General features: G+C 47.9%; 7 protein-coding genes and 1 non-coding gene across 24 annotated transcripts; 5 read left to right on the top strand and 3 right to left on the bottom strand.

The window, feature by feature from the left end:
- The first annotated feature begins 6,774 nt into the window (after positions 1-6,774).
- Positions 6,775-22,564, top strand: ANXA9 (annexin A9). Of its 5 annotated transcripts, none has more exons than XM_033195225.1 (14): positions 6,780-7,145; positions 7,254-7,359; positions 7,865-7,958; positions 8,116-8,212; positions 8,734-8,828; positions 9,040-9,153; positions 9,343-9,433; positions 11,443-11,570; positions 11,666-11,725; positions 13,562-13,646; positions 13,787-13,882; positions 13,979-14,037; positions 21,489-21,611; positions 22,184-22,564. In XM_033195225.1, exons 3-14 carry the CDS (start codon positions 7,884-7,886, stop codon positions 22,244-22,246), a joined length of 1,086 nt encoding a protein of 361 aa, XP_033051116.1. In that variant the 5' UTR covers positions 6,780-7,145; positions 7,254-7,359; positions 7,865-7,883; the 3' UTR covers positions 22,247-22,564. The 5 variants fall into 5 exon arrangements, with proteins under 5 accessions (XP_033051119.1, XP_033051117.1, XP_033051116.1 ...); XM_033195227.1 differs by having other exon boundaries at positions 6,785-7,145; positions 11,443-11,522; XM_033195228.1 differs by lacking the exon at positions 13,787-13,882 and having other exon boundaries at positions 6,775-7,145.
- A 1,133-nt stretch (positions 22,565-23,697) lies between these two features.
- MINDY1 (MINDY lysine 48 deubiquitinase 1) lies at positions 23,698-34,119 on the bottom strand. 4 transcript variants are annotated; one of them, XM_033195222.1, is made up of 10 exons: positions 33,176-34,114; positions 29,095-29,627; positions 28,671-28,728; positions 28,220-28,284; positions 27,441-27,599; positions 26,823-26,928; positions 26,335-26,477; positions 25,045-25,236; positions 24,587-24,742; positions 23,698-24,330 (listed from the first exon to the last, which is right to left on the bottom strand). In XM_033195222.1, the coding sequence occupies exons 2-10, from the start codon at positions 29,536-29,538 to the stop codon at positions 24,250-24,252; spliced, it is 1,404 nt and encodes a 467-aa protein (XP_033051113.1). In that variant the 5' UTR covers positions 29,539-29,627; positions 33,176-34,114; the 3' UTR covers positions 23,698-24,249. The 4 variants fall into 4 exon arrangements, 3 of the variants coding, with proteins under 3 accessions (XP_033051113.1, XP_033051114.1, XP_033051115.1); XM_033195223.1 differs by having other exon boundaries at positions 26,823-26,925; positions 33,176-33,766; XM_033195224.1 differs by lacking the exon at positions 33,176-34,114 and adding an exon at positions 32,944-33,125 and having other exon boundaries at positions 26,823-26,925.
- A 555-nt stretch (positions 34,120-34,674) lies between these two features.
- PRUNE1 (prune exopolyphosphatase 1) lies at positions 34,675-68,499 on the top strand. 5 transcript variants are annotated; one of them, XM_033195198.1, is made up of 8 exons: positions 34,675-35,543; positions 44,786-44,878; positions 45,432-45,634; positions 51,900-52,084; positions 52,802-52,960; positions 56,200-56,294; positions 60,181-60,339; positions 66,596-68,499. In XM_033195198.1, the coding sequence occupies exons 1-8, from the start codon at positions 35,505-35,507 to the stop codon at positions 67,022-67,024; spliced, it is 1,362 nt and encodes a 453-aa protein (XP_033051089.1). In that variant the 5' UTR covers positions 34,675-35,504; the 3' UTR covers positions 67,025-68,499. The 5 variants fall into 5 exon arrangements, with proteins under 5 accessions (XP_033051089.1, XP_033051090.1, XP_033051091.1 ...); XM_033195199.1 differs by having other exon boundaries at positions 35,272-35,543; positions 45,522-45,634; XM_033195200.1 differs by lacking the exon at positions 45,432-45,634 and having other exon boundaries at positions 35,274-35,543.
- On the bottom strand, positions 49,703-49,809 carry LOC117076949. The gene has a single exon (XR_004434559.1). It is a non-coding gene; the product is annotated as a U6 spliceosomal RNA (small nuclear RNA).
- Positions 68,500-69,041: 542 nt separating the features above from the next.
- On the top strand, positions 69,042-81,443 carry BNIPL (BCL2 interacting protein like). Its single transcript, XM_033195213.1, has 10 exons — positions 69,042-69,540; positions 70,337-70,432; positions 70,901-70,965; positions 71,198-71,422; positions 76,850-77,032; positions 77,225-77,327; positions 77,486-77,617; positions 79,679-79,765; positions 79,949-80,047; positions 80,521-81,443. Exons 1-10 carry the CDS (start codon positions 69,299-69,301, stop codon positions 80,555-80,557), a joined length of 1,269 nt encoding a protein of 422 aa, XP_033051104.1. The 5' UTR covers positions 69,042-69,298; the 3' UTR covers positions 80,558-81,443.
- A 137-nt stretch (positions 81,444-81,580) lies between these two features.
- Positions 81,581-85,578, top strand: CUNH1orf56 (chromosome unknown C1orf56 homolog). The gene is made up of 2 exons (XM_033195214.1): positions 81,581-82,712; positions 84,621-85,578. The coding sequence occupies exons 1-2, from the start codon at positions 81,705-81,707 to the stop codon at positions 84,639-84,641; spliced, it is 1,029 nt and encodes a 342-aa protein (XP_033051105.1). The 5' UTR covers positions 81,581-81,704; the 3' UTR covers positions 84,642-85,578.
- CDC42SE1 (CDC42 small effector 1) lies at positions 85,157-93,915 on the bottom strand. Of its 4 annotated transcripts, none has more exons than XM_033195218.1 (6): positions 93,745-93,915; positions 90,945-91,080; positions 89,977-90,291; positions 89,194-89,304; positions 88,413-88,503; positions 85,169-87,507 (listed from the first exon to the last, which is right to left on the bottom strand). In XM_033195218.1, exons 3-5 carry the CDS (start codon positions 90,028-90,030, stop codon positions 88,429-88,431), a joined length of 240 nt encoding a protein of 79 aa, XP_033051109.1. In that variant the 5' UTR covers positions 90,031-90,291; positions 90,945-91,080; positions 93,745-93,915; the 3' UTR covers positions 85,169-87,507; positions 88,413-88,428. The 4 variants fall into 4 exon arrangements, with proteins under 4 accessions (XP_033051112.1, XP_033051109.1, XP_033051111.1 ...); XM_033195220.1 differs by having other exon boundaries at positions 90,950-91,080; positions 93,745-93,881; XM_033195221.1 differs by lacking the exons at positions 90,945-91,080; positions 93,745-93,915 and adding an exon at positions 90,441-90,836 and having other exon boundaries at positions 85,157-87,507.
- MLLT11 (MLLT11 transcription factor 7 cofactor) lies at positions 92,037-102,692 on the top strand. Of its 3 annotated transcripts, XM_033195216.1 has the most exons (3): positions 92,041-92,215; positions 93,558-94,820; positions 101,417-102,692. In XM_033195216.1, exon 2 carries the CDS (start codon positions 93,589-93,591, stop codon positions 94,171-94,173), a length of 585 nt encoding a protein of 194 aa, XP_033051107.1. In that variant the 5' UTR covers positions 92,041-92,215; positions 93,558-93,588; the 3' UTR covers positions 94,174-94,820; positions 101,417-102,692. The 3 variants fall into 3 exon arrangements, with proteins under 3 accessions (XP_033051106.1, XP_033051107.1, XP_033051108.1); XM_033195215.1 differs by having other exon boundaries at positions 92,037-94,820; XM_033195217.1 differs by lacking the exon at positions 92,041-92,215 and having other exon boundaries at positions 93,525-94,820.
- The last annotated feature ends 801 nt before the right edge of the window (positions 102,693-103,493 follow it).

Here is a 103,493-nt window from a genome sequence, read left to right as displayed (position 1 = left end):
AGACCGAAGCAGCCGAGCCTCGAGACCCAGTCAGAGCCTGCAACCCCTCGGGCGACCCTCGCCTACCCCGCCGTAAAAGCCGCGGACTTTCCACCCAGCTGCTGCGGGACCTACCCCGGTGGCAAGGAAAAGCAAACCCGAACGTGCGCACACCCGAGGGCCCTGTCTCAAAGAGCCACCTCAACTTTTGTTTTGTAAAATGTATTTGAGTTTTCAAATGACACCACATTTATCCGTATTCGATTTCGTGTTAAAAAGTGTTTCCCGGACGGGCGTGGTGGCTCACGCCTGTGATCCCAGCATTTTGGGAGGCTGAGGCGGGCAGATCATCTGAAGTCAGGCGTTCGAGACCAGCCTGGCCAACATGGTGAAACCCCGTCTCTACTAAAAATACAAAAATTAGCCGGGCACGGTGGCACGCACTTGTAATCCCAGTTACTTGGGAGGCTGAAGCATGAGAATAGCTTGAACCCTGGAGGTGGAGTTTGCAGTGCGCCCAGATCTCGCTGCTGCACTCCAGCCTGGGCGAGAGAGCGAGACTCCCTCTCAGGAAAAATAAAAATAAAAAGTGCTCTCCCCTTGGCCTGGCGCAGTGGCTCATGCCTGTAATCCCAGCACCTGGGGAGGCCGAGGCAGGCAGATCACTTGAGGCCAGGAGTTCAAGACCGACCTGATTAATATAGCGAGATCCCCCATCTCCTTTATAAATTGAAAAAGAAAAAAAGCTTTCCCCTTGTGTGGTAAAATTACTGTTTCGGAAGTAATTACTGTTGGAAGATGCAACATGTTTTCCCTAGAAAGCTGGTCTTAACTCCTAACGTGAACGAATGATGACTAAGATGTATTTGAGGGCTCCTATACAGGGAGAGCTGCAGCTTACTCCATGGAGAGGTACTGTTGTCAAATTTCTAACCTAGATGAAGTGTTGCCTCTTTTACGCTGTCGCAATCAGAGCCTCTGACACTAGCTTGTTTCCCGTTTATCTGGTCAAGTCCTGGTAGGAAGGAGTGCAACCCCCACTAATCCTGTTGGAGGGCCCATCCCTCATCTCAGGCCCTTTCTGGAGAGTAAGGAGGCAGAGGCTGTTCGACCCGTTTGTTCTGCCTCTGTTTTCACGGGGATACACAGCCCAGGCACACCATGGGAAAGATGGGAGTGGTGGCCCCTAACCACTCAGAGGGCTTCTCCAGGCTTTTTTTTTTTTTTTTTTTTTTTTGGAGGCGGAGTCTCGCTCTGTCGCCAGGCTGGAGTGCAGTGGCTCGATCTCGGCTCACTGCAAGCTCCGCCTCCCGGGTTCCCGCCATTCTCCTGCCTCAGCCTCCTGAGTAGCTGGGACTACAGGCGCCCGCCACCTCACCTGGCTAATTTTTTGTATTTTTAGTAGAGACGGGGTTTCACCGTGGTCTCGTTCTCCTAACCTTGTGATCCGCCTGCCTCGGCCTCCCAAGTGCTGGGATTACTGGAGTGAGCCACCACGCCCGGCCTTCTCCAGGCTTTTCTAAGCCCCAGGCCTGCCTGATTTCCCAGTTTCCAGCAACCCCTCCAGCCACGTTTTCTCCTCCCTCCCTTATTAGCATGTCTTCCATTGTATCTTTCTTTCCTTTCTTTTTTTTTTTTTCCTTTGGAGATGAGGTCTCACTCTGTCACTGCAGCCTCAACCTTCCAGGCTCAAGCTGTCCTCCACCTCAGCCTCCCAAGTAGCAGGGACCACAGGCGGCACCACCACGCCCGGCTAGTTTTCGTATTTTTGGTAGAGACACGAGATTTCACCATGTCACTCACGCTAGTCGTGAACTCCTGAGCTCAAGCCATCCACCCTCCTTGGCCTTTCAAATTGCTGGGATTACAGGCGTGAGCCACCTTGCATCCCAATTGTCTCTTTCTACCCCATTGGAACTCTCCTCCTTCATTCTTCTAATTCCAAAGTTCCCTCTTCCTTTCTTCAGTGTTCTCCCCAGAATCCTTATCTGCTACCTACACACCTTTTTTCCAGCATAGTTCCAGGGCTCTTTGGGCCGCAGCTCACCTTCTGGTCTCTCTCTAACACTCTCCACACCTCCGTCCTACTCATCTTCCTTCTTTTAGTTCTGAATCCCTCTCTTGTGGTTTTCCTAAGTGCCAAGCTTTCCTGTAGTCCCCACCAGACTTTTTAAATGCTTCCTCAGGAGAACTGAAGACTGGTTAACTTTTTTTTTTTTTTTTTAAGATAGCAGTGGGGAGGGGAAGTTCTGAGGCTGAAGTTGGATAACCAGGGCCTGAGAAATAAAGATAAGAGGGTATATTCCTCCCCCAGGAGACAAAGGAGAAGGTGGATGGAGAAGGGGAAACTGGGCCTCATCCAGCATTGGGATGATGCGACCAGCTCTGTCAACATGCCTGAGGAGCACACACACCGCTTGCCTTGGCTGGACTGGAGACTGTGATCACCACCCTTCCAACCCATCCCCCAGCACGCAGGCTGGCATGGCCACGCCCACAGTGCCCCAAGTGCCGCCTGCCTTGCAGTGACTCACTTCCTCTGTATGGGCTGCTGAGGTGTCCCAAGGAGAGGACAGGCCATCTCCAGGCCTTCAGCCCATAGTTTAGATATCGGGCCTGGCTTTGTGGATAGGCAAGCATACATGGATCCCAAATGTGGAAGGTGGGTTTTTTCAGGTCAGGTGGAACTGTAAACACTGAAACCTATTTGAGTAAGAAACAGAGCCTAGCTAGTACCTAATGGAGATTCAGGGGCCAGGAGTTTCGGGGAGGAAACATTTCCTAACAAAACGTAAAATAGCCAAGAGGAGTTTCTATGTATTCTGAAATCAGGCAGTGGAAAGTATTTGCAGAAAAGTAATGTAGGGACCAGGCCCGGTGGCTCATGCCTGTAATCCCAGCACTTTGGGAGGCCGAGGTGGGTGGATCACCTGCAGTCAGGAGTTCAAGACCAGCCTGCCCAACATGGTGAAACCTCATCTCTACTAAAAATACAAAATTTAGCTAGGCATGGTGGCACATGCCTGTCTGTAGTCCCAGCTACTTGGGAGGCTGAGGCAGGAGAATTGCTTGAACCTAGGAGGGGGAGGTTTGTTGCAGTGAGCTGAGATCATGCCACTGCCCTCCAGCCTGAGTAGCAGAGCTAGACTCTGTCTCAAAAATAAATAAATAAAAGGCTGGGTGCGGTGGCTCATGCCTATAATCCCAGCGCTTTGGGAGGCCAAGGTGGGTGGATCACCTGAGGTCAGGAGTTTGGGACCAGCCTGGTCAACATAGTGAAACCCCATCTCTATTAAAAATACAAAAACTATCTGGGCATGGTGGTGCATGCCTGTAATCCCAGCTACTTGGGAGGCTGAGGCAGGAGAATTGCTTGAACGAGGGAGTCGGAGGTTGCGATGAGCCGAGATCATACCACTGCACTCCAGCCTGGGCCACAGAGTGAGACTTCGCCTCAAAAAAAAAAAAAGAAAAGAAAAGAAAAGGTGGTAGATTAGGTCCTCTCTAAGATTTTCTCCAACTCTGCAATTCTAAAATGTACAACATGGGGATGGAAGGTGATCAGTACATCTGTAAACAACTGCAGTCCGGCCCTGAAGTTGAACAAAACAAAACCTAGGGAGAGGAATGAGATTGCAGGAGGTTTCAGCGCAGCGATTGTGAAGGCATCACACACACACTCCTCACAGGCAAGAACTTCGCTTCTGCCATGTGACTGAGCCTCTGTTGGCCTTGAAATTCAGAGTTCAACCTGGCAGGCCGGCCAGGAGTCCCTTGGAGAGGTTTGGCTTGAGGAAACAGGAGGCCTCACGATTCCTTCAGTTCCCTCTAAGTCTGCTGGGCAGGTAGCCAGAAGAAACTCTGAAGTGCACAGATAGCCAATGGCCAGGGGGACCCCAGCTGCGGAACTGCAGTACCATGTTTACCCAGCCTAACTGCGGTCACCCAGTCTCCTGCATGTGTCCGAGGTCAGCCTCGGCAGCTCCCCTGAGTAGGTATCTACCTGAGGCTCTTCCCCTGATGCTACTTGCATACCAAATCCACCCAGGAACCTGGTGTCCTCAGGAGGCTGCACTTCCCAAGTGGGCTAAGACAGCCCCTTGATATGTTGGGCTGGAGCCGGAGACCTCAAGGGGCCACTAGGGGACTCGAGAAGCTCAGTGGCTGCTGGCGCCCTCTTGTGGCCATTTTGGGGATTGGCAAGAAAAGTTTCGGAAGCGAGCCAAGATCGGAATTCTTGGGGAGGTAAGTAATAGTAACAGTAACAGTTACCATATAAGAATACTTATTGTTATATATTAGATAACATTGTGACATGTCTACTTAACGGCGCTGTGCCCAGAACTCTTCTAAGTACTTTGTATGCACTATATTTATTTAATTCTCACAACAACCTATAACATAAACACTGTTATGTGTTTGTTGATGATTAGGAAACTGAGCACAGAATAGTTGTCCAAGGTCACACAGAAGACCAGAATCCCAACTCTAAGAAGTCTGGCTCCAGAAGCTTTGCTTTTAGCCACCATGCTGAGACTGAGTTCCATTTTGGGGTTGTCAGGTGAAATACAGGACACACTGTTAAACTATAATTTCAGATAAACAAAAAATAATAATTACAGGCCGTGGCTCACGCCTGTAATCCCAGCACTTGGGGAGGCCAAGGCGGGCAGATCACGAGGTCAGGAGTTTGAGACCAGCCTGGCCAACATGGTGAAACCCTCGCTCTACTAAAAATACAAAAAATTAGCCAGGCATGATGGCAGGCGCCTATAATCCCAGCTACTCGGGAGGTGGAGGCAGGAGAATTGCTTGAACCCAAGAGGCAGACGTTGTAGTGAGCCAAGATCATGCCACTGCACTCCAGCCTGGGCAACAGAGAGAGACTCTGCCTCAAAAAACCAAAATGTTAGTATATTTAATGAAATATTTGGGTCATATTTGTACCAACAAATGATTCCTCATTTATGTGAAATTCTAATTAAGCTGCATGTCCTGTATGTTTATTTATTTAATCTAACACCCCTACTTCACAAGGGCACTTTTCTCTGCCACATGCAATTACACAGATTACTTTTTTTTTTAATTTTTTTTTTTTTTGAGACAGAGTCTCACTCTGTCACCCAGGCTGGGGTGCAGTGGCCGGGTCTCAGCTCACTGCAAGCTCCACCTCCCGGGTTTACGCCATTCTCCTGCCTCAGCCTCCCAAGTAGCTGGGACTACAGGCGCCCGCCACCTCGCCCAGCTAGTTTTTTTTTTTTTTTTTTTTTTTTTTGTATTTTTTAGTAGAGACGGGGTTTCACCATGTTGCCAGGATGGTCTCGATCTCCTGACCTCATGATCTGCCCGTCTCGGCCTCCCAAAGTGCTGGGATTACAGGCTTGAGCCACCGCGCCCGGCCTTTTTTTTTTTTTTTTTTAGATGGAGTCTCGCTCTGTCGCCCAGGCTGGAGTGCAGTGGTGCCATCTCAGCTCACTGCAAACTCCGCCTCACAGGTTCAAGCAATTCTCCTGCCTCAGCCTCCCGAGTAGCTGGGATTACAGGTTCGTGCCACCATGCCTGGCTAATTTTTTGTATTTTTAGTAGAGAGGGGGTTTCACTGTGTTAGCCAGGCTGGTCTCAATCTCCTGACCTCGTGATCCACCTGCCTCGGCCTCCCAAAGTGCTGGGATTACAGGCTTGAGCCACCGTTGCCCAGCCACATTATTTATTTATTTATTTATTTACTTTTATGAGTTCAATAGTTTTTGGGGACGAGGTGGTGTTTGGTTACATGTTTAAGTTCTTTAGTGGACACATTACTTCATTTAATCATCCCAGGAAACCTGTCCTCGGAGGCCCCAGCATGTCCCACAGCCTCCGTCTCTCGCAATCCTCCCATTTAGCGAGCTGAAAGGACTAGCGAAGCTTACAGAACATAGGTCGCAGAGCCGGGTATTGAACCCTCATTCTCCAGTTCTGACACAAGTGCATGTTTTCCACTTTAACAGGAGAGAAAAGTGAGGAGCAGTGATTACCACCACAGAAATATCCCTTCATGCCATGTCTTCCGGCCTGATCTCGTCAGGGTGGTGGAGCCACTGCAGGTCCCTCCTCCGGGGATGTAGGAATCCCAGTGAAGGCCTTCCTGGGTTGAGAGAAAGGCAGAGGAGTGGAGGCAGGGCTCTAGCTTCTGTGCCCTGCCCCTACCCAGGCTCTCCGGGGAGGCAGGAAAGAGGCTGTATTTAGACCCGAGGGAGCCAGCTGTGAGGCTGGAGCAGCTGCTGCATGGTAGGGCGGGGCGGGGGCTCCGCAGGGCTGCTCACCTGCTGCTCTGTGCAGAGACAGCCTCAAGCCCAGCTGCTGGGTTGCATCACCTGCAGCTAAAACAGCCACGGGGCCCAGGCTGCCAAAAGGCAACAGAAGGAGTCTAAGAAACCAGGCGAGGGAGCCTCCCTGATCTCTCTGTTGCCTTTTGGGAGCGTAGAGCTTCCCTCCGAAGGTAACACCCTTTGCATTTTTCTCTCTTGACTCTTCATCAGCTTCCACCCCCAAATACTTGTGCCCTTCCTTCTCCACAGATATAAACAGTCCCTGGGCACTCTCCACCTAGGCCAGCTGGCTCTAATAAAGCAGCAGTCAAGGGACTTTCTGGGCTGGGACCCCTTCTGGGGTGCAGGCTGGGGTGCCCTGCTGGTATGTGCCCCAACAGGTTTTTCCCTATCAGCCTTGAAATCAACCTGCAGCCTGTCTGACCAGCCCCCCAGGGAGCTGGAGCCAGAGGCAGAGCCAGGTCAGAAGCTGGACTTTGAGACTAGGCCTCTGTGGTCCCACCTGGACCCACAGGGGAGGCAGTGCATAAAGCCTCCTGTGTTTGAGGCTGGGCCGCTGAGAGGCTGAGTGGAGTTCACTCACATGGGCTGAGGCCCAGTTCCTGGGAGAAGAGATGCTGGGCAGGAAGGTGTCTGCATGTGGGACTCTGTATAGCCCAGTCCTCTCCCACGTCTGGGAGGGGCCAGAGTCAGACAACTGCTGGGTTGGTCCCTAAGAGAGGTCATCTGACTGGCTGTTCAGCCTAGGCTGCATCCCCGCCCCCTTTCCTCTACCAGGCCACACCAGAGCTAGTGCTCACACAGGCGAGCTACCAGGCCACAAGGACGACACCCACCTCGCCTCTGCACCTCTGAGTAAGTACTGGGCCTGCGGCCCCATGCCAGGAGAACTTGTTGATTGCTTGGGGGAGGGAGAAATGAGTTTTCCTTTTCCAACATGAGAGTGCCTCCTTTCCTGTCCAGGCATCCATGTACTTGCGAGAACCCTTGCTCACATCAGCTAAGAGATTGCACCTGCTGACCTAGAGCTTCCCACCTGTGGCTCCTAGGGTGAGAGGCAGCCAAGCAGGTAGGCAGCTGTATAGGCGGGAATTGAGGGTTGCTTGTCAGTTGGGGCTGCAGGTGGGGGAGATGCTGTTTGGAGTTGTCTGCCACTCTGCGTGCTTAATCCTGCCACCTAACCTCAGCTCCCCTGCACTGCCCCAGGAGACCCCAGCCAGGCCCCGGAAGGAGGGCCATAGACCTCAGAAGGGGGGCATCTACCCCGGACCAAGGCCTGAGGAGCCTCGGTGCTGACCCTGGCATCAGGGAGGGTTGGCGCCTGGTCCAGGAGCATCCCGCATCAATCCCCACTTCCTAAAGGAGCGGGGAAAGGTGGGGAAGGTGGGGGCTCCCCTCTTACCTCACCATTTCAGCTCCAGTTCTGGCTCCAACCCTAAGCAGGTTGATCTTTTTTTCTGCAGCAAGGATAGGAACAGGCAACTGGAACCCAGGCTCCAGGGTCTTGGGGGGTCATAAGGAGTCCCTGGAAGGCCAGGAAATTCAGCTCTGTGGGTTCCTGTTTCCTTCCCCAGGGCAGCCAGCAGTAGCACCATGTCTGCGAGTGCTGGGAAGATGGGACCGTCCCTCACCCAGGAGATCCTCAGCCACCTGGGCCTGGCCAGCAAGGTAGGGGCTGTTGGGATTTCAGAGATCACTTTTAATATCTCAGCTCGGGCTGTGAGAGGATGGGAGGCAGGAAAGTGGAGGACAGGCCCTGAGATTATGCTGAGGTGGGGTAGGCAGCCTGGCCGTTGCCCTTGCCGACCACCCCGTGCTCCCACAGACTGCAGCGTGGGGGACCCTGGGCACCCTCAGGACCTTCCTGAACTTCAGCGTGGACAAGGATGCGCAGAGGCTACTGAGGGCCATTACTGGCCAAGGTGAGCCCCTTTCCCCCCACACTTGAGGCTGCCTTTTAGAGCCAATCTATAGACCAAGGAGAAGCCAGGAAGGAGGAACTAGTGATGTTGGAGAAATGTTTGTGGAACGCCTTCATTCTTGTATGTCAGGCACCACAGTAGGTGTGTCAAACCCGTTCTCACAACACCCCTGTGAGGCAAGGCTTATTATTTCCATTTTCCAGATGAGGAAACTGGGGCTCAGGGAGATTAAGAGGCTTGCCCAAAGTCACTCAGCTCATAATGACAGAGGTGGTATTCTCATCTAGGTCAGCCGATCCCTACAAATCATATTTTTTTTTACCACCACACCAGGCCACCTTTGCCTTGGTCTGGGTCAGATCTGCATGCTGTTTTGACAATTTATTTGCAACTTCTTTTGAGATAAAATGGAAGTGGGGGTGATATAGCCCCTGCTCCTTTCCTTCCTAGCCCTCTCCTGGAGTAGGGGCATCCCACTATATAAAGACCCTGCTCACAGCACAGCCCTCATCTCGGTTCAGGGGTGGACCGCAGTGCCATTGTGGATGTGCTGACCAACCGGAGCAGAGAGCAAAGGCAGCTCATCTCACGCGCCTTCCAGGAGCGCACCCAACAGGTAAGGCCATGCTGACCTCCCACAGCAGTGGACTGGGGTGAGAAACCCCCTGGAGGACTCGAGAGACAGCAACAGCCACTGAGGCCAGCCTCTGCTTCCTGGCTAAACAGAGCCTGAGATGAAAACCAGCCAAATCTTCCCAAACCTCCCCATGCTTCTGGAGCCCTTCCCCTCACCCCCATGCCTCTGCTGTGGGGACCATTTATTGTAGGACCTGCTGAAGTCGCTACAGGCAGCACTTTCCGGCAACCTGGAGAGGATCGTGATGGCTCTACTGCAGCCCACGGCCCAGTTTGACGCCCAGGAATTGAGGACAGCTCTGAAGGTAGCAGGAGGGGAGACTTGCTGGGGTATCTGGGGAAGGGAGAAGGCTGTCAGCCTTGCTTTTGCAAGATGAGAGTCCCCCTCTCGTCGTCCCATATTGTTTCTTAGAAGGAGAAGCAGCCAATGTCTGCCACTGTCTGCCATCCTAATGACATGGCCAGTCTGAGAGTAGACTCCCAATTTCTTGTAGGCCTCAGATTCTGCTGTGGATGTGGCCATTGAAATTCTTGCCACTCGAACCCCACCGCAGCTGCAGGAGTGCCTGGCAGTCTACAAACACGGTAAGAATATGGAGGGAGGCCGGGCGCAGTGCCTCAAGTCTGTAATCCCAGCACTTTGGGAGGCCGAGATGGGCGGATCACGAGGTCAGGAGATCGAGACCATCCTGGCTAACACGGTGAAACCCCGTCTCTACTAAAAAATACAAAAAACTAGCCAGGCGAGGTGGCTGGCGCCTGTAGTCCCAGCTACACGGGAGGCTGAGGCAGGAGAATGGCGTAAACCTGGGAGGCGGAGATCCGGCCACTGCACTCCAGCCCGGGCGACGGAGCAAGACTCCGTCTCAAAAAAAAAAAAAAAAAAGAATATGGAGGGAGGGGTCCCAGGTGCCAGAGATGGGGCTGTAGGACAGTCCGCTCCTCTCCTGTACTCCCCATAGCTGAGCTATCTGGCAACCTGGCTGCCTAAGTTCTATTTCCTTGGGGTCTTTCCTCTTTCCCCCACCAGTGCCTCAATCTCCCCAGGGGAGAGAGCCAGATGTGATCATTAAAAAAAGAGAAGCAGGCCAGGCGTGGTGATTCATGCCTATCATCCCAACACTTTAGGCGGCTGAGGAGGGTTTGTCGCTTGAGCCCAGCAGTTCAAGACCAGTCACAGGCAACACAGGAAAACCCCATCTGTGCTAAAAATTCAAAAAAACTAGCTGGTCACGGTGGTGCATGCCTGTCGTTCCAGCTACTCAGGAGGTTGAGGTGGGAGGATCACCCGAGCTTGGAAAGTTGAGGCTGCAGTGAGCTGAGATCATGCTACTGGCATTGCACGCCAGCCTGGGTGACAGGAGTGAGAGCATGTCTCTCTCTCTCTCTGTCTCTCTCTCTCTTTCTCTCTCTCTCTCTCTTTCTCCCTCTCTCTCTCTCTCTCTCACACACACACACATACACACACACACACACACACACAAATAGAGAGAAGCAATGATTAACCATCTTAATCTGGAGCTCCAAGGCAGATTCCAAAGTGACAGTCCCAAAGGTACTCATGTCACCTTCCCAGCCCCTTGCCGGTCCCTGCCATCATACCACATTCCAAGCTGAACCCAGCCATGCTGCAGCCTGAGGGAAAGGTGGGAACCTGCCCTCTGAGTCATGGGTGTCACCTTTCATGCCCCTGATGGCTGGCCTTGCTTGGCTACAAATGTCTCACCCACTAATTTGTGGCTTTTTCCCATCCTCATCTTACCACCCCTTCCCCCACCCCCACCGCTTTTTCTTGCTTTCCCCAATTTTCCTTTGATGTCTAATCTTGGCCTTTGTTCTTCTTTTGAGACAAAGTCTTGCCCTATAGCCTAGGCTGTACAGTGATGTGATCATGGCTCACTGCAGCCTTGACCTTCCTGGGCTCAATCAATCCTTCCACTTCAGCCTCCTAAGTCGCTGGGACTACAGGTGTGCCACCACCATGCCCAGCTAATTTTTGTATTTTTTGTAGAGATGGGGTTTCGCTGTGTTGTTGAGGCTGGTCTCAAACTTCTGGGCTCAAGCCATCTCCTGCCTCAGCCTCTGAAAGTGCTGGGATTACAGGCATGAGCCACTGCCCCAGCTGTGGCCTATGTTCTTAATCCCTCTCCTACTTTCCTTCCTTCTTGCATCCGTTTCTCTCGTCTCCTTCCATTTCTCCCTTTCCTGCCCTTTTCCTTCCTCATATCCCACCTCTCATGTCATTTATCCTTACCTCCAACAAGGGTGCCAGGTCCTAGCCATCTTGTGTTATAATGCAGTTTTCCCTAGCTCTTCTTCACTGCCTGGCCCCAACTCTGATAATGATTGCCTCCTACCCAGCAGGTTGGTGCTTGGTGATGAAGCCACTGCACACCTCACAACTTAGAGATGTTTTTAGAGTGGCTATGATGGTACTTGTGCCTTACATCCTGGGAGCTAGCAGCCATCAAGCTATTCCAAGCAGGGGCTAGCAGGGCTAGCAGGGCATAGCGGGTCAGGCATTTGGCAGGTCCTGGGGATATCTACACTAGGGAAACTCAGGAAGATTCAGAGGGCTCCTCACCCCACCCCAGATTTCCAGGTGGAGGCTGTGGATGACATCACGTCTGAGACCAATGGCATCTTGCAGGACCTGCTCCTGGCCCTGGTCAAGGTGAGGAGGACTGACCTGCAAGGAAGGGAGTCACATTCACCAGGCAAGGTGACACACTGGAGCAGGGAGACCAGGCTTTGCTTGTTGGTCTGGAGATAAAGGTGCCCTTCGAAGAGCCCTCTAAGAACAGTTTCTCCTCCTAGGGGGGCCGTGACAGCTACTCTGGAATCATTGACTATAATCTGGCAGAACAAGATGTCCGGGTGAGCAGGGGGTTTAGGAGTGTACACAGCCGCCTTGCACGTAAGATGCCTTCCTCCACCGTATCTTAGAGCCGATGACTTACGTGTCCATTTGTCCTGCAAACCCATCCTTGCCTTGGAGAGGGAGTTCTCAGTTACGTGGTAGGGGCAGGAGGTGTCAGGTAGCGTCATAGCTGAAGCCTTTTCACTCATCTAGCCTCTGACTCCTGAGCTCATCAACCGACAGATTCTCCTCTCATGAGCATTTCGGGGCAGAAAGCCTCCTCTGACCTTTTGGGGATTATTTAATCCTTGGGTACCAGGATTTTTCCAAATCAGTGAACAGAGCTGCGAGGCTATAAGGGCAGAGCCCTCTCTTAGCCCTATTTCTTTCTTAAAAAACATAAAATAGGCCGGGCGCGGTGGCTCAAGCCTGTAATCCCAGCACTTTGGGAGGCCGAGACGGGCGGATCACGAGGTCAGGAGATCGAGACCATCCTGGCTAACACGGTGAAACCCCGTCTCTACTAAAAAAATACAAAAAACTAGCCGGGTGAGGTGGCAGGCGCCTGTAGTCCCAGCTACTCGGGAGGGTGAGGCAGGAGAATGGCGTAAACCCGGGAGGTGGAGCTTGCAGTGAGCTGAGATCCGGCCACTGCACTCCAGCCTGGGTGACAGAGCAAGACTCCGTCTCAAAAAAAAAAAAAAAAAAAACATAAAAAAAAAAAAAACAACATAAATAAAAACAACTAGTAGGCCAGGCATGGTGGCTTATATCTGTAATCCCAGCACTTTGGGAGGCTGAACAGGAAGATCATTTGAGCCCAGGAGTCCAAGACCAGCCTAGGCAACATAGTGAGACTCTGTCTCCACAAGATATTTTTAAAAATTAGCTGCACCCATAGTTCCAGCTAGCTAGGAGGCTGAGGTGGGAGAATCGCTTGAGCCTGGGAAGTTGAGGCTGAGGTGAGCCCTGGTCATGCCACTGCACTCCAGCTTGGGTGACAGAGAGAGACCCCCATCTCTCTCTCTCTCTCTCTCCTCTCTCTCTCTCTCTCTCTCTCTCTCTCTCACACACACACACACACACACACACACCCGAGTTTATGGGTTAAAATAACCTTTTCTGGCTGGTTGTGGTGGCCCATGCCTATAATCCCAACAATTTGGGAGGCCGAGACAGGAGGATCACTTGAGGTCAGGAGTTCGAAACCAGCCTAGCCAACATGGCAATACCCCGTCTCTACTAAAAATACAAAAGTTAGCCAGGCATGATGATGGGCACCTATAATTCCAGCTACTCGGGAGGCTGAGGCTGGAGAATCGCTTGAACCTGGGAGGCAGAGGTTGCGGTGAGCTGGGATCATACTATTGCACTCTAGCCTGGGTGACAGAATGAGACTCCATCTCAAAAAAAATCCTTTTCCGGGCCGGGCGCGGTGGCTCAAGCCTGTAATCCCAGCACTTTGGGAGGCCGAGATGGGCGGATCACGAGGTCAGGAGATCAAGACCATCCTGGCTAACACAGTGAAACCCCGTCTCTACTAAAAAATACAAAAACCTAGCCGGGCGAGGTGGCGGCCGCCTGTAGTCCCAGCTACTCGGGAGGCTGAGGCAGGAGAATGGCGTGAACCCAGGAGGCAGAGCTTGCAGTGAGCTGAGATCCGGCCACTGCACTCCAGCCTGGGGGACAGAGCGAGACTCCTCTCTAAAAAAAAAAAAAAAAAAAATCCTTTTCCACCCTCCATCCCATTTCCATCATGATGATGATAGATTCTGGAACATAATACTCATGGCTCCCTAGGCCCCCACCAATGATCCCGATTCACTCCTCCCTGACTCATTCCTCCCTCTCAGGCACTACAGCGGGCAGAAGGACCTAGCACAGAGGAGACATGGGTCCCACTCTTCACCCAGCGAAATCCTGAACACCTCATCCGAGGTACACACAAGCCTTCTTGTCCCCCTAGCTTGCTCTAATGATGAGTTTGGGCTGAGGAAGGTGTGGGGAGGGCCCATCCTTTGCAGTGATAATTAATCCCCCATCCATCTTTCTAACTGCCTCCCACACACACACACAAGTGTTTGAACAGTACCAGCGGAGCACTGGGCAAGAGCTGGAGGAGGCTGTCCAGAACCGTTTCCATGGAGATGCCCAGGCGGCTCTGCTCGGCCTAGGTAGGGGCCTGCTCAGGATTTGTGAAGTAAGTCTCTCTTGGGATGGGAGATTGTGGCCCTAGTTGTGAACCTCCATCCTTCCATCTTTGTTTCCAGCTTCAGTGATCAAGAACACACCGCTGTACTTTGCTGACAAACTTCACCAAGCCCTCCAGGTGAGAGGGGCACTCCTTTCCCTCCCCAGAACAGAAACCGGGGAGGAGAGAGGAAGTCTCAGCTTGCGGCTAATGTAACCATCCTATATACACCATCTAAACCTCAAGCCGCGCTCCTTCCCAGGGCTTATGCACCAGGGCTTACACAGGGCTGGAGGAATGAGCTGTGGTGAGAACTAACTTAATTGGGGCCCTGAAACTAACATTTTGGCCTTGTTAATGTCTAGGTGGCCAAATAGAGATATGAATCTGCTCTGTAAGACAGTGCCTTGTCCAGGCATAGTTGTCGCCAGAGTGATGGTGATAACACTAGCAAGAAAAATGACAAGGGCTGGCATTTTGCGGGTGCTGATTGTGTGCCACGGCCTATCCTGAGCAGGGCACACACATTTCAATTAATCCTCACAACCATATCCATCCATATCTTATAGATGAAAAAACTGAAGCCCAGAGAAGTTAAGTACCTTGCTTAAGGTCACATAGCTAGTAAGTCATACGGTCTCCCTACACAACACTTCACGATGTAAGACATCTCTGGCCTCTGTGTCCTGAGTAGCTGGGATTACAGGCATGCGCCACCACATCTGGCTAATTCTGAATTGTTTTTAAAAAGGAAAAACTCAGCCTCCCAAGTATCTGGGATTACAGGTGCCCACCACCATGCCTGGCTAATTTTTGTATTTTCAGTAGAGACAGGGTTTCACCATGTTGGCCAGGCTGGTCTCGAACTCATGACCTCAGGTCATCAACCCGTCTCAGCCTCCCAAAGTGCTAGGATTATAGGCGTGAGCCACTGCGCCCAGCCCATGTTATCCATACTTAAACTGCTGACTGTGGCTTGAGTGGTTCCACCAATAGAATCCAGTCATTCTGTTGATTGAATTAGGTCTCTTATTAATAGAACTGTCCCCCAAAATCTATAAATAGAAAGTTCAGGAAGGGTGCAGTGGCTTACGCCTATAATCTCAGCACTTTGGGAGGCCAAGGTGGACGGATCACTTGAGGTCAGCAGTTTGAGACCAGCCTGGCCAACATGGTGAAACCCTGTCTCTACTAAAAATACAAAAATTACCTGGGCGTGGTAGCGTGTGCCTCTAATCCCAGCTACTCAGGAGGCTGAGGCAGGAGAATCACTTGAACCCAGGAAGCAGAGGTAACAGTGAGCTGAGATTGCGCCACTGCACTCCAGCCTGGGCAACAAGAGCAAAACTCCATCTTAAAATAAATACATTAATTAATTAATTTAAAAGTTCACTTAGAGAAAACATAAAATTTGAAGAGATAGGCTGGGCACGGTGGCTCATGCCTGTAATCCCAGCACTTTGGGAAGCCGAGGCGGGCGGATCACAACATCAGGAGATTGAGACCATCCTGGCTAACACGGTGAAACCCTGTCTCTACTAAAAATACAAAAAATTAGCCGGGCATGGTAGCGGGCGCCTGTAGTCCCAGCTACTTGAGAGGCTGAGGCAGGAGAATGGCGTGAATCTGGGAGGCGGAGCTTGCAGTGAGCTGAGATCGTGCCACTGTACTCCTGCTTGGGTGACAGAGCAAGACTCCGTCTCAAAAAAAAAAAAAAAAAAAAAATTTGAAGAGATAAAAGTAGTTATCATTGCCAGGTGTGGTGGCTCACGCCTATAATCCCAGCACTTTGGGAGGCCAAGGCGGGTGGATCACAAGGTCAGGAGTTCGAGACCAGCCTGGCCAACATGGTGAAACCCTGTCTCTACTAAAAATACAAAAATTAGCCAGGCGTGGTGGCAGGCACCTGTAAACCCAGCTACTTGGTAGACTGAGGCAAGAGAATTGCTTGAACCTGGGAGGCAGAGGTTGCAGTGAACTGAGATCATGCCACTGCACTCCAGCCTGAGTGACACAGTAAGACTAAAAAAGTAGTTATCATTTTGGCAGATGGAATAGCTTTCTGTAGACTGGTTGAGAAGCCATCATGCCATGTTGATGATTGCCCAAAAGTTAGTAAATATAAGCAATTGTTCTGTCATCCAGAGATTTCTATCTTGACAGTAGATTATTATACTTGCCCAATAGAGCCTGTAAGATTCATTTGAAGAGTTGTAGTTATCTGTCCAAATTCCTAACTATCCCATAAATACAAACTATCCCAGCAGTAGATGATTTTGTAGTGTATTTGGATTACAAGACCCACATTCTTGAGTGTAGGTGAAAGATTTATCTCAGAAGTAGTAGTCAGGGGCCAAGCATGGTGGCTCATGCTTGTAATCCTAGCACTTTGGGAGGCTAAGGTGGGAGGATTGCTTGAGGTTGGGAGTTCAAGACCAACTTAGGCGACATAGCAAGACCTAGTCTCTACAAAAATAAAAAGAAAATTAGCCAGGCATAGTGGCATCTGCCTCTAGTCCCAACTACTCAGGAGGATGTGGTGGGAGGATTGCTTGGGCCCAGGAATTAGAAGTTACAGTGAGCTGTGATTATTCCACTACACTTCAGCCTGGGTGACAGAGCAAGAGCCTGTCTCAAAAAAAGAAAAAAAAAAAAGTGGTATCAGAAAATAACATAGGCCCATTTTTCTGATTTTTTTTTTTCTTTTTTTTTTGGAGACAGAGTCCGGGTCTGTCGCCTAGGCTGGAGTGCAGTGGCGTGATCTCGGCTCAAGGCAACCTTCACCTTCTGGGTTCAAGTGATTCTCCGGCCTCTGTGTCCTAAGTAGCTGGGATTACAGGCGTGTGCCACCACATCTGGCTAATTCTGAATTGTTTTTAAAAAGGAAAACTCGGCCGGGCGCGGTGGCTCAAGCCTGTAATCCCAGCACTTTGGGAGACCGAGACGGGCGGATCACGAGGTCAGGAGATCGAGACCATCCTGGCAAACACGGTGAAACCCCGTCTCTACTAAAAAATATCAAAAACTAGCCGGGCAAGGTGGCGGGCGCCTGTAGTCCCAGCTACTCGGGAGGCTGAGGCAGGAGAATGGCGAGAACCCGGGAGGCGGAGCTTGCAGTGAGCTGGGATCCGGCCACTGCACTCCAGCCCGGGCGACAGAGCGAGACTCCGTCTCAGAAAAAAAAAAAAAAAAAAAAAAAGGAAAACTCGGCCGGGCGCTGTAGCGCATGCCTGTAATCCCAGGACTTTGGTAGGCTGAGGCGGGTGGATTATTTGAGGCTGGGAGTTCAAGACTAGCCTGGCCAACATGGTGAAACCCCATCTCTACTAAAAATACAAAAATTAGCCAGGTGGTAGTGGTGAGCGCCTGTAATCTCAGCTGCTTGGGAGGCTGAGGCAAGAGAATCGCTAGAGCCTGGGAGGCAGAGGTCGCAATGCGCCGAGATGACCCCACTGCTCTCCAGTCTGGGTGAAAAAGTGAGACCTGCCTCAAAAAAATAAACAGGCCCGGCGCGGTGGCTCACGCCTGTAATCCCAGCACTTTGGGAGGCTGAGGCAAGCGGATCATGAGGTCAGGAGATGGAGACCACCCTGGCTAACAAGGTGAAACCCCGTCTCTACTAAAAATACAAAAAAATTAGCCGAGCGTGGTGGCCGGCGCCTGTAGTCCCAGCTACTCCAGAGGCCGAGGCAGGAGAATGGCCTGAACCCGGGGGGCGGAGCTTGCAGTGAGCCCAGATAGCGCCACTGTACTCCAGCCTGGGCAACAGAGTGAGACTCCGTCTCTAATAAATAAATAAATAAATAAATAAATAAATAAGGAAAAAATCATGATACGTCTGTATATTCTTTTTTTTTTTTTTTTTTTTTTTTTTTTTTTTTTAGACCGAGTCTCGCTCTGTTACCCAGGCTGGAGTACGGTGGCGCAATCTCAGGTCACCACAACCTCTGCCTCCTGAGTTCAAGCGACTCTTCTGCCTCGGCCTCCCGAGTAGCTGGGACCACAGGCGCCCACCACCATGCCTGGCTAATTTTTGTGTTTTTAGTAGAGACAGGGTTTCACCATGTTGGTCAGGATGGTCCTTAACTCCTAACTTCATGATCCTCGTGCCTCAGCCTCCCAAAGTGCTGGGATTATAGGCGTGAAGCCACTTCACCCGGCCTTCTTCTTCTTTTTCTTTTTTTTTTCTTTGAGATGGAGTCTCACTCTGTCACCAGGCTGGAGTGCAGTGGGGCGATCTCGGCTCACTGCAATCTTCACCTCCTGGGTTCAAGCAATTCTCCTGCCTCAGCCTCCTAAGTAGCTGGGACTATAGTCGCCCGCCACCACATCCGTCTAATTTTTTTATTTTTAGTAGAAGTTAGCCAGGCTGGTGGCGAACTTTTTTTTTTTTCTTTTTTGAGAGGGAGCCTTGCTCAGTCACCCAGGCTGGAGTGCAAGGCATGATCTCGGCTCACTGCCACCTCTGCCTCCTGGGTTCCAGCAATTCTCCTGCCTCAGCCTCCCGAGTAGCTGAGATTACAGGCGCCCACCATCACACCCGGCTAATTTTTGTATTTTTAGTAGAGATGGGGTTTCACCATGTTGGCCAGGCTGGTCTCAAACTCCTGACCTCAGGTGATCACTAGCCTCAGTATTCCAAAGTGCTGGGATTACAGGCATGAGCCACCGCAGCCAGACTGTATTTTTCTTTTATGAGAGATATGTAGATATATGAAAACATAGACTGTGAAGAATAATCAGAAAAACGACCTTCAGAAAATCAGCAACTGATTCAGGACAAATTTCGACCAATCTGTAGTAAAAATTAATGTTCCCAATGAAGATCCTGGGGCCATATGCAATGCCAGGTATATGATTAAGTATTATAATTAGGCCGGGCAAGGTGGCTCATGCCTGTAATCCCAACACTTTGGGAGGCCGAGGCAGGTGAATCACCTGAGGTCAGGAGTTCGAGACCAGCCTGACCAACATGGTAAAATCCCATCTCTACTAAATATACAAAAATTAGCTAGGTGTGGTGGTGTGCACCTGTATTCTCAGCTACTTGGGAGGCTGAGACAGGAGAATTGCTTGAACCTGGGAGGCAGAGGTTTCAGTGACCTGAGATTGCACCACTGCACCCCAGCCTGGGTGACAGAGTGAGACTCCATCTAAAAAAAATATATATATATATACACACACACACACACACACACACACATATATATATATTTTTTTAAGTCCAAGTGTGGTGGCTCACACCTGTAATCCCAGCACTTTTGGAGGCTGAAGTGGGCAGATCACTTGAGGTCAGGAGTTTGAGACCAGCCTGGCCAACATGGTGAAACCCCATCTGTACTACAAATAAAAAAATTAGCTGGGTGTTTGGCACACGCTGTAGTCCCAGCTACTCGGGAGGCTGAGGCAGGAGACTCACTTGAACCCAGGAGGGGGAGGTTGTAGTGAGCTGAAATCATGCCACTGCATTCCACTATGGGCGACAGAGCGAGAAAAAAGAATACTTGTACAACAATGAGAGTATTCAGCTAATGAGTGACTCTTGCCCAATTCTGTAACTTTAGAGTAACAAGCGTTGGAAGAAGAGAAGAATGGATACTGGGGAGCAACTGGCAATCTTTACGACAATACAAAACTAATGATGCATGAAAGTTAAAATGAAGTAGACATTAGGTCCACTGACAATTAGGTAATGAGTCTAAATGAATTGGAGCATCCTGTTTTACTTCATTTTTTTTTTTTTTGTCAAAGGAGTTTATGATCTGTGGGGATGCCCAAAGTATGTGTTGTAGGCAGTTCTGGGAAGTCTTGTGAGTAAAGTGACTCAGGAAACTCTGAAAATGAGGATATTAGGAATTGATGACAACACTGGTGCACAGAAAAAAAACAGGAATGTTACAATTAAAAGTTTTATTTATTTTTTAATTTTTTTTGAGATGGAGTCTCGCTCTGTCACCCAGGCTGGAGTGCACTGGCCGGATCTCAGCTCACTGCAAGCTCTGCCTCCCGGGTTTATGCCATTCTCCTGCCTCAGCCTCCCGAGTAGCTGGGACTACAGGCGCCTGCCACCTCGCCCGGCTAGTTTTTTGTGTTTTTTAGTAGAGACGGAGTTTCACCATGTTAGCCAGGATGGTCTTGATCTCCTGACCTTGTGATCCGCCCGTCTCGGCCTCCCAAAGTGCTGGGATTACAGGCTTAAGCCACCGCGCCCGGCCAAAAAGTTTTTATTTAGAAATCTCTCATAACAACACATTACTTAGTATAATCAATTATAATTCAGGATTTTGATGACTTGTATCTGTGTTATTTCTTTTTTCTTTTTTTTTTTGGTTTTGAGACGGAGTCTCGCTCTGTCCCAGGCTGGAGTGCAGTGCTGGTTACTCTACTACAACCTCTGCCTCCCAGGTTCAAGCAATTCTCCTACCTCACCCTCCTGAGTAGCTGGGATTATAGGCGCCACCACACCCAGCTAATTTTTGTAGCTTTAGTAGAGACTATGTTGGCCAGGCTGGCCTCGAACTCCTGACCATAAATGATCTGCTTGCCTTGGCTTCCCAAAGTTCTGGGATCACAGGCATGAGCCACCAAACCTGGCCTGTTATTTCTTTTTTCTTTCTTTTTTTTTTTTGTTTTTTGTTTTTGTTTTTGTTTTTGTTTTTTTTGAGACAGAGTTTTGATCCTCTTGCCCAGGCTGGAGTGCAATGGCGCAATCTTGGCTCACTGCAACCTCCGCCTTGTGGGTTCAAGCAATTCTCCTGCCTCAGGCTCCCAAGTAGCTGGGATTACAGACACCCACCACCATACCCGGCTTATTTTTGTATTTTTAGTAGAGACGGGGTTTCACCATCTTGGTCAGGCTTATCTCGAACTCCTGACCTCAGATGATCCATGCGCCTCGGCCTCCTAAAGTGCTGTGATTACAGGCGTAAGCCACTGTGCCTGGCCTGTTATTTCCAAACTGAACATTTCCTTACTTTCTTTAGCCAAAAAACAGGCCTGCTGCATGTACAGGAGGAAGATAGCAACGTTGCACCCTAAGGGTCCAACCAGAGACACTAATATGCAGAGATGGGGCTGTGAGATGGCCCTATTGGGTTGGAATCAGAACCAGAAGTCACACAACCTTGTTCCCTATCACAGCCCCATCAGCTCAGTTTGGGGGTAGGGCAAGTACATCCTCCTTGGATATTCACTAACTTGAAAGTTAAAAGCACTTTTCCTGGTTTCCATGCCGGCAGTCTTTATATGCACCAAATATTTTCTAGCCTCCCTGATGTACCTATCTTTGGAGCTGCTCACCATCAAATTCTGGAGGTACACAGCTCTAAGCTAATGGTAGGGGCAGGAAAGACATGTAGAAGGAAATAAATACTCAAACTGCCCCCCATAGAGACTGATCTTTCCTGCTGTGTCATCTTCCACGAGGATGGACAAAGATAACTTCTGTCCCGAGATAATATATAATGTACACTCTTATCCCTTGACTCCCACCTTGGCTCCCCGTTCTGCAATAACTCTCCACGCCATTCAACCCCTACTCTCAGTGAGACCCTCACTAACCACCCCCCATCTGTTTCTTCCCCTACTAGGAAACTGAGCCCAATTACCAGGTCCTGATTCGCATCCTTATCTCTCGATGTGAGACCGACCTCCTGAGTATCAGAGCTGAGTTCAAGAAGAAATTTGGGAAGTCCCTCTACTCTTCTCTCCAGGTGAAACTTGGCTACTTCTTAGCCTGGAGCCCCAGGCCTTCACTCCTCACCTCCACCCTCACTCCCTGCACAGAGCTGAGTATATTCTTGCCCCATAGAAAACCCAGTAGTCAGCCAGGGGCGGTGGCTCACACCTGTAATCCCAGCACTTTGGGAGGCCAAGGCGGGTGGTCAGGAGTTCGAGACCAGCCTGACCAACATAGTGAAACCCAGTCTCTACTAAAAATACAAAAATTAGCCAGGCATAGTGGTGCGCACCTGTAATCCCAGCTACTCAGGAGGCTGAGGCAGGAGAGTCACTTGAACCCAAAAGGCGGAGGTTGCAGTGAGCCGAAATCATGCCACTGTACTCCAGCCTGGGGCAACAGGGCGAGACTCCGTCTTAAAAAAAAAAAAAAAAGAAAAGAAAAGAAAACCCAGGAGTCTCTGGTTAATGCAGTGCAGGACTTTGAGCTCCAGGAAGGACCCTTCCCTTCCAGATGAACTATGATGGACCAACCCAAAGGAGGGGAGAGAGTACTTGGGCCATAGTAGTGGTGGAGCTTTCTAACACTGAATTCCCTTGTCTGCAGGATGCAGTGAAAGGGGATTGCCAGTCAGCCCTCCTGGCCTTGTGCAGGGCTGAAGACGTGTGAGGCTTCCCTGCCCCACCCCACATGACATCCGAGGATCTGAGATTTCCGTGTTTGGCTGAACGTGGGAGACCAGCTGGGCCTCCAACTAGGATAACCCCTCACTGAGCACCACATGCTGTAGCTTCTTGTTGAGGTTGGAACTGTTTCTTTAAAATCCTTTAATTTTCCTCATCTCAAAATTATATCTGTACCTGGGTCATCCAGCTCCTTCTTGGGTGTGGGGAAATGAGTTTTCTTTGATAGTTTCTGCCTCACTCATCCCTCCTGTACCCTGGCCAGAACATCTCACTGATACTTGAATTCTTTTGGCAAACTTCACTGTTGTTTGTGTTCCCTGATTGAAGTTTGGGTGGAGCAGGACATGGACCTGGAAGAGGCACTGGAGTTGGAGGTGCCTTTGATGTGCACTTGGCTATTCAGCAGGAATCCTGTTTTGCCTTAGAGCTACAGTAATCAACACCCACCCCCTCTATGTCTCCCCTCACCCTCATTCTCCAGGAAACTTCAGGCAAAATAATTGAGAAACAGGCACCAGAACAAGGTGAGAAATGGTCAGGGGGAGCAAAGGACCATCTGTATGAACTGGGAAGCAAGCGGAGGGTCAAGCTATCCTTCCCAGCTGGGAATTCTTGGGTTAGTGGAGAGTACAACCCTCAAATGCATGTGTCCAACCAAAGATTTGGAAACCCATCTCCCATGACAGCACTATTTCCCATAGAAAACAAAAACAAAAACAGAAACAAAAACAGTCAGGCTTTGGTTCCCCCTGCCGGCTATATTAGAAATGACAGGTGGCTGGGCGCAGTGGCTCACGCACATAATTCCAGCACTTTGGGAGGCCAAGGCAGGCGGATCACCTCAGGTCAGGAATTCAAGACCAGCCTGACCAACACGGCAAAACCCTGTCTCTACTAAAAATACAAAAATTAGCTGGGTGCAGTGGGGCATACCTGTAGTCCCAGCTGCTCAGGAGGCTGAGGCAGGAGAATTGCTTGAATCCGGGCAGTGGAGGTTGCAGTGAGCTGAGATTGCACCCCTGCACTCCAGCCTGGCCAACAGAGACTCCATCTCAAAAGAAGGGGAGGGGAGGGGAGGGGAGGAGAGGGGAGGGGAGGGGAAAGACAAGACAGGTAACCACCTTCCTGCCTCTGACCCACCTCCCGCTTTTTGCATTCTCCAATTGGGTCAAATATTTAACCCCATTGCTTCAGGCTAAGGCAAGCAACAGATCTCAGGAAAGAAGGTTTTTTTTTTCTTTTTCTTTCTTTTTTTTTTTTAGATAGAGTTTTGCTCGTCACCCAGGCTGGAGTGCAGTGGTACAATCTTGGCTCACCGCAACTTTCGCCTCCCGGGTTCAAGTGATTCTCCTGCCTCAGCCTCCCAAGTAGCTGGGATTACAGGCACCCACCACCACGCCTAGCTAATTTTTTGTATTTTTAGTAGAGATGGGATTTCACCTTTTTGGGCAGGCTGGTCTCAAACTCCTAACCTCAGGTGATCTGCCTGCCTCAGTCTCTCAAACTGTTGAGATTACAGGCGTGAGCCACTGTGCCAGGCCAGAAGTTTTATTTCCAAACCCCAGGAAGGCATTACAAATAACAGAGATAGAAACCCAAATTAAGCTCTGAAACAACTGGAGACAGGCCTGCCTAGGTGATCAGGAGCGTCCAGGCAACAGGGATGGGAAGCAGGAGAGATGCATTCCAGATAGGGACCTCACCCCAGAGCCTTAGTCTGTATATACGTGTGACTATTCAGGGGCTGGAAGTTGAGAACCAGAAACCCACCAATCCTAATGTTGTCCTGGGTGGGAGGCAGAGAAGGCAGCAGCACGTGAAGTCAAGGACATTACCAAGTCTGACCCTGGCATTTGTAGCCTGCTCTGATCCCCAACAGTCTATAAATAAGTTATCCAGCACATCTCAGGGATGGAGGCGGGGGAGCAAGCCAACTAGCCATAGCCTCTGGAAGAAGGGGCAGGCCAGCCTGGCACTGGGGCAGAGCTACAGCAGAATGCAGTCTGACTCGTGCTTCGGCCTCTGCCGACGCTCCCCAGCTGGGCGTCCAGATGTGGCTCCTCTCCCCTGTATCGAATTTAACAATCGGTCACTGAACTTCCTTGGAAGCGCACAAGAAGAGATTCTAGAAGGAGGGGTGTCAGGATTGGGACAGGGAGTAGGGAGAGGAAGATAGGAAGGGACTCCAGGGGAGAGGTACAGGCTGGGGAAGGGCCCTGAGAGAAGAAACCTTGAAGAGACCAGTGCAGGAATAATAGGTGTTCTGGACCCAGCAAAGCATGAAGTGCAAACCGGGAGTGTGGGCGCCCGGGCAGCAGCCCACCTGCGGTGACAGGGCCCGTGTCCACATCCGCACTGGCTGCACTGCCTGCTGCTGTTGATACTCCTCTTGCTGAAGCTGCTGGGCCAGCTCCAAGTCAGTAAGCCCCAGCGCGCCTTGTGGCTGCTGCTGCTGCAGGGACAGAGCAATCAGGTAGTCCTGAGGAGAACAAGAATTGTACAGTGGGCTGAGGCCCAGAGCTGTGGCTATTCAGGCGAGGTTTCCAAATCAGTTTTTCCGCATCCCTCAAATTCTCTAGCTCTTTCTCCCTACAGAGCAGCACACACAGCCAAATGCATTATCTGTGGTGCCAGAGAATACACACCAAGTGAGGAGACGATCTGAGGTAACCCAGAGAAAGAGGCATGGGTTCACATGGCCTCTAGCGGTTAAAATGTATGTGGCAAAAAGCTCTCTGAGGCACATGTGCTCTCTGCACTTTTCCTAAGTGCCCTACACACCTGGTCTACCTGCAGCTGCTTTTCTGGGGAGCCACTCCCACCTTCTGCTCCAAGCCCCTTGCCCAGGGAATGACTCAGGTGAAAGTCGGAGTCACAAAAGCAGCTGTCTCCATCCACATTGTGCAGGCTCTCCCATACGACTTGCTCCTCATGTAGAAAGCCCTGGTCAGTGACCAGTAGGTATAAGTGACTCTACAAAGAAAAGAACAGAGCTCACTGGGGGGACAGGTGATACAGAGGCAGTTCACTGCCAGAAATCTCGGTATGAGCATGTGGACCTTTTTTTTTTTTTTTGAGACAGAGTCTCGCTCTATCGCCCAGGCTGGAGTGTAGTGGTGTGATCTCCGCTCGCTGCAAGCTCCGCCTCCCGGGTTCACGCCATTCTCCTGCCTCAGCCTCCCAAGTAGCTGGGACTACAGGCACCCACCACCATGCCTGGCTAATTTTTTGTATTTTTTTAGTAGAGATGGGGTTTCACCATGTTAGGCAGGATGGTCTCGACCTCCTGACCTCGTGATCCGCCCTCCTCGGCCTCCCAAAGTGCTGGGATTACAGGCATGAGCCACCGCACCCAGCCCCTCAGCATGTGGACCTTTTATAAATATGTGTGGCCTTGTGGGGAAGAAAGGGATGTCTGAGTGTATGTCCAGTTGGATGTGAGCACAGTGGTCATTCTGGCCAAGCGTGGCATGGAGTCGTCGGGGCTGAGATGCCACACAAGACCCTGCTCCCCCCATTTCCCGTTGTTCTCTGGGCTTGCCTGATGGCTCTTAGGATAAATCCTTTGAGAACCAGAGACCCCTCCCTCTGCTGCTCAAATCCTAGAGAACTTTGGCAGTTTCTAACTTTTGAAGACCAGCATCGTTCAAAAATTTCACTGCCCCCTCCTAGGGGAGGATCGGACTTTCCTGTCCCATCGACGGCATGCTTATCCCTTATGGCTTGCTCTGGCCAGAAGATGTGAGCAGAAATGACATGTGTCATTTCCAAACAGAAGCTCTAAGCATGAATGCACAGTGCCCCCCTCTCTCTGTGTTCCCGCATATATGCCAGATAAAGGATCTTTTGTCAGCTGGGTCCCAGAGTGAAAATGGTATGGGACAGAACCATAGCCAGTCCACAGTGGACAAGCACCAGGAGCGGGAAATGAACCTTTGTTGTGGTAAACCACAGGGATTTGACGGGTCACTTGCTACCATGGCTTAATCTAGCTGATCCCAGCTGGACCCATGAGAAAAAGGCACCAGGAAATGACAGCACCGCAGCCCGCCGCCCTCAAACCCGCATTACCTTGTGCTTAGTCATGGTGCTAAAGTGGTTGTTTCGGAAAAAGACGCTAAGTTCACCCTCCTTAGCAGCTGCTGTCAGCTCACACAGTCCGTGGTAGGTCAGCTGGGCTGCGGTGGTCTCCAGGAACTGCTCTGCAATCAGGCCTGCCAGAGGGGACAAGTTGAGGGAAACTTGGCTTGAATTTAAGGTCCACAACAGGAAGGACCATCCAGAGAGCTCCTGTCAAAAGCCCCAGGGGTCAGTCCCACCTTCTGACGTCCCTTTCTTGAAACCTGGCTGTATTCATTCACTTAACAAATACTTATAGAGCAGCTACCTCATGCCAGGCACTGGGGATACCCCAATGAACTAAACAGAAATTCCCCAAGCTCCTTCTTGTGAAGCTTATAGCTAGTGGGATGTGGTGGGAGATGACACACAATAAAAAATAAGCCTAAGTAGCCATCATTCCCTCCACATACTATTCATGAGAAGGGGAGGAATGTCACCTTCCGTCACGAGGTTGGTGTCACTGGAGTGTTTGCAGGTGATGATCTTCTCCACCAGCTGGTTGTAACTCAGTTTCCCAACTGCACGCACAGCCTCAGGACTCTGCTTGGGTAGTGGGATGGTAGGATACCAAAAAAATTGGGATTTTTTTTTTTTAAGGAAGGAAATGAACAAAGCTCACAAGGTCTACAACCCTATGATGAATGGTTCCTAAACACTTTTTTTTTTTCGTCTCTCAAAAAAAAAAATAAAAAAAATTTCAGGAACCATTCATCATAGGATTGCTATGTTGCTCAGACTGGCCCCAAACTCCTCCCAAGTAGCTGGGAATACAGGCATGTGCCACCAAACCCATCTGGTTCCTGAATTTTTGATGTCTAAAGAACTGACCTATTTGCATGTAGTTTGCTTGTATTGCATGTAGTTTGCTTGTATTTGCATGTTATCCCCAAAATTGGTTAAAATTCAAGGAATTCTATACTGGGTCCAGTCTCCAAACCCTATTTCCCTCCCAAGCCAATCTAACCCCTAACTCCCTAACCTCTACCCCACAAGAATTTGCCTCTCTCATGTCAGCTTAAGCTGGATAAGGTCCCAGTGGGCCCTCCCACCCTCACCTGTGGATCAACAAGCCAGCCATGGTACAGAGGTATGCCTAGTAGGTCAAAGACACTGCACTCAGGTGTATACTCAAAATCAGAGACGCCTGTGAATCGCACATTGACATCCAGACCTGTGGCCAGTTTAGGCAGCACTGTTATTGCATCATCCACATTCTGGGGGTAGAAAAAAGATGACAGACATTCTAGCCTTTTCTCCCACCACTCCACTCCCACCTCCAGAAATTAAAAATTAACCTTGTTGCTTTTCTTTCACGATTCTCTTACAAGCCACTCCATTTCTCCCTTGCCTCAACCCTTCTCTATGAACATTGTTTTTCTTTTAGAGTTTAAGTCTCATTCTTTCATCCAGGCTGGAGTGCAGTGGTGTGATCCTAGCTCACTACAGCCTCAAACTCTTGGTTTCAAGTGACCCTCCCACCTCAGCCTCCTGAGTAGCTGGGACTACAGGCACGCACCGCCATACCTGGCTAATTCTTGAAAAAAAATTTTTTTTTTTTAGAGACAGGGGTATTATTATGTTGCCCAGGATGGCCTCGAACTCCTGGCCTCAAGTGATCCTCACGCTTTGGCCTCTCAAAGTGCTGGGATTACAGGTGTGAGCACTCGGCCAATGAACATATTTTCTAGGACAAAGATAAACTCTCCTTTGACTCCTGCAGAATAAAATCATGGTTCAAGGAAACCTCTGAAGAACAACAAAAGCTTCTCTTAGTATTTCAAGATGTCCCCTTACAAACCTGCAAACCCCTATGCCTGCAGACCTTTTGCCTTACCTGCTGAAAATTAAGCTGAAGTCCCTCTGACTTCTCCTGGGGCTTGATGGACAGGAGGCAGTTTCCTACAAGACAGGACCTCTTATCAGCTTACCCCACCAATTGCCTCAAAAGCTAAGTTTCCTCGGGTAATGTCACAGAACACAGATTTTCAGAGCTGGAAAAGACTTAGAGTCTAATCCGGATTCTTCATTTCTCAGAGGAAGCGACAGGCTCATAAAGGTGAAGGGCCCACCCAGGGTCAGATACAAAAGCTAACGGCAGAATTGGTGTCACAACCCAGGACTCCCGACACCTTTGCTTTTCATTATCCAGCCTTGCAGAGAAGCCCCATAGACCCTTACCCTCCCTGCCATATCAGAACCCCCAAATGGAGATCCCTGAATAGTCTGGCTGAGTGGATAGCTCTGGAACCCTTTGGGTAATTCCTCTTCAAGGCCCAGTCACTCACCAAGATGGGCCATGAGCTCATCCGATGTGATCACTTCCTTCTGAAGGGGGAGTTTCACCTGGAGGCAGAAGGGGTGATCACGTGTGTGCTTTCCCCCAAAGAGCACTAAAGGAAGAACCCATGGAAAGGCAAGGGGGAGCTCCAGTAGTAGGGTGGGGTAGGAAAAAAGGCTTGCAACTGGCACAAGGGAATGAATGTGAAATCTTGCAAGGCATGTGCATTTGCTAGGGAGTAGGAGATACAGGGGTAGAACAGATCTTCCTCTTTTTTTTTTTCTTTGTTTTTAGGAACATCTTATCTCATTTGCTCAAGTTGGAGAAATATGGAGAATAATCTGAAAAGTTTTGACTGGTTTGAGAATATCAGGATGATCAAGGAAGTACTCCCTGATATTTTTTGCACCCCTAACTGCGTGTTCTCTTACCTTCCACTGAAGAAAGAGGATATTCATGATGGCAAGGAGAGGGCAAGGGCCGTTACTGCTCTGGGTGATGATAGGTGTCCGTTCTCCTTTCCAAGGGATCCACTTGACACAGTAGAAATCTGGCTCAGGCTGTCGGGTCCTGGGGGACTGAGGAAGCTCCTGGGGCATGGAGCATGCCCTCATTGTTTCTACTTCAGGCAGTGTCCCAAGGGTTGGCCCCAGTGGAGTTGAGCTAGCTTCAGGCAGAGGGGACTCAAGGTTGTCCCCACACTGGCCAGGCAGCAAAGCTTGGCCCCGTTCTCCAGCCTCCCCATCAGCATCTCTTGCATCTGTGTTCTGAGGGTGCTCATGTGGGCCTGCCAGAAGCTCATGGTTTTCAGGGATGACTGCTTCTGCAGTCCCGGCCTTACCAGGGGTCGGATCCTCAGGCTGATGGTGTTCCATAGTCAAAAGGGACTCAGCTGAGGGGCACTGAAGGTGTTTACTGACCTCAGGGACTTGCCTAAGCCAGGCTTGGGATGCAAAAGAGGGACCTGTTCAATAAGAAGAAAATCAGTGGGCTGGAAAGCAAACTAACCCAGATAAGTCTTGGAAAAGGAATGTAGTGTAGAAGGCTGGTTAGTGTTTATGCAGTCACTCCTGGCTATGGGCAGTATATGTGTAAACAGAAGGGTCCTGTGCTGAGCTCTTTCCACCTCTAACTTGCTGTGACCAGATGAGACCAAGAGGGCACGGGGCGGAGGGAAGACTGGTGGGATTGAAGACATGGGTGGAGTCAGCTTCCCTGAAACAGATCGTAACAGGGAAGGAAGAAAAGACAGAGAGAAAGGGAGAGCACAAAGGAGAAAGAAGGAAAAGAGGTGGAGAAAGAAATGTTAAATCTACGCTAATGGTTATTAATATGATGATCTTTAGCTTACTCTAATAGGCACCACATCAGTAACCCCTCATAGCCATATTCCCTCACAGGGATAATTCCTCTGCCCTACCCCATACCTTGCCCCTTCACACAACATACTAAGCATACACAGGCTGCTTGTATTTTTAGGGATACCTTCTCTCTGCCTCACCCAAGGATAAAAAGATTAACAGTCACATAGTGCTTGGGGTGAAGAATGGAGGAAGCACAGTCAGTGTCATGCCCCTAAAGGCGAAATGCTGGTGAGAAGGGGAAGTCTTCCTCCTCAAAGGGCTCTTCCGAACCATAAGCAATACCAGACCACAGTATAAAGGCCTTGGGAGGGGTTTCCTGTAAGCTGGGAGGGGAAATGTAGGTAGGGGGGACAAATCAGAGACTGGTTTTGATAAGTGACTTCAGATTAGGGGCACAAAAAGCACTCCCCACAAGTTCTTCCAGTAAGCTTCTCTTTTAAAAAAAATTAATAAAGATATTCAAATTCATTTTAATTAAATTGAGACAGGGTCTTGCTTTGTTGCCCAGGCTGGTCTCAACTCCTGGGGGCCCAAGTAATCCGCCCTCCTCAGCCTGCCAAAGGACTGGGATTATAGGCATGAGCCACGGTGCCTGGACCAGTAAGCATCTCTTGACAGCTAGAGTTGAGACAGCAACTTTTCCTCAGTTCATTTTTTTTTCTTCCAGAAACTGCCTAAACCCAGAGATACTCTCTTGCCCGCTATTTCTATGAAATACGAAAATGCTGATTATTAATTTACTTAACAATACTCCCTCTACATTCACCTACCTGAAGTTTTATGTCTATTCCCATCCAAGTGGTTTTATTTATTTATCTTTATTTTTTTGAGACAGAGTTTTGCTCTCGTTGCCCAGGCTGGAGTGCAGTGGCGCAATCTCAGCTCACCGCAACCTCTGCCTCCTGGGTTCAAGTGATTCTCCTGCCTCAGCCTCCCGAGTAGCTGGGATTACAGGCATGCACCACCATGTCCGGCTAATTTTGTATTTTTTAGTACAGACGGGTTTTCTCCATATTCGTCAGGCTGGTCTCAAACTTCTGACCTCAGGTGATCCTCCCACCTCGGGCTCCCAAAGTGCTGGGATTACAGGCATGAGCCACTGCACCCAGTCCTATCCAGGTCATTTTAGATGTGAACACTGGACCTGTTTAACCTGCTCTCTATCAGCACTAGAGGCACATTGAGGCAAGTACAGATAGACATTTAACTAATGCTGTGGGTATAAATAATAAAAAACCACAAATCCTGCCCTTTGGAAAATATCTCCCTTTAATCTCCTTGCTCCCCTCCCACTCTTTATCAGGGAGAGAAACAGGGAGAAATTAAACTAGTTAGGGACCAGGCGCAGTGGCTCACGCCTGTAATCCCAGCATTTTGGGAGGCTGAGGCGGGCAGATTACTTGAGGTCAGGAGATTGAGACCATCCTGGCCAACATGGCGAAACCCTCTCTGCATTGAAAATAGAAAAATTAGCCAGGTATGTTGGCGCGTGCCTGTGTCCCAGCTGCTCAGGAGGCTGAGGTGGGAGAATTGCTTGAACCCAGGAGGCGGAGGTTGCAGTGAGCTGAGATTGTGACACTGCACTACAGCCTGGACAACAGAGGGAAACTCCATCTCAAAAATAAAATAAAACAAAATAAAATAAATTAAACTAGTTAGAAATCTTGTCTTTTCCCCATCCTCCTCCCAACCTGAGACTGCTTCCTTCTTGTAAACCTACATGAATTTGGGGCTAGGGGAAGGCCTGGGAGATGAGATTGAGGAACATTAAAGTTACTGAAATAGAATAAGCCCAGTCACTCAAATTGATTATCCTCTCGATTCACATATGTTTATGCTAGCTGCATATCATTTACATGTTGTTAATTTAGAATCAGAGTAGCAAAAACTGCCTGCAGGCCTTACACTTTTTTTTCTCTCTCTTTCTCTCTCTCCTTTTCTTCTCCCCTTAAATGACACTTAGGGTGAACCTCAAAGCAGATGCCAGAGCCTGGAAAAGTAAAAAAGCTTGAAGAAAAGCAGGCCTCGGCCACGCACAGTGGCTCATACCTGTATCCCAGCACTTTGGGAGGCCAAGGCAGGTGGATCACCTGAGGTCAGGAGTTCAAGACCAGCCTGGCTAATATGATGAAACCTCATCTCTACTAAAAATACAAAAATAGCCGGGGCGGTGGCGGGTGCCTGTAATCCCAGCTACTCAGGAGGCTGAGGCAGGAGAATTGCTTGAACTCCAGAGGTGGAGGTGACAGTAAGCCAAGATTGTGCCACTGGACTCCAGCCTGGGTGACAAGAGTGAGACTCTGTCTCAGAAAAAAAAAAAAAAGAAAAGCAGGCCTTAGTTTTTATATTTTCTGTCCAGTGCCAGAAATGATCAATGATGAAGTGGGGCTGGGCAGCTAGCTGGCTGGAGAGGTGAGCCAAAGGAACCCAGGAGTGGACATCCGAGGGAGTGGGGTCTCAGAGGAACTGGGCAGAGCTAAATGGGCTAAGTATTAAGAGGCAGGGGCAGGAAATGTAATGGAGGGTTTCTACTCTACAAGGTCTAATCCTGCTGGGGAGGGCATGGAGTATTTCAGAGTAGGAAAGAATGAGAGAGAGGATAGTCAGACAAATCAAAGTTTCATTCTCCTCCTCCTCTTTGTCAGCTCCTCAAGTCCTACACTTTCTCTCCTGCTGGAATTACGGTGGTGGGTGAGGGAATTAAAATAACCCTGGCTCCTCCCTAATCAATGGCAGTACAGAGCCAAAAGTTGGAAGAAGCATGTAAAACAGGTATGTAACTTCAAGAAGACACTCTTCCTCTCCGTAGGAACAATTCCCTTACTGTCCCACACCAATCTCTTTCTCAGTCTGACCTACGTCTTCATGCAATCAATAGTTTAGATTTTTATCTCAGAATATGTCAACCATGGCCACAGTGCCTGTCTACTTGCTCATAAGGAGAGGGGAAAGGTTTCGTGCTTTCATTAAAAGGAAGAGGACCAAGCAGCATCCCCTTTACATATCTCTCCTGACTTAGCTCCTCTAAGCAATCCAGACTTGTAGACCAAAGGTGGAATGACAGCAGGTGTCAGCTCCCCAGAGCTGGAGAGGAAACGGAGAGGGGTGGGAGAAGAAGTGAAGAAGATGATTAAAATAAAGTTTTTACCTTAAAGAAGTGGGTGCTGTTCCAAGATTGAAAAGGAGGGTTCAGCTGTGGCAATGCGATGGGGAAGATAGGTGCAATGAGGGGGTCTGCCAGTGCCAGCTGCCTTCCAGCTGTCAACGCCTGAGCTTATACAGGTTTACACAGCTTTGCGAGCGACGGTACAGGCTCGGTTGTGGCCACTTCCGGACTCACGCCCAGTACTGGGGGCACTGGAGTGGGTGAAGGCAGGCAGGGGCAGAGCCCAGGTGCTCCAGGTCACTCAGAGAGTCTTCAGGATTCCTGAGTCGCTGAGTCTAGGGCATGCGCTCCAGGCCCTGACTACAAGCTGGTTTTCAAAGGAAGTTTGTGGTTTTTCTTTTCTTCTCTTTCTCTCTTTTTGTTCTCATCGGGACGAAGAAAAATTAGGCAAGGACAAGCTCCCTGGAGGAGGAGGGGCCTGCCCAGCGCTGGTGGATTTCCATCAGGGCTTTCTGACCCGGTCAGCAGCTTTGTGATCAGCAGAGAGGGAGCAAGAAACAGGAGAGAAAAACAACAGACCCTTTCTCTTCCCTCCGCCTGCCTCTGGAAGGGACTGAGCGCTTGTGCCTCTCTGGTGAGAATAGGGAAGAGCAAGTGCCCTTGCTGAGTGGGGAGGAGCAGGGCTGGACAGAAGCAGCTTGTTGGATCTGGGCTCTCTCTCTGGGTATAGCAGTCCTTTGCTTTCGATCCACAGAAGCAGGACTAAAGAGCACGATATTTGCATATATTACTCAGTTAATGTTAAAAACAAACAAACCCAGCTCTTTTCCCTCTGGAGCCCTCCACAGAGGTTCTTTCCAAGTCCTTACTGTATCATGCATGTTTAAGTCTAGAAATGAAACTGGTTGGGTTGTGCACCTGCTAGAGTGCAGAGGGTGTGGAAGAAGCCCCAGGCTCTGGGCGCGATGGCTGACGCCTGTAATCCCAGCACTTTGGGAAGCCCAGGCGGGCGGATCACGAGGTCAAGAGATCAACACCAACCTGGCCAACACAGTGAAACCGCATCTCTACTAAAAATACAAAAATTAGCAGGGCGTGGTGGCACGTGCCTGTAGCCCCAGCTACTCGGGAGGCTGAGGCAAGAGAATCACTTGAATCCGGGAGGCAGAGGTTGCAGTGAGCCAAGATCCTGCCACTGCACTCCAGCCTGATGACAGAGCAAGACTCCATCTGAAGAAGAAGAGGAAGAAGAAAAAAGAACTGGCAGAGCAGGCAGGAGATCCAACACCCCTGTACTCTGGATCTTGGTTCCACCACAGGCCTCTTATCAGTCACCTCCTCTCGATTTACAGCTGGGGAAGCAGGAAAAGCTGGTGTGAGGCTGATGGTAGGAAATAAAGCGATAGATAAATAAATGAGGGAATTTTTGATGATGAGTGTCCATTTATTTACAGTACTTGCACTACCCTGCAGCTGGAAAGTGGCAGTTAAGGGAGGCTGGAACCTAACTCTACATTCTGAAGGGTTCCCTAAACTCTATGTACAGGGCCGCCACAGGATGAAACTTCAAGCAACTCTAAAGCCTGAAAGAGCAGTTGGAACAATTAGGGTGGCAGAGAGCAAAAAGTCAAGGTTACAATTGTCCAAGAAAGGAAGGAGAAGATATTTGCCAAGGCTGTAGAAAAAAACCAGGCTACAGAGTTGCAAAGGGAGAAGCAGCAGGAGTTGGCAGGAGACTGTGTTAGGTAAACAAGAGGGGTCAAAGATTATTCTAATGTTCTCCTAACATGAACAACCACAAAACTGGTGGCAATTGAATCAGTTTGGTAAAGGGCAGAATTTCGGGAAAGAAGATGATCTGTTTTGCCAAGTGTCATTTAAAATGTCAACCAGATGCTCGGTGTGATATATGGAAAGATGTTATACTTAGCCTGATCTGAGAGGGAAAGTTCAGATGCCACAATAATGGGTTACTGTGACACATACACATTTGTTTACCAAACGACGTATCCCTCAGAAAACGCTCCTTCCCTCGGTAGCTAGGGACATTGCGGAGCCGCAGGACTACGTTTCCCACGTCGCCCCACGCCACACCCCCTTGGCCTCTCCGAAAAGTCGTCCCAGGAGCCTCTGGGCGTAGAGCCCCGCCTCCGCCGCTGGGGGAGGGGCGACGCCGAGCTCGGGAGCACCCGGTTACGCACTTCCTCCCGGGGTCGGAGGCCGATTCGCCTTGTGGCGGGTTCGAGTCCCGCCTCCTGACTCTGGCCTCTAGCCCCTGAGTCCCGGGCGGGGTGTATTCGCCAGGGAAACCTCTCCTCGACCACGGGCACCTCTCCTCGACCAGGGGCGACGGCGTACTTTGGGCTTCATCATGGAGGACTACCTGCAGGATTGTCGAGCTGCTCTACAGGTAACCGATCCCTGTCTGTGACTGTAAGGAATGGAGCACGGGGTCCAGGAAGGACGAAGACGTGGGATCTGAGGAAGCCTCGACGGTCCGTGTGGAGGGAACACTGAGTTGTGGGGAGGGGGGTTGGGGCCTGATCAGGTTTGGGGTATGAGGAGCGAGGAGCGAGAAGCCAGCTTAGGAGCGTGAGAATGCTGCTTGCTTAGTCTCTCGGTTTTTGGCTCCCCGCCTTTGGGGTCCGCCCGAGAGCTGGGAGAAGTCTTGGGTCTGAATTCTGCATTTGAGCCTCTGCTTGCTGTCATCTTGGTCAGTTCCGTCAAAAGGACCAGGACTGTGCCGCCGCCAGCCGAGCCCCTCGAGGTGTGTTTATTCTTTTCTCCCCGCCCCTCTTTGAGTTCTCCGCTCCCAAGGCCGCGCTTGGCCCACGGGCCTCCAGGTGAACCTCGGGGGTGTGGAGGGAACGGGTGCTCACGGCTTTATTTCCTCTGAATGGCGGTTTCTGTCTGGCGGGCTGAACTCATTTCTAAGTTAGAAGTACTAACGATATTTTACTTTCAGTCAGTGTTTTTAAACCAAACATACATAATCCATCAGGCATATTTGTTGACCCACAACCAGCATTCCTTTGCCTCCAGGTTTCTCCTTTGGCCTTAACGCACACACATTACATAAAAATTCTCCACTTGGAAGGGATAAGCACAAAGTGTGTTTAGAATCAAAACCATAAATATGACTACTGAATGCTTTGTGGCTTATTTTTGGTGCTCTCTGAGCCAGTTGGACTCACCCAGCCATGCTGAGCCCTCAAGAGGCATTAGGCTGTTATCCCCAGTGAGCAGCAAAAAGCTAACCAGAGACAGACTCCAGGAGGTCACCCGGCCCCTCTACTTTGAGTTATACTGCCCTGAAGAAACTTAGACAGATGGCTTGCTGAGCTTGCCTTTTTAGATATCTGAAACTCTACAAATTCCCCTGGGGGACAGATTCTGTTCTTTAACAAATCCTGAAAGTCACTTAATTCCTGCTGCAAACTCAGCTGCTGGAATAAATGAATTGTCTTCATATTGAATTGGGGAGAAGGTCCATTTTAACACCAATTACATAGACATTTTCCTTGTGAAAAAGAAATTTGGGGAGTTATTTCAATGCATAAGGCCATTTGGAACCAATGCCTTTTTGTTACGTCTGATTCCACCACAGGGTGCTTATTGGAGGACTAATGTAGAGTTTTGGGGGCACTGTTCTAAGTGCTAAACAGTTGGATTCCCCCCCCCAGTAACCCAAATGACTTGTCTCTTCCACCATGTGGTAAAGTGCCCTTGGATCTGAAACCTCACCAAATAGTATTTCTTTGCATGCATCTATTCTCCAGTGTATATCCTCCAGAGCCTCCCCCACCCCCAGGTTAGCAGTATATTCTCTATTTTTATTTTGTATTTGTTTATTTATTTTGAGCCAGGGTCTCACTCTGTTGCCCTGGCTGGAGTGCAGTGGTGTGATCACCTCCCCGGCTCAAGTGATCCTCCCACCTCAGCCTCCTGAAAAAGCTGCGACTATAGGCAGTGCCACCCTGCAGGGCTAATTTTTTGTATTTTTGTAGAGACAGGGTCTTGCCACGCTGCCCAATCTGGTCTTGAACTCCTGGACTCAAACAATCCCTCTGGCTTGGCTTCCCAAAGTGCTGGAATTACAGGTGTGAGCCACTGTACCCAGCCCTAATAGTATATTCTCTACAGCAATATGAAGCTGGAAAAATACTTGATTTTAGGCCGGGCGCGGTGGCTCAAAGCCTGTAATCCCAGCACTTTGGGAGGCCGAGACGGGCGGATCACGAGGTCAGGAGATTGAGACCATCCTGGCTAACACGGTGAAACCCCATCTCTACTAAAAATACAAAAACTAGCCGGGCGAGATGGCGGGTGCCTGTAGTCCCAGCTACTGGGGAGGCTGAGGCAGGAGAATGGCGTAAACCCGGGAGGCGGAGCTTGCAGTGAGCTGAGATCCGGCCACTGCACTCCAGCCTGGGCGACAGAGCAAGACTCTGCCTCAAAAAAAAAAAGAAAAAGAAAAAGAAAAATACTTGATTTTTCCAATATTGCTGGAATCCTGACCTTTCTCTCCCTGCATTCATCTCCCAAGGAGCAAGATCTAGCTCTTCCTTTCAAACTTGTGAACTTGTGAAAGTTGAGATTGTGTCTTAGAGCTTTCATCATCACATAGCCTCTCCAGGGCCTGGAGAAATGAGAAAATTAGACTCTAAGAAGGTTAACAGGTGAACTGATGGCAAGACATACTGGTAGATGCCAACCATTTAGATTGCTTTAATTTTTTTTTTTTGAGGTGAACTCTCACTCTGTCGCCCAGGCTGGAGTACAATGGTGCAATCTCGGTTGACTGCAACCTCCACTTCCTGAATTCAAGCGATTCTTCTGCCTCAGCCTCCTGAGTAGCTGGGATTACAAGCTTGCGCTACCATGCCTGGCTAATTTTTGTATTTTTAGTAGAGACAGGGTTTCACCATGTTGGCCAGGCTGGTCTCGAACTCCTGACCTCAAGTGATCTGCCTGCCTTGGTCTCCCAAAGTGCTGGGATTACAGGCATGAGCCACCACATCCAGCCTAGATTGCTTTAAATTATAGAAGTAGTAAATGTGTACTTCATGAACAAATTTAAATACCAAAGGGATATGAAATGAAAAAGATAAAGATCGTTTTTCTTCTCTCCTCTCCATCCAGTTCTCCAGAGGATACCCTGTTAAGTTTCTTGTGTAAAGAGAGAGAGATGATTTAGACAGATACATTCTTAAGTTTGAATGTTCCTGTTAAACTACAGTTTAATTATAACTTTCAGAAAATCATGAATGCTCCTCTTTGCACAGGATAAAGACAGCTGGTAATCCAGCCAAGTCTCCCGTTGCTACTGTATTTTTAGTATTTGATACCAGAGAAATTTTCTACAGCCTCTGCCACAGAGACAATAGGATGTTCCATTAAAAAAAAAATCTTATTTAACCAAATGTCCTATTTATGGTGACTCATCTTTCACTTCTAGGGGGGAGAAATCTTTTCTTCAGGCTGGGGCTGCATTGCATTTTAGGTGTTCATCCTGGAGCCTTTGGACAATGTATTGTGTGCAGTTCTCAGGCATGAAGCAGGAATCAGGAGCTGGCTCTCCTTAGAAATTTGTAGTTCTGGCATCAGTATTGTTCCTATTTTCTCTGCTGAGAGGGTTTCTCTCTCTCTGGCTTTCTATCTCGTTTATTTTTCTCCCCCATTAACTATTCTGAAGAGTAGTTATCATACCATATTCAGCTTTAGAAGGGAAGTGGTTTACTTTGCCAGGCCTAGAACCCCCTCCCTGCCCCCTCCTCTTGAGGCCACAAAGAACATTTCAGGATAAGAGAGTCTTTTCAACTAGTGGGTGTTTATTCATTTATTTATTTTCATTTAATTTTTTTTTTTTTGAGACGAAGTCTCACTCTGTCGCCAGGCTGGAGTGCAGTTGCATGAAGCTCTCTGCAACCTCCGCCTCCCAGGTTCAAGTGATTTTCCTGCCTCAACCTCCCGAGTAGCTGGGACTACAGGCATGTGCCACCATGCCCAGCTAATTTTTGTATTTTTAGTAGAAACAGGGTTTCACCGTGTTGGCCAGGACAGTCTCAATCTCTTGACCTCATGGTCTGCCTGCCTCATCCTCCCAAAGTGCTGGGATTACAGGCGTGAGCCACTGCGCCTGGCCAACTAGTAGGTCTTTAAAAAAAAGAAAAGAAAAGAAAAGAAAGTTTGTATTTATTTACTTGTGGCCCTCAGATGGTATTTCTTCTATTGGCAGCTTAGATTTCCTCATGCTGCTAAGTATAGCTGTATTTTCCCTGAACTCTTTCTCTGATGGTCAGAAAACAGGCTGTTTGGCTTGTGCTTTCAGCTGGTGGAGGATGGGCTTGGAATTAAGGGTTACACATGTTTTTTCCTAAATAAAGAAGAGAATGATGTCTTATAAGTTGGGCAGCCCCACACCCGGTTTGCCCAGGGCAGTCTTGGTTTTCCCCTGTGTAATCATTAACAGCACCCCTTTTCATTCTCATAAGTGTACCAGTTTGAACAATAAAGTATATAGTCACCCATCACATAAACCATGTTAAGGATCAGGGATACATGACCATGAAAAGATAGGGAGCTCCTTAAGATAGAAGTTAAGGTCTGTCTCAGAGCCACAAGTGCTAGAAGCTGGAGGTTTAGAGGAAGAGGATTGCTCTGGACTGGGTGTTCAGGAAGGCTTCACAGAGAAAGACATTAGGTAGGCTTGAACAATGGGGAGAAATAAAGAAGATGGGAAGGATCACATTTTACTGTTTACAGCATAGGCACTTATGGTACTATCTCATTTAATCCTCCTAACAACGTCATGAAATTGGTTATGATATTCTTCTCATTTTTTTTTTTATTTTTTTGAGATGGAGTCTCACACTGTCACCCAGGCTAGAGTGCAATGGTGCGATCTCAGCTCACTGCAGCCTCCACTTCCCGGGTTCAAGCAATTCTCCCTGCGTCAGCCTCTGGAGTAGCTGAGATTACAGGCACCTGCCACCACGCCCGGCTAATTTTTGTGTGTTTTAGTTTCACCATGTTTGCCAGGCTGGTCTCGAACTCCTGACCTGAGGTGATCTGCCCACCTCGACCTCCCCAAGTGCTGGGATTATAGGTGTGAGCCACCGGCGCCTGGCCTATTCTCATTTTTATATGAGAGAAATGAGGCTTTGAGGGTCCAAAGTCCTGCAACAAGTAAGAAGCAGAGCTGGGATTCAACCCCAAAGTCTGTGATCTTTTCCATTAGTAGTTCTGCATTCAAACAGAGAACAAATAGTGCAAAGGGCAGAGCTGGGAATGTGCACATCATGGTTTGCGGGTGGTGAATAGTCCAGTCAGGCTGGGGTGACAGTGGGTGTTGACGGGAGAGGAATGCTGCTGCCTCCCTTGGTCACCCCAGTTCCAAGATTTGCTGCAAGTCCCAAAGTATTCCTTTTGTATTCATTCCTTCTGGTTGCTGTCTGGGTTTGGCTGAGTGCAAGGGGTTCATTGTTCACCTTCCTCTGGAGATGGTTTCTCCTGACCAGAGCCATGCCATTGTATTTGGTCCCTACTTTGTGCTTTTCTGCTTAGCGTTCTTTTCATGGTGAGGATCTAAATAAGCCTGATTCAGCCGCTGCTTGCAGGGAAGCAACACTGATGTAAATGAGTGTGGAAAGGTTCTCCAGTGTCTTTTTGGACCCAGCAGTAGATCTGTCCTGCTTGCTCTGCCTTTTCTCCGCTGCTCTTACGTTTTTCCTCCAGAGTCACGGCCATATGCCTCATGTTTATATAATTTCCTCTCTAGAGAACACTCACTCCCCCTAACTGCTTCAGTGAGCAAGTTATTTCTGCAGACTCTTATCTCAAGTACTTTCCTGTCACTTTGGTCCATAGCCATCTGGGCAGTTCTTGGTCTCCAGGAAACAGAGGTCTCTGGTATCAGGAGGAGGAATTACAAGTCAGAGAAGTTACTATGGGACCTGGGGTATTGGGTAGAATTCTCTTATTGTTTTGGAAAAAAAGTAAACCCCCTACCCCAGTGCTGTTCGGTATGAATGGGCCTTTGCTTCCACACTCTTGAAGTAGACTTAGAGAAACAGGCATGGGGAGGACCTCAGGGGAAACTTCCTTAGGGGCCCTTTGGGCAAAACCTGGACAGATAACCTCTGTCTTCTGTATTTCTCTCCAGGGATGGGAGTAGGAGATGGGGAAGAGGGTGGTTTAAAAACAAAAACCTATCTTGTAACTGGATGGGGCAATTGATACCACCAGAAGTCTTCTCAATTTGCCCTTTCTGAGCTGTGGCTTTCCAGTGGGGGAAGAGAAGGAGTGATAGCCTGTATAGGGAAGATGATTCTAGGTTTCCCTAGATTCCCTTTTTTTCCTAAAGTTACATTAGTTGATAACTGTTCTTTGCTATGTGTTACTCCTCTAAACCTTCCCACTTTGCTAAACTCTTGTGTCTAGCAAATCTTCCCTGATTGACAAAGTCAGAGTATATGGATTTTCACCTTCTTATAACCCAGTAGTTCTCAACTGGGGGAAGTTTTGCCCCCCAGGGAACATTCAGCAAGTCTGGAGACATTTTGTTTGTCATGACTTAGGGTGCTACTGGCATCCATGTGGGTAGAGGCTAGGGATCCTGCCAAATATCCTATAATGCACAGGACAGCCTCCACAAAAAAAAGAATTATCCGGCTGGGCGTGGTGGCTCATGCCTGTAATCCAATCATTTTGGGAGGTCAAGGTGGCTGTGTCGCTTGAGCCCAGGAGTTCGAGACCAGCATGGGCAACATGGTAAAACCCCATCTCTATAAAAAATGCAAAAATTTGGCTGGGCACAGTGGCTCACGCTTGTAATCCCAACACTTGGGGAAGCTGAGGCGGGCGGATCACCTGAGTTCAAGACCAGCCTGGCCAACATGGTGAAACCCTGTCTCTACTAAAAAATACAAAAATTAGCTGGATGTGATGGCACACGCCTGTAGTCTACTACAGCTACTCAGGAGGCTGAAGGGGGAGAATCACTTGAACCCAGGAGGCAGAGGTTGCAGTGAGCCCAGATTGCGCCACTGCACTCTAGCCTGGGTGACAGAGTGAGACTCCATCTCAAAGAAAAAAAAAAACAAAAAACAAAAACAAGGGCCGGGCGCGGTTGCTCACACCTGTAATCCCAACACTTTGGGAGTCTGAGGAGGGTGGATCACGAGGTCAGGAGTTCAAGACCAGCCTGACCAACATGGTGAAACCCCGTCTCTACTAAAAATACAAAAATTAGCCAAGCATGGTAGCACGTGCCTATAATCCCAGCTACTTAGGAGGCTGAGGCAGGAGAATCTCTTGAACCCAGGAGGTGGAGGTTACAGTGAGCCAAGATCACGCCACTGCACTACAGTCTGGGCGACAGAGTGAGACTCTGTCTCAAAAAAAAAAAAAAAATTAGTCGGGCATGGTGGCGGGTGCCTGTAGTCCCAGCCTCTCAGGAGGCTGAGGTGGGAGGATCACCGGAGTCTGGGAGGTGGAGTCTGCAGTGAGCCATGGTTGTGCCATGCACTCCAGCCTGGGTTACAGAGTGAGACGCTGTCTCGAAAAGTAAAAGTTACAAAAATGAAAAAGAAGTATCTAGTCCAAAATACCAGTCATGCTGAAATTGAGAAACCCTGCTATATTTAGTGTGTCTCATTTTGTCTGTTTCATCCCATCCTCTCTCAAAACCAGGCTGAGATAGAAGTTCAAAAGTAAACTGATGGGCTGGGCACGGTGGCTCACACCAACACTTTGGGAGGCCAAGGTGGGCGGATCACTGGAGGTCAGGAGTTCAAGACTAGCCTGGCCAACATGGCAAAACCCCATCTCTACCAAAAATACAAAAATTAGCCGGGCATCATGGCGCATGCCTATAGTCCCAGCTACTTAGGAGGCTGGTGCAGGAGAATCACTTGAACCCAGGAGGTGGAGGTTGCCGTGAGCCAAGATAGCACCACTGCCCTCCAGCCTGGGCAACAAAGTAAGACCCTATCTCAAAAAAAAAAAAAAAAGTAAGCTGGTAAGAGAGAAGTATTGTGTCCTATGCTGAGCCATAGGCTTTCTGGTCTCATTCTACCCAGCAGAAAGCTTATACCTGGAATGAGATGATATAAGTACCTGCCTCATCGGGTTAAGGATTAAATGATTGGTTAATGCATGAAAAAATACAAGAATAATGCCTGGCACATTCAATAAATGCTTAAAAACAAAACAAAACCCAAGACCCTGTCACCCCGATTTTGGGCACTCTAGTTTTAGTATTTTTATTTTATTTATTTATTTGAGACAGAGTTTCGCTCTTGTTGCTCAGGCTGGAGTGCAAAAGGCACGATCTTGGCTCACTGCAACCTCCGTCTCCCGGGTTGAAGCAATTCTCCTGAGTAGCTAGGATTACAGGTGCATACCACCACCCCTGGCTAATTTTTGTATTTTTAGTAGAGATGAGGTTTCATCATATTGGGCAGGCTGGTCTCAAACTCCTAACCTCAGATGATCCGCCTGCCTCGGCCTCTCAAAGTTCTGGGATTACAGGCACCAGCTACCACGCCTGGCCTTGGACTAGATCTTACTTTTAACCTTTCTTCTCAAAGCCTCTTCACCTGTTCTCATGATTTAGAAGCGTAAGCATCCGGCCGGGCGCACTGGCTCACGCCTGTAATCCCAACACTTTGGGAGGCCGAGGCGAGCAGATCACCTGAGGTCGGGAGTTGGAGACCAGCCTGTCCAACATGGAGAAACCCCATCTCTACTAAAAATACAAAATTAGCTGGGTGTGGTGGCGCATTCCTGTAATCCCAGCTAGTCTTGAGGCTGAGGCACGAGAACCTGGGAGGCAGAGGTTGCAGTGAGCCGAGATCGCACCATTACGCTTCAGCCTGGGCAACGAGCAAAACTCTGTCTCAAAAAAAAAAAAAAAAAAAGAAGTGTAAGCATTCTTTTCCCTGTTATGAAAGTGGGAAGAAATAATCAACCAGGGTTGATATGCCCAAGAGTATGCCTTGAATATATCAGCTACCTCAAATCCCCTTTTTTGACTATTTGAGTGCCCAAAGAAGATAAGAAATCAGAAGTTTATTTACTGCTTTGTAAGTTAATATTCAGGGAGATAGGAGGAAAGAACACTTTTCTACAAACTGCATACATGTAGAATGCTATCAGCTTAGCTGAAACACTTATGCCATCTATGGAATGAGGACCCATTAGATTATTTGACCTACCTCCTCTATGAAGATCAATGAGAGGAAGTGTGTGAAGCCCTATATGAGTATAAGGTAAATGGAGAGGCCAGGCACAGTGGCTCACACCTGTTATCCCAGCACTTTGGGAGGCCGAGGCGGGTGGATCTCTTGAGCCCAGGAATTTGAGACTAGTCTGTGCAACATGGCAAAATCCCATCTCTACAAAAAATACAAAGAATTAGCTGGGCATGGTGGCGCTTTCCTGTAGTTCCAGCTACGCAGGAGGATCGATTGAGCCTAGCAGGAGGTTGAGGCTGCAGTGAGCTGTGATCACGCTACTGCATTCTAGCCTGGGCGACAGAGTGAGACCTGTCTCAAAAATATATATAGGTGTTAAAAAAAAAAAAAAAAAAAGGTAAGTGGAAATGGATAGAGATACTTTTGTTAGTTTCCCATTTTCCTTCCTCTCCAGGAGTCCCGACCTCTACATGTTGTGCTGGGAAATGAAGCCTGTGATTTGGACTCCATGGTGTCTGCTCTCGCCCTGGCTTTTTACCTAGCAAAGGTGGGTAAAACAAAGTAGTACCTAGGATCTGAGTCCCTCAGAATGAAAATATCTGGATTCAAGACCCAGCTCTGCCACTTACCAGCATTTAGCATTGGGTAAATTTAAATCCCTTAACTTTGCTGAGTCTCATGCCACCATAAAATCTAAAATGATATTTTGCAGTGTTGCTATGAGAAAAAAAGTGAGTAAATGTATTTCAGGGGATTTGTAAACCATAAAGCGATATTCAAACAGTTTATTACTGAGTTCCTTATAGGTATCAGTGATCTAGTATGTATTCCTCTGCCCAGGTTAGTTCTTGAGGACTATTCCCCCTCTGCAGCATTGCATCTAGAACTAGGTCTTTACCATGAATTACCTTGTTTGACCTTCATGTTATCGCTAAGGAGGGAAGGCAAAAGTCATCCTTTCATTTTTATAGACTGGGTATTTGTGGCTTTGAGAAAGGTGGTAACTTACCTAAGTCTGTCTCTTTTGGTCCCAATAGTCTTATTACTTTTTCCTGTCATTGTAAAACATTGTGATGCCTTCTTTTCACTTTCCTATCTAGACAACTGAGGCCGAGGAAGTCTTTGTGCCAGTTTTAAATATAAAACGTTCTGAGCTACCTCTGCGAGGTGACATTGTCTTCTTTCTTCAGAAGGTTCATATTCCAGAGAGTATCTTGATTTTTCGGGATGAGATTGACCTCCATGCATTACACCAGGCTGGCCAACTCACCCTCATCCTTGTCGACCATCATATCTTACCCAAGTAAGCACAAGGAAATTAAATTGCTGCCTATCGTGTACCGTGCTGGGCTCTGATGAGTGAGATATAAAGAGAGGAAGAAAGAGTTTTTGCTGGCTGGGCGCGGTGGCTCACGCCTGTAATCCCAACACTTTGGGAGGCCGAGGTGGGTGGATCACCTGAGGTCAGGAGTTCGAGACCAGCCTGGCCAACATGGCAAAACCCCGTCTCTATTAAAAATACTAAAAATACAATTAGCTGGGCGTGGTGGTTTTAGTGAGCCAAGATCATGCCACTGCACTCCAGCCTGGGCGACAGAGCAAGACTCCATCTCAAGAAAAAAAAAAAAATGAAAGAGTTTTTGCTTTCAGGGATCTCACAGGCTAATCATAATTGATAGGTCATATTAGATATAGAAAAACAACACAAAATATTGTCAGTTCTGCAGTTATATGTTTGTCTGTGGCATAAAGACATACCCTGTAATAAAAAGAAATAGAACATGTTGAGTTCAAACTAAAGGATAACTCAAAAATCATTTAAATCTGCCTTTGGTATCATTATTTAAGATTTTGTGTGCTGGGTGCGATGGCTCACGCCTGTAATCCCAGCACTTTGGGAGGCCAAGGCAACCAGATCCATTAAGCTCCAGGAGTTCAAGACCAGCCTGATCAACATGGCAAAACCGTGTCTTTACAAAAAAATTTTAAAAATTAGGCGGTGCATGCCTATGGTCCCAACTACTCGGGAGGCTACTCAGGAGGTTGAGGTGGGAGAATCACGTGAGCCCAGGAGGTCGAACGTGCAGTGAGCCAAGATCACACCACTCCACTGTAGCCTGGGAGACAGAGGGAGACCCTGTCTCAAAAAAAAAAAAAAAAAAAATGATTCTGAGACAGATTTATTGTAATAGAAACCTTTGAAACATGTTTGCAATTTTCTTTTTTTTTTTTTTTTTTACTTATTATTTGTTTTTGTACTTATTAAAATTTTTTAGAGAACAGGGTCTTGCTATATTGCCCAGGCAGGTCTCAAATTCCTAGGCTCATGCTATCTTCCTGCCTCTGCCTCCCTAAGTGCTGGATTATAGGTGTGAGCCACCACACCTGGCCTGCAACTCTATTTTTAATTTTAATTTTAATTAATTAATTTATTTTTTTGAGATGGAGTCTCGCTCTGTCACCCAGGCTGGAGTGCAGTGGTGTGATCTCGGCTCACTGCAACCTCTGCCTCCCGGGTTCAAGCTATTCTTCCTGCCTCAGCCTCCCGAGTAGCTGGGATTACAGGTGTGTGCCACCATGCCCAGCTAGTTTTTGTATTTTCTACTAGAGATGGGGTTTTGCACTGTTGGCCAGGCTGGCCTGGAACTCCTGACCTCAGATGATCCGCCCCCTTTGGCCTCCCAAAGTGGCGGGATTACAGGTGTGAGCCACAATGCCTGGCCTATTTTTAATTTTTAAAAAGTGACCTGGTGTGGTGGCTCACGCCTGTAATCCCAGCACTTGGGGAGACCTGTCTGACCAATATAGTGAGACCCTGTTCTCTAAAAAAAAATAATAAATACAAAAATCCATAAACATAATGTGACCTTGTCTCTACTAAAAATAAAAAAATTTGCCAGGTGCAGTAGTGCATGCTTATAGTCCCAGCTACTTAGGAGGCTGAGGTGGTAGGATCACTTGAGCCCAGGAATCAAGGCTGCAGTAAGCTATGATCACATCACTATACTCCAGCCTGAGATACAGGGCAAGACTTTGTCTCCAAAAATAATTTTTTTAAGTTATCAAAAGGGCCAGGTGTGGTGGCTCACACCTGTAAACCCAGCACTTTGGGAGGATGAAGTAGGAGGATTGCTTGAACCCAGGAGTTCAAGACCAATATGGGCAAGATGGTGAGATCCCATCTCTACAAAAAAATAAAAATAAATAAAAAGCACACAAAAAGCAAAAGTTTTTCTACATAAACTCATGATTTTAGAATAATGTATTATTAGAATATATAAATATCTCAGTCCAGGCACGGTGGCTTACGCCTGTAATCCCAGCACTTTGGAAGGCTGAGGCGGGTAGATCACGAGGTCAGGAGATCAAGACCATCCTGGCTAACACGGTGAAACCCCATCTCTACTAAAAATAAAAAAAATTAGCCGGGCGTGGTGGTGGGCGCCCATAGTCCCAAATATTTCGGAGGCTGAGGCAGGAGAATGGCGTGAACAGGGGAGGCGGAGCTTGCAGTGAGCCGAGATCGCGCCACTGCACTCCAGCCTGGGCGACAGAGTGAGACGTGAGACTCCGTCTTAAAAAAAAAAAATAGCTGGGCTTGGTGGCTCGTGCCTGTAGTCCCTGCTATTCGGGAGGCTGAGGCAGGAGAATCGCTTGAACCTGGGAGGCGGAGGTTGCAGTGAGCCAAGATCGCACCACTGCACTCCAGCCTGAGCGACAGAGCGATGTTCTGTCTCAAAAAAAAAAAAAAATTAGCCAGGCCGGGCGTGGTGGCTCAGGCCTGTAATCCCAGCACTTTGGGAGCCTGAGGCGGGCAGAATCACCTGAGGTCAGGAGTTCGAAACCAGCCTGACCAACATAGAGAAACCCCGTCTGTACTAAAAATTCAAAATTAGCCAGACGTGGTGGCGCATGCCTGTAGCCCCAGCTACTCAGGAGGCTGAGGCAGGAGAATTGCTTGAACCCGGAAGCCAGAGGTTGCGGTGAGCCAAGATCGTGCTATTGCACTCCAGCCTGTGCAACAAGAACGAAACTCCATCTCAAAAAAATTTTTTAAAAATTCTATAAATAATAATGCCTATTTAACAAATGTACACATTTATAATAATTCCATCCCTAATTTACTACTGGAAAAAAACGACCAAAAAAGCAACACAAGTATGTGACTTTCCTAAGTCTGTTTGGCTCCTGCTAATATTCTTTTCTTGAGCACATTGTGGTTATAGCAGGATACTGACAGAAGGCAGCCTGAGAGAGCATTATCCATCTATGGATTTATTCAGTAATAAACTTTCCTTTTTTTTCTTTTTTTTTTTTTGAGACGGAGTTTTGCTGTTGTTGCCTAGGCTGGAGAGCAACGGCACGATCTCGGCTCACTGCAACCTCCGCCTCCCGGGTTCAAGCAATTCTCCTGCCTCAGCCTCCAAGTAGCTGGGATTACAGGCATGTGCCACCATGCCCGGCTAATTTTGTATTTTTAGGAGAGAAGGGGTTTCACCATATTGGTCAGACTGGTCTTGAATTCCTGACTTCAGGTGATCCAACCATCCTTGGACTCCCCAAGTGCTGGGATTACAAGCATGAGCCACTGTGCCCCCACTTTTTTTTTTTTTTTTAAGAGATGGTGTCTCTCTCGCTGTGTCTCATAGGTTGGAGTGCAGCGGCATCATCATAACCTTGAGCTCCTGGGTTCAAGGAATCCTCCCGCCTCAGCCTCCTGTGTAAAAGCATCATTCCTGGCTTTTTTTTTTTGAAACTGAGTTTTGTTCTTGTTGCCCAGGCTGGAGTGTAATGGCGCCATCTCAGCTCACTGCAGTGAGCCTCCCAGATTCAAGTGATTCTCCTGCCTCAACCTCCCAAGTAGCTGGGATTACAAGCATGCGCCACCACGTCCAGCTAATTTTTTGTATTTTTAGTAGAGACAGGGTTTCACCGTGTTGGCAAGGCTGGTCTCGAACTCCTGGCCTCAAGTGATCCACCTGCCTCAGCCTTCCAAAGTGCTGGGATTACACCCGGCCTGGCTAATTTTTTTTTTTTTTTTTTAAAGAGACGTAGTCTCGCTCTGTCGCCCAGGCTGGAGTGCAGTGGCACAGTCTTGGCTCACTGCAAGTTCCACCTCCTGGGTTCACACCATTCTCCTGCCTCAGCCTCCTGAGTAGCTAGGACTATAGGCCCTCCCGCCACCATACCTGGCTAATTTTTGTATTTTTAGTAGAGATGGGGTTTCACCGTGTTAGCCAGGATGGTCTCCATCTCCTGACCTCGTGATCCACCCGCCTCAGCCTCCCAAAGTGCTGGGATTACAGGTGTGAGCCACCGCACCTGGCCTTTATTTTTTATTTATATACACACACACACACACACACACATATATTTTATGGAACAGTTCACAAATGTGCGTGTCATCCTTGCTCAGGGACCATGCTAATCTTCTCTGTATCGTTCCAATTTTAGCACATGTGCTGCTGAAGTGAGCACTGATCTCAGTCTTGAAAGAGGACTGGGTGTTTGCTTGGTGAATTGGGAGGGAGGAGGGAAGGTGGTTAGAAAGGCATTCCAGGCAGAGGGAGTAATTAATAGAATTAAATGCAGGCAGGTGTGAAATAGCATGGTGAGCTAGGGAAATGGAATTTGTTTTGCACAGCTGGAGCATAAAATTTGAGGGAAAAGTAGGACATGGAAAAAGATGAGACAGAGGGGCAGGCAGGAGGCAGATTATGGAGGCCTCATAGGCCCTTCTAAGGAGATTGGATTTTATTTTAGGCAGTGGGGAACTATTTTAAATTATATTCTGTGTCCTAAAAGAATCAGATTTTCTTTTTTCAAATGATCTTTCAGGCCACTTTGTGAAGGACAGCCCAGGAGGGCTCTTGGTTGGAAGCAGGTGATTGGTTAAGAGACTACTGGAATAGTCCAGACGAGAGATGTTGAGGGCCTAGAACGGGCAGTAACAGAGAGTTAGAAACTAGGGCATGGATAGGAATTAAGATGGAATTCACAGAACCTGGTGACCCACATGGAATCTAAGTATTGAGTGGGTTATAAAAATAGGAGAGATTTGCCGGGCACGGTGGCTCACAACTGTAATCCCAGCACTTTGGGAGGCTGAGGCGGGCGGATCACAGGGTCAGGAGTTCGAGACCAGCCTGGCCAATATGGTGAAACCCCGTCACTACTAAAAATACAAAAATTAGCCGGGCCTGGTGGTGGGCGCCTGTACCCTCGGCTACTTGGGAGGCCAAGGCAGGAAAATTGCTTGAACCTGGGAGGCGGAGGTTGCAGTGAGCCATGATCTCACCACTGCACTCCAGCCTGGGTGACAGAGCGACACTCTGTCTCAAAAAAAAAAAAAAAAGGGGGAAAGATTTAGATGTTGGGTATCAAGGGTGTCAAGGGTGAAGGGTTGGAAAGGCAAAGCTAAAGGACAGCAAATGTGGGGGTAAGATATTTGCAGCAGATGCTTCACAGAATTCGCTTATACACTATTTAAAGATGACACCAATTATAACATTGAAGAAAAGAATTATGGCCGGGCGCGGTGGCTCAAGCCTGTAATCCCAGCACTTTGGGAGGCCGAGATGGGCGGATCACGAGGTCAGGAGATCGAGACCATCCCGGCTAACATGGTGAAACCCCGTCTCTACTAAAAAATATAAAAAACTAGCCGGGCATGGTGGCAGGCGCCTGTAGTCCCAGCTACTCGGGAGGCTGAGGCAGGAGAATGGTGTGAACCCAGGAGGCGGAGCTTGTAGTGAGCTGAGATCCGGCCACTGCACTCCAGCCCGGGCGGCAGAGCGAGACTCCGTCTCAAAAAAAAAAAGAAGAAAAGAATTGTCAGGCGCAGTGGCTTATGCCTGTAATCCCAGCACTTTGGGAGGCCAAGGCGGGCAGATCACGAGGTCAGGAGTTTGAGACCAGCCTGACCAACACGGTGAAACCCCATCTCTACTAAAAATACAAAAAAAAAAAAAAAAAAAATTAGCCGGGCTTGGTGGAGTGTGCCTGGTAATCCCGGTTACCCGGAGGCTGAGGCAGGAGAATCACTTGAACCCGGGAAGCGGAGGTTGCAGGAGCCAAGATCGTGCCACTGCACTCCAGCCTGGGCAACAGAGTGAGACTCCATCTCAAAAAAAAAAAAAAGAATTGAGAGGAGTGAGGCAGAGGTAAAAATGACCAAAGGTCAGTTTTAAATGCTTGCCTGGCAGATCACCTGAGGTCAGGAGTTCGAGACCAGCCTTGCCAACATGATGAAACCCCATCTCTACTCCAAATACACAAAAGTTAGCTGGGCATGTTGGCAGGCGCCTGTAGTCCCAGCTACTCAGGAGGCTGAGGCAAGAGAATCGCTTTAACCCAAGATGCAGAGGTTGCAGTGAGCCAAGAATGCACCGTTGCACTCTAGCCTGGGCGACAAGAGTGAAACTCTGTCTCCAAAAAAAAAAAAAAAAAAGCTTGCCTAAGACATTTGCATTTTCCTTGATGGGTGGGATAGAGGTTGGCTAGAAGCAGCTGGAGTGTCCCTACCTACCTATCTTTCTTTCTCTTTTCCCATACCCTCCCCTCCACAGAAGTGACACAGCCCTAGAGGAGGCAGTAGCAGAGGTGCTAGACCATCGACCCATCGAGCAGAAACACTGCCCTCCCTGCCATGTTTCAGTTGAGCTGGTGGGGTCCTGCGCTACCTTGGTGACTGAGAGAATCCTGCAGGGGGCACCAGAGATCTTGGACAGGCAAACTGCAGCCCTTCTGCATGGTAAGAGTGGCTTTTGGATTGGGACCCCAGTAGTTCTATTCCTATCCCTGAGAAGGGAGGGTCGAAAAGTCTAGACGCTTCCAGCCTAACCATATGCTGTCAGAGCCATTCAGCTCATACCAAAAGATGGGATTCTTTCGGCGGACAATTAAGTATCTGTTTAAAGGCCTGTGGGATACTTGTTGGAGAAAGTAGAAAGGAAGTACAGGGCAACAGACCAAGAAGCTTCCTATTGGCATCATTTTATGATGGAAGGAGGACTAGCCAAAAATGCAGGAAACAGATTCCAATACTAGTTCCTCCAGGAAATAGAGAGGTGACCTTGAGCAGATCTCTTAACCTTTCTTGTTCTCATTTTTCCACTTGTGAAAAAGAGAGAGAGTGAGTTGGACTAGACTGTCTTTTCAACTTAGAAGATTCTTTGCTGGGATTTGGCCTACTCAAGAGGTGTATCTCTGTCTGACTAGGCTGTAAAATCTCCAAGGATTGAGATGCTCAGCTTTCTTTCTACCTTTTTCCCATTTCTTTTCCTACATCTTAGTTTGGATTTGGGAGGTCTGAGGACACAGTCCATCCCAGTTTCTCATTTTGCTTTCAGAGATTTTGCTATACAAATCTCCTTGTATTGTGTCCGTTTGGTGTGAAGGTTATATATGTTCTGGTGGTCTTGTGTGGAGGGTCACAGGATTCAAGTTCCACCATCTCCCTTCTCCACAGGAACCATCATCCTGGACTGTGTCAACATGGACCTTAAAATTGGAAAGGCAACCCCAAAGGACAGCAAATATGTGGAGAAACTAGAAGCCCTTTTCCCAGACCTACCCGAGAGAAATGATATATTTGATTCCCTACAAAAGGCAAAGTTTGATGTATCAGGTATGAAATGTTAGCTGACTTTTCTACCTCCCAGATGAGAAAACAGAAAGGCAAGCCGTGTTAATTATATTATTTTTATTTTTTTTTTGAGACGGAGTCTCACTCTGTCGCCCAGGCTGGAGTATAGTGGCACGATCTCGGCTCACTGCAAGCTCCACCTCTCAGGTTCACGCCATTCTCCTGCCTCAGCCTCCCAAGTAGCAGGGACTACAGGCGCCTGCCACCACGCCCGGCTAACTTTTTGTATTTTTAGTAGAGATGGGGTTTCACCATAAAGCCAAGATGGTCTTTATCTCCTGACCTCATGATCCTCACACCTCGGCCTCCCAAAGTGCTGGGATTACAGGCGTGAGCCACCGCGTGTGGCCATTATTTTTATTTTTTTTTGAGACAGAGTCTTGCTCTGTCACCCAGGCTGGAGTGCAGTGGCACAGTCTCGGCTCACTGCAACTTCACCTCCTGGGTTAAAGCGATTCTCCTGCCTCAGCCTCCTGAGTAGCTGGGATTACAGGCACCCACCACCACGCCCAGCTAATTTTTGTATTTTTAGTAGAGATTGGGTTTCACCATGTTGACCAGGCTGGTCTTGAACTCTTGAGCTCAGATGATCTGCCCACCTGGGCCTCCCAAAGTGCTGGGATTACAGGCATGAGCCACCGTGCCTGGCCAATTATTTAAATTTTATGCCAGAGAGAAATGAAGTAGCATATTAGCCTAAGCATGAAATAATCAATTATTTACTGGATTGTTCTATCCTGGCTCTTGGTTAGGATGAGGAGGAATGTATTAAGAGCCTCAGAAGGGCTGGGCGCAGTGGCTCACGCCTGCAGTCCCAGCACTTTGGGAGGCCGAGGTGGGCAGATGACCTGAGGTCAGGAGTTCAAGACCAGCCTGGCTAACATGGTGAAACGCTGTTTCTACTAAAAATACGAAAAATTAGCCAGGCATGATGTGTGTGCCTGTAGTCCCATCTACTTGGAGGCTGAGGCAGGAAAATCGCTTGAACCCGGGAAGCAAAGTTGCAGTGAGCCGAGATCGCGCCATTGCACTCCAGCTTGGGCAACAAGAGCAAAACTCTGTCTCAAGAAAAACAAAAAGAGCCTCATAGGTTCTAGTCTATTCAGAGAATATAGAACATATATATAAAATATGCTGAGAGTATACTAATTATCAGAGTGAAATCTATAGAATTGGTTAGGGAGGCAAAAGAAATTTTTGTGAGTATACAAAAGACGAGGAGAACCAAAAAAAAAACCATATTCTTCTACTCATCTACCACCTGTTGACATAAAAAGGAAAAATGAAAGAAAGAACTCATATAAACAATATAGGAAGAGGGAAAATACAAAGTAAAAGCCTCTGTGCTGGGTTTTATCTTTCTCTCCAAAGTTCCTTGCTGTAAAGGTACCTATTGTCACGAATTATTTTAAGATGGCTTTTGATTATGTGATTACATTTTCTGTTTTTCTTTTTTTTTTTGAGACGGAGTCTCACTCTGTCGCCCAGGCTGGAGTATAGTGGCACGATCTCGGCTCACTGCAAGCTCCACCTCTCAGGTTCACGCCATTCTCCTGCCTCAGCCTCCCAAGTAGCAGGGACTACAGCGCCTGCCACCACGCCCGGCTAACTTTTTGTATTTTTAGTAGAGATGGGGTTTCACCATAAAGCCAAGATGGTCTTTATCTCCTGACCTCATGATCCTCACACCTCGGCCTCCCAAAGTGCTGGGATTACAGGCGTGAGCCACCGCGTGTGGCCATTATTTTTATTTTTTTTTGAGACAGAGTCTTGCTCTGTCACCCAGGCTGGAGTGCAGTGGCACAGTCTCGGCTCACTGCAACTTCCACCTCCTGGGTTAAAGCGATTCTCCTGCCTCAGCCTCCTGAGTAGCTGGGATTACAGGCACCCACCACCACGCCCAGCTAATTTTTGTATTTTTAGTAGAGATTGGGTTTCACCATGTTGACCAGCTGGTCTTGAACTCTTGAGCTCAGATGATCTGCCCACCTGGGCCTCCCAAAGTGCTGGGATTACAGGCATGAGCCACCGTGCCTGGCCAATTATTTAAATTTTATGCCAGAGAGAAATGAAGTAGCATATTAGCCTAAGCATGAAATAATCAATTATTTACTGGATTGTTCTATCCTGGCTCTTGGTTAGGATGAGGAGGAATGTATTAAGAGCCTCAGAAGGGCTGGGCGCAGTGGCTCACGCCTGCAGTCCCAGCACTTGGGAGGCCGAGGTGGGCAGATGACCTGAGGTCAGGAGTTCAAGACCAGCCTGGCTAACATGGTGAAACGCTGTTTCTACTAAAAATACGAAAAATTAGCCAGGCATGATGGTGTGTGCCTGTAGTCCCATCTACTTGGGAGGCTGAGGCAGGAAAATCGCTTGAACCCGGGAAGCAAAGGTTGCAGTGAGCCGAGATCGCGCCATTGCACTCCAGCTTGGGCAACAAGAGCAAAACTCTGTCTCAAGAAAAACAAAAAGAGCCTCATAGGTTCTAGTCTATTCAGAGAATATAGACATATATATAAAATATGCTGAGAGTATACTAAATTATCAGAGTGAAATCTATAGAATTGGTTAGGGAGGCAAAAGAAATATTTTGTGAGTATACAAAAGACGAGGAGAACCAAAAAAAAACCATATTCTTCTACTCATCTACCACCTGTTGACATAAAAAGGAAAAATGAAAGAAAGAACTCATATAAACAATATAGGAAGAGGGAAAATACAAAGTAAAAGCCTCTGTGCTGGGTTTTATCTTTCTCTCCAAAGTTCCTTGCTGTAAAGGTACCTATTGTCACGAATTATTTTAAGATGGCTTTTGATTATGTGATTACATTTTCTGTTTTTCTTTTTTTTTTTGAGATGGAGTCCAGGTTCAAATAATTCTCCTGCCTCACCCTCCTGAGTAGCTGGGATTACAGGCGCCCGCCACCACACCCCAGCTAATTCTTTGTATTTCTAGTAGAGACAGAGTTTCACCATGTTGGCCAGGCTGGTCCCGAACTCCCGACCTCAGATGATCTGCCCACCTCAGCCTCCCAAATTGCTGGGATTACAGGCCTGAGCCACCGCACCCAGCTATGATTACATTTTCAATTGTCTCCCCCATTCATTGCCCCAAAGAGAGGCTGTTTTTCCTTTCTTGACCCATCTGGCTGTCCTTGCCTTCTTGATCTTGGGAACCTGGCCTCCCCTGTTTGACCCCTAGTCTCACATCTGCTTTCTAGGACTGACCACTGAGCAGATGCTGAGAAAGGACCAGAAGACTATCTATAGACAAGGCATCAAGGTGGCCATTAGTGCAGTATATATGGATTTGGAGGTAAGAGTAAGTTGTGACTGTGGGTGGGGAGAGAAAACCTTTAGCTATGCATGTTATGCATGTGGCCTTGCACCTCATTTCTGGCTCACCTCCAAAACGTATTTTGTGTCTATCTTCTTGTCTCCACCTCCTCTGCGACCACCAGAGTCCAGCATCTCTCACTGCACCACTGTACTAGCCTCAGTACCGGTTTTCCTGCCTCCGTTTTTGCAGCCCTACAAACCATTCTCCCCGAAGCAGCCAGAGTGGTCTTTTTTAAATTTTTTTTTTTTTTTTGAGAGTCATGCTTTGTTCCTCAGGCTGGAGTGCAGTGGTACCATCATGGCTCACTGCAGCCTCAACCTTCCAGGCTCAAGCAGTCCTCTCACCTTAGCCTCCCGAGTAGCTGGGTCCACAGGTGCACACCACCACACCTAGCTTTTGTGTGTGTGTGTGTGTATGTGTGTGTGTATGTGTAGATGGGGTCTCACTATGTGGCCTAGGCTGGTCTCAAACTCCGGGCCTCAAGCAGTTCTCCCACCTTGGCCTCCGAAGTTCTGAGATTACAGGCGTGAGCCACCGTGCCCGGCCTCATTGTACTTTTAATAAAATCTAAAGGACTTACCATGGTTTACAGGGCCATGCTTGATCTGGCCCTTGTCTTTTTCTCTGGCCTCATTTCATTCCAGCTCCACTCCTGCGCTATAGTACTGCAACCACACTGGTTTCTTTTCTGTTCCTCGGAACCATTAAGCTCATTCCCAGATGATCTTTTCTCTTTGTAGAGCTGGCTCCTTCTTAACATTCAGATGTCTCAGCTCAGATGTCTGTTGTTTTGGGAGGTTTTTCCTGACCACCCTAACCGATGTACTATCTCCTATGCTCAAAAAACCTCTAGCAGTTATGTTTGTTTGTTTGTTTGTTTGTTTTGAGCCTTACTCTGTTGCCCAGGCTGGAGTGGAGTGGCGCAATCTCAGCTCACCGCAGCCTCTGCCTCCCGGGTTCAAGTAATTATCTTGCCTCAGCCTCTCTAGTAGCTGGGATTACTGGTGCGTGCCAGCATGCCCAGCTAATTTTTTGTTTTGTTTTCGTTTTTTGTTTTTTGAGAAGGAGTTTCACTCTTGTCCCCCAGGCTGGAGTGCAATGGCGCTATCTCGGCTCACTGCAACTTCTGCCTCCCTGGTTCAAGTGATTCTCCTGCCTTAGCCTCCTGAGTAGCTGGGATTACAGGCACACGTCCCCATGCCCAGTTAATTTTTATATTTTTACTAGAGACAGGGTTTCACCACGTTGGCTAGGCTGGTCTTGAACTCCTGACCTCGAGTGATCCACCCGCCTCGGCCTCCCAAAGTGCTGGGATTATAGGTGTGAGCCACTGCGCCCGGCCATTTTTGTATTTTTAATAGAGACGGGGTTTTCACCATGTTGGCCAGGCTGGTCTTGAACGCCTGACCTCAAGTGATCTGCCCGCTTTGGCCTCTCTAAGTGCTGAGATTACAGGCGTGAGCCACCGCACCTGGCCTGTTTGTTTTTCAAAGCACTTAACATACTAAAAGGATCTTGTTTCCTTAATTGTCTATATTATCTCTGTTATATTATCTCTGTTAATTGTCTATATTACCTCTGCTAGTTTATCAACTCCACCAGGACCCTGTTTCTTTTTTGTCTATTGTAGCTCTAGGACCTTTAACAGTGTCTGGCACATAGCAGATGCTCAGTAAACTTTGTTGAATGTATCGATGAATATAACTTTAATAATAGTGTTCAATTAAATGTTGTATATGGAAACCAAAATTAATAATAATGGTGTCTGAATACCTGGTTCCATGTCATAGTGGTTTAAATCATTCATCTGGCTGGGCATGGTGGTTCACGCCTGTAAATCCCAGCACTTGGAAGGCAGAGGCAGGTGGATCACTTGAAGTCAGAAATCCGAGACCAGCCTGGCCAACATGGGGAAACCCTGTCCCTGCTAAAAATACAAAAAACAAAAAACAAACAAACAAAAAAACTGGATACAGTATTGGGCACCTGTAGTCCCAGCTACTCAGGATGCCGAGGCACAAGAATCGCTTGAACCCAGGAGGCAGAGGCTGCAGGGAGCCAAGGTCGCTCCGCTGCACTCCAGCCTGGGTGACAGAGCAAGACTCCATCTCAAAAAAACAAATAAATAAAATAATTCATCTGATCTGAATACATACTCTACACAGCTTTCTACTAAGTACTGTGTAAAAATACTAAATAATTAAATAAAACACGATAGCTTGGTCTCTTCTCTCATGGTTCGTAACCTAGTTCGAGAAACAAACAAAAACATTAAAGGCTTGCCAAGTACCTTAATCAAGTACAAACTGACATATTAGAAATACCAAGGACTGGCCGGGTACAGTGGCTCATGCCTGTAATCCCGGCACTTTGGGAGGCCGAGGCAGGCGGATCACCTGAGGTCAGGAGTTCGAGACTAGCCTGGTCAACATGGTGAAACCCGTCTCTACTAAAAGTACAAAAATTAGCCAGGCATGGTAGCGGGCACCTGTAATCCCAGCTACTTGGGAGGCTGAGGCAGGAGAATTGCTTGGACTCAGGAGGTGGAGGTTGCAGTAAGCCAAGATCACACCACTGCACTCCAGCCTGGGTGACAGAATGAGACTCATCTCAAAAAGAAACAAAGAAAAAAGAAAGAAAAATGCCAAGGCTTAAAAAAAACAAAACAACAACAACAAAAAAAAAACACAAGAAATGACAAGGATAGAGAAAAGCCCAAGGATAGAGAAAAGCAGTTTTCACATGTCTGCTCTTATTTGTATACCCCATTATTCTGTTTTAGAATAAAAATACCCACAAGGCGGGCTGGGTGCGGTAGCTCACACCTGTAATCCCAGCACTTTGGGAGGCCAAGGCAGGCGGATCCCCTGAGGTCGGGAGTTTGAGATCAGCCCGACCAACATGGAGAAACCCCATCTCTACTAATGAAAAATTAGGCCGGGCGCGGTGGCTCAAGCCTGTAATCACAGCACTTTGGGAGGCCGAGACGGGCGGATCACGAGGTCAGGAGATCGAGACCATCCTGGCTAACACGGTGAAACCCCGTCTCTACTAAAAATACAAAAACTAGCCGGGTGAAGTGGCGGGCGCCTGTAGTCCCAGCTACTCAGGAGGCTGAGGCAGGAGAATGGCGTAAACCCGGGAGGCGGAGCTTGCAGTGAGCTGAGATCCGGCCACTGCACTCCAGCCCTGGCGACAGAGTGAGACTCTGCCTCAAAAAAAAAAAAAAAAAAAGAAAAATTAGCCGGGCATGATGGCACATGTCTGTCATCCCAGCTCCTTGAGAGGCTGAGGCAGGAGAATCGCTTGAACCCGGGAGGAGGAGGTTTCGGTGAGCCAAGATCGCGCCATTGCATTCCAGCCTGGGCAACAAGAGCAAAACTCCTTCTCAAAAAACAAAAAAAATACCCACAAGGCAAAGACTTTGCTTGTTTGATTGCAAGAAGAGGAGAGCCTTGAACATGCTAGGCATATTACATACATTATCAGCGGGTTTTTTTTTTGTTTTTGTTTGTTTGAGACAGAGTTTCGCTCTTGCTGCCCAGGCTGGAGTGCAATGGCGTGATCTGGGCTCACCGCAACCTCCACCTCTCGGATTCAAGCTATTCTCCTGCCTCAGCCTCCCAAGTAGCTGAGATTACATGCATGCGCCACCACGCCCGGCTAATTTTATATTTTTAGCAGAGATGGGGTTTCTCCATGTTGGTCAGGCTGGTTTCGAACTCCTGACCTCAGGTGATCCGCCCGCCTTGGCCTCCCAAAGTGCGGGGATTATGGGCATGAGTGACCATGCCTGGCCCAAGGATGTTTTATTGATGATGATGAGAAAGTCCTTCATCCCTCTCCATTTCTTCCCTTTCAGGCCTTTCTGGAGAGGTCTAACCTCTTTGCAGATCTCCATGCTTTCTGCCAGGCTCACAGCTATGATGTCCTGGTCGCCATGACTATCTTTTTCAACACTCACAATGAGCCAGTGCGGCAGTTGGCTATTTTCTGTCCCCATGTGGCACTCCGAACAACGGTGAGTCTGTGTCCCTTCTCCAACCTAAGAGCCTTACAGAGTCTGCCTGTATGTACCTCTGTGCTCTACAGCTGTCCTATAAGGACCTCTCTTAGGTTCTTATATTAACATACTTACACGAGGTCCCTTGACCTGTTCCTGGACCTGTTTCCTCCCTTTTCTGCTTTTTCCCATTCTCTCTGTATGTGAATATCCTTTTTTTCATTCTTTTTTTTTTTTTTTTAGTGAACATCCTTAATCATAGCATTGTTGCGAAAAGGTGAATTCCGAAAAGAATTAAACATTCAATTCATACTTTGAAAGAACTTGAAAGAAATCTAGTTAGAAGGAAATGTTACAAATCTGGAGTTAAAATTCCCTTCTTGAGCTAGGGACTGTGGCACGTGCCTGTATTCCCAGCAACTCGGGAGGCTGATGTGGAAGGATTGCTTGAGCTGGAAAGTTTGAGTCCAGCCTGGGCAAAGATAGCAAGACCTCATTTCTATTGGGGGAAAAAAAACAAACAAACTGTATTCTTGGTTTAATCATTAATTCCTCACCCCTGGAATCACACTGTTGCCTTGAAAATTAGAAATATGAGAGACCTTTTCTGCTACTTACTATACAGGGATTAATTATTCTGTATCATGCAAACTCTGTAAAGAAGTGATCTAGATCCAGATTTGTTTTCTTTCCTGATCTTCCATTTGGCTATCTTTCCTACTTCCTCTCCTTTCTGTTCCTCTGCTGGTTACTGATTAGCCTAGGGAAGAATTTAAAAGTGGACTGAAGGCTGGGCATGGTGGCTCATGCCTATAATCCCAGCACTTTGGGAGGCTGAGGCAAGCAGATCATGAGATCAAGAGATTGAGACCATCCTGGCCAACATGGTGAAACCTCATCTCTTCTAAAAATACAAAATGGCCGGGCACGGTGGCTCAAGCCTGTAATCCCAGCACTTTGGGAGGCCAAGACGGGCGGATCACAAGGTCAGGAGATCGAGACCATCCTGGCGAACACAGTGAAACCCCGTCTCTACTAAAATACAAAAAACTAGCCAGGCGAGGTGGCGGGCGCCTGTAGTCCCAGCTACTCGGGAGGCTGAGGCAGGAGAATCACGGCAACTCGGGAGGCGGAGCTTGCAGTGAGCTGAGATCCGGCCACAGCACTCCAGCCTGGGCGACAGAGCAAGACTCTGCCTCAAAAAAAAAATACAAAATTAGCTGGGAGTGGTGGTGCGTGCCTATAGTCCCAGCTACTCAGGAGGCTGAGGCAGGAGAATCTCTTGAACCTGGGAGGCAGAGGTTGCAGTGAGCCGAGATCACGCCACTGCACTCCATCCTGCCAACAGAGAGAGATTCCGTCTCAAAAAAAAAAAAAGATGGGCTTAAGGCAATTCAGGGATTCTGAGGGTTGCCTAGGCTCTGTGAGGACTGCTAAAGACAGAATACAGCCAGATAATCCTTTGCTCTCATAGAAGGTATGTCTGCCCTTTCCCACCTCCCTTTGCCTTTGCCTTCTCCCCAGGAAGCAAATCTGATTTCATTCAGTGTAAGGTAGTTTGTCATTATGAAAAGTACTGCAGTTTTGTTTGTTTGTTTTTTGAGACGGAGTCTTACTCTGTTGCTCAGGCTTGAGTACAGTGGTGTGATTTTGGCTCACTGCAACCGCCACCTCCCAGGTTCAGGCAGTTCTCTCACCTCAGCCTATAGCTGGGACTACAGGTGCCCACTACCATGCCCGACTAATTTTTGTATTTTTAGTAGAGATGGGGTTTCACCATGTTAGCCAGGCTGGTCTCGAACTCCTGACCTCAAGTGATCCGCCCGCCTTGGCCTTCCAAAGTGCTGGAATTACAAGCGTGAGCCACTGCAGCTGGCCAAGAACTGCAGTTTATTTTTTTTGTTTTTTTGGTTTTTTTTGAGACGGAGTCTCAGTCCGTCGCCCAGGCTGGAGTGCAGTGGCCGGATCTCAGCTCACTGCAAGCTCCGCCTCCCGGGTTCACGCCATTCTCCTGCCTCAGCCTCCCGAGTAGCTGGGACTACAGGTGCCCGCCACCTCGCCCAGCTAGTTTTTTGTATTTTTTAGTAGAGACGGGGTTTCACCGTGTTAGCCAGGATGGTCACGATCTCCTGACCTCGTGATCCGCCCATCTCGGCCTCACAAAGTGCTGGGATTACAGGCTTGGGCCACCGCGCCCAGCCAAGAACTGCAGTTTTTAAAGTCAGGTAGATGTGTTTTTCTGTTGTAGATTTGCCTCTTACTCTTTGAGCTAAGGCAAGTCAGTTGACTTCTGCATCTGGAAATGGCATAATAGTACCTACTGCTAATTCTACTATGATCATTAAACATAATATCATGTGTAAAGCACACTTCTGGAGCAGAGTAAGCACTTTGTAAATAGTGGCTCCTACTAATCCTTTCATGAAGAAAAGGGTGCTTTGGCCATTAGAAGTACCTCTTCCACATTCCTGAATCTTCTCCCCTCTGTGCTGCTCATTCGAAGCTGTGTGGATTTCTTTTTTTTTTTTTTTGAAACAGAGTCTCGCTGTGTCTCCCAGACCGGAGTGCAGTGGCGCGATCTTGGCTCACTGCAAGCTCCGCCTCCCAGGTTCACGCCATTCTTCTGCCTCAGCCTCCCGAGTAGCTGGGACTACAGGCACCCGCCACCACACCCTACTAATTTTTTGTATTTTTAGTAGAGACAGGGTTTCACCGTGTTAGCCAGGATGGTCTTGATCTCCTGACCTCGTGATCCACCTGCCTCGGCCTCTGAAAGTGCTGGGATTACAGGCGTGAGCCACCACGCCCGGCCAGCTGTGTGGATTTCTAATGACTCTACCATTGTCCAGGCTGTCCCTATGCTTAGAAACAGAAGTCCTTTTCTCTCTCTTTTTTTTTTTTTGAGATGTCTCACTTTGTTGTCCAGGCTGGAGTGGTGCAATGGCACAATCACAGCTTACTGCAACCTCTGCCTCCCTGGTTCAAGCAGTCCTCCCAGCTTCCTAAGTAGCTGGGGCTCCAGGCACACCACCATGGCCAGCTAATTTTTTTTGTATTTTTTGTAGGGACAGGGTCTCGCTACATTGCCCAGGCTGGTCTCAAACTCCTGGACTCCACCAGCCTCAGCTTCCCAAAATTCTGGAACTACAGGTGTGGGCCACTATGCCCAGCCAGGAGTCCTTTTCTCACAGTCTACTCTACCATCTCCTCTCTTTCTCCTATGTTAGGGGTAGTATAATATATTGATTTAGAACACTGGCTTTGGTGACAGCTCTGGGCTCAGTGTCTGAAGGGGTGGCCTGCCCCTCCACACCTGTGGGTGTTTCTCGTTAGGTGGAACGAGAGACTTGAGAAAAGAAATAAGGCACAGAGACAAAGTATAGAGAAAGAAAAGTGGGGCCCAGGGGACCGGCGCTCAGCTTACAGAGGACCCACGCCGCCCCGGTCTCTGAGTTCCCTCAGTATTTATTGATAATTATCTTTACCATCTTAAAGATAAGGGAGTGGCTGGACAATAGGATCATTGTATTAGGAGGAAATCAGCAGTAAGACATATGAACAAAAATCCCTGTGACATGAATAAGTTTAAAGGAAAATGCTGTGCCTTGAGATGCATACGCAAACTCTCCATAAACCTTTTAGCAGCATTGCTCCAGCAAGTCCCACCTTATTCCTGAAGGCGGTTTTCTCCTTGCTCAGTAAACAAAGCACACAATCGGGTTTCACACAGAGATGTTCCATTGCCCAGGGACGGGCAGGAGACAAATGCTTTTCTCTTACTTGAGATTAAGAGAATGGTGATGACCTTTAACCAGCAAGCAGCCTTTAGGCACTTGTTTAACAAAGCACATCCTGCACAGCCCAGAATCCATTAAGCTTTGAGTCACCACAGCACATGTCTCTTGCAAGGACAAGATTGGGGGTAGGGTCACAGATTAACAGCATCTCAAATACAGAACAAAATGGAGTCTCTTATGTCTACTTCTTTCTATGTAGACACAGTTAACAGGCTGATCTCTCTTTCTTTTCCCCACAAGTGTCAGTTTTGCTTCATGCAAATTATGACCTTAGGCAAGTTACCTGATCATCTAATTCTCAGTTTCCCTGCATGTAAGTGAGGGTAATAGTGATACCAATCTTATTTTGTTCAATTAATTCTTCCTCCATCCCTCTTCTGGCCTCTAGATAAATTCTGGTCCCATCCTAGTTCAAATTCTTGAGCACATTTATACACTTGGAAACAACACTAGATTAGATGCTGGGGTTCCTGGATTCTGGTTTAACTGCCATCATCTACATGATTTTACTCATAATCATCTTACTTAGCTTTAGTTACTTTAATAATAAAATGAAATATACAATCTAAACTGTTTCTTCTGTTTTTAAAGTACCGTGTATGGCTGGGTATGGTAGCTCATGCCTGTAATCCCAGCACTTTGGGAGGCTGAGCTGGGCAGATCACCTGAGCTCAGGAGTTCAAGACCAGCCTGGTCAATATGGTGAAACCCCGTCTCTACTAAAAATACAAAAATTAGCTGGGCATGGTAGCAGGCAGCTGTAATCCCAGCTACTCAGGAGGCTGAGGCAGGAGAATTGCTTGAACCTGGGAGGCGAAGGTTACAGTGAGCTAAGATCGTGCCACTGTACTCCAGTCTGGGTGACAGAGCAAGAATCCATCTCAAAAAAGAAAAAAAAATTAAAGCAAAATAAAATAAATAAAACACTGTGTATGAATCCCAGCACTTTGGGAGGCTGAAGCAGGAGGATTGCTTGAGACCAGGATTTGGAGACCAGCCTGGCAACATAAAAAGACCCCATCCCTGTTCTATTTAAAAAAAAAAAAAAAAAAAAGCATATATTTTATATGTATATATATGATAAAATAAAATACTGTGGGCCGGGCACAGTGGCTCATGCCTATAATCCTAGCACTTTGGGAGGCCTAGGCAAGAGCGGATCACCTGAGGTCAGGAGTTCGAGATCAGCCTGGCTAACATGGTGTAACCTCATTTCCACTAAAAATACAAACATTAGCCAGGCTTGGTGATACATGCCTGTAATCCCAGCTACTTGGGAGGCTAAGGCAGGCGATTCACTTGAACCAGGTAGGTGGAGGTTGTAGTGAGCCGAGCTCACACCCACTGCACTCCAGCTTGGGTGACAGAGCAAGACTCCGTCTCAAAAAAGAGAAAAAAAATACTGTGTATATTAGTGTTCCTTCTGTTGCAAACAATAAAAACGAATTCTGGATAACTTACTTTTTTTTGGTCTTGCTTTATTGCCCAGACTAGAGTGCAATGGTGAGATCTCGGCTCACTGCAGCCTCCGCCTCCCAGGTTCAAATGATTCTCCTGTCTCAGCCTTGCAAGTAGCTGGGATTACAGGTGTGCACCATCATGTCTGGCTAATTTTTGTATTTTTTTTTTTTTTTTGAGACGGACTCTCGCTCTATCACCCAGGCTGGAGTGCTGTGGCCGGATCTCAGCTCACTGCAAGCTCCGCCTCCCAGGTTCACGCCATTCTCCTGCCTCAGCCTCCCAGGTAGCTGGGACTACAGGCGCTGCCACCTCGCCCGGCTAGTTTTTTTGTAGTTTTTAGTAGAGACGGGGTTTCACCATGTTGGCCAGGATGGTCTCGATCTCCTGACCTCGCGATCCGCCTGTCTCGGCCTCCCAAAGTGCTGGGATTACAGGCTTGAGCCACCGCGCCCAGCCTAAGTTTTGTATTTTTAGTAGAGACAGGGTTTCACCATGTTGACAAGGCTGGTCTTGAATTCCTGACCTCAGGTGATCCGCCCACCTCGGCCTCCCAAAGTGTTGGGATTACAGGCGGGAGCCATTGTGCCTGTCCTCAAGGATAACTTACTTTTTTTTTTTTTTTGAGACGGAGTTTCACTCTTGTTGCCCAGGCTGGAGTGCAATGGTACCATCTTGGCTCACTGCAACCTCTGTCTCCTGGGTTCAAGCGATTCTCCTGCCTCAGCCTCCCAAGTAGCTGGGATTATAGGCATGCGCCACCACACCTGGCTAATTTTGTATTTTTAGTAGAGATGGGGTTTCTCCATGATGGTCAGGCTGGTCTCAAACTCCTGACCTCAGGGGATCCACCTGCCTTGGCCTCCCAAAGTGCTGGGACTACAGGCGTGAGCCACCGCACCCAACTGACTTACTTTTTGAAAGCTTCCTCTTCTGTAGAGGAAGCCTCTCACTTAGAAGCCTCAGCAGTTTGCTACAGCAAGTTGTGTATCCTTTTCCTGTTACTGTCTCCTCTTTAGATCTGTGGAGTCCTGGAATGCTCCCACTCTCCACCCCTGAAGCTGACCCCTGCCTCAAGCACCCACCCTAACCTCCATGCCTATCTTCAAGGCAACACCCAGGTCTCTCGGAAGAAACTTCTGCCCCTGCTCCAGGAAGCCCTGTCAGTGTATTTTGACTCCATGAAGATCCCTTCAGGACAGCCTGAGACAGCGGATGTGTCCAGGGAGCAGGTGGACAAGGAATTGGACAGGGCAAGTAACTCCCTGATTTCTGGACTGAGTCAAGATGAGGAGGACCCTCCACTGCCCCCGACGCCCATGAACAGCTTAGTGGATGAGTGCCCTCTAGATCAGGGGCTGCCTAAACTCTCCGCTGAGGCTGTCTTCGAGAAGTGCAGTCAGATCTCACTGTCACAGTCTACCACAGCCTCCCTGTCCAAGAAATGACTGTTGAGAGGGGAGGAGGTAGTGGGTAAGGCTACCTGACTCACTTCAAATGCATGTTTTGAGATGTTTGGAGATTCAGCAATTCTGTCTTCATTGCTCCAGGATCTGGTGTACTGTTCTCATAAAACTGAAAGGAGAAAAAAAGTGAAAGCAGCTGCTTTAAGAATGGCTTTCCACCTTTTCCCCCTAATCTCTACCAATCAGACAAATTTTATTTAAATCTGCACCTCTCTCTATTTTATTTGCCAGGGGCGTGATGTGACACATCTGCAGTCCCAACACAGTGGGACAAAGAGAATGTAGTCCCCAAAAGTGTCCTCGGCTTGGGTCTTGAACAGAACCAATATCTGTCATGGAACTGAACTTTCAATGATGGTCTCCATGTATTCATTTATTCACTTATTCATTCAAGTATTTATTGAATACCTGCCTCAAGCTAGAGAGAAAAGAGAGTGCACTTTGGAAACTTATTCCAGTGTTCAGCCTACAGCAGATTTCTAGCTCAGTGACTTTTCTTTTTGCCACCATTTAGGTGATGGCGTTTGATTCAGAGATCGCTGAATTTCTGTTCTGAGCTTATTGTGACTGTTTCAGATCTAGTTTGGGAGCAGATTAGAGGCCATTGTCTTCTGTCCTGATCAGGTGGCCTGGCTGTTTCTTTGGATCCTTCTATCCCAGAGCCACCCAGAACCCTGATTCTTGAGAATCAAGAAAACACCTAGAAAGGCCTTAATGACCTCATAGGCACTCTTCTTCCAAAAAGACAGCATAACTGGAATGAGAGGCCTGGGTCTGTCTCCTGCCTTAGCAGGCCTATCAATTTCTTGTCAGTCTCTTTTTCTCCTTGCTCATATTAAAAGGAAGCATGGAGTTCTAATGCTCCCATAGACTATGTATTTTGGCAAGACACTTCACTACTCCAGGTCTCACTTTCCCCATCTGTAAAACAGGGTTTGGACTAGGTGTTCCCTGGTATTCTGTGATCTGCCTCTTGCTGCCATTCTTTCTCTCCTCTGCTTCTCTGTATTTTTCTTCTGTTATCCCTGGGGGTGCTCAGGTTCACTTGATTTTCTGTATTTCTGTGTGGTTGTAGCAAGGACTCAGCCTCATGTAGCATGAATAGGGATGTGGTTCATGACGTGTTGACCTAGCAGAGAGCTCCCTCTCACTGACTTGTTCTGCATGTGTAGAGTCTCCCCATTTTTTTTAACCCAACCCTTTCCCCTTTTTCCTACCCCACAGCTCTGTTCCATGTAAGCTGCCAACAGTTTCACTGAACAGTGGGGTATGTGATGGTTTTGGCATGACATCTTCAGTATGAGGGGGACAGTCTGACTTCACTTTGAGGGTGTGATGTCTGTAGCTATGTGGAAGGTAAAAATAGTGGTGTGATTATGAACCAAAGGAATTTATGTTTTGTAACTTGGGTACTTTATTTTGCATTTTGTTATAGTATTAAATACTTTTTTCCTGTTTGGGGGTCTTACTGTCTTTTTTTACAAGTGTGTTCAGGCCTTTCTCTGATAATTGTTTCAGTCTCCTCAAAATTCATCTCCCTTCTTCCTACTATACTTAATGTCTTCTTTCTGTTGACTCTTTTTGGGAATAAGGAGCAACAGGCTTCTGTCTCCCCTCATCCTCAGCCTCCCGTTCAACTTGTTTATTCTCCCAGAAACCTCCTTATAACATGCTTCCGTTTCTCCAGTTTTCCTTATGCTTGAAAAGTAGACCCAAGATAACATAGTCTTAGAAACACACACAATGGTTTCTTTTTCTTTTTTTTCTTTTTTTTTTTTTTGAGACGGAGTTTCACTCTTGTTGCCCTGGCTGCAGTGCAATGGCGCAATCTCGGCCCACTGCAACCTCCGCCTCCCAGGTTCAAGCGATTCTCCTGCCTCAGCCTTCTGAGCAGCTGGGATTGCAGGCATGCGCCACCACGCCTGGATACTTTTTTTTTTTTTTTTTTTGTATTTCTAGTAGAGACGGGGTTTCTCCATGTTGGTCAGGCTGGTCTCAAACTCCTGACCTCAGGTGATCCGCCCGCCTCAGCCTCCTGAAGTGTTGGGATTACAGGCGTGAGCCACCACGCCCAGCCAGAAACAACCGTTCCTACTGGTTTTTTGCTTGTTTGTGTAAAGAGCAATTTTGAGAGGGATATATGGAGTCTGGAAAGGAGAACAATTGCTTTCCTAGACTCACCCAAGGCTGGCCCCCCCTAGAAAATGCACTCTCCTCCCCAAAATCCACCCCCTCACAGGAGGCAGGGTTTTTCTTATGGGCAAACCTGCTCCTGGGGAGAGGAGGTGGCAAAACCTGTTTCAAGATGAGGTTACCTCCCCTCCACACCTCCCTCCTTGGAGGCAAGAACTACAACAGCTGAGACAGAAAAGAGGTAAAGAAGTGTTGGGGGCTGGGACAACCAGCTCCCCAACAACTCCTAGGTGTTTAAAGAAGGAGGCAGGAAGACTTGTGAAGATGGGAACGATACAAGAGGCAGGAAAAAAGACAGATGTTGGGTAAGTAAGATCTTGGCTCACTTGATTGGTAACAGGGAATAAATAGTCCTGAGAGACTTCCCCACCACCCAGCTCTTACTGGGTCAAATCTCGGGTTCCTCAAGGAGACAAGATTGTAAGAGAATTTGCAGAGAAGGGATGAGGGTGTTTTAGGTAGGAAATGTCAGTATGGTATGGATCTGGGGCATAGGGGATTCTAGGATAATTCCCTGGTTTAAAAATAAAGGAAGTTTTTATAATATGTTGTATCTGATAAATCTGCCTGTGTTCTTTATTTTCTAACCCTCACCCTCCAGAATGGCCATTAGGAAAGCTGAACCAGAACTGAGTTTGGGTCCAGGTTCTCGTTGTGGCAAATCTTTCTTCTTACCTTCTTCCTCCACCCCTCCATCTATGCCATCTTTTCCCTTAGCCACTCCCCAACTGGGTGGAGGAAAGGCAGGCCTGACTAGGTGCTGTCTTCCTGACTTTGCTCAGTGATAGCTGGGTGGGTCTAGCTGGGTTCCAGCCAATTGTAATGTGGGATATCTCTAACCCCAACTTCGTAGGTGGAGCAGTTGCTATAGAGGTCAATATGATTAAGTTTACATTCTATCTTTCCTCTGCTCTCAAACCCAACAAGCAGGTAATCTAGCAAGTGGTGAAGGTAAGAGAAACATCTGTATAGGAGGCAAGAGATCTGAGTTCTTTTGAAGGCCTGCCCTCTGCTCTGTATCTCAATTACTGTTCTTCATTTCAATTATTCTTACCTACTATTCAATTCCCTTAATCTTTTCTTCTTGTGGGGCTGTCTTAGGGTCCGGGAGATTGCAGAAGCACCAGAACTAGGAGCAGCCCTGAGACATGGGGAATTGGAGCTGAAGGAGGAATGGCAGGATGAAGAATTCCCTAGGTGAGGATGTGTGAGGGCGGCTGGGAGAAGGGAGGGATGGTCACGAATGGACGGAGGGGATGGCGCAGCAGCTCATGGCTGTAATCCCAGCACTTTGGGTGGCCGAGGCAGGTGGATCACTTGAGCTCAGAAGTTCAAGACTTCTCTGAGCAACATGGCATAACCCCATCTCTACAAAAATATAAAATTTAGCCAGGTGTGGTGGTGCGTACCTGTAGTCCCAGCTACTCGGGAGGCTGAGGTGGGAGGATTGCTTGAGCCCTGGAGGTAGAGGCTGCAGTAAGCTGTGATTGTGCCACTGCATTCCAGCCTGGGCAACAGAGTGAGACCCTGTCTCAAAAAATAATAATAAAAAAAAAGAAAGCATAGGTGATAAAATCATGGTGGGGAGAGAGAACCTATATATTGAGTCCTGGCTTGATGCCTTTGGTATATATCTCTGCTGCCTTTTAATATCTTTCCCTCTAGATTGCTTCCTGAGGAGGTTGACCCTTCTGAAGATCCTGGAGACCCTAAAGGAGATTCACAGGCAGGTAGGTCAAGTAGAAACCAGGCCTCAAGTTCTTGATTCCAGTCCAGTAAAGGGCTATACCACCTCTATCCTTTTACAGTTCCATTTCCCCCTTCCCCAAATCTCCCCTGCATCAGTCCTTCTTCAGCGTTCACCCCATATTATCACTTTCACATACAGGAATTCTAGCCCTCTCGGCCCTCCAACGCACACACCCATCTTGGTTCTCTTTTTCCCCCTTTCTCCAACGGCAGGTACCCCCAGCACTTTAGCCCTGTGTGGCCAGCGCCCCATGCGCAAGCGTCTTTCTGCCCCAGAGTTGCGGCTGAGTCTGACTAAGGGGCCTGGAAATGATGGAGCTTCGCCCACCCAGTCTACGCCTTCCTCTCCTGATGGCAGTTCTGACCTGGAGGTAGACGAATTGGAGACACCTTCAGACTCGGAGCAGCTGGACAGTGGACATGAATTTGAATGGGAAGGTGGGAAACAAACCAGAGGACTCAGCTGTTAGAAGTAGAGGCTAGAGCTAAAGGATCAGGATGGACTTAATGGGACTGCAGTTAGAATAAATAAGGTGGGACCATGGGCCACAGCCAGCAAAATTAGTTTCCTCAAATGGAACAGTAGGGCTTATAGGTCCAATGTGAGAGTAGTCAATAGAGGGGGAGGGGAGCCCTTTGTTTATTAAGGAAAATTTAATAGAATGCCTGTTATATACTATATGTATAGGACTGGGGTTATAAAGATGAATAAGAGAGGCCCTACAGGTAATTCCCTGCTTAGTAGGAAATAAACATTTATAAAAATAATTGCAGGAGCCGGGCACGGTGGCTCACACCTGTGATCCCAGCACTTTGGGAGGCCAAGGTGGGCGGATCATGAGGTCAGGAGATCGAGACCATCCTGGCTAACCCGGTGAAACGCTGTCTCTACGAAAAATACAAAAAATTAGCTGGGCGTGGTGGCGGGAGCCGGTAGTCCCAGCTACTCGGGAGGCTGAGGCAGGAGAATGGCATGAACTCGGGAGTGGAGCCTGCAGTGAGCTGAGATGGTGCCACTGCATTCCAGCCTGGGTGACAGAGCAAAACTCCATCTCAAAAAAAAAAAAAAAAGATGCAGTTAAAGGTTATGATCTATATATGTCTAGGGTACAGTGTAGACAGGGAGAAGGAAAAGTCAATTCTACCTGAGAGATGTTAGGAAAGGCTTCATGAAGGAGATGATTCTGAGCTAAGCTGAAGCTGACATTTATCAGGTAGTTGGAGAGAGGGCATTCTAAGGAAAAGAAGCAGAAGCAACCCAAGCAATAGCATGGCATGTTGGGGAATTCAAAGTATGAACATGACTATTTTAATATGGAGGGCTGGGAGGTGAAGAGAGAATGACAAAAGATAGTGCTGCTGGGTTAAGTAGACAAAGGTCACATCATGGAGGCCCTTGCTGCCATGCTAAGGAGTTTAGGTTTTATCTTGTAGACAATAGGGAGTCATGATAAGTTTTTTTGTTTTTTGTTTTTGATACAGAGTCTTGCCCTGTTGCCCAGGCTGGAGTAGAGTGGTGCGATATAGGCTCACTGCAACCTCTGCTTCCCGGGTTCAAGTGATTCTTGTTCCTCAGCCTCCTGAGTAGCTGGAATTATAGACGTGCACTACCACGTCTGGCTATTTTTTGTATTTTTAGTAGAGATGGAGTTTCACCATGTTGGCCAGGCTGATCTTGAGCTCCTGGCCTCAAGTGATCTGCCTGCCTTGGCCTCCCAATGTGCTGGGATTACAGGTGTGAGCCACATGCCTGGCCCAGTAAGGTTTTAATGAAAGGAGTAACATTATCAAATTTAATGACTCTGAAAAGATTGGAAACAACCTAAAGATCCAGCAGTAAGATACTACGTATGTTATGGTACATCCATCCAATGGAATACTAAATACTAGGCAACATTTTGTTTTTGAGACAGTCTTACTCTGTTGCCCAGTCTGGAGTGCAATGGCACGATCTTGGCTCACTGCAGCCTCAACCTCCTAGGCTCAAGCAATCCTCCTGCCTCAGCCTCCTAAGTATCTGGGACTATAGGCACACGCCACCACACCTGGCTGATTTTTATATATTTTTGTAGAGACAGGGTCTTGCTATGTTGCCCAGGCTGGTCTTGAACTCCTGGCCTCAAGCAATCCTCCTGCCTCAGTCTCCCAAAGTGTTGGGATTATAGGCGTTAGCCACTGTGCCTGGCTATGAAACTATTTTTTAAAATGAAGCAGTTCTTAGGCCGGGAGCAGTGGCTCACGCCTGTAATCCCAGCACTTTGGTAGGCTGAGGTGGTTGGATCACCTGAGGTCAGGAGTTCTAGACCAGCCTGACCAACATGGAGAAATCCCATCTCTACTAAAAATACAGAATTAGCTGGGCATGGTGGCACACACCTGTAATCCCACCTACTCGGGAGGCTGAGGCAGGAGAATCGCTTGAACCTGGGAGGAGAGGTTGTGGTGAGCCAAGATCGCGCCATTGTACTCCAGCCTGGGCGGCAAGCAAAACTCCATCTCAAAAAAAAAAAAAAAAAAAAAAAGAAGCAGCTCTTTCTTGCTATGGAAAGATCATGCAGAATGATGGGTATAATATATTATCATTTGAATAAAAAGCTAAAGAGGCTGGGTGCAGTGGCTCACACCTGTAATCCCAACACTTTGGGAGGCTGAGGAAGGCAGATCACCTGAGCCCAGGAGTTGGGACCAACCTGGGCAACAAAGTGAAACCCTATTTCTACAAAAAAAATTTTTTTTTTAAATTGGCCGGGCTTTGTGGCACACATCTGTAGTCCCAGCTACTCGGGAGGCTGAGGTGTGAGGATCACCTAAGCCTGGGAAGTCGAGGTTGCAGTAAGCCAAGATCATGCCACTCCACTCCAGCCTAGAAGACAGAGTGAGACCCTGTCTCAAAAAAAAAAAAAAAAAAAAAGGTAGAGAAGACAGGAAAACTTGCTCTAGCAGTGGTATAGAGAGTGGATTGGAAAAAAACAGACTAGAGGCAGGGAAAGCAGTCAGGAGGCTAGTACCAAGGCCAGGTGAGAAATACTAAGAACACAAACCAGGATAGCAGTATGGAAAGGATGATGAAAGAATATCATAGAGATAGATGGAAGACAATCTGGAGTCCAGTTGATTTCAGGGCTGATAGAGAAGAAAGCATTTCACATGACATGCAGTTTTCTCACTAGCCAGGTGTGCTGATGTGTACCCATAGCCCTAGCTGCTTGGGAAGCTGGTGTGGGAGTATCACTTGAGCCCAGGAGGTCAAAGCTGCAGTGAGCAAAGGTCGAGCCACTGTACTCCAGCTTGGGTAGCAGAGTGAGTCCCTGTCTCTAAAAGAAAACAACAACAACAACAACAATAATAATAATACAGTTTTCTCATTCAGGCAGCTAGATGGATTGAGTCATTCATCAATATAGGAAATATGGCCGGGCACAGTGGCTCATGCCTGTAATCCTAGCACTTTGGGAGGCCAAGGCAGGTGGATCACCTGAGGTCAGGAGTTCGAGACAAGCCTGGCCAACAAGACAAAACCTTGTCTCTACTAAAAATACAAAAAATTTGTTAGCTGGGGTGGCGTGCACCTGTAGTCCCAGCTACTCGGGAGACTAGGCAGGAGAATCACTTGAACCTGGGAGATGGAGGTTGCAGTGAGCCAAGATCGCACCACTGCACTCCAGCCTGGGCAACAGAGCAAGATTCCATCTCAGAAAAAAAAAAAAAAAAATAGGAAATAGGAAATACGAGGGAGAATAAGAAGAATGATTTATTTATTATTATAATTGTTTTTTTTTTTTTGAGACAGTCTCGCTCTTGTTGCCCAGGCTGTATTATTAGTATTTTTTCAGAGACAAAGTCTTACTCTGTCACTCAGGCTAGAGTACAGTGGTATGATCATAGCTCACTAAAGCCTTGAATTCCTGGGCACAAGTGATCCTCCCACCTTGGCCCCCCAAAGCAGAAGAGAATGATTTTGAGTTCCATTTTGTTGTTGTTGTTATTGTTTTGTAATTTGTAGTTTTATTTTTTTTTAAATTTTTTGTAAAGATGAGGTCTCACTTTATTGCCCAGGCTGGTCTCAAACTCCTGGCTTCAAGCAATCTTCCTGCCTTGGCCTCCCAAAGTGCTGGGATTACAGGCACGAGCCACTGAGCACAGCCTTGAGTTCCCTTTTGAATCTGGTGATTTGTTGATCACAAGGAGACACCAAGTAGATGTGGTGAAGATGTACACTCTAGGCATTTAGGGATACGGCTAGAGTTAGAGCAGAAGCCTGGGTTAGAGGCTGGGTGTGGTAGCTCATGCCTGTAATCCCAGCCCTTTGGGAGGCCAAACTGGGCTGATTGCTTTGAACTCAGGAGTTCAAGACCAGCCTAGGCAACATGGCAAAACCCTGTTTCTACAAAAAATGCAAAAATTAGCTGGGCGTGGTGGTGCATGCCTGTGGTCCCAGCTACACGGGAGCCTGAGGCTAGAGAATCGCTTGAGCCCAGGAAGTGGAGGTTGCAGTGAGCTGAGATTGTGCCACTGCACTCCAGCTTGGGCTGCAGAGTAAGACTCTGTCTCAAAAAAAAAAAAAAAAAAAAAGAAGCCTGGGTTAGAGAGGCAAATTTGGGATTACAGACATCATTTCCTTACTGGTGGAACTGAAGACATGGGACTAGATGAGCTCATCTAGGGAAAATCATTTAAAGAAAGAAAGAATCTCAGCCAGGCTCAATGGCTCATGCCTATAATCCCAGCACTTTGGGAGGCCGAGGCGGGTGAATCACGAGGTCAGGAGATCGAGACCATCCTGGCTAACACAGTGAAACCCCGTCTCTACTAAAATACAAAAAAAAGCCGGGCGCGGTGGCTCAAGCCTGTAATCCAGCACTTTGGGAGGCCGAGACGGTGGATCACGAGGTCAGGAGATCGAGACCATCCTGGCTAACACAGTGAAACCCCGTCTCTACTAAAAATACAAAAATAGCCGGGCGAGGTGGCGGGCGCCTGTAGTCCCAGCTACTCGGGAGGCTGAGGCAGGAGAATGGCGTAAACCCGGGAGGCGGAGCTGCAGTGAGCTGAGATCCGGCCACTGCACTCCAGTCCGGGCGACAGAGCGAGACTCCGCCTCAAAAAAAAAAAAAAAAAAAAATTAGCCAGGCGTGGTGGCAGGTGCCTGTAGTCCCAGCTACTCAGGAGGCTGAGGCAGGAGAATGGCATGAACCGGGAGGTGGAGTTTGCAGTGAGCCAAGATTGCGCCACTGCACGCCAGCCTGGGCGACAGAATGAGACACCGTCTCAAAAAAAAAAAAAGAAAAGAAAAGAAAAGAAAGAATCTCAAAAAATACCTGATACTGCTAAGGGTCATCGTGCAAGGTCATCCTAAGTCCATCATCTAGTTAAAAGGTGAAGATAGTGAGTCACAGGAGAAAGAAACCAGCAAGATATTGGGTTGATGGGACAAAACAGGGCTAAAGAGTCAAGGAAAAGGCCGGATGCAGTGACTCACGCCTGTAATCCCAGCACTTTGGGAGGCCAAGGTAGGTAGATCGCTTGAGCTCAGGAATTTGAGACCAGCCTGGGCAACATGGTACAACCCCATCTCTACCAAAAAATTAGCTGAACGTGGTGGCACGTGCCTGTGGTTCCAGCTACTCAGGAGGCTGAGGTGGGAGGATCACTTGAGCCTGGGAGGCGGAGGTTGCAGTGAGCTGAGATTGCACCACTGCACTCCAGCCTGAGTGGCAGAGTGAGACTCTGTCTCAAAGAAAAGGATAAAAAAAAAGGAAAAAATCGAGGAATGACAGATTAGAGTAACAAACTAGGAATCTGAGGAAGTTATAAAAAACTGAAGGTAGAAAATCTGCCTGATCCTTCCCCATCCCTCTCTTTTAGATGAACTACCCCGGGCAGAGGGTCTGGGCGCCAGTGAGGCAGCTGAAAGGCTGGGCCGAGGTTGTATGTGGGATGTGGCTGAAGAAGATGGACATCACTGGAGGGTGTTCCGAATCGGACCACGGGAGCAACGCGTAGACATGACTGTCATTGAGCCCTATAAGAAAGTCCTGGCTCATGGAGGTAATGGCTAGCATAAATGGAGGGTAAGAGCTATGGCTTCTTAATAAAATGCCTAAGCTGGAGACTCAGTCATTGGATCCAAAATCTATCCTGTAACTTCCAAAGACCCTCAGAGTCCCTCAACTTAAACAGATATACTATCTGTCAATACATATTTGTTGACCAAATGAATTTTCCCCTTATACTCTCCAGGTTACCACGGTGATGGCCTCAATGCTGTCATCCTTTTTGCTTCCTGTTATCTACCTAGAAGCAACATCCCCAACTACACCTATGTCATGGAACACTTGTTTAGGTGAGGTGGAAGGCCTGAAGGGCTACAGGGCAGTGTTAGGGAGGGAAAAGTAAAAAAGAACTCCTTCAAAGATCAGTAGCTGATGGGAGAGTACAGTAATGTTCCTCTCACTCCCTGAAACCCCAACACATACCTTCCCTGCAATTTCATCCCCCCAGGTATATGGTGGGAACTCTGGAGCTGCTAGTAGCTGAAAATTACCTGCTTGTTCATTTGAGTGGAGGCACAAGCAGGGCCCAAGTTCCACCTCTGAGCTGGATACGCCAGTGTTACCATACCCTGGATCGGCGGTAAGACCTGGGATGAGAGGGCTACAACTGTCTATCTCATCTTTTTTTCCCACCTTTCTATTATTTCTTCTTCCATTTAGTCCTTTCCTATTGTCTTTGTCCTTCCACGTTCCTTTCCCAGCTCTTTTGTCTTCTGTCCTCTCTTGGAGTCAGGGAAATCTAGCTTCAAATCTTGCCATTACCACATTACCATTTACTAGCTATATGGCTTTGGACAAGTCACTTAACCTCCCTGGGCTTCAGCTTCAGCTGGCTGTGTCATCCAGACTGGAGTACAGTGGCACGATCTCAGCTCACTGCCACCTCTGCCTGCCAGGCTCAAGCGATCCTCCTACCTCAGCCTCCCAAGTAACTGGGACTACAGGCATGGGCCACCATGCCCGGCTAACTTTTGTATTTTTTGTAGAGATGGAGTTTCACCATTTTGCCCAGGCTGGTCTCAAACTCCTGAGCTCAAGTGATCTGCCCGCCTCCACCTCCCAAAGTGCTGGGATTATAGGCATGAGCCACTGCACCTAGCCACTTTAGCTTCTTTATCTGTAAAATGGCAATGATTATACTTTTGCCACTGGGTATTTGTGAAAAGCAATTAAATTAGTGTGGCATATTGCCTGGCACACAGAAAGCACTCTTCTCTTCTCTCAGTCTTGCTATTTATTTCCCTTTCCATACCTCCATTATCTTCTTATCTGCCTTCATCACTGACCTATGTGTCTTCTCTGTCACCAGGCTGTAGTGCAGTGGTGTGATCATGGCTCACTGGAACCTCTGCCTCCCTGACTCGAGCCACTCTCCCACCTCAGCCTTCCAAGTAGCTGGGAATACAAGCATGTGCCACCACCATGCCTAGCTAATTTTTGTATTTTTTGTTGTTGTTGTTAGAGACAGGGTTTTGCCATGTTTCTCAGGCCAGTCTTGAAACTCCTGAGCTCAGGTGATCTGCCTGCCTCAGCCTCCCAAAGTGCTGGGATTACAGGTGTGAGACACTGTCCCTGGCCCTATGTCTTCTTTTCCTTCTCAGGAATTTTTTTTCCCCTTTTGGTTCCCCTATCTCCCTTTGCTCACTTTTCTCTTCTTGCCCCCTTTCCTTTTTTTGTCCTTGCTGGTCTTCTTCCACCTAGAGTTTTATAAGTAATCTTGGTCATGGAGCGATGTAAAAGCATGCAAAAGGAACTTACGCAAGGGTTGGGCACAAGAGGGAAATGGAGCAGAAAAAGACCAGGTGGCCAGGTGCGGTGGCTCATGTCTGTAATCCCAGCACTTTGGAAGGCCGAGGTGGGCGGATCACAAGGTGAGGAGTTCAAGACCAGCCTGGCCAACATGGTGACAAGTCACCATCTCTACTAAAAATATACAAAAATTAGCTGGGCGGCCGGGCGCGGTGGCTCAAGCCTGTAATCCCAGCACTTTGGGAGGCCGAGACGGGCGGATCACGAGGTCAGGAGATCGAGACCATCCTGGCTAACACGGTGAAACCCCGTCTCTACTAAAAATACAAAAAAAAAACTAGCCGGGCGAGGTGGCAGGCGCCTGTAGTCCCAGCTACTCGGGAGGCTGAGGCAGGAGAATGGCGGGAACCCGGGAGGCGGAGCTTGCAGTGAGCTGAGATCCGGCCACTGCACTCCAGACCGGGCGACAGAGCAAGACTCCGTCTCAAAAAAAAAAAAAAAAAAAAAAATTAGCTGGGCATGGTGGCATATGCCTATAATCTCAGCTACTTGGGAGGCTGAGGCAGAAGAATTGCTTGAAACCGGGAGGCGGAGGGTTGCAGTGAGCCGAGATCGCACCACTGCACTCCAGCCTGGCGACAGAGCAAGATTCTGTCTCAAAAAAAAAAAAAAAAAATCTGAAAGGAGAATTTTTTAAAAGTGAGGATCATGGAGGGCTAAATAAGATGGGTGGAGCTGAGATTACAGCTGATGGAATGGGGATTAGACCCAAGTACCAGATAAATCTAGAAACTAGAGAAGTGAAGGAAGTTACAGTACAGAAAACAGTTCTACTTGATCTTCACACATAAAGGTGGAAGAAGAAATAGGATGATCTCCTGCTGTTTTTCAGGCTACGGAAAAACCTGCGAGCCCTGGTGGTTGTCCATGCTACATGGTATGTGAAGGCATTTCTGGCACTGCTTCGGCCCTTCATCAGGTACTAGTTCTAGGAACAAGGACTCCCTCCTCCTTCCCCCCATTTTCAAAATCAAGATGAAGATCTTTCTCCACCTTGATTCTTTCTAGCCTTAACCACTCTACTTCTACATTTTTCTTTGCAAGGATTTTTGGGAACCCTTCTCCCAATACAAAACACAGTTGGTTTATTCTCTCTTTTCAGTTCCAAATTCACACGAAAAATCCGTTTTCTGGACAGCCTGGGGGAGCTGGCCCAACTCATATCCCTGGATCAAGTCCACATCCCTGAAGCTGTCAGACAGTGAGTTTCACACTTAAGGATAAAGCTTTGGGGGTGGGATGTGTAAAGCCAATCCCTACTTTTTTAATGTCTTGGGGGACATACAAAAGAACGAAAAGACAGAGGCCCTGCTTTCGGGTGCTTTAATATATATGGGGAAACTGCACACACCCAGAGAAGAAATGAAGGACACTACTGCATCCAACAAGAATAAATGAAAAAAAAACCTATATATATAAGTGCAGAGGCAATAAGAAATAAAGGAATAATCACAGTGCAGAGGAGATTCAGACTGGCCCTAAAAATTAGGAAGAGATGTATTGGCAGTGAACAGATGATATCCAGTGGGGGAGAGGGTATTAGGGAGCAAAAGTGCTAAATGATGATTCAACCCAATCATCTAGCTCTTTCAGTTCACCTGGCTTGTCTCCCCAAACCAGAAAGTAAAACCCAAGTCCTGCCCTTGAACCTCTTCTCTCCCCTCCCTCTCCTAGGCTGGACCGGGATCTCCGTGGCTCAAGAGGGACCTAACATAGGACTGGATAAAAGGCCTGAGAACCAGTTAGTGATCTGCCTACACCCGAATCCCTGACACATCTGAGCTGTTTTGTAAATCATCTTATTCCCAACCTCAGTACCACCGGATCTTCACTTCTCAGTGAGATTTTGTCCTTTGCATGACCCTGCCTTCAGCAGGCCTTTGAGACTGGGAAGCTGATCTGCTGGGTGACTTTCATTCCAGTTGTTGGGGCGGAAGGCTGAATGTAGGGTCATTTTGTATGGGATATGCAGAGCTCTGGGGTTGTTTTGTTTTTTGAGACAGAGTCTGGCTCTATGGCCAAGCTGGAGTGCAGTGGCGCCACCTCGGCTCATTGCAACCTCTGCCTCCCGGTTCGAGCCATTCTTCTGCCTCAGCATCCCGAGTAGCTGAGACTACAGGCACACACCATGCCCAACTAATTTTTTTGTATTTTTAGTACAGACGGGGTTTCACCTTGTTGGCCAGGAGGATGGTCTCGATCTCTTGACCTCGTGATCTGCCCGCCTCAGCCTCCCAAAGTGCAGAGATTACAGGTGTGAGCCACCGCACCCGGCCAGAGCTCTGGGTTTTAATCCTACTTTAGCTGTAGAACCTTGGGCAAATGATCTTTTTGGGTCCTCATTTTCCTCCTCTCTAACTGGAGGGGTGTGATCCTTCCACCTTGGATGGAAGAGGCTTACCTGACAGCCAGCCTGCCTGCTGGGAGCCGGGAGAGTCAGCTCATTAAATCTTGAAGAACCCCTGTATTCCCTTTTTTCTTCTAAGTCATGTCTGCTGCCTGTGAGCCTGGGAAGGAGTGCTTTCAAAACCTGTATTTTTGCCCTCTTTAGTAAATTTAGAACTGTAGAGACTAATAAACTGCGATGAGACATTTAAGCTCTACTCCAAAGAAGTGAACGACTCTTTCACCACCCCTTGCATCCCAAACCTTCTTTCGGTTCTAGCAGAGTTCTTGCCGCAGAGGTTCCTTAGGAGCACCCCGCGCAGTGCGCGGGCGCCTGCGCATCGAACCCCACCCCCTTCCCCGCGGGCCTCGGTTCAAACGACCCAGTGGGTCTAGAGCGGAAGGGAGGGAGCGAAGGTAGGAGGCAGGGCCTGCCTCAGTGGCCTCCCTCCCAACCCCAAGAGCCCAGCCCCATGGTCCCCGCCGCCAGCGCGCTGCTGTGGGTCCTGCTGCTGAGTCTGGGTCCTCCGGCGGCGGGGGCCCAAGGCCTGACCCAGACTCCGACCGCAATGCAGAGGATCAGTTTACGCTCTGCGGGCCCCATGACCCGCAGCTACCGGAGCACCGCCCGGCCTGTTCTTCCCCGGAAGACGAGGATAATCCTAGAGGACGATAATGATGCCATGGCCGACGCCGACCGCCTGGCTGGACCGGCGGCTGCCGAGCTCTTGGCCGCCACGGTGTCCACCGGCTTTAGCCGGTCGTCCACCGTTAACGAGGAGGATGGGTCTTCGGAAGAGGGGGTTGTGATTAATGCCGGAAAGGATAACACCAGCAGAGAGCTTCCCAGTGCGACTCCCAGTACAGCAGGGAGTTCCAGCACGAGGTTTATAGCCAATAGTCAGGAGCCTGAAATCAGGATGACTTCAAGCCTGCCGCACTCCCCCGGGAGGTCTACTGAGGACCTGCCAGGCTCAGAGGCCACCCTGAGCCAGTGGTCCACACCTGGGTCTACCCCGAGCCGGTGGCCGTCACCCTCATCCACAGCCATGCCACCTCCTGAGGATCTGCGACTGGTGCTGATGCCCTGGGGCCCGTGGCACTGCCACTGCAAGTCGGGCACCATGAGCCGGAGCCGGTCTGGGAAGCTGCACGGCCTTTCCGGGCGCCTTCGAGTTGGGGCGCTGAGTCAACTCCGCACGGAGCACAAGCCTTGCACCTACCAACAATGTCCCTGCAACCGACTTCGGGAAGAGTGCCCCCTGGACACAAGTCTCTGTACTGACACCAACTGTGCCTCTCAGAGCACCACCAGTACCACCAGGACCACCACTACCCCCTTCCCCACCATCCACCTCAGAAGCAGTCCCAGCCTGCCACCCACCAGCCCCTGCCCAGCCCTGGCTTTTTGGAAACAGGTCAGGATTGGCCTGGAGGATATTTGGAATAGCCTCTCTTCAGTGTTCACAGAGATGCAACCAGTAAGTGTTTGGTGATGAGCCAGAGTCTTTGCTGAGGGATCTGAAAAGTCCTGATATCTAAAACCCAGTTGCTAAGCCAGCCAGTGTTGCTTACATGAACTGTTACTGACTTACCTGGTTATTGATTCATAACATGCATTGGTTATTCACATTGTTAGACATTGATTCCACCAATTTTTTTTTTTTTTTTTTTTTTTTGAGACGGAGTCTTGTTCTGTCGCCCAGGCTGGAGTGCAGTGGCCGGATCTCAGCTCACTGCAAGCTCCGCCTCCCGGGTTTACGCCATTCTCCTGCCTCAGCCTCCCGAGTAGCTGGGACTACAGGCGCCCGCCACCTCACCCGGCTAGTTTTTTGTATTTTTTTAGTAGAGACGGGGTTTCACCGTGTTAGCCAGGATGGTCTCGATCTCCTGACCTCGTGATCCGCCCGTCTCGGCCTCCCAAAGTGCTGGGATTACAGGCTTGAGCCACCACGCCTGGCCGATTCCACCTATTATTTATTGAGCAGTTACTGGTTGGTCATTAGGTAAAATGTCTTACTGCTCATTAGGTGATTATTGACCAAATAGTTAATAGTTAAGATTGGAAATACTTTTTTTTTTTTTTTTTTTTAGACAGAGTTTCACTCTTATTGCCAAGGCTGGAGTGCAATGGCATGATCTTGGCTCACTGCAACCTCTGCCTCCCAGGTTCAAGCAATTCTTCTACCTCAGCCTAGGCACTCACTCACTACCACACCCAGCTAATTTTGTTTTTGTTTTTGTTTAGTAGAGATGGGGTTTTACCATGTTGGCCAGGCTGGTCTAGAACTCCTGACCTCAAGTGATCCATCCACCTGCCTCGGCCTCCCAAAATGCTGGGATTATAGGCATGAGCCACTGAGCCTAGCCCTGGTAATTTTTTTTACAGACAAGGTCTCGCTATGTTGCCCAGGATGGTCTTGAACTCCTGGGCTCAAGCAATTCTCCTGCCTCAGCCTTCCAAAGTGCTGGGATTACAGGCATGAGCCACTGTGCCCTGGCCATAAGACTTTTTTTTTCGAGACAGGGTCTCACTCTCATCACTCAGGCTGGATTGTGGTGGCGCAATCACAACTCACTGCAGCCTCCATCTTCTGAGCTCATGCAATCCTCCCACCTTAGCCTGCTGAGTAGGTGGGACTACAGACTGCACCACCATGCCTGGCTAACAAGATCTCGCTATGTTGCCCAGGCTGGTCTCTTAACTCCTGAGCTCAAGGGATCTGCCCACCTTGGCCTTCCAGAATTCTGCGATTACAGACATGAGCCACCATGCCCAGCCCATAAAGACTTTTTGATGCATAGATAATTAACAGATATGGAGGATCTTAATCAATTAATAGTTTTGACCTAATACAGCTTAACAGCAACAACTGCCAAAATTTGAGGTCTTACTATGTGCACTTTACCTGAATCGATCTTCACACCCTATGAGGTATTATTATCCCCACTTTTCAGATGAAGAAATTGAGGTTTACAAAGCTAGTAAGTGGCAGAGCCATGAGATTTAAATCAGGTTTGACACCAGTGCCAACCCTCTTCACCACTACCACCTGGGAGAACTGTCCTTCTGGAACAAGGAAGGGTAGTCCTCTGCTTTACCCAGAATTACCAAAGGTTCTGATTGACTTGATAAGGTTTCAATTGATATGGATGATAGGACTTTGAGGAGGGAAAGGCGGTAAACAAAGCATATGCTTGGTCATTTTGCTTGTTTCTGTTTTTCTCCTTGTGTGTCCAGTACCATTATTGCATACAAACATAAGTAAGGGGTGGGCAATAGAGTTGAGGGAGTATGGGTTTCTGGGAGGGGGAGATGAAGCAAGGAAAGGAAAGAATATAGATGTGGTTGTAATTTCCCTTTCTCTCTATTTTTTTTCCTTACCCAGATAGACAGAAACCGGAGGTAACGGCCACTTCATCCACATGAGGAGATGTCAGCATCTCAACCTCTCATGCCCTTTGAATCCTAGCACCCACTAGATATTTTCAGAACAGAAAAACAAAACTGGAAAATACATTGTTTGGTCTTGTGTTTCTTTACAGAGGTACCTGAGGGAGGAAAGACATAAATCTCTTCATCACTAAGACTGAACTGTGTAACTAGCAGCCTCTGGCTTATTCCTTACTCCCTGTCCCTCAGGATAAAATGTTGATATTGCTCATTTTCCTCATTTCCAACATTGTTTTAAAACAACTACTTCTTTTACAGGCTTGAAAAATCTCAAATAAACGCTAAGAAAAGGGAGTAGGAAGAACAAGGAGTTGAGCCCTTGAAAGATGACATTGGTCTTCTTGCCTTCGTAATACTTGGCCCTCTCTCCTCAAAAGGGCAATGTTGGTACAAAATTCCATCTTGGCCACTTTGGAGGAGTTATCTTCATTAGCCACATCCATCCTTTAATCCAACACACACCTGCAATGATTACTGTGCAACTATTTTGCTTAAATTTTTTATTTGAAAAATGTATTTAAAAGTCCAACAACTTTTTAATATAAATTATGACTCTCAAACCCATTCCCATCACTTTATTAGTGATGGTAGCATACATATTAGAGAAGGTAGCTAAAGGCAAGAGAGCACCAAAGGAAAAAGACTGTGTCCAAAGAACAGGTATTAAATGGGGCTGAAGATCATGGTAACCAGAGATTTCCAGGAGTCTCTAATCTTTCTACCCTATCCTGTTAACCCTTTAGATCTCTAGTATAACACTCAGGCTACTGAGGTATTTTAGGGCAACAAGTTGGGTTACTTTCAGAGCAACCAGCTTGACTGGAACTGAGAGTAAATTGGGAATGTATGACCAATCTTAGACCCTGAAAAATGGCAGAAAATACATGGAAATTAAAAAAGAAAAAAAAAAAATAGAACCTCAGTCACTGCTCTGTAGGTATAAACAAACTGAATGGGTGGTGGAATTGGCAGAATGGATACCAGTTCCTACCTTCCTGACCCCACTACCATAAAACAGGATGTTTCCTGTTGCAAATCGAATGAGACCCCAGCCTTCTTGTCTCACAGCAGGCAGGAGCTCATCTGTCTTGTTCTGCCTTCCTAATTACCCTGGAAGGGCCAGAACAAAGAACACCTGAGAATACTGAAAATGCCTAAAGACCCCTGCTCCTACGTTGTTTTCCCATCTAAAGCAGACTCTTCAGCCAGCGGGGGGGCAGTGGGACCTGGTCTTCAGACAAAACTCCCTGAGTCTAACGTATGTCTGGTTCTAGGACTAGGGCACAGAAATAGAGCTTAAAATTTGGGGAGGATAAGGAGTGTATCTACTGCTTCTCTCTCCCCCATCCTCAACCCTACCATACCCTGTTCATATCTACACTGCAGGAACCACTTCTCCAGAGGGCGAGAATAGAGGAGCATGGGACCCGTCCATTACAGCAACACGCGAGCACAAGCAAAACACTGAATAAAGAATTGTTTGGAGATTATGTGCAGCCCTGCTGAGGCTCATTTATACGAGCTCCTAGTTCATCCATGGCTCGGGCTTAAGATGAGTAACATGATGAGGGTAGCGTGCCAAGCAGAAATCACTTCAGAGAAAAATATCTTGACTTTAGAGCTGTGGTTCTCAAATGGAGGCGATTTTGCCCCCTAGGAGAAATTTGGCAATGAATATGGCAATTTTTGGTTGTCATAACTAGGGTGGGCCAGGGATGCTGCTAAATATCCTGTAATGCACAAAACAGGAAACAGGTATCCCTTACCAAGAACACTTTAGCCCAAAAGGTCAAAGGCATCTCGGTTGTGAAACCTTGTTCTAGAGCCTCTCCCTGCTCCTGTGCTGTGAGGATCTTAAGACTCCTAAACTCACAGATGATTGTTTTCAACCTATTTATCTCACCATCCTCAATGATCAGAAGTTCACCTTGAGATAGACTTACTCCTAGTTCTGCTGCATTCTGGGTTTCTCTCCAGACCCCTCTTCCTCCTCTTACCTGGGCCACCAGGGAGGTTGGCAGAGGGCAGGAAAAATGCCCCAAGACTTAAATGGAATGTCATCAGGTGAAGAGCTATCTCTTACCTTAACTCTTATTCGGTGGGCAACAAGGTTCCTAATAGGGATAGAGTTAAGGGTGGAGGCAACAGCAGGATAGGGATAATTAAGAGAACCTGAAATAAATGTTTAATATTTTAAAAGAGGAAAGTTGCTGGGAAGCTGGTAAACAGAAACAGAAGATTGATTAGAGGCCTAACTAGAGAGAGACACTGGTATTAGCAGAGAGATATTGAGGGGCTGTGAGCCTAAGGTTTGAAATCTAAAGAGTGGAAAAAGGAGTAGGCACCCCCACCAGCCCGTTTGACATCTGCTTTAGTTCATTCCAGGAGAAAGAACGGCAGGGAGGTAGGGAGCTTCTCAGCAAAGCCAGCTTCAGCTTTGATAATCTCACCCACCTACCCCATTTAAGGAGTTCCAGGTTAAGAGTTTAAAAACAGGTGGCACCCAGACCATCATTCAGGAGACAGGAACTCATTCCAGGTTCCCAGAGAACTCCTATCTCAGATCTGAGGGTGTCCAGGGCTTCAGCTGAGCTCCTCTGGCTAACCAGTAGTCACTTGGTCAGTCCTGCTGCCTTGACCCCATCTCCAGGAGGGGCTATAGCCAGAGGGAGTAGAGGGAGTCCAGCCCCCAAGCCTTGTGAGGCACTGTTAGGCAGATAGGGAAAAGAGGGGTCCTTAGATCACTGGTTCAAGGAGGGATCTGGTAGGGGCAGCATTTCTTCTGGGCTGGAAACAGAATGGGGGTTTCAAGATGGCAGAACCTGAAATTTAAAAAAAAAAAAATTTTTCTTAAAGAAGATTAGCCTCAAAGAAAACCAAGGCTTTAAGAAGAAGGCACTACCTAGTGCAGACTTTAAGCTGTTTCCACAGTGTGTTCTTCTATCTGCATAACACCCTCTCAGTCTTTCTATATCCTACACTTTTTTTTTTTTTTGAGACAATCTCGCTGTGTTGCCCAGGCTGGAGTGCAGCGGCACAATCTAGGCTCACTGCAACCTCCGCCTCCCAAGTTCAAGTGATTCTCCTGCCTTAGCCGCCTGAGTAACTAGGATTACAGGCGTGCGCCATCATGCCTGGCTAATTTTTGTACTTTTAGTAGAGACAGGGTTTCACCATGTTGGCCAGGCTGGTCTCGAACTCCTGACCTCAAGTCATCCGCTGACCTCGGCCTCCCAAAGTGCTGGGATTATAGGCGTTAGCCACCATGCCCAGCTAAGATCCCACATTCTTGAATCTTCCCTTCTAATTCCTCCCTATCTCCCATTCTTTATTTTTTATTTTTTGAGATAGAGTCTCACTCTATCACACAGGCTGGAGTGCAGTGACACGATCTTAGCTCACTGTAACCTCCACCTCCCAGGTTCAAGCGATTCTCATGCCTCAGCCTCCCAGGTAGATGGGACTACAAGAGCATGCCACTGTGCCTAGCTAATTTTTGTATTTTTTGGTAGAGACGGGGGTTTGCCTCATTGGCCAGGCTGGTCTTGAACTCCTAGCCTCAAGTGATCCACCCAGCTCAGCCTCCCAAAGTGCTGGGATTACAGGCATGAGCCACCATGCCTGGCCATACTTCTCTTTCTTGCATGAGATCAGGGTTCTGAGTCAGGGTGTCAGGTTGTGTTGTTATGGGGGATGAGGTGTAGGGTGGGTTTCTCTAATCACTCACCATTCCATTATTGGAGCTATAAGCCCCTAGAATTGCTCCATGGCCTATCTCGGTTTCCCTTGGATCTCATCTGCTCCTGAACTGCACCTGTCTGAAAAAACAGATGTGAGACACCTTCCTAAGTCTTCATATCCTACAGCAAGAATTCTACTTTGTGCCCTCCAAGGAAAAGGTTGATGCCATCTCCTTGACAATAGCAGCCGTCTACTAACCGCCATTCCTCCTAGGGGAGTCTCAATGCCTCTTTTCACATTGGCCTTCATGAGGATGACGTAAAATGGGTCTTTTACTAATATTCCCTCACAATGGATTCTCCCCTATATACCTGAGTTTCAGGATCCGGGAAAAGACTATCTTTAGACCCATTTCCCTTATTTTGGGAACAGAAGTGCATCTTAGACATTGTTTAGGATGACAGTGCTCAGCTTTTTTCCTGTCCCAGCACTCCTAAATATATGATTTACTCTGACGCTGAGATAGCAGCTCTTAATTAGGAGAAGGGAGGATTATAAGCTTTTTGGAAAAAGCCCTCCAACTATTAAGATATATATACCGCCTACCCCAGTGAAGAACAATCTGCTAAGTTGTAAAGATGACAGAACCTAGGCCCAGACACCTAAAATGCCAGGTCTTGGGTTTCCACAACTTGTGACCAGGACTAGACTCCCAGGTTTTTACTTCCCCATTGAGTATTTTCATACGTCCCTAGCTTGAACTTTCAAAAAGAAGGAACGGTTATAGACCTCACCCCCGTATCAACCTCTCCCCATTTCCTTGTTACCATGGCAAGTCCATCTCCGGCCCCCATCTCCCCAGAGCCAATGTGAGTCAGGTGGACAAAATTCATTGGTTCCCCAATCATGGTCCGGTCAATCCGTCTTCTCTTCTTCTTCTGCTTGGAGAAGATAAGGAGTCATGTCTTTTTTTTTTTTTTTTTTTTTTTGAGACGGAGTCTCGCTCTGTCGCCCAGGCTGGAGTGCAGTGGCCGGATCTCAGCTCACTGCAAGCTCCGTCTCCCGGGTTTACGCCATGCAAGGAGTCATGTCTTAAGGCCCCTCCTCCAGTGAGAGTGGAGGAAGGGAAGAGTCTTCAAAACCACTAAAAAGCTAAGGGCCTGGTGGGAAGAGGGGATGTGGCATTGTAACAGGGAAACCACTACGGCATGAAAGGCAAAGCTGGAACAACAAAAGCACACAGAAGACATGAACCAGAGTAGTGAGGGCAGTGGCCTGTAGAATGAACACCAGACAAAGAAAGGACACGTCAAAGTCACCTCTGACTGGTGACGAAATAATGGGGAAAACTGACAGGTATGCAGCTCCACCTACAAACCCCGCCCAGCTCAGAATGGACAGGAACAGGAGGTAATAGCTAGGAGTATTCACTTCTTCCATCACCCAATGCCCTATATTCCACATATACAGCTGCTTGACTATAGAAGCTCCTGATACAGAGGGAGGCAAGAAGTGTGCTTTTTAGATGGCAGATCCTAGATGGTGTGGCTACCTCACAGCACATGGTAATTGACTGCTCTTTGGGTTAGTATGGGGGTGGGAAGACTCACCGGCTGGGGTTTCTCTACCACGCAGCAGCCCAGTTTGTGCCAAAATTCACTCATGTTCCCTGATGGTTCCAGCTTCACTCCTCTGTCTGAGGCCCCAAAGGGCTCTTGCTCTGGTGTTTGGACAACCCACTCCTCACTCTCCCCAGATATAACAACACCCTGGGTTCACGCAGCTGGATGGGTCCAGAGAAAGTAGAATCCCTGGAACCCTTAACTGAGCAGTGAAGGTCAGTGTCTCAGAGCCTGAGAGATGAACAGGACCAGAGAGAGGTGGGCAGGCAGGCACAAGGTTATGTCTTCCTCAGACTCGGAACCCTGGATTAGAAGAAAGTAAAAAAGAAAGATCAATGAGAAATCTCCCCCTCCCCCAATCCTTGAGAAACCTCCTGATGAGCCTATATCTTCCCAGTTCTCCCTGAGGCCCGAGACCTGTACACCAACACTTGTTCCCAAACACTACGAACCTCAGTTTGCCTCTTAAGATAAAGGAACAGAACCAAAGGCCACCAAGGGGTTAACGAGCAGTTGCTGGTGGTACCAAGGGAGAGGAAGGGGGCTAGAAGCACTTAGAGTTAAAACGATGGGCGAGGACCAAAGGACAGTGGCAGAAATTAGCAAAGTTTGGGGTGCTAGAAGCTCCAGCTCCCTTCTCTCTGAGTTTAGGGCAGAAAGGGAGGGGCATTTAAGTGACTCTGAAGAGGAAATAGTGGTTTTTTGTTCTCACAAACAAGGTCTCCACCCTGTCCCTGCCTTTTTTCTTACCTTGCCCTGAATGTCTAGAGTTTCTTTAAGAACAGGGGAGCCCTGGACCACTGAGGTCCTAGGAGACTAACTGACAGGTTGGCCCTCAGGAAAGACTTTCTACAATGAGAAATTTTTTCCCCCTCTGTTTGCTGCCCTGTTCCTCCTGATTTCCCTCCAGTGAAATCCAATCCCTCCCAGAAGCCAGTTAGCAGTTCCTTTATTACCTGACCTTGAGATCCTTCCTGAAGGCTGTGTACACTCTGTTTATCTGTGTCCTGTATTACTGCACTCCTGTGTGTACACCTCTGTTTGCACATGTGTGGCATGGCCATATCTCCACGTGTATCCAGTACAGATCATCTGTGTATAGGTTGTGGGTACATGTGCCAGGTATATTCTGTCCCATGAGGAATATTTTCCCCACCGTCCACATGTCCTATCTGCCACTCTGCTCTGCCTCACACCCTATAGGGCCCAGGCTCTCCTCCAGCTGTGACCTGTTCTCCCCTCCCTCCTCACCAATTCCATCCTCAAGCTTCATCAGTCAACCAGACACAAGGAACTTTCCAACAGTACTAGTGTCCAGGGAAGAACTTCCTCCCTTCTCACTACTGCCAGCCAGGGTAGGACACACCTGGGTTTCTTCTTAGACTCACTTGCATTTCCCCAGTCCTATAGTACAGACAACCTCAAAGATTCCAAAAAGGGGAGTTTCATAAATATGACACTTTAACATGAACAGGAATCTCCCTTTCTTCCAGGCCAGGAACACTGATGCTTTGGCACCCTAGACTGATTTAAAAACGAGATAGGCCGGGCGTGGTGGCTCACGCCTATAATCCCAGCACTTTGAGAGGCCAAGGTGGGCGGATCACCTGAGGTCAGGAGTTTGAGACCAGCCTGACCAACATGGTGAAACCTCATCTCTGCTAAAAATACAAAAGATTAGCTGGGCGTGGTGGCGGGCTCCTGTAATCCTAGCTACTTGGGAGGCCGAGGCAGGAGAATCACTTGAACTGGAGGTTGCAGTGAGCCAAGATCACGCCATTGCACTCCAGCCTGGGCAACAAGAGCGAAACTCCACCTCAAAAAAACAAAGCAAAACAAACAAAAAAAACGAGATAGCAGGGTATAGTAGCATGCGCCTGTCATCCCAGGTACTGGGGAGGCTGAGGCAGGAGGATCACTTGAGCCCAAGAGTTGGAGGCTACAGTGAGCCATGTCTGCACCGCTGTACTCCAGCCTGGGTGACAGGGCAAGACCCTGTCTCAAATATAAAACACACACACACACACACACACACACAGAGGTTTTTTAACAGCCTTGAGATGAGATCACACAAACACTCAAATGCAGCTTCTAGGGGAAGGGAGAACCCAGGAGGCTAGGCTTTCTCTTACTTCCCTTCTCACCACTGGAAGGGAGGAGTAACCAGAAGGAGCGGAAGCTAAAACACAGCTGTCCAGAGAGGAGAGCTGTGGTCAGTGGGACATCAGTGAGTCAGTCATAGGGTTTATCCTGATGGTGGTGGTGGCAGGTGGTAAGGGTTGGGGGAAAATGAAGAATTAGAGGAAACCCCCAACACCAGCAGGCAGGCTGTACTGTGACTGGACTCTCCCTCAACATCTCCTGCCTTGCTCAAAGCTGAGGGACAGAGGTGGATAGTGCTGGGAGCGAAGAGGAGAAGAGAGGGGGAGGAGGAGAGAGGGAAAGGGGCAGTGCAGAGAACAAGGCCATTTCTGTTTCTTTTCCAGGGACCTGACCAGAGCTGGGTGGAGGGAAAGCGTGTGTGTGGGACTTGGCATGAAATGACCAATGATGACGAGATGTGACCAGGAAATTCCATTCCCTAGGACATTAGGGTCTCTGAAACTTGAGGGTGGGGTCAGAGTGTGAAGACAGGTCAGGGTGAATGTGATGGTAGCGCAGGGAAGGGGGGATGGGAACAAAGCCAAAAAAGGAAGTAAGAGCCACTGGCGGCCACTCTTCTTTAAAGCAGCCAGAAGAGAGTGGGTTGAGGAAAAATGAAGTCCTGATGGTCAGCCAGGCGGAAGAGCCATCCGAATCCAACCCCACAGTGGATAGGGAAGGGGCTGAGAAATCAACAGGAGGGATGAGGATTAGACCGCATAAGGCCACGTCCTTGGTGCTCAGAACCTGGCCTGAGTTCCAAATGGCAAGAGTGAAATATGGAACCGGGAAAGTCACCCCCCACCCCCATCAAGATCACACTAGGACTTGAGGGTCTCAAAGCTGTTGGGAGGTGAGCAGAAGGGTTGGGAAAGAGGTGCCAGGGAGGAAGGATGTACAGGCTAGTTCTCTGGTCCCGTTCGGGCCCCAAACCGGTTCACCCGGTCCCACCGCCTCTGGCCCTAAGGCCTCCAACCCGCGGCCTGACAAGCCCTCACATGAAGCAGCTGGAGAGAAAGAAATAATCGAGAGAATGGAATGGGCAATTCTAGCTAGAAGCCCGGGGCAGCAGCTGGTCCCTGTGTGGAGACCCCTAGACATGGAGGGCTGCGGAGGGGCTCTGGAGAAGTGGAGTGGACTCCATATTTCAGCCAAGTGACAGGCCCAGCACCAACCTTCCCCTTCCCCAGGAAAAGTCTTCTGGGGGCTTAAGAGGAAAGAGGGCTAGGCCCTAAGCCTCCCCTCCCCAAATATATTCAATCACACAGATTCCATATCTGTCTCCCCCCACTACCCAACTCTACCCAGAAGTTCTCTGCTCTTCCCAACCCTTAACCGGATTGGGACCTCCCTGGGAATCTTTCGGACCCTCTCCTTCCCACCCCCACCCCAACATTCCAGTTCCTTCTTTTCCTTCTACGCTTCAGCAGCCTCAGCCTGCGCACCCCAGGAGCGTGGATGAGGACGTCCACCCCGGGCGCGCACCCCGTTCCCAACGCCCCAGCATCTCTGCAGCCCAAGACATCCGCCTTCCCCACACCCCGCATCCGGTGTGTCTCCGTCCGGCCCTGCCGGCGCGGCGGGCGGGCCAGGGGACCAACTGCACGGCCTCACCTGCTCTTCTCCGGTATCCAGACGTTCAGCAACAGCTGGAGGGGGTTAGGGGCTCTGCTCCGTGGCCGCCAGTGTGGGCTTCCCGGGATAGCTCTGCGGCCCGGTGGGGGAGCCCAGGACGAGCCGGCAGAGGTGGGGCCGGCTGAGGGCGGAAGCGGCGGCGACGCGATTACGAAACCCGTCCGGCTCGGAGCCGAGCGCACAGCCGAGCGCTCCCCTCTGGACTGCGGAGGCACTGCACTGTGCGAGGCGTGGGTGATGCCTCTGCAGCGCCCCAAGGCCGCCGCCCCTGAGGGGAGAACCGGAGAATGCGGACACCTAGATAAGGGCCTGGCACCCAAGCCGGGGTCCCCGAAATCTCACGTTCCCTTTGCGCCCCAGGCATGTCGGGGCAAAACGAAGCGGAGCCCCCCAAACCCCGAGACCTAACCAAGTTCAGAGATTCGCAGAAGCACGCCCCCCGACCCCAAATCTCTTTTGTGCTCTACCCAAAATGGAATAGGACTAGGTTTATTTACCCATTGTGAGGGTAGAGAGGCGAGTCGGGCGGATCAGGGATTGGGAGAAGGGGTGGAAAAATACGATTCTTAAAAACACCTTGTAACCTGAAGTCCTTAAATTGTAGAAGAAAGGAACACTACTTTCCATTGTAGTCTAGAGTTAAGATTTCAAGTCCATAAATTAGAGGACCTAAAATTAGAGGGCAATTAACTGCTCATTCATTGCGTCCCCAGTCAGCACGGGGGTGCTGGAGGAGATCGGGAATAATAGCGCAGACCAATGAGCCTACGGAGACGCTTTAATCGTCTCTTTCCCTCAAGTGTTCTGGAACCCATCATTTGAATTAGCCGAGTCAGGCAGGAGGGGGCGGGGAATCCTTCCGCCCTTCTTAGGAGGGGCTGCATTGCAGGGGGAGAGTTAACTGACAGACTCAGTCACTGAAGAGGGAAAAGGAGTGAGAAGACAAAGCCGTCAAAGCCCCAACAGCTTTGGTTTTCTCCAGCCCGGCGCAGATCCCGGAGCCCCCGAGGCACTCCCTCCATCTTTGGAACACGCCAATAATTGATTGATAACAGGTAAACTAAACGGAGGGAGGGGAGCAGGGGGCTGCAAAGATAGAAGAGCAGCTGCTTATGGTTAGATTGAAAGACCCCACATAAGGTGGGGGACAGCTGAAGAGGAGAGAAGGGGGCGCTATGAACAATGGGTAGTTATTTCTTCACAGCATCCATGCCTTGTTACCTTGTACAGATCATTAATTGCTAACAATTTACATGTAGTTATTTCTCAGTACCTACCTCCTTATTTCAAGTATCCTTTTCTGTAATTTATTGTCCTGTGTATTTAATATCTTCAGTCTACTTATCTTCCTTTTCAAACCATAATTTGTTCTACCAGCTATTTGATGAATCTTTAGTCCTACTGTATCTCTCTGCCCTCTACTTCCCTATACTTGCAATTTTTTTCTGTAGTGTTCTATGTTTCTCTGTAGGAAGCAGTTTGGGAGGGGGTTATATGGGATAATGTTCAGTGTAATCCTGACCTTTCTTTGGACAATCTCTTTCACTCCACCTCAAATCTTTGCTCCAAAGAAAGAGGCAGCCTGGGGTAGGAAAGGTGGGGGCCTCTATGTTGGAGAACTGCCTGATTCCATAGTGAAATCAGTATAGCCCACAGGAGCTAGCTATGGGGACAGATTCTGGAAAAGAATGATTATTTGCAGCTCAGTGGAATTGGTGGGGGAATGCTAATAGGAAAATCCAAGTCCAGACTGAGGCACACATTATGAGATGTCAGAGAGCTTCCGCTCCCCTCTACCACCACCACCACCTTGTCCTTCCCCCTTCCCCATGGTGGCAGCATGACACAGCAAGGCCCTGTTGAGTAGGCCTTGGATGCCCACAAAGGGTCTGGACAAAGGATATTTGGGCGTGTCTGTGTGGCTCCGAGAGAGTGTATCTTTCTAATCTATATATTTGCTGATCATGTATCTCTAAGAACAGAGTGATAATTAGAAATTGCCTTTGCCTAAAATACCTGGATAATTTAAAATGAAGGATAGTGGGAAGCATTTATTGAACATATGTTACGGTACAAGGCACTGTCGAAACCCTTTAAGTAAATGATACCGTTTAACATAATATTAGATGTAAAGGTAGATGAAGTAGGGGTGGAGAGCATTTGTGGAGGGGAAGGGGAAGCTAGCCAAAAAAGGGACCTTTTGCAAAATTTGGAGTATTTGATAATTAAATCCATACTATATTAAATAAAAAATGTCATTACTATTTACATTAGTGAATAGTATTTTAACTTCAATTTTCTGTGTAGTCTTAGTTTTATGTTCTTGACTTGATTTTAATGCCACATATGCTTGCATGCATGTCTTTCTTGAATGTATTTTGTACCCTGTGTACATGTCTCTGGGTCAATGACATAGAGATTTTAGGCCTTTTGAGTTAATGTTTCATAAAATTTTCTTTAGCTTTTTAAATTGCAAGATAGCTCTACCAAACACTCAGGGACTGTTTGAGCAGTTTTTTATACATAGTCTGGTTGTAAGAAAAGGAGTCAGTTTGTCAAAGAGCTTCTTCTTCTCAGATTCTAGCTTGCTCCCTACTGCCCTTTGCTTTTCCCCATTCAGATCACAATTATAGGAACAATCACCTAACCTACGGAATATCTATTCTTCAGCAACTAAGAATTATTTTAAGTTTGGGAATACTGGTATAGGTTTATATAAAACTGTTGGCAACTATCCATGTACAACACAAAAAGGGATCAGATTGGGAATTATGAGACCTGGATTCTATAGAAACTGGCTGGAAGTCTTCCCATTAATTTCTAAGATGTCTTCTAGTTTTAAAATTCTGTGATTTTCCCCCCATGATTCTTTTTCTTTTTTCTTAGTTGGAGTCTCGCTCTGTCGCCCAGGCTGGAGTGCAGTGGTGCGATCTCGGCTCACTGCAACCTCCGCCTCCCGGGTTCAAGCGATTCTCTTGCCTCAGCCTTCCGAGTAGCTGACATTACAGGCACCTGCCACCGTACCCAGCTAATTTTTGTATTTTTAGTAGAGACGGGGTTTCACTATCTTGGCCAGGCTGGTCTTGAACTCCTGGCCTTGTGATCCACCCACCTCGGCCTCCCAAAGTGCTGGGATTACAGGCTTGAGCCACCGCGCCCGGCGATTCTATTTTTCAAAGAGCCTATGATGTGCCTTGCATTATACTAAGCTCATTCTGGAGAAGACTTGTCAGGGAGGAGAGAGAAAACAACCCAGCTAGCTGGGGAAATAACTGGTAACAATAAGAATCCCTATAGCCACAAGTCCGTAACAGTACTGACTCCTAGGGTATGCTTCTTAGGATCTCTATAGTCCCAGATTTAAGCAGGGGGAGGTTGGTTAATGGATACAACCATTTTTTTTAGCTCTCTGTGAACATCTCAGCAAAGTACTATGGAGATTATCAGAGTTGAGTATCATAGGATGATGACCTCACCTTTCCAACATGCTCCCCCACCCTGCTCCAATCCCTGCATCACCCTCCTTCTAAGCAGCTTCTCTGCTGAGTAATGCTCAGTTCCCAGGGTTTATTTTGGAACTTAAACTAAGAAGAAAAGAACAACGCAGAATTCACTTTTAACATTAAAAACATTCTAGCCTACCCACTCACCATTCCTGAAGCCCCCACACTCTCACACATCACTGTGTTCTAGATTAACACTTTCTTTTTCTGCCTTGGTACAGTCATTTCACACTATACTGGAACATTTTGGAACCATTTAAGGCCATCACTTAGGAGTCTCTGACCTGGTGAGACCCAATAGGGTGTGTTGGAGAAAGGCCTTTTGAAACTTGGGGTTGTTTTTGGAGGCGGTATAATGTTCTTTCTGCTCCTTTGGGAACATTTCAACTAATGCTTTTTTTTTTTTTTTTTTTTTTTGCAATGGAGTCTTGCTCTTTTACCCAGGCTGCAGTGCAGTGGTGCTATCTCGGCTCACTGCAAGCTCCGCCCGCCGGGTTCACGTAATTCTCCTGCCTCAGCCTCCCGAGTAGCTGGGACTAGGCACCCCGCCACCACGCCCGGCTAATTTTTTTTACTTTTAGTAGGGACGGGGTTTCACCGTGTTAGCCAGGATGGTCTCGATCTCCTGACCTCGTGATCCACCCGCCTCGGCCTCCCAAAGTGCTGAGATTACAGGCGTGAGCCACCGCGCCCTGCCACAACTAATGTTTCTTGACCCTTGGCTAGTAAGTAGCAGGATGGAGGCTGTAGGCAGCTGTAATAGTCATATAATACCAAGCAGGGCTTGGGTAGAATGAGTAGAGAAAGTGATAGATCCATTAATGCACAGAATAGTATCTGATTCTGTTAAGAGACCTTCTTCCAATCTGAACCTTACTTTAAATCCAAATGGATTTCCAATCCATTTGCTCTCATTATCATCAGTATACTCCAACATTGGGATCAGAGAAAAGAGACCCCCATTACAGCACAGAAAAGTTATTTATTTATTATTACTTTTTTTTGAGATGGAGTTTCACTCTTGTTGCCCAGGCTGGAGTGCAATGGCGAGATCTCGCCTCACTGCAACCTCCGTCTCCCAGGTTCAAGCAATTTTCCTGCCTCAGCCTCCCAAATAACTGGGATGACAGGCATGCGCCACCTCACCTGGCTAATTTTGTATTTTTAATAGAGACAGGATTTCACCATGTTGGTTGGGCTGGTCTTGAACTTCTCACCTCGTGATCTGCCTGCCTCTGCCTCCCAAAGTGCTAGGATTATAGGCGTGAACCACTGTGCCTGGCCAGGAAAGTTCTTTTAGCACCTGAGTTTCGTTCTGAAAGAGAGTAGGCTAGAGAGAAATGGATTGTTAAGGCTTACCTGTGGGCTACTATATGGGAATGGCAAGGTATTAAATAGTGAGGGAAAGTTAATCAGCAGCCTTGAATGTCTTTGTGTAGAAAGCCCAGCACTCGTGTACAGAGAAGGTAGACTGGTTTTTATCCTTGGGAAATCTCCTAGGTATGGGGACAGATTCTGGAAAAGAATGATTATTTGCAGCTCAGTGGAATTGGTGGGGGAATGCTAATAGGAAAATCCAAGCTCTGACTGAGGCACACATTATGAGATGCCAGAGAGCTTCCACTCCTCTCTACCACCACCTTGTCCTTCCCTCTTCCCCGTAGTGGCAGCATGACACAGCAAGGCCCTGTTGAGTAGGCCTTGGATGCCCACAAAGGGTCTGGACAAAAGATATTTGGGTGTATCTGTGTGGCTCCAAGAGATGTATCTTTCTAATCTATATATTTGCTGATCATGTATCTCTAAGAACAGAGTGAAATTTAATTAGAAATTGCCTTTGCCTAAAATACCTGGATAATTTAAAATGAAGGATAGTGGGAAGCATTTATTGAACATATATTGTGTTACAAGGCACTGTCGAAATCCTTTAAGTAAATGATACCGTTTAAGATAATAATAGATGTAAAGATATATGAAGTAGGGGTGGAGAGCATTTATGGAGGGGAAGGGGAAGCTAGCCAAAAAAGGGACCTTTTGCAAAATTTGGAGTATTTGATAATTAAATTCATACTATATTAAATCAAAAATTTCATTACTATTTACATTAGTGAATAGCACTTTAATTTTCTGTGTAGTCTTACTTTATGTTCTTGACTTGATTTTAATGCAACATATGCTTGCATGCATGTCTTTCTTGAATGTATTTTGTACCCTGTGTACATGTCTCTGAGTCAATGACATAGAGATTTTAGGCCTTTTGAGTTAATATTTCATAAAATTTCCTTTAGCTTTTTAAATTGCAAGATAGCTCTACCAAACACTCAGGGACTATTTGAGCAGTTTTTTATACATAGTCTGGTTGTAAGACAAGGAGTCAGTTTGTCAAAGAGCTTTTTCTTCTTCTCAGATTCTAGCTTGCTCTCTACTGCCCTTTGCGTTTCCCCATTCAGAAAGCAACAACACCATCCCTATACATAAAATACAGTAACAGTGATCTATAATCCCAAACTGATGGAGTTAGGTAAAATTCTACAGGGGATGCTAGAGGAAATAGAGTAGATGAAGCTGAGTAAGTTTAAGGAAGTTATCTGGAAGAGGTGAGTTTATAGTAGGGTTTAGAAGGCAAGAAGGAAAATAGCAGAAAAGTCATGGAAGACCTTTTCACACATACTATGAGCTATTAAACCAAAGTCAGGAGGAGGAAGTCAAGTATTTTTAAGTATAATAGGAGTTTGGGCTAGGGGAATGGGGGTTCCTCTATAGACTTGGAGTTTTTTTTTTGTTTTTGAGACAGGGTCTCACTCTATTCCCCGGGCTGGAGTGCAGTGGCATAATCTCAGCCCACTGGAACTTCTGCTTCCTAGGCTCAAGTGATTCTCCCACTCAGCCTCCCAAGTAGCTGGGACTACAGGCATGCACCACCAGGCCCAGCTAATTTTTTGTATTTTTTGTAGATGGAGTTTCACCATGTTGCCCAGGCAGGTCGGGAACTCCTGGTCTCAAGCCATCTGCCTGCCTTAGCCTCCCAAAGTGCTGGGAATACAGGTGTGAGCCACTGAGCTCTTGAATGGAGTCCTGAAATGTGGAAAGTTTTTTTGTTTTTTGGTTTTTTTTAGACAGAATCTTGCTCTGTTGCTCAGGTTGGAAGGCTCACTGCAACCTCACCCTGCTGGATTCCAGCAATTCTCGTGCCTCAGCCTCCCTAGTAGCTGGAACTACAGGCATGAGCCACCATGCCTGGCTAATTTTTTGTATTTTTAGTAGAGGCAGGGTTTCCGGAACCATGTTGGATAGGCTGGTCTTGAACTCCTGGCCTCAAGTGATCCACCCACTCCGCCTCCCAAAGTTCTGAGATCACAGGCATGAGCCACCGCACCTGGCTGAAACATGGAAAGTATTTTAAGGTGGAGAATGGAGAGAGTTAAGCAAGACAGGAATGAGCATAACTCTAACAGAGGCTATACCACTGCTGGGAAGAATGGGCTACATTTTGGAAGGCCTTGAAAATCAGACCCAATATCAGTTTGATGCAATAGATGGTGAATAAGTCATTCCAAATGGGAGAAGTTTAGAAAATAGTAGAAATTCATGGCTGGGCGCGGTGGCTCAAGCCTGTAATCCCAGCACTTTGGGAGGCCGAGACGGGCGGATAACGAGGTCAGGAGATCGAGACCATCCTGGCTAACACGGTGAAACCCCGTCTCTACTAAAACATATAAAAAAACTAGCCGGGCGAGGTGGCGGGCGCCTGTAGTCCCAGCTACTCGGGAGGCTGAGGCAGGAGAATGGCGTAAACCCGGGAGGCGGAGCTTGCAGTGAGCTGAGATCCGGCCACTGGACTCCAGCCTGGGCGACAGAGCAAGACTCCGTCTCAAAAAAAAAAAAAAAAAAAGAAAATAGTAGAAATTCATAATAAAGGGTTTCTGAAGCTTGTCCAAGGGAACTTGGATTATCTCCAGAGGTAATTGGGGATGTTGAGTTTCTTTTTTTTCCTCCCCAAATTCCTTTTTACTGGTGGGCTTGGAAGATATACAATTTTCTAAAAAGAAATTCCTTTTTACCGGTATGTGGAGTATCTAAGCAAGGAAAGGCCATGGGCCACAAAGAAGTTGCTGTAGCATGAAAACTGACAAGTGGTTTCTTTCTAGGAAGCTATGAGGGACCCTGTGAGTAGCCAGTACAGCTCCTTTCTTTTCTGGAGGATGCCCATCCCAGAACTGGATCTGTCAGAGCTGGAAGGCCTGGGTCTGTCAGATACAGCCACCTACAAGATAAAAGACAGCAGCGTTGGCAAAATGATCGGGCCAGCAACTGCAGCAGACCAGGAGAAAAACCCTGAAGGTGATGGCCTCCTTGAGTACAGCACCTTCAACTTCTGGAGAGCTCCCATTGCCAGCATCCACTCCTTCGAACTGGACTTGCTCTAAGGCCAAGACTTCTTTCTCCCACCACCTTGCCCTCATTGTCTTCCCTCTCAAGCCCCTTCCTTTCCACTCCTTTCCCATTTTAATCTTCTCTCTCTATTGTGTTGGTGGTGCTGATGAATCTGCCAGAGTTGAGTTCTATGTATTTATTTATCTGTCTACTCCATTTCTCTCAAAAGCCCTCAAGTCACAAAGTAAATGGTTCAAGCAGTGGAGTACTGGGTCACAGGGATTCCTCCTTCCCCCCCAAATATTAACTCCAGAAACTAGGCCTGATTGGGGACACCTGAAAGTAGTATAGTAGTGCAAAATGGAAGACTGATTTTTAACTCTATTTTAATCAGCTTCAGAGATTCTTTAAACCTTCCTGATTTCCTGCTCCAGGCCAGTAAACACAAATATTTCTTCAAGGGGTGATGAAAACCTTGGAAGTTTAATCTGAAGTTATCTGCTATGAAACAGTATTTCTAAAAGGCTAAAGTGATAAGTCTCATGCTTTTTTTTTTTTTTTTTTGATCCTGCTCTTTCTTATATTCTTTTTCTTCCTCAGAGAAATCAGGAGGGTAGTTGGAGGTATAAAACAGGAATATTATGGAAAATGAAAATAGGGAAAATAACTGAATCATTTTAGAAGTAGCTTATTTCTTTTCTCAAGAGTATCCCTTCTTCAACCCTACTCACTTTACAACTTTGCTCCTGTGGGTTGAAAACTCTAGCTAAAGAAAGTTATCAAATCTTAATATGCATTCCTACGATTATAGTTTTTAAGGTTTCAATGCAATATTCTGAACAGCATAAGTCCTTAGTATTTTAGCCTTACCTCCTGCATTTGCAAAATGTAATACTAATCAGTGGGCACAGTTCTTCAGCTACATTGAGACCCTGAAATGAACAATTACCTTCTGACTCTACATCTTGTCCCCAATCCTTCCAAAATTATTGTTGCTGATTTGTGCTGCCATTTAACTCATTTATTTAATAAAAACATTCAATCCCAGGACTGGAGTCTAGTTTTCTCTCTCTTCACAAGGGAAGCCATAGAAATCTGAGAAATTAGCCTTGCTTTCACACTCAGCTTATACATCTTTTTATTTTTTATTTTTTGAGACAGGGTCCCGCTCTGTCACCCAGGTTGGAGTGCAGCAGCGCAATCACTGCTCAGTGCAACCTCCACCCACCAGGGTCACGGCGTCCTCCCACCTCAGGCTCCCAAGTAGCTGGGATTACAGGCACCTGCCACCAGGCCGGGCTAATTTTTGTATTTTTCATAGAGATGGGGTTTCACCATATTGCCAGGCTGGTCTCGAACTCCTGACCTCAGGTGATCCGCCCGCCTTAGCCTCCCAAAGTGCTGGGATTACAGGCGTGAGCCACTAAGCCCCACCTCGTTTTATCTTTCTATAATAATATTCAACTTAGAGGAAGAATGATTTGAATAGCATTTAGACATTAAATGGTGAACGTCGCATTGAACAGATAAATAATGAAAGGGCAAAATCAACTTAAAATTAGAAAAGTAGGGAGACAGCTACAACCACTCTTCTGGTTGTCCACTGACTACCAACATATTTCAGGTAGTAATTCTCCTAGGTGCCTAAGAAGATAAACGAATTCACTCAAATACGTTATCTGCTTAATTTCTGGTTTTTGTGTGCCTACTATAGGAAAGCACTGAGCCAAAAGAATGTAAACGAGAATGAGACAAGACTCCAACTCTCAAGAGAAACTGTAAATACCAATATGGATAGGACAGCATTGGGCAGTGTATCATAAAGTAAGGATAATCTAGAGAAGTCCCCAG

Source organism: Trachypithecus francoisi, unplaced genomic scaffold (assembly GCF_009764315.1).
Source record: "Trachypithecus francoisi isolate TF-2019V2 unplaced genomic scaffold, Tfra_2.0 Lachesis_group5, whole genome shotgun sequence".
NCBI lineage: Eukaryota > Metazoa > Chordata > Mammalia > Primates > Cercopithecidae > Trachypithecus > Trachypithecus francoisi.
Note: the sequence above shows the minus strand (reverse complement) of the source record. Positions and strands in the feature narration are given on the sequence as shown.

Bases quoted from the DNA above. Each gene is read 5' to 3' on its own strand.
- ANXA9 (XM_033195226.1), top strand. From the start codon at position 7,884: ATGTCTGCGAGTGCTGGGAAGATGGGACCGTCCCTCACCCAGGAGATC. The intron at 11,571-11,665 runs GTGACACACTGG...TTCTCCTCCTAG, and splicing joins AGTCACATTCACCAGGCAAG to GGGGGCCGTGACAGCTACTC. The intron at 13,883-13,978 runs GTAGGGGCCTGC...CTTTGTTTCCAG, and splicing joins GGCGGCTCTGCTCGGCCTAG to CTTCAGTGATCAAGAACACA.
- MINDY1 (XM_033195224.1), bottom strand. From the start codon at position 33,019: ATGCTGCTTGGTCCTCTTCCTTTTAATGAAAGCACGAAACCTTTCCCC. The intron at 29,628-32,943 runs GTGGCCATGGTT...CTTATTGAACAG, and splicing joins TGAGCAAGTAGACAGGCACT to GTCCCTCTTTTGCATCCCAA. The intron at 24,331-24,586 runs GTGGGCTGCTGC...AATTCGATACAG, and splicing joins CACGGGCCCTGTCACCGCAG to GGGAGAGGAGCCACATCTGG.
- PRUNE1 (XM_033195198.1), top strand. From the start codon at position 35,505: ATGGAGGACTACCTGCAGGATTGTCGAGCTGCTCTACAG. The intron at 52,961-56,199 runs GTATGAAATGTT...TCTGCTTTCTAG, and splicing joins GGCAAAGTTTGATGTATCAG to GACTGACCACTGAGCAGATG. The intron at 60,340-66,595 runs GTGAGTCTGTGT...TCTCCTCTTTAG, and splicing joins ATGTGGCACTCCGAACAACG to ATCTGTGGAGTCCTGGAATG.
- BNIPL (XM_033195213.1), top strand. From the start codon at position 69,299: ATGGGCAAACCTGCTCCTGGGGAGAGGAGGTGGCAAAACCTGTTTCAA. The intron at 70,433-70,900 runs GTGAGGATGTGT...CTTTCCCTCTAG, and splicing joins CAGGATGAAGAATTCCCTAG to ATTGCTTCCTGAGGAGGTTG. The intron at 80,048-80,520 runs GTGAGTTTCACA...TCCCTCTCCTAG, and splicing joins ATCCCTGAAGCTGTCAGACA to GCTGGACCGGGATCTCCGTG.
- CUNH1orf56 (XM_033195214.1), top strand. From the start codon at position 81,705: ATGGTCCCCGCCGCCAGCGCGCTGCTGTGGGTCCTGCTGCTGAGTCTG. The intron at 82,713-84,620 runs GTAAGTGTTTGG...TTCCTTACCCAG, and splicing joins TGTTCACAGAGATGCAACCA to ATAGACAGAAACCGGAGGTA.
- CDC42SE1 (XM_033195218.1), bottom strand. From the start codon at position 90,030: ATGAGTGAATTTTGGCACAAACTGGGCTGCTGCGTGGTAGAGAAACCC. The intron at 89,305-89,976 runs GTGAGTCTTCCC...TTCTCCAAGCAG, and splicing joins TGGTAGAGAAACCCCAGCCG to AAGAAGAAGAGAAGACGGAT. The intron at 88,504-89,193 runs GTAACAAGGAAA...CTGTTTTTTCAG, and splicing joins CCGGAGATGGACTTGCCATG to ACAGGTGCAGTTCAGGAGCA.
- MLLT11 (XM_033195215.1), top strand. From the start codon at position 93,589: ATGAGGACGTCCACCCCGGGCGCGCACCCCGTTCCCAACGCCCCAGCA.